Genomic DNA, 144,179 nt, shown 5'->3' with positions numbered 1-144,179 from the left:
CTCTCTCTTCCCCTTGCATCTGGCGCCAGTCAAACCAGGGGCACAGATCAAGTTTTGGTGGGGGGGCCCATGCCCCCGTGACCCTCCATAGCTACGCCACTGCTTGGACCAGGGGCATAGCTACGTGGGGCCACGGGGGCCTGGGCCCCCATGGATTTGGCCCTGGGCCCTCCTGCCGATGACCCTCTCGACCCCCCCTCCCGCCGCCAACCCGCCGTCGCCTACCTTTGCTGGCGGGGGACCCTGACCCCCGCCAGCCGAGGTCCTCTTCTTCCTACGTTCTGTTTCTGAGTCTTATGTCCTTCATCTTGTACGTGCAGGACGTCAGACTCACAGAAACAGAACGAAGGAAGAAGAGGGCCTTGGCTGGTCGGGGTTGGGGTCCCCTGCCAGCAAAGGTAGGTGACGGCGGGGGACGGTTGGCGGTGGGGGGGGGGTCATAGTTGTTGTTGGTGGCGGTGGCGGAGGGGGGTGTCGGGAATGGCGGGGGGGGTGGCGGCAATGGTGGCGGGGGTGTCAGCAATGGCGGGAGGATGTCAGCAATGGCGGGGGGGTCTGCGGCACCGGGGGGGGGCTAAAATGTGCCCCCTCACCTCAGGCTCTGGACCCCCCCTCCCGCCAAAGTTTGGCTACGCCCCTGGCTTGGATCTCTTACTTTCTGAACTGGTTTTTGAAGCAATTTTCAGACCTGTGCGGGCAGATGCAAATTCCACCCACAGGTAGTTTTACCCCCGGATTTTGGTCCAGCTCTTAAAAGAAAACGAAAATATGCACAACTACATATGTTGCTGCTTCTCTCTCCAACCCCTTCTACTTTTCCCTGGGGTACAAGTGCACATGTTGATCCTTCTGTGTGCTTCACAGATAGGCTGATGCTCAGAACTCCTGCAGTAAGCCAACAGCGCAGAAACTCTACCGCTGGAACAGCGCAGAAACCTAACTCGCCAATGCTCGAAGGAAATGAAATTCAAATTATATACGCACTGTGAAAGTGAAAGCAAGGGGGGAATGTGCTTGATGCATGCGCAGACCTTCAAGGGACGCTCAGCTCCTGTGCGCATGCGCCTGGCAAACCCAAAAGTGAAGCACGCCTTCAGCATCTGTTTTCTGCGCCTTTAAAGATAAACGTTTCAATTTTCTTTACTTGGAAGGTTTATCCTTAAATGCAGGAAACAGGTGCTAGCGTCAGCTTTCACTTTTGGGTTTGCTCCGACTCGCACACATTCGTCTCTCACTACCGGCGCTAAGGGGCTTGTGCGGGCTACCATCTGCTTCCAAATGATATCAAAACTGGCAGATTTTAAAGAAAGAATCATGAGAAATCCCCTCTTCAAACACCCTAAAGCCTGCTCCGAGTTGGCGCTATTTTTTCAGCGATAAGGGCGGCTTTGTTTTGTCAGCTGTTCTCTGAGCATTGGGAGGGAATAGGAATGGCCTCATTAACATCTGTTTGACTACATTAGCATGCTATTTGTGCTAATCTTTGGCGTGCACATTGTCACCGCCTCTGAGCATCCTACGCTCACTAATGCGTGCGCTAGTCCGGCGCTAATTGCCTCTAGTGCCTATGTTTGGTTCTGAGCATTGGCCCACTACATTGGCTGTCAGAAGATTTACTTTTCTCTGCCCTGTATGTCAGTGCATATTCAGAAGAAGCATTTATGGATGGGTGATTATGTGGGGGGTAGGGGGGAAAGGAGGCATTATTCTTCCATACGAAACATATCTGCACATAAAGCAGGTGCAAAGGTCTGCAGATAAGATTTAAAAAGTGAAAATTCACACCGACCTTCCCTTTCAAACTTGATGCAAAGTTTGTGAGCAAAAGCATAGTCGTGGACTGCGTTCCTGTGTGGGCAGTTTTGATTTACAACGCCATCTTAATTTTTGAACATTTGATTTAATTTTTGTTCAAGCTTCTAATAAGGAAACATCAGGAAATATCAATGAACAAGGAAAGGAAATTCATATCAATAATCAGAAGCCATATTCAATGCAAAAAAAAAGTCTATTCTGATTTACATCTTCTGTAGCAGCAAAGAGGGTTCTGGCGTGGGAATATACTCGGGATAGGCTCAGTCCATTTACTAGATGTAGAGAGGTGTGGTAGCCGTTTTAGTCCACTCTTAAGGTTATCAATAGAAATCAAACAAAATAAAACATGGAAAAGAAAATAAGATGATACCTTTTTTATTGGACATAACTTAATACATTTCTTGATTAGCTTTCGAAGGTTGCCCTTCTTTGCCGGATCGGATTCTACATGGAACGTTGCTACTCTTTGAGATTCTGCTGTGGAATCTTGTCACTCTTTAGCATTCCGGAATCTTGCTATTCTTTGGGGTTCTACATGTAGAGAGGTGTGGTAGCCGTGTTAGTCCACTCTTAAGGTTATCAATAGAAATCAAACAAAATAAAACATGGAAAAGAAAATAAGATGATACCTTTTTTATTGGACATAACTTAATACATTTCTTGATTAGCTTTCGAAGGTTGCCCTTCTTCCTCAGATCGGAAATAAGCAAATGTGCTAGCTGACAGTGTATATAAGTGAAAACATTCAAGCATTACTATGACAGTAAAATAGATACTATTGGAGATTCTACATGGAATGTTGCTATTCCACTAGCAACATTCCATGTAGAAGGCTGCGCAGGCTTCTGTTTCTGTGAGTCTGACGTCCTGCACGTACGTGCAGGACGTCAGACTCACAGAAGCAGAAGCCTGCGCGGCCACATTGCTGATCTACAAGGGCCGACTTCTACATGGAATGTTGCTAGTGGAATAGCAACATTCCATGTAGAATCTTAAGTACAGGAGTGTGGTAGCCGTGTTAGTCCACTCTTAAAGGTTATCAATAGAAATCAAACAAAATAAAACATGGAAAAGAAAATAAGATGATACCTTTTTTATTGGACATAACTTAATACATTTCTTGATTAGCTTTCGAAGGTTGCCCTTCTTCGCCGGATCGGGTTCTACATGGAACGTTGCTACTCTTTGAGATTCTGCTGTGGAATCTTGTCACTCTTTAGCATTCCGGAATCTTGCTATTCTTTGGGGTTCTACATGTAGAGAGGTGTGGTAGCCGTGTTAGTCCACTCTTAAGGTTATCAATAGAAATCAAACAAAATAAAACATGGAAAAGAAAATAAGATGATACCTTTTTTATTGGACATAACTTAATACATTTCTTGATTAGCTTTCGATCTGACGAAGAAGGGCAACCTTCGAAAGCTAATCAAGAAATGTATTAAGTTATGTCCAATAAAAAAGGTATCATCTTATTTTCTTTTCCATGTTTTATTTTGTTTGATTTCTATTGATAACTATGTTGGAAATGTGTGGGAGGCTTTCAGGAATTTTGCTGGGGCCCAGAAAAGGACAGAAAATACAGGTGATTTTGCAAACTGCTGGAGGAGATTGGCGGGATCTGTAAATATTTTTCCCCTCCCCCATTTGCTCAGCCACCTCATCATCATGGCCAGAAGCATAGGAGCCAACTTTTCAAAATTATTGGGGGGGTGCTAAGCCCAGTGGAAATATCCCCTCCCTGGACACATACAAGGAATTTGATCAATATTTGGGGTAGAGTTGGCTCCTATGGCCAGAAGCATCAGACTGTGTTTATTACCTGGTGCACCTTCTGAAAATTAACACTGGGAGTCGGCGTGACATCTTTCAGGCAGCTGCTGGTTGCTATATTTACATCCACTTCTGGGCATCTCTGGGCTGTTTCTCTCCTCCCCCTCGCTCTCCTCCGCCTCCATCTTCGTGACTTTCTTCTGCACAGCATCCCTGGGATTCTCCCTGCCATCTGCAGGCTGATCCTGCCCTGCCAGCTGGAACAGAACAAATGAGTCAGATCCACAGAGCTGCAAGTTGCAGGAATGAGTCACATCCAGACTGGAGAAAGAGAGGCATAGCTCAGACAGACACCCTGAATGCCAAAAAAACTGTGGGTTTCCCTCTGCTTGGTTGAATTTGCATCCGGGCGCTTTCCTAATCCCTGTATCTAGGAATGGAGGAAATACCAGATTTCTCTTTCCCCCTTAGAGATGCTGCAAAAGGGTTTTATCTTTAATAAACTCACATAGGTAAGAGATGGTCCCTGCGCCAGGAGCTTTATAATCTAGTCAAAAACACACAGAGAAGACAGGAAATTTGTGACCATCTCTGGGAAAAGGGAGTCACCAGAAACAACAACAACAACAAAAAGAGATTTTAATGAATTCTATTAGATCAACACTGTAACATAACAGGCCAAACATCATCCTTTTAAGTCACGGAAGTTCAAACGTTTAACTTTTGCAGACTCCTTATGGACCCCATGACATGAAAAATCGGTCATTCTCAACATTAGTCACCTTTTCCCAGACATTCTCATATTTAGTTGATGCAGTAAGCATTGATGACATCCAGGGTTTGAGATGTAAAAGCAACCTGCAAAAATCAAGTCTTTAGGCCAGGCTTGAATATATCTAGAGAGGTCCTTATTTTAGGTACAAACATGGTGTGGAATGGAGAAGTGGCCTAATGGTTAGTGGAGTGGGCTTTGATCTTGGTGATCTGGGTTTGATTCCCACTGCAGCTCCTTGGGCAAATCACTTAACCCTCCATTGCCCACAAAAACTTAGATTATGAGAAAGTACCTGCATATAATGTGTACAGTGCTGTGTATGTCTAATGATTAGTAGGAGTTTGGCGATGGTGATAGTCAGCACTTAAAACGTGCACAGGCTGCCTTCCTCTTGAAAAAGAGGACAAAAGCCCACAGTTTAATGTGACAAATTGACAATAAATCTTCTCCCGAAAACCTTTACTGCTACCCCTGGGCTGGTAGGAAGTTTTCGCCGTTAAAGGCCATTTTTTGCTTCCGGGCATTGCAACGCTTCCGTTTGAGCCTTGGGAAGGAATATGATTGACCTAATTTACATCCATTTAAATACAGTTTCAATACCAGCGCTCGAGCCCTCTGAGCATTTACAGGCAGATGATCAAAAGCCCTGCGCTGTTCCAAACAGCGCTCTAAAATAGCGCTGGAACAGCACGGGGCGCTATTAAACCGATGATCAGAGATAATGCATGCAAATTGAAGCAGTGCAATTATCTCTGATCATGGGGTAGAAATGCGTGCGAATTGTGCCGAGCATGCGCTCCGCACAATCCTCCCGCACTTGTTTGACAAGTCTGGGCTGTCAAAAGCCCTTATATGGTCTGTAGCCCCGCCCAGCGCATCCCAGGGTGCACTGGGCGGGTCTGGGCGCTGCCATTTTGTGCGTCATCAACCCAAGGAAGAGGAGGGAGGCAGGCTACCTCCCTCCTCCAACTAAAAGGTAGGGGGGCCAGGAGGGGGTTCTTTTTTATGCTGGACCACCAGGGATTTGACAGAGAACGCTGGGGGGGGGGAGTTTGGGTGGGCTGGAGGTCCGCCGGACCTCCAGCCCCCCCGTCGCTCGCTGGGAGAGGGGGGGGGGGTTTAGCCGGCGGCCACTGGACCACCAGGGACCATTTTCAGGGGGTTTGGGGTCGTCGGGTGGGACCGGAGGTCTGCCGGACCTCCAGCCCCCTGTTGGCAGGTTTGCTTTGGGGGGGGGGGGGGTACGGGGGCCTGCCAACATGTAACTGCATGCTGGACATGGTTCACCATTCCTCCCCAATGATCTGCAAACCCTAACGCCAGCTTGGAGCTGGTGTAGGGTTTGCCGCGGCCAGCGACCCAAATTTTGGCGCGCTGGCTGCTGATCATTGGCGATGAATGCGCTAAGCCCTGTTTAGCATGTGTTTGCATGCTACTTGTGCAAAGAGCCCTCGAGAGCGTTGTTTCACATGCTCGAGGGCTCTAATCATGGGGCGGTAGCAAACGCCGGCGCTAGTATGGCGCTAACAGCCTCTAGCGCCGGCGTTTGCTTTTGATCACTGGAGGTTGGGAGGCAGGGATAGTGCTGGGCAGACTTATACGGTCTGTGCCAGAGCCAGTGGTGGGAGACGGGGATAGTGCTGGGCAGACTTATACGGTCTGTGCCAGAGCCGGTGGTTGGGAGGCGGGGCTGGTGGTTGGGAGGCGGGGATAGTGCTGGGCAGACTTATACGGTCTGTGCCAGAGCCGGTGGTTGGGAGGCGGGGCTGGTGGTTGGGAGGCGGGGATAGTGCTGGGCAGACTTATACGGTCTGTTCCCTGAAGAGCACAGGTACAAATCAAAGTAGGGTATACACAAAAAGTAGCACACATGAGTTGTCTTGTTGGGCAGACTGGATGGACCGTGCAGGTCTTTTTCTGCCGTCATCTACTATGTTACTATCATCTGCCTGCTGGTGCTATATACCATGTACACAAACTCGGCGTTAGCTGCGTGTTAATGTCGGTGGTAGTTTTGAGCTCACTGAATGCAACTGGGTAGGAGCAATGGTTACGATCAGCTCCCAGTGCTCCCAGTCCTCCTGGCGCAGCAGAAGGGTGGGATGAGGGATCATGCTTTTGTTGTAGAAGAGAATGAAGAGAAGGCTTCACTCCCAGCATGAGGCCACAGGAGGAGGCGGAGGAGAGATGGGGAGAGCCCACTCCCGCTAATGCTGATTGGCTGCTCTGCTCTCTGGTGCTCTTGGCATGAATGACTGGGGTCTTTGATGTACAGGAATGGAATGCAAAGGGCGGGAAAGCCACAGAGTGCCCATTCATTGTCTGAAGCACACATAGCTTTGCCAGAGGAAAGGGCCTTTTATAAGACCTCACCCCCCCCCACCCCCCACCTCTTTCCAGACCCACCAAAGGCTGAGCTTTTTCAGAATTATCTGAGACGACTCCTTCTCACCACTAGCCTTTTGAAAACCTGCTTCCCCTCCCCCATTCAATTTTCACATCCCATCTTTTCCAGAAGAGTTGATATGAGCAAAAAGATTTGGGAACAACATTTCATATATCAGAAACAGAAATTTCTTTTGGCTTTATTATCCTTTGTGCCCCCCCCCCCCCCCCCCACACACACAAAAAAAATTTATATTTGCTTATGTCAGTCATTTCCCCACATTGACTGCATTGCACACACCTACAAGACAAGAATAAAGGTTAATACTAATAAAAAGCCTCCCCAAATGTACGGTGATATACTTTTATTGGACTGAATATATTCAGAGTGGAAATGAGTGCTGAGGAAGCAAAAAGACTACATAGTAACATAGTAACATAGTAGATGACGGCAGAAAAAGACCTGCACGGTCCATCTAGTCTGCCCACGATAAACTCATGTGTATACCTTACCTTGATTTGTACCTGTCTTTTTCAGGGCACAGACCATATAAGTCTGTGCAGCAGTATTTCCCGCCTCCCAACCACCAGTCCCGCCTCCCATCACCGGCTCCGGCACAGACCCCGTATAAGTCTGCCCTCCCCCATCCTAGCCTCTCAACCACCAACCCCTCTTCCCCCCGCCACCCAATTTCAGCTAAGCTTCTGTGGATCCATTCCTTCTGCACAGGATTCCTTTATGCCTGTCCCACGCATGCTTGAATTCCATTACCGTTTTCATCTCCACCACCTCCCGCGGGAGGGCATTCCAAGCGTTCACCACCCTCTCCGTGAAGAAATACATCCTGACATCTTTCCTGAGTCTGCCCCCCTTCAATCTCATTTCATGTCCTCTCGTTTTACCGCCTTCCCATCTCCGGAAAAGATTCGTTTGCGGATTAATACCTTTCAAATATTTGAACGTCTGTATCATATCACCCCTTTTCCTCCTTTCCTCCAGGGTATACATGTTCAGGTCAGCAAGTCTCTCTTCATATGTCTTGGAACGCAACTCCCATACCATCCTCGTAGCTTTTCTTTGTACCGCTTCCATTTTTTTAACATCCTTCGCAAGGTACGGCCTCCAAAACTGAACACAATACTCCAGGTGGGGCCTCACCAACGTCTTATACAGGGGCATTAAAACCTCCTTTTTTCTGCTGGTCACACCTCTCTCTATACAGCCTAGCAACCTTCTCGCTACGGCCACCGCCTTGTCGCACTGTTTCATAGCCTTTAGGTCCTCAGATACTATCACCCCAAGATCCCTCTCCCCGTCCGTGACTATCAGGCTCTCCCCACCTAACACATACGCCTCCCTTGGATTTCTACTCCCTAAGTGCATCACTTTGCATTTCTTCGCATTGAATTTTAATTGCCAAACGTTAGACCATTTTTCCAGCTTCTTCAGATCTTTTTTCATGTTTTCCACTCCCTCCGGGGTGTCCACTCTGTTGGAAATCTTGGTGTCATCCGCAAAAATGTACAGATGTTGCCGACTGAGCGGAGTAGACACAGATCAGAGATTCTCAACCAGTGTTGCCAGATAGTTGTGGAAAAATAAGCACGTTTTGCTTAAAAAAACCCAAGTGATATCAGTTCCTAAAAATAAGCTCAATTTTTTTATATGTCTTATAAAGTATGTGCCAGGTGTCAGAAGGCAGCCCTAATACAGGGGCGGTGCATGTTGTGATTAACTCCTTCCACAGCCAATGAGGAAGCAGAGGACAGGAAAAGGCGGAACTCAGTGCCGGTTGACAGGGCCGCCGAGAGGAGGGCAGGGGGGACAAAATTCCCCGGGCCTTCAGGGGGGGGCCCCGGCGCCGCAGTCCCCGATCTCACCTGCCCTCGACCCCGCCCCCGAGGTCGCCGCACCGCAGTCCTCACCCGTCCCCCTCTTCCGTCTGCCACCGGGCCAGGCCCCCTGCATTGAAATCATCACAGTGCCTCACCTGTCACCTCCATGACTGAAAGCGCAGCAGCGGCAGATCGGATTCGCCTCCCTTCGGGCCTTCCCTCCCTGTGTCCCGCCCTCGTCTGATGTAACTTCCGCGAGGGCGGGACACAGGGAGGGAAGGCCCGAAGGGAGGCGAATCCGATCTGCCGCTGCTGCGCTTTCCATCACGGAGCGAGGTGACAGGTGAGGTGTTGTGATGATTTCAATGCAGAGGGCCTGGCCCGGTGGCAGACGGAGAGGGGCGGGTGGGGACTGCGGTGACGACGACGACGACGACCTCGGGGGCGGGGCCCCAGGGGCGGCCTTGCCCTAGGCCCGGCCCAGTCTCTCGACGGCCCTGCCGGTTGACACACTTACTTTCAATGTTATCACGGTGACAATTGTGGGCAATCGGCGGTATATCAAGTCAAATAAAAGAATAAAAGAACAAACCCAAAAACAAGCTATCTGTGAGTTCAGAAAAAAACCCCACAACTTCAAACAATAACAAATCCAAACTTGTGGGAAATAAGCTAGGTCGTGTACTAGGCTGCGCATTTCACAACACTGTTCTCAACCCAGCCCTCAAGACACACTCAGCCAGTCAGGTGTTCAGGATACCCACAATAAATATGCATGAGATACAGTAATTTGCATAGAACAGTGGTGTAGCCTGGGCCCCCCAAATTTGCTCTGGGTCTCTGGTTGTCTGGCAGGGGTCCCCAACACCTGCCAGCTGAAGACTTCGTCCAGCGCTGGTCTCCGGCGCCATCGCATTGCCTGCCCTGCTCTCTGTTCACTAACTAAATGGAGCGTGCCGGATGTGAGGGGAAGAGAGAGCAGGGCAGGCAATGTGGGGTGGTGCCGGAAACCAGCGCTGGATGAAGTCTTCAGCTGGCGGGGGTTTTGGGACCCCCCCCCAGCCAAGGCATTTGCGGCGGCGGTGCTTCAGCTGGCGGTGATTGGGGACCCTCGACCAGACAAGATGTACAGCGTACAGTGGCGGCAGAACTGGAGAACGTAGTGAAGGCGGTTAGCTTGGCAGAATTTTAAAAGGGGTTAGACGGTTTCCTAAAGGACAAGTCCATAACCCGCTACTAAATGGATTTGGGAAAAATCCACAATTCCAGAAATAACATGAATAGAATGTTTGTACGTTTGGGAAGTTTGCCAGGTGCCCTTGGCCTGGATTGGCCGCTGTCGTGGACAGGATGCTGGGCTCGATGGACCCTTGGTCTTTTCCCAGTGTGGCATTACTTATGGCAGTGGGCAGTGGAGGGGGGGGCATTGAGGCAGTGGAGGGGGGTGGAGAGGGGTGGAGGGGGCGGTGGTGGGGTGGTGTCCAAAATGTGCTCCTCACCCCCACCTTGGGCTCTGGCCCCCTCCTACCTCAAGGACTGGCTTCACCCCTATCATAGAATGGATATAGTGCATGCAAATTTATCTCATGCATATTCATTGTGGATATCCTGAAAACCTGAGGACTGGGGCCCAGATGCACTAAACTTTAACAACCATTTAACAACCGTTTAACGAACAAATTTTCAACCGTAGCATGCATGAAAGGCCACTTTCCGACAACGCTAGCAGCTAACGAAAACGGAATGCAGATGAGCGATTCCTGTCCAAACCCTATTGTAACAAGATGCACCAACCTTTTCCGAATGCTTTTATGAAAGAAAAACGTCGGAAAAACAACGAGAGGTCTGTAACTCTCATTGTGGCTGTGTGTGGACTCATAAAGACAATTGTGTTAAAGAAAAAAAAAACCTAGCCAATCTGAGCGCTGCAGATCAGCGGAAAGCGCTGTGATTGGCCAAAAACAACTTGCAGCTGTGTCGGATGGACCCTGTATTTTTTAATAAAGCTTATAGAAAATACGTGAATCCTGTCATTATAACCACGTAAATGTAGTGCGTGCTTGCCGACGAACGCGCGTGTGCAAATTTGACGGGGAGTCATGGCTGCAAGAGGCAGAAAGCCAAATTTTTCGGACATGGATGTCCTATGGCTTGCCCAGCTATTTACCATCAATGAGAAGCGCCTTTTCCCACGTGCAGGCAGAAGGCGAAATATACAGCGCATGGACATGGGCTGGAAAACGGCGTTCATCGTACCCCAGATCAGTAAGTATTGGCAGTATATATGCGACAAATGTATGATCGAAAAAAAACCAAGCAGTGCAGCGACGCGATTCTTTAACGCCGTTGACGCACGACGATGAGATCACAAGCGCAATAGCCACGCCTATATCGTATGTTTTCCGAATGGATCTGTGCGCATGCGTTTCATACTCCGATATCGGAGACTAGCGAAACTTTAATGCATCCGGCTTTTGAATACTGCACCGAACATTTAGGAGCTGCGTTTTTGGAGCATTCTGCGTTTTTTGAACTTCGGTAAGAACTTTTACGATTTTTATTTTTTTACGTATGGTTGATGCATCTGGCCCTGGGTTGACTCGAGAACCCCTGCTCTAGACTGTGCTGCGGCAGAATCGCAGGGAAACAATGTAGACAGAGGGGTCCATCGTAGTTTGCCTGTGTCAGAGCTGGGCACTAACGCAAAATATTAGGTCCCCGATGCAGTAATCAGGTGGAGGAGCATTTTCGATATGACGTCTAAGTCCAACTGGACATTTTGCTAAAAACGTCTGAAAATTCAAGTTCTTCAAAACAGAAAATGGCTATTTGCTAGATGTTTTTGTGCTCTGTGCGTTTATCCTTTTGGTCCATTTTCGAAAGAAAAAAAAAACGTCCAATTGAAAAACACACAAAATCAAGCCATTGGGATGTAGGAGGAGCCAGCATTCTTAGTAGACTGGGGACATAGATATCCCAGGAGAGCAATGGGGCACCCTAGGGGGCACTGCAGTGGACTTCAAATAAATGCTCCCAGGTACACATCTCACCATTGCTCTCTTATCTTGTCTGCTGAGCCCCCAAAACCCACTGTACATCACTTCAATAGCCCTTATGGGTAAAGGGGACACCTATATATGGGTACAGTGGGTTCTGGTGAGTTTTGGAGGGCTCACAGTTTCCACCACAAGTGTAACAGGTAGGGGGAGGTATGGGCCTGGGTCCACCTGTCTGCAGTGCACTGCACCCACCACTACCCTACTCTGGGGATCTGCATGCTGCTCTAATGGACCTGAGAATAACATCTGAGGCTGGCAAGAAATCTTTTTAATCACATTTTTGGGGGTGGGAGGGGGTAGTGGCCACTGGGGAGAGGTAAGTGGAGTTCATCCCTGATTCCTTCCAGTGGTCATATAGGTCACTTTTTTGTGATTTATTCATTAATAAAACAGGTCTAGACCAAAATGTCCAACTTATAGCCCTGGATGCTTTTGTTTTGTTCCATTATAGCTGAAAAACATCCAAGTATTAGGAACACCCAGATCCCACCCTTAACACACCCCTGACAAGGCCCCTTGTGAATTGAATGCACTTCTTCCTTTTTCTGGAGCCATATGGTAACCCTAGACAGACTTCATAGAAAAACATGCAAAATTGGTCTTGAAAATACCAGTTTGGGTGTTTTTGTGAGAAAAACACCCAGATGCAGATTTATGCCACTTTTTGGACATTTTTCTCTTTTGAAAACGAGCCCCATAGTATGCAAATAGGCCCTGCGCAAAATAAGTGCCTTAACAGGGGAGATTGACATAGAGCTCTTAGGACGGGTCTCCCCCTCTACCTAACTTCCTTTACTAGTCCTTATTCCCCTGCCCGTCTCCTACTATGTCTTCTCCGCTCTACCTTCTGGTTCTCTCTGGTCCCTGATCTTCCCACTTGGAATCGACCAGACATTGCGCCTTTTCTTTCACAGTCCCTTGCTTCTGGAATTCTCTGCCATTAGATATCCATGCTTAGAACCTCATTCAAGAATTTGAAAGTTGTACTGAAGACCTGGTTGTTTGGTCAGGCTTTCAACCCAGATTAACCTGCTAAAAACGAGTGTTAAGACAGGTGTTTACTGTCCCTGTTCCAATTCCCGTCCTCCTATCCCCCGCCTCCCCCCTCCATCCCTACTTTAACCTACTGTTTATTGTTGTATGATTACTTTTGACTGCCTCTTGGATATATGCTATATTATTTCCTGTATTAGACTATCGTTCCTGTCCTACTTTGAAATTTTTCCTTCATTTGTAAACCGCTTAGATCTGCGTGTTAGTCCAGGCGTTATATAAGCCCTAGTAAACCATAAACCACAACATGGGAGAGTGCACCGGACGCATGCACACACAGGTCTACAAAATTCTGAGTGGTGTAGAATGATTGGAAGTGAATCAATTTTTCATTCGTTCCAAAAGTACAAAGACTAGGGGACACTCAAGGAAGTTACATAGAAATACTTTCAAAACAAATAGGAGGAAATATTTTTTCACTCAACAAATAGTTAAGCTCTGGAACTCGCTGCCAGATGATGTGGTAACAGCGGTTAGCGTATCTGGGTTTCAAAAAGGTTTGGACAAGTTCCTGGAGGAAAAGCCCATAGTCGGCTATTGAGACAGACGTGGGGAAGCCACTGCTTGCCCTGGGATCCCTAGCATGGAATGTTGTTACTATTTGCGTTTCTGCCAGGTACTTGGGACCTGAATTGGTCACTGATGGGAAACAGGATACTGGGCTAGACGGATCCATTGGTCTGACCCAGTATTGCTACTCTTATGTTCTTATGTGTCTGAGCTAGCAGCACCTAGAGCTTGCAAACTGGTCTGAGCTCAAAAATAATTGTATTGTCACCTGGCTTTGCACATGCTTCTGTGCATATGCTGGAATGCTATTCACATCAAATTTGTACAATACCAGTATTTATGCACAGAAGAGCATTCCAGCACAGACGCAGAAGTATATGCGACTTCAGGTGGTGATACAATTTCGCTCAGACCTGGGAGTGCACGCAACTCTCAACAGTCTGGCTCTTCCAGAACATCGATCAGGGTTCTTTTTTTTTTTTTTTTTTTACCTATGCTCATTGTGGAACTAGTCTTAGATCTATCTATCTATCTGCTTATCATTTCTATAGCGCTACAAGGCATACGCAGCGCTGTACACCATACACAGAAGACAGTCCCTGCTCAAAGAGCTTACAGTCTAAATAAGGAATGTTGCTAGTGGCATAGCAAAATTCCATGTAGAATCTCCAATAGTAGCAACATTCCATCTAGAATCTCAAGTAATAGCAACATTCCAGAATCTCAAATAGTAACAACATTCCATGTTCCACTGCACTAACCACTAGGCTACTCCTCCACTACCAACATTCCATGTAGAAGCCTGCCCTTGCAGATCAGCAACGCGGCCACGCAGGCTTCTGTTTCTGTGAGTCTGACATCCTGCACGTACCACAGCCTGCAGGACGTCAGACTCACAGAAACAGAAGCCTGCGCGGCCGCGTTGCTGATCTGCAAGGGCAGGCTTCTACATTACTACTACTACTTATCATTTCTATAGCGCTACAAGGCATACGCAGCACTGTACACCATACACAGAAGACAGTCCCTGCTCGAAGAGCTTACAATCTAGATATGCTGGCAGTAAAGAGAAGACACAGGCATGAAACCCCACTGATGTGACCACAGAAGAACAAGCTAACCTTTAAAACTCCTAAGCGTTAAAGCTCCGGCACTGTGCTCAACCTTTTAGTCTTCTGTGCACTTTCTCTACATCTGCCCAGAATAGCTAATAACCTCATTACCATGGATTTAAAATACGCTCTGCACTGCTGGCTATGCCAGGCTTTGCAGAGAGTTAGCTTGTGTGCAATGCTGTTTTCTTTACATCTGTGCATTCACACATTTGTGCGATAAAGCTGTGCTAACCCTATGCAAAGTCTAACACGCGTTATTGCATTGGCTCCAGGATGAGAAGGTTGCTCTTCTGCATGCATTATTATATTACAGGGCTTGGATATGTTTCTGTTTATTAAGATTTTCACTAGTGCCCTTCTCAGGAAATGCAGCCCGGGCAGTTTGGATATTGAGTGAGCTTAGACAGGTTCTGGCAGGTCCTCTTAAAGATTTGTTTAATAAATCCTTAGAGACGGGAGAGGTTCCGCAGGCAGGGCCGCCAAGAGGGGGGGACAGGGGGGCAAAATTCCCCAGGTCTGGCCTCCAAGGGGGGCCTGGCACTGGATCCCGGTGTTTGTTTCTCTCCTGCTCCTATCGGGAGCAGGTGAGAGATAGGCTGTGGTGCCGAGCCCCCCTTGGAGGCTGGAAAGGAGCAGATGCACTGATGTAGGGGGCGGGGCCCCTCACGTTAGTGCGTCAGCTCCTTCAAGCCTCCAAGAGGGGCCCAGTGCCGGGATCTCTCATGGCAGCGGCTGCATTCCAGGTTAAGCCAGGTGGCTGTATCCTAACTGTGTGTGTGGGGGGGGGGGGGGGGCGTCGGCTGCGCCCATCAGCTGCATCCTGATGGGGGGCCCGGTGGCTGCGTCCTGAGTGGGGGGTTGGGCGCCCAGCAATGGCCTTGCCCCGGGCCTGGTCCTGACTCTCGGCAGCCCTGTCCGCAGGCTTGGAGAAGAGCGGATGTGGTCTCTCTTCACAAAAGTGGCGACAGAAAAGAAGTGGGAAACTACAGGCCTATGAGCCTCACTTCGGTTATTGGAAAAGTAACAAAAACATTGCTGAAGAAAAGGATAGTGAATTTCCTGGAATCCAGTGGGTTACAAGATTCAAGGCAACATGGTTTTACCAAAGGTAAATCGTGCCAAACAAATTTGATTGATCTTCAACTGGACGACCAGAAAATTGGATCGAGGATGTGCCTTTTACACGGCTCCTCATAGGAGGCTCTTGAATAAACTTGACAGGCTGAAGTTAGGACCCAAAGTGGTGAACTGGATTAGAAACTGGTTGACAGACAGATGCCAGAGGTGTCACTTGGAGGAAGAAAAGGCGAATAGTGGAGTGCCTCAAGGATTGGTGCTGGGGCCAATTCTGTTCAACATATTTGTGAGCGACATTGCCGAAGGGTTAAAAGGTAAGATTTGCATTTTTGTGGATGATAATAGCATGGTGGGAGTGAAAAACATGAACAAGGTTCTGCAAAAGTTAGAAGAATGGTCCAATGTTTGGCAATTAAAATTTAATATAAGAAAAGTGCAGAGTGATGCATTTGGGGATTAGAACTCCAAGGGAGCCTTATGTCCTAGAAGGTGAGAGGCTGATATGTACAGACGGGGAGAGGGACCTTGGGATGATGGTATCCCAGTTTCTTAAAGTAACAAAACAGTGTGACAAGGCGGTGGCCGTAGCCAGAAGGATGCTAGGCTGAATCGAGAGAGGCATAATCAGCAGAAGAAAGTTTTGGAGGTCGTATCTTGCTAAGAAGTAATCCAGAGGAAGGCAACAAAAATGGTATGGGGTTTGCACCAAAAGACATTTGAGAAGAGACTGGAAGACCCGATTATGCATACGATCTTTTCGGTATAAAACCTCCCTAAACTTAAATAGCTGCTTGTGTGTGGATGTGTTAAGTGACACTTAGATTGCGACTCCAGTTGGGATGAACTAGGGCCGGTGCCGAGCAGACTTCTATGGTCTGTGTCCCTTATATGGCAATCCGGATTAGGAAGGACTGGAAAAGGCTTCGACAGCAACTCCAGTAGCTGAAACATAAGGACAGGGGGTTGGGTGGGCTTCTATGGTCGATGTCCCAGAAACGCCAAAGAAAAACCATGATCAAGTCTTGCCCCATCCTTGGCCACCTTTAAATCTAGACTGAAAGCCCACCTCTTTAACATTGCTTTTGACTCGTAACCACTCGCCTCTACCTACCCTCCTCTCCTCCTTCCTGTACACATTAATTGCTTTGATTTGTTTACTTTATTTCTTGTCTATTAGATTGTAAGCTCTTTGAGCAGGGACTGTCTTTCTTCTATGTTTGTGCAGCGCTGCGTATGCCTTGTAGTGCTATTGAAGTGATAAGTAGTAGTAGTAGTAGTCTCTTGTAACCAGAGCTAATATTGTGATGTCATAATGCCTCAGGCCACCAATAAGAGCCAACCTCATCAGTGATGTCACAATGGCTTGATTGTCCTATACTTGGCTCACTTTTATTACATAGCTCTTTGAGCAGGGACTGAGTTTCTTCTATGTTTGTGCAGTGCTGCGTACGCCTTGTAGCGCTATAGAAATGCTAAATAGTAGTAGTAGTAGTAATCAAGTATTTTACATTACGTTCATTGTTGATTTAATCATGAATTGATAATGAGTGTGACAGTCGTGCAGACTGGATGGACCGTTCAGATTTTTATCTGTTGTCACTTACTACGTCACCACGTTACTCAAAGAATTAGGAAAGGAAAGAGGATAAATGAAGACAAGTACAGGGGAAAGAGAGGGGTGCAGACAGGGAGGCAAGAAATTGGGACTTGTAGAGAAGGAAGGATCCAGGTGGAGCTACCTGGATTGCTGAGAAGTTGAACCCCAGGATTGCTCCAGGCTCAACTGTAAAGGGAGCCCTTGTATTTCTGGATAGCAATGTCTCTGGTGGTCCCCTTAGAGATGTTCCTAGACAACTGATGACCTTTGACTTCATAGCAGAGCACAGTTGATCATTCTCAGGTATTGGTCAAGTAGTGGCTTTTCCATTTCCATCTCTGTAAACATGCAACAGACCAGAGAGAAAGCTATTTTGTCAATGAATTGCAAGCTTCTCTCGTACTTCCTGTACGGTAACACTGTGTGCACTAGTTTTACTTCATATTTACAAGAATGGATGACAGAGCATGGAAAACATTTCCAGTAAAGGTCCTGGTTTCTTCCTCATTTTGCTTGGTAAGAAGAAGTGGTGGAGTATCTTCCAGAGTTTCAGTTCCTGCTTCCTACCTTCACCCCTCCCTCCACCCCCATCACTCGTATATAGCAGGGCACTAGTCCTCTGAATCTTATTACGGACATAAGGACATAAGCATTGCCACACTGGGACAGACCAAAGGTCCATCAAGCCCAGTATCCTGTTTCCAACAGTGGCCAATCCAGGTCACAAATACTTGGCAAGATCCCCCAAAAGCTCAATACATTTTATGATGCTTATCCCAGAAATAAGTAGTGCATTTACACCAAGTCAATTTAATAAGGGTCTATGGACTTTTCCTTTAGGAAGCCGGCCAGACCCTTTTTAAAACCCCGCTAAGCTAACCGCCTTTACCACATTCTCTGGCAACAAATTCCAGAGTTTAATTACACGTTGAGTGAAGAAACATTTTTTCCGATTCGTGTTAAATTTACTACTTTGTAGCTTCATCGCATACCCCCTAGTCCTAGTATTTTTGGAAAGAGTTTAACAAACAATTCATTTCTACCCGTTCCACTCCTCTCATTATTTTATAGACCTCTATCATATCTCCCCTCCAAGCTGAAGGGCCCTAGATGCTGCAGCCTTTCCTCATAGGGAATAATGCAATAATCCTCTTTATCATTTTCGTCGCCCTTCTCTGTACCTTTTCTAATTCCACTATATCTTTTATAAGGACATTGCAAAGCCTTGTCCCTTGGGCTGGGTCTCCCCCTGCCCAGGGACCTCTCCCAGTCACTCCCCCACAGTGACTCTCAACAGGGACTTACCCTCTCAGTAATCCCCAACTTTACAAATGGAACTACAGGCAGTGCTGGGAAATCTTAGAGTTTGGCTATCTTTGTACCATGGAACCAGTGGCGTTCCAAGGGGGAGGGGGGTGGTGGGTGCGGTCCGCCCCGGGTGCACGCCGCTGGGGGTTGCCGCGCATCTGTCGGCAATGCTCGTTCCCTGCTCCCTCTGCCCCGGAACAGGTTACTTCCTGTTCCAGGGCAGAGGGAGCAGGGAATGAGCGAAGCTGACAGGCGCGCAGCACCCCCCCAGCAGGTAAAAATGCACCCGGGGGGGGTGTCCTTTCGCCGGGGGGAGGTGTCCGTCCTTTCGCAGGGGGGAGGTGTCCCTTCACCGGGGGGGGGGGGGGGGGGTCACGCTGCACCCGGGGGGGGTGTCCTTTCGCCGGGGGGAGGTGTTGCGCTGCACCCGGGGGGGGGCGCATCGGCGATCCGCTCCGGGTGTCAGCCACCCTAGGAACGCCACTGCATGGAACATTGATTAGGCTGAACATTGACAGGAAGTAACCTGTTCCGGGGCAAAGAGAGCAGTGAGCAAGCGGAGATGACACCCCCCCAGCGGTGTGCACCCGGGGCGGACCGCCCCACCGCCCCCCCTTCCTACGCCACTGGGTTTATGTATTGTTCCCGCGCTTTCCCGACGTCTCTTGATGAAGTACTAAGCAGACCTGTCTTTTTCAAGACAAGTTCGTTTTCAATCATTGGATTATCTGTTTCTTTAGATACGATAGACCCCTAACGCAGGCACGAGTTGCCAAAACAACAAGTACAGCTGAGATGCTCTCATTTTGAAGGCTCCTTGTGCTTTTTGGACTTTAGCTGGAACAACTTTGTAAACAGCTTTGATTTGGTTTCACCTAGAAGGGTGACAGATCAGTAGGCACATGCCGGGCGATATTCAAAATGATTTAAGTGGGCAGAAGAGCTAAAATTGCTGGCATTCTGACTTTTAGAGATCTTCTATAAACACATTTCTTCAGTCTGGCCTTTCTGAATGCAAAGAACTCTATTTGAATTTTACCCACACCCTTTTCTTAATCTCGTTTCCCATTTAGTCCTGCCTAATTAAGCTCTCACCTATCCACCCTTAATTATTTGTTTGTCCTTGAGACAGTCTAAATCCCTGGTTACTTACTCCACATGTATTAATTTTGCTTCTTGAACTTACTGTAATTTGTGTTAAATTCTGTACGTGATTATGTTTTATTCACTTTATTGTTTGTTTGTAAGCCACATTGAACTTCAGTCTATTTCGGGCTAAGGTGGGGTATAAATGTCATGAATAAATAAATAAATAAATAGTCAGTGGCTCTTCAGTGATTGGTGCTGCTGAACATTAGCAGTTAGCACCTGCACCGATGCCAGCTAACTTTGTGGGCATTCTGGGGGGGCAGAGTTGGCACTTATGCAGCTAAGTAACAATATTCAGCCCTTGAACGCATAAGATAACCACTTAAACCGGGCATCGTAAATAGAAATTCTGGCCCCCCGATATTTAGACTGTGGGAGATAGCCGGGTTGGCTCCTGTGGTCCACGCTGAACTGGGCAAAGCAGGGGCATAGTCACGTAGGGCCACGGGGGCATGGGCCCCCGTAGATTTGGCCCTGGCCCCCCCACCAACCCCTTTGACCCCCCCCTCCCGCCTCCAACCCTCCCCCGCTGCAATCGCTGTCGGGTACCTTTGCTGGCGGGGGTCCCCAACCCCCGCCAGCCGAAGTCCTCTTCTCCGGGGTGGCCGCATTGCTGATCTGCAAGGGCAGGCTGAAACAGAAGCCTGCCCTTGCAGATCAGCAACGCAGCTGCGCTGGAGAAGAGGACTTCGGCTGGCGGGGGTTGGGGACCCCCACCAGCAAAGCTACCCGACAGCAGCGGGGGAGGGTTGGTTGCGGCGGGAAGAGGGGATCGAAAGGGTTGGCGCTGGGTGGGGTCAAAGGTGGTGGTGGCGGTGGGGAGGGAGGGAGGGAGGTCAAAAATGGCGGCGGGGGGTTAAATGTGCCCTCTCACCTCGGGCTCTGGACCCCCCTCCCGCCGAAGTCTGGCTACGCCCCTGGGGCAAAGATACACCAGGGTTTCATGCGGCCAAATATGAGCACCAAACCCGGTTTAAAAATCCACGACTAGCCGGTTATCTCGCTTGATATAATTGGTTATCCATCAGCAGCTGACCATGGATATTCAGTGGAGGACAGGGGCATAGCCAGACCTCAACAGGAGGGGGGCCAGAGCCCAAAGTGTGGGGGGGGCACATTTTGGCCCGCTTCCCCCCCCCTGCCACTTCTGCCCCCGCCATTGCTGCACCCCTGCCGCCACTGTACGAAGGTACCTAGGCTGGCGGGGGTCCACAACCCCCGCTAGCCAAAGTGTTTGTCCCACGCTGGTCTTGCATTGCCTGTCCTCTCAGTCACGCCATGCACGCTCGTTATAATGAAACTGAGCACGCTTAAAATGTCATGCATGCTCAGTTTCACTAAAAGGAGTTTGCATTGCACAAGTGAGAAGTGCAGGGTAGGCAAAGCAGCGAGACCAACATGGTTGGGGACCCCTGTCAGCCAAACCAGGGGCCCCAGAGCCAATTTGGGGGCCTAGGCCCCTGTGGCCCCTCATAGCTACGCCACTGGTGGAGGATAGCCGGTTATCGCCTGCTGAATATCGGTGGATAGCCAGTTAAGCGCTATTTAACTGGTCAGCCTCTGTTCTGACTGGTTCAATAGCACTATCAGACAGTCTATCTTTAAGCAGTTCAGTTTATGTGGCCAAGAACTGAGTATTGCACATCCTATCTAATAAAACGCACCTTCAACGTTCTGAAGCTGACTCCGTGGCTGAAGCATTCCTGCGCTCTGTAAGGCTCCACCTACTGAACCGACATCACATAGTTCTGGGTACGTCAGCCGCAGCACTGACCAACAGCACGACACCAGCATGAGGCCACACACCCCCAGGTCGCCGCCCCCAGGTGTGCACGCTCGGCCCTTCTCTCTCTGTTAGGTCTGGTCCCGCCCTCATTTCCTGTTTCTGCAATGAGGGCGGGACCAGAGCTAACACAGAGAGAAGGGCTGAGGCTGCATGCCTTTTAACGTTGCTTTCATGTGAAGATGATTTTTACAATTCGGAGCGAGTGCACCTGGAACTGGAAGGGATGGACGACGACCCTAGAACTGGGAGGGAGGGAGGGGAACCCTGAAACTCGGAGGGAGGGAGGGGTGACCCTGGAACTCGGGGGGAGGGAGACCCTGGAAATTGGAGGGAGGGAGAGGAGGGGCGACCCTGGAACTCGGAGGGAGGGAGGAGGGCGACCCAGGAACTCAGAGGGAGGGGGGCGACCCTGGAACTCAGAGGGAGGGAGGGGACCCTGGAACTCAGAGGGAGGGAGGGGGACAATGACCCTGGAACTCGGAGGGAGGGAGGAGGGCGACCCTGGAACTGGGAGGGAGGGGGAACGACCCTGGAACTGGGAGGGAGGGAGGGGGGATGACCCTGGAACTCGGAGGGCGGGAGGGAGGGGGGACCCTGGAACTGGGAGGGAGGGAGGGAGGGGGAGCCCTGGCACAAACTCTCATTCTCACATACACACTCTCTCTCACATACACACTCGCACTCAGTCTCACTCTCTCTCTGTCACACACACACACTCGCACATTCACTCTCTCTCTCTCTCTCACACAGTCAGTCTCACACACTCTCTCTCTCAAACGTACACACTCCGAGGACAACCTTGCTAGCGCCCGTTTCATTTGTGTCAGAAACGGGCCTGATTTACTAGTAACCTATAATTGGATATTCAATGCCGGTGCCTGGACATGGCTCGACATTGAATATCTGGGAATAAAGTAAGTGGCAGACATAAAAACTCTGACCAGCACCAGCTGAATATCGGCCAGATGACCATTATCTGCCATCAGTTTCTATGTTATAAATACATACATACTTTCTCCGATAAGCAAACTATTTCTCCTGTTAGTTGCAATCCTTGGCTTTTGGGAGGGTTGAATGATTTCATACAGTGATGATGTAGTTCAAATATTTCTTCACTCAATGTGTAATTAAACTCTGGAATTCTTTGCCAGAGAATGTAGTAAAAGCAGTTAGCTTAGCGGGGTTTAAAAAAAAAAAAGGTTTGGCTGGCTTCCTAAAAGAAAAGTCCATAAGTCAATATTAAAATGGACTTGGGGAAAATCCACTGCTTATTTCTAGGATAAGCAGCAGTAAATTGTATTGTACTGTTTTGGGATCCTGCCAGATACTTGTAACCTGGATTGGCCATTGTTGGAAACATTTTAAATATAGCTTCTCCGTAGAATATCAAACACATTGAGCAGTGAGTGCCTGTTTTCTAGTTCCTTCCCGGCAAATAACATTGTTGGCTTATTACGGTTTGTGGAAACTGTTGCAGTTTGACCTTTGGACTGGGAAGGAAGGTATCCGGTTACTGGCCTTTGATAAAGAGGAAGCTTTACTTGGAGGTTGACTTAGGACAACAAGCAGTTTATGTGGTCAAGGCTGTTATTCCTTTCTGAGGCAGCAGCAAATGATGCTGAACAAACAGGAAGCAGATGAGGAATGAGGTCTAGGATAGGGTTAAAGGAAACAGAGACAGTAAGATACAAATTGTTCTGAGATGTGTATGTGGCTGCTAATGACACAGCATTGACTCATGAAAACTACAGCGGGGAAGGGTGGCCACCCAAGAGGCTGATCTAGTCCATGCGTTGCCCCTTTGCATGTATTTGTTTCTTTGTTTATTAAGATCATTCATATGCTGCTGATCCATCCGTCCTTTAGTGGATTATGGTTAAGCATACATAATAAATGCATGAAATGTATGCACTCCACAAACATAGCATGGACTGCAGGGAGATGCAGGTCCTACCTTGCTTTGGGAAATTGAAACTACAATTCCCTACATGCAATGGGGCAAAACCAGGTCGAGCTGAGGCTCTTCATGTTGACCTGGCTCAATAAGTAATCTTAATAGCAGGAAGAGTCTATGTCAGCACAGGGTAATTTGCAGATGCCCGATAGAGTGTCTTATTGACTTGAGAAGTTTAGTGGATATAAGGAGCAGTGGCGTAGCCACAGGTGGGCCTGGGTGGGCCGGGGCCCACCCACTTAGGGTTCAGGCCCACCCAACAGTAGCACACATTTAGTGGTAGCTGGTGGAGATCCCAAGCTCCACCAGCTGAAGACTTCCCCCTGATGGTAACAAAAAGGCTTCTTTCCACGCTACCGGCACCTGCACGTGCTCAGTTTTCAGCGCACGCCTGCTGCAGACTGCCAAGGTTGAAAGGGAAGGGAAATGGGACTTGATATACCGCCTTTCTGAGGTTTTTGCAACTCCATTCAAAGCGGTTTACATATATTCAGGTACTTATTTTGTACCAGGGGCAATGGAGGGTTAAGTAACTTGCCTGCAGTCACAAGGAGCTGCAGTGGGAATTGAACTCAGTTCCCCAGGACCAAAGTCCACTGCACTAACCACTAGGCTACTCCACTCATTCCACCAATAAGAGCCAACCTCATCAGTGATGTCACAATGGCTTCATTGCCTGCTACTTGGTTCACTTCTGATATTGTGATGTCATAAGGGAAAGGGGGGGAAGGGAAATGGGACTTGATATACCGCCTTTCTGAGGTTTTTGCAACTACATTCAAAGTGGTTTACATATATTCAGGTTTTCTCATCAGCTGAAATATTGTTTTCGTTGGGGGGGGGGGGGGGGGACACTTGGTGCCCACCCAGTTCTTGCCTAGGCCCACCCAAAATCTATTTTCTGGCTACGCCCCTGATACGGGGTTGTTTCTGGAGTTGGAGAATACAGGAAGTCTATGAAATTAGGCTTGTGTAGGCACAGGTGTAGGCTTGAGCACCTCCTTAATATTGAGAAACAAAACAATTTAAATGAAAAAGTAAAAATAAAGAAAAACAGACACAGAGGGAAGCCTACAGAATGATAGTGAGAAAAGGGAGTGACGTGAGAAAGAAAAAAAAACACACCTGCATTCATTTCCCTGCTGCAGACCCTGTCTGCATCCTCTTCTGCTCAAGGTGACCCTGAGAGAGAGAGAGAGAGAAGGAAGGAAGGGCAGTGAGGCTGCCTCCTGGCTCTCTTCCAGAGCTGCCCACAATGGGAATGTGCCTGTGTACATCTGTCTCTCTGGCTGTGGGTGATGTATATATGTACAGAGGAAAAGAGCACCAGGGATCCTTCACCTCAGCTAACACTAGTTTTCCCAGATGTGTGTATTGGATGTTTGTGTCCTGTGGTGGGGCTGTGTGTGTGTGTGTCTGTGTGTACAAAGCGATATGCCACTCCCTTGGCGCTTCACCTGAGATAACACCACTTTTTCTTGGCAGGGATTCTGTGCCTCTTGGCTTCCCATGGCTACCTAGATAAGGCTTCATTAATGAGCTCTGAGAATTGACTTTCCAATTAAAGGGACTCCAGGCACCAGAAGGGGAGCATCAGAAGAAACAAACAAGTCCACACACAGAGCGAGTGTGCGGAAGCCAAAACCCAAATCAAGATTCCCCACTCACAGATGCTAAATCCATTCCCAGATTCCCCCTGCTCTCTTTGGTTCTGGGAAACTGGGTTCGATTCCCACTTCAGGCACAGGCAGCTCCTTGTGACTCTGGGCAAGTCACTTAACCCTCCATTGCCCCATGTAAGCTGCATTGAGCCTGCCATGAGTGGGAAAGCGCAGGGTACAAATGTAACAAAAATAAAATAGATACTATTGGAGATTCTACAAAGAATGTTGCTACTATTGGAGATTCTACATGGAATGTTGCTACTATTGGAGGTTCTACATGGAATGTTGCTATTCCACTAGCAACATTCCATGTAGAAGGCTGCGCAGGCTTCTGTTTCTGTGAGTCTGACGTCCTGCACGTACGTGCAGGACGTCAGACTCACAGAAGCAGAAGCCTGCGCGGCCACATTGGTGATCTGCAAGGGCCGACTTCTACATGGAATGTTGCTAGTGGAATAGCAACATTCCATGTAGAATCTCCAATAGTAGCAACAGTGGAGGAGTGGCCTAGTGGTTAGGGTGGTGGACTCTGGTCCTGGGGAACTGAGTTTGATTCCCACTTCAGGCACAGGCAGCTCCTTGTGACTCTGGGCAAGTCACTTAACCCTCCATTGCCCCATGTAAGCCGCATTGAGCCTGCCATGAGTAGGAAAGCGCGGGGTACAAATGTAATAATAATAAAAAAAGAAACAAACAAGTCCACACACAGAGCGAGTGTGCGGAAGCCAAAACCCAAATCAAGATTCCCCACTCACAGATGCTAAATCCATTCCCAGATTCCCCCTGCTCTCTTTGGTTCTGGGAAACTGGGTTCGATTCCCACTTCAGGCACAGGCAGCTCCTTGTGACTCTGGGCAAGTCACTTAACCCTCCATTGCCCCATGTAAGCCGCATTGAGCCTGCCATGAGTAGGAAAGCGCGGGGTACAAATGTAATAATAATAAAAAAAGAAACAAACAAGTCCACACACAGAGCGAGTGTGCGAAAGCCAAAACCGAAATCAAGATTCCCCACTCACAGATGCTAAATCCATTCCCAGATTCCTGGGTCTCCAGTCCTACACATTATAATTAAGACAGTGAACAGCTGGAACTAGTCCGTCAGACTGTGGGAGAAAATGACAGAGAAATAGTGAGAAACTCTGAATTGGTTTCCTGGCAGCCGCCTCACCCCAGGGCAGCCAGTTACAGCTCTGAGAGGGAAATTCTGCCAGTTCATTTCTTCCCCTTTGTAATAAAATACACAGCGCTGCATACTTCTACTATAGAAATGAAAAGTAGTACCAGTAGTAAATACAGAATATTAGAAATTCAACCAACTGCCAACAAATTTAGGATATTCTTTTACATAGTAAGTGATGGCAGAAAAAGACCTGTACGGTCCATCCAGTCTGCCCAACAAGATAAACTCATATGTGCTACTTTATATGTATACCTGACACCTGACCTTGATTTGTATCTGCCCTAGAAGTCTGCCCAGCACTAGCCCCACCTCCCAACCACTAGCCCCGCCTCCCAACCACTAGCCCCGCCTCCCAACCACCGGTGCTGCCACCCAATCTCTGCTAAGCTTCTGAGGACCCATTCCTTCTGAACAGGATTCCTTTATGTTCATTCCATGCTTTTTTTGAATTCCGTTACCCTTTTCATCTCCACCACTTCCCGTGGGAGGGCATTCCAAGTATCCACCACTCTCTTCGTGAAAAATACTTCCTGACATTTTTCTTGAGTCTGCCCCCCTTCAACCTCATTTCATGTCCTCTAGTTCTTCCCACCTTCCCGTCTCCGGAAAAGGTTCGTTTGCGGATTAATACCTTTCAAATATTTGAAAGTCTGTATCATATCACCCCTGTTTCTCCTTTCCTCCAGGGTGTACATGTTCAGGTCTGATATTCAAAGCAATTTAAACATCCAGAAATGTCTTCTTGTCTTTTAATTCACTTGTCTGAGGCTAACCAGGCACATTCAATTCAATTTAGGTCTAGTATTCCCTGTTTAGGGTTCAGTGTGGTTGCCAACATTGGTGGAACAACAGTTACAGTTTGATAAGTAGGACAGTGGGTGATACATACTTTTGTATATAAGTAATGCCACACTGGGAAAAGACCAAGGGTCCATCGAGCCCAGCATCCTGTCCACGACAGCGGCCAATCCAGGCCAAGGGCACCTGGTGAGCTTCCCAAACGTACAAACATTCTATACATGTTATTCCTGGAATTGTGGATTTTTCCCAAGTCCATTTAGTAGTGGTTTAAGGACTTGTTCTTTAGGAAACCGTCTAACCCCTTTTAAAACTCTGCTAAGCTAACCACCTTCACCACGTTCTCCGGCAACGAATTCCAGAGTTTAATTATGCGTTGGGTGAAGAAAAAGTTTCTCTGATTTGTTTTAAATTTACTACACTGTAGTTTCATCGCATGCTCCATAGTCCTAGTATTTTTGGAAAGCGTGAACAGATGCTTCACATCCACCTGTTCCACTCCACTCATTATTTTATACTAGTAAAAAAGGCCCGTTTCTCTGAGCAATGAAACGGGCACTAGCAAGGTTTACCTGCGGCAGCGTCGGGAGGGTGCAGGTGGGTATTTTTTTGTTGGGAGGGCGGCAGCTTTGGGGTCCCGGCGGATCAGGTGTTTGGACGGCACTCCTCCCCCTGCGTAGCTCGGTGTTTGTCGCTGTGCGTCGGGGGGGTGGAGGCCCTGCGTAGGCCGCTATTTCTCGCAGTGCGTCGGGGGTAGCATCGGAGGGCGGTGGAACTGGCGATTGGCTGAGTGTCATAGCCCCGCCCTCCACATCATCACGTTGTGACGCGAGGGCGGGGCAGACACTCATGGGATCTTGCAACTACAAATTTACATTTAGAATGTTGGGGTTGTGAATTATGTGTGGATGGGGCGTGGCTGAGGGCGGGTCTATGAATGAGAGTGAGAGTGAGTGGTGCTGACAGCCTGGAAGACTACAGGGCTTCAGTGTTTCCCTGCCACACAGTGAGGTTCAGAACGTTGGAGGTCAGAACGTTGGAGGTGAGAATTATTTATATAGATACCTCTATAATGTCTCCCCTCAGCCGTCTCTTCTCCAAGCTGAAAAGCCCTAGCCTCCTTAGTCTTTCTTCACAGGAAAGTCGTCCCATCCCCGCTATCATTTTTGTCGCCCTTCGCTGCACCATTTCCAATTCTACTATATCTTTCTTGAGATGTGGCGACCAGAATTGAACACAATACTCAAGGTGCGGTCGCACCATGGAGCGATACAACGGCATTATAACATCCTCACATCTGTTCTCCATACCTTTCCTAATAATACCCAACATTCTATTCGCTTTCCTAGCCGCAGCAGCACACTGAGCAGAAGGTTTCAGTGTATTATCGACGACAACACCCAGATCCCTTTCTTGGTCCGTAACTCCTAACGTGGAACCTTGCATGACGTAGCTATAGATATGATGTTATAGAGCGTTAGACGGTGTGGTTATGTCTGCGTTTGTTTTGATGTTCAGTGGCAATCAACCGGACAGCGTCTCTGATTAGCATCTCAGTCCACACCTGCTATTTTGTGGGCGTTTCCGGGGCACAGTTGGCAGTCAGGGCCCCTTTTATTAAGCTGTGATGAAAGGGGCCCTGCGCTAGTGTCAGGGTGTGGATTTGCTGTGCACCGAGCAGAGGCGTAGCCAGATGGCTAATTTTGAGTGGGCCTGAACCCAAGGTGGGTGGGAATGGAATTCACCACTCTCTGGTTTGCTCCTCTCTCCACTCCTCCCTGCCCACAAACCCCAAATATTAAATACTTGAGCTGGCGTGGATCCTCAAACCCGGCAGCACTTGCCTCAAACTCATGCTGTTGTCGGCAGGCCGTGCATGCTCAGTGCTTTTGCATGTGTGAAAACTGAGCATGTGCAGAAGGGCCGGTCTCAGCTCAAGTGCTGCTGGCTGACATTTGGAAGCGCACTGGCTGCCCAAAGAGAGAAAATCTTCAGCTGGCAAGGTTTGGGGATCCCCACCAGCCACAGCAAGAGTGTCACAATTTTGGGTGGGCCTGAGTACAAAGTGGGTGGGCCCAGGCCCACCTGTGGCTACGCCAGTGGCACCGAGAACCCTTTTACCGTAGTGGGTAAAAGGCCAAAAAAAGGAAATGGGTGTGGTATGTGCACGCTTGCCACGTGGCCATTTCTGGGGGGGGGGAACCCTTACAGAGGTGGTAAGGGCTCCCCCCCCAGAAATGGCAATGCGGCACTGCCCGATTACCGCCGGGTAAGCCCCAGACGTAAAAATAATGTCTGGGGCGCTGGAAATGGCGCTTGCTGGGGGGGGGAGGGGCACGACAACACCGTGGTAGCTCTACCGTGGCGTTTTAAAGGGCCCCTTAGCCAGTTACGTCATCATGCTGCATAAATAGGACCACTTAAAACACAGTCCTGTCTTTCCGTGGTTCACCATAGTTGCTTAAGTGCTGAAAATCGTACTTAAGCAGCCACGTATGCCTGGATATTCAGTCCTGGAGCCTGGACATGGCCCAGCATTGGACAACCGGGCGTAAATCCAGGAGTGGTAGCAAAACACCGAGTGCCACCAGCTGCATATCAATCTACTGTTTATTTGTTATCATTATCTCAATAAAATAATTCCACGGCATGTTTAGCCAAAGTCAAAAGTGCAGATGGAGCCAGTGCTGAGTGTCGCAGTGCTGTTTGTCATCATGAACCTTTTGTACCGCACTCGGATGTATTCAAAGCAGGGGTGTCACCCTGCAGTCCTGAGGGGGCCACAAAAGTTAGGTTTCCAGGAGATCCCCTAAAGAATGGGCTGGAGGTGAATGGGAAACAATCTTGCAGGCAGTCGAAGAGCTGTTTCTTTCATACGCTGACGGATTCTGTATAAAATTATTTACGGGATACATGACAGACCTCATAGACCTGCCAACCAGAAACACAACAAGATTAGCACGAACATACCTAAATGTCCACTACCCAAACTGCAAAGGACTCAAATACAAATCAACGTATGCATCTAGCTTCTCCTATTTAAGCGCACGACTATGGAATACGCTGCCAAAAGCTGTAAAAACAACATATGACCACCTAAATTTCCGGAAATCACTAAAAACAAACCTGTCCAAAAAGGCATACCCTACCGACCCAACATAAAAGCCTGAATCCTGCAACACAACGAAACCAAAGCGCCCCCAATGTGTATATCACACATAAACCGTACTGTACCACAATATCACCTTGTATTTGTTCATACCGGAATCGGCAAAAGCCGACATAGTACCATGTAAGCCACATTGAGCCTGCAAATAGGTGGGAAAATGTGGGATACAAATGCGACAATGTTGGGTGCAATGTTAGGTATGGAACACAGATCTGTGCATAAACTAATTGGCTCATTAGTCATTAATCAATTATTGGTGTAAACAAGAGTTACTTGACAATCATTAGTTTTAGCCCCGGATGCTATTTAGCATGCCTAGCGATCCACGCCGAAATCCAGGCATATTCTATAACAACACGCGTATCTTAAATGGCTTAACAAGCCAATTAGCATCGATAACAGCACTTAACAATAATGAGAACCAGTGGCTTAGCTACGTGGGGCCCGTAGATTTGGCCCTGGACCCCCCCTGCTGACGACCCTCTCGACCCACCCTCCCACCATCAACCCTCCCCCGCCGTCATGGGCTACTTTGCTGGCGGGGGACCCCAATCCCCGCCAGCCGAGGGCCTCTTCTTCCCGCGAAGGCTTCGTTCTGTTTCTGACGTTCTGCACGTTGTAAGTGCAGGACGTCAGACTCACAGAAACAGAACAAAGCCTTTGCGGGAAGAAGAGGACCTCAGCTGGCAGGGATTGGGGTCCTCCGCCAGCAAAGGTAGCCCACGGCGGCGGCGGGAGGAAGGATCGAGAGGGTCGTCAGCAAGGGTCGTCAAAGTTGGTGGTGGCGGCGGCGGCAGCGGCTAAAATGTGCCACCTCACCTCAGGCTCTGGACCCCACTCCCGCCGAAGTCTGGCTACGCCCCTGATGAGAACTAATTGGCTATAACTAGAGTTTACACGCACAACTCGCTAAGTGTATTCTGTAATACACTGCACCTACATTTTAATGTGCGCAGGCAAAAGGGGGTGTAGTTATGGGTGGGAATTGGACATTTCATGGGCGTTCCAAAATTTACACACACTGTTATAGAACATGGCCCGTTGCGCCTAAATCTACAAGCTGGGATTTATACGTTTTTGTTGGTGTAAATGGAGGCGCATAATTTTTGGCGCTAGGATACCAACTAAGTGTATTCTATGTACCACGCCTAAATCTAGGCAGTGCTTATAGAATACATAAGTGCATAAGTATTGCCATACTGGGAAAGACCAAAGGTCCATCAAGCCCAGGATCCTGTTTCCAACAGTGGCCAATCCAGGTCACAAATACCTGGCAAGATCCCAAAAAAGTACAAAACATTTTATACTGCTTATCCCAGAAATAGTGGATTTTCCCAACGTCCATTTAATAACGGTCTATGGACTTTTCCTTTAGGAAGCCATCCAAACCTTTTTTTAAACTCTGCTAAGCTAACTGCCTTTAGCACATTCTCTGGCAACGAATTCCAGAGTTTAATTACACGTTGAGTGAAGAAACATTTTCTCCAATTCGTTTTAAATTTACTACTTTGTAGCTTCATCGCATGCCCCCTAGTCCTAGCATTTTGGAAAGCGTAAACAGACACTTCACATCTACCTGTTCAACTCCACTCATTATTTTATAGACCCCTATCATATCTCCCCTCAGCCGCCTTTTCTCCAAGCTGAAGAGCCCTAGCCACTTTAGCCTAGCCTCATAGGGAAGTCGTCCCATCTCCTTTATCACTTTCGTCGCAGGGACTTGTACACTGGCTTTTCTTAGGGAATCCAATGGGGAAATCACAACAAGTCCCTACATGCAATGGGGTAAGCCCAGGACTTGATCAATCCTGTCGGGTGAATCTGGATCTAGGTGGCAATACATTATCCCTGCTGGTACCAGGACATGGCATACAACTGAATATCTGGATGTAATTCAGTCAGCAGATATGGGCAGAATATCACTCTGAATATATATATATATATTTTTTTAATTTTCTATTGTTTTATTATTTTATTTAATTTTACATTGTTATATATTATTGTACGCTTTTTTTTTTGTTACATTTGTACCCTGCGCTTTCCCACTCATGGCAGGCTCAATGCGGCTTACATATTGTATATAGGTACTTATTTGTACCTGGGGCAATGGAGGGTTAAGTGATCCATTCAGATTGATACTGTGCAGCTCAAGCTCAAACATCCTGTTTCTTATAGTGGCCATTTCGGGTCTTCTTGATGGACCCAGTAGATCCCAGCGGGGGGATCCTTTCCCTGTTACTCACTCCTAAAAATCCCCATGTCTACCTGGCTAATAATTGTTAATAGACCAGAAAGATATCCAAACCTTCTTTAAACCTCCTATAATATTAAGCTTTGCCATATCCTTTGGCAACAATTTCACATTTTATGTACACGGATTGAAAAAAATAGTTTCTTGAGTTTGTTTTCATATGCTACCTCCTCCAAAATATTAAAAAAACATGTGATTTTGCAATGGCACCCAAGAAAATGAGAAACCCATGGAAATGCCAAAAACTTCTTGTAAAGTATCCTGGATTTTCCCCTCTGAAAGTATTCTGGTAAATATAAATGAAAACAGAATCAATTGTATTTTCCAAAAAAAAAAAATTCTGTTAACGGCATGTTATAACATTTTTTGCCCAGAAAGTCCCCTTAGAGATCAACGTCCTGGTTGAATCATAAGTTAGGATTTTCTGCCCTCTGGTGGTAGATATATGTATGTATGAGTTTACCATCTATTTACCCTTTTTATATTTCTTTGGCAAAATATGTATAAACTAGCCGTTAAGCCCGTAAAAACGGGCGAGATTTCCAGCTACCCTCCTTGCCGCCGCTCCCTTCCCCCTCCGTGCCGGGCCCCCTGCACTGACCTCACAGCGCCTCTCACCTCCGTGTGAAAGCGCTGCAGGCAGCAGCAGATCGCTCCCACACGGAGGTGAGAGGCACTGTCAGGTCAGTGCAGGGGGCCCGATGCGGAGGAGGGCGGGAGCGGCGGCGGGGATGGGGGGGAGGGTGGAGGTTGGTGCGCGCGATGTTCGTTACCAGGCGGCAGCGTCCGACAGTGACTCCGACTCCGTTTCCCTCTCTGTTCCGCCCTCTGACGTCATCACGTCTTTGACGCGAGGGCGGGACAGAGAGGGAAGTCTCTACTGCGCATTTGCGGGTGAGTCGGTCACTTGCCATTTATATGTTTGATGTTTGATGGTCACACCAAGACAGTATCTTTAAACTGAACCTTGCATTACAGCTGGGACTTGTAGTTCAGATTTCAAATTTGGATTCCTTAAGAAAAGCAAGACTACAGGTTCCTGCGTGCAATGGAGTAAAATTTGGACTACATTAATGCTACTGGGTGAATCTGAAGTCAGTTGACATCCCTACTGGAATTGCAGATCCCTGCTACTCTGCATCACAATGAGGCTGTTGGAAATTCAAGGCTAGTCTTAAATTTCCCCATTGAAATTGTGGAACTGAGTAACTTGGAAGTTGTGGCCACCTCACTGCAGAAGTACAGCCCTGTCACTGAATTCCTGGAAGTAGTGATTTAGGATTTCCACCTGATGGAACAAGCTAATCCCATCCTAGTTTTACTGAATTGCATACATGGCCTTGTAGTTCTGATTGGGAAATTCAATGGAATAATCAGAACCAGAGATCCACGCATACAAAAGGATAAAACCAGGCCTGGCTTAGCCTATTCCTTGTGATAGCATTTGGAAAGGTCTAGTTTCGAATTAGTGATCCTGCATGACTCTGTCCTTGACTAAAGCAACACTGAAGGGAAATCCCACTGGGTCCATCAACACTTCCAATTTAGCAGGAGGGTAATCCCACTCCCACATTTCCCACTCACCCAGGCTGGAAAGACCCAGTGCCTAAAATAGTGCTTCTCAGACCGCTCCTGCCAGCACACTTAGAGGGGCATTTTTGATATTGTGGCTAAGTTCGACTTTGGACGTTTTGCAAAAAACATCCAAAATCTGAATAGCAAAGAAGGTCATTTCCAATACAGAAAAACGTCCATCTTTTGTTTTCGAAAATAGAAGGTCTTGTGATTTGGACGTTTTAGTTTTTAGTCCATTTTTGGAAAAAAGAACGCACAAAATCAAGCCATTGGGATATAGGAGGAACCAGTATTTTTAGTACACTGGTCCCCCTGACATCCCAGGAAAGCAATAGGGCACCCTAGGGGGCACTGCAGTGGACTTCATAAAATGCACCCAGGTACAAATCTCACCATTGCTCCCTTATTTTGTCTGCTGAGCCCCCCAAAACTCACTACCCCCAACTGTACATCACTACCATAGCCCTTATGGGTGAAGGGGGCACCTATATGTGAGTACAGTGGGTTTCTGGTGAGTTTTGGAGGGCTCACAGTTTCCTCCACAAGTGTAACAGGTAGGGGGAGATAGAAGCCTGGGTCCACCTGTCTGCAGTGCACTGCACCCAATACTAGACTACTCCAGGGACCTGCATGCTGTTCTAATGGACCTGAGTATAGCATCTGAGGCTGCCAAGTAATGTTTTTCATCACATTTTTGGGGGCTGGGAGGAAGTTAGTGACTACTGGGGGAATAAGGGGAGGTCATCCCTGATTCTCTCCAGTGGTCATCTGGTTATTTAGGGCACCTTTTTGTGCCTTATTCCTTAGAAAAAGAGGTCTAGCTCAAAATGTCTTAGTTTTAGTCCTGGACAGTTTTGTTTTCTTCCATTATGGCTGAAAAATGTCTCTAAGTCTCAGGAATGCCTAAGTCCCGCCCTGAACACACCCCTCAGATTTGGACACACTTCTGATGAACTTCAAAGAAAAACGTCTAAAAATACTACTACTACTTATCATTTCTATAGCGCTACAAGGCATACGCAGCGCTGTACACCAAACACAAAAGACAGTCCCTGCTCAAAGAGCTTACAATCTAGAAAGACAGGTAAACAGACAGAACAATTAAGGGTAAGGGAATAAAGCGGTGAGGATAAAGGACAGGACAAGTGAATTAGGAGTCAAAAGCAGTGGTAAAGAGGTGGGTTTTGAGTCTGGACTTGAAAATGGCCACAGATGGGGCTAGTTGTATAGTCTCGGGAAGTCTATTCCAGGCGTGAGGTGCAGCGAGATAAAAGGAACGGAGTCTGGAATTAGCAGTAGAAGAGAAGGGGACAGATAAGAGAGATTTATCAACAGAACGGAGTACCCGAGAGGGGGGGGGGGCGTAGGGAGAGACAAGAGTGGAGAGGTACTGGGGAGCGGCAGAGTGAATGCACTTATAGGTCAATAAGAGAAGTTTGAATTGAATGCGGAAACAGGGAGCCAGTGAAGTGACTTAAGGAGAGGGCTAATGTGGGCATAGCGACTTTGGCGGAAGATGAGGCGCGCAGCAGAGTTTTGGATTGATTGAAGAGGAGAGAGATGGCTAAGAGAGAGGCCGGTGAAAAGTAGGGACGTTTTTGTGAGAAAAAACATCCAAATGCTGCTTTACGCCACTTTTTAGACGTTTTTCTGTTTTGAAAATGAGCCCCCATTAGTCATTTTGGTTTTCAAGATTACCACCATGAATATGCATGAGAGAGATTTGCATACTACTGGAGACCACCTGCAGGAGAGGGTAGAAAAGCACTGAGCCAGACTTATCATTCCTGAATGTTGCCAGCTCTGAGTTTCATTGTAGTTTTGCTGTAGTCAATGAAAAACACGTAGGTATTCTTTTGTCTTTTGAAGGATCCATCTCATATCCATGATGATGCCTCTTGTTCCTTGCCCATTCCTGAACCCTGAATGAACTTCAGGCAGTTCTTGTGGGTCTGTGGTAATGTGGCATGTTTCTACTTCTTCCCCCATTTAAAAAAAACCAACAGAAAGCAAAAGAAAAAGGAGTGAATTTTTAAAATTTTTATCCCTCTCAAGTGAAGAAACTGTTATATGAGTATTAAACATTTTTCAAGTACTTTTCCAGTAATATGTTGCATGGACAAAAAGGATAACAGGCACAAAAAAAATTATATAATTTATCCCATCAGTCTTCCTTCCCTGCCTGTGTCCCGCCCTCTTGAGACATAAGGTCGGCGAGGGCGGGACACAGGCAGGGAAATAAGGCAGACGGGAGATGATCTGCCTGCTGTGGTTTTGGTGCTGTAAGTTCAATGGAGAGGAGAGGGCCCGACTCGGGTGGAGGAGGGGGCCGGCGGCAACCTCGGGGGGGGGGGGGGGGGGAGCGGTAGCGACCTCGGCGGTTCCCTCCCTCCCCTTCCGTGTTCCAGGTCCACTCCTCAGCGCAGCATTTCTTTCCCTCTCTGTTCCGTCCTCTGATATCATCACGTCTTGACGCGAGGGCGGGACAGAGAGGGAAGTCTCTACTGCGCATTTGCGGGTGAGTCGGTCACTTGCCATTTATATGTTTGATATGACAACATTTTAGAATATCCCTTCCTCTCATCCAAACAGAATCAGCAGGTTGGACTATTAATGGAAGACAAAGGCGAACATCTGGGTACAGTGCCACCCTGTGGCGATTTTGTGTAACTGTTTCACTGGTTGTTGAAATAAGTCATAACCCCCCCTCCCCCCCCCCCCCCATTCTACAACAGGCTGCCCACCCATAGGAGCCAATTGTGCATGTAATTTATAGAGTAGTAGCATTTACGAGTGTGACTGTTACGGTTACATCCATAAGTGCCAGCCACTGCTTTAGCTTCTACAAGGTAGAGGAGCCTGGGAGTGTCCAATGTAAACGAGTATGTGTGGTGGTGTGGAGATAAGAACAAATTCTAAAAACGAAAGCTTCCACTCAATACAAAACTACAATAGTAATGGGGGGAAAAGCCTCAAAGAGCCTAAATTTTTTAGGCTCAGGGTAACCAAACAGGGAACAGCGTAACATGAAGCAGCAGTAATATTGAATACCAAGCAATAAAGCTAAGTGTATTGCATTATATATTAAGTATGTTCTAGAAATCAACATGCTTTTTTTCATAAAAATTCTTAATTTCAAAAAAATTGAAACTTTATTAGACAACTGCGGTCCACAAAAAATTTGGGGGCTGCTCACAAGGGGTTTTTGCCTACGATGAAGAGAAGACTAGTTGGTCTGTTCCAGCTCCGACAGATGGATATTTGATCTGAGAGCTCTTTGAGGCTTTTCCCCCATTACTATTGTAGTTTTGTATTGAGTGGAAGCTTTCGTATTTAGAAAGTGTCCAATGTAACACATGTTAAGTATTCTTATAGAATAAGCTCACAGCCTGTGTAATTTGGGCACCTAACTTGTAGCACCCAATTACAGAAATGCCCCACAAATGCTTCAGAAAGAAGATGCTAATTTATCTGAAGGAATCTTGGTGAATTAGGCAATAGAAACAGCAAAATGTCATTGAAGATCTGTACGTTAAAGGTGTATCTGGAATGCTGTCAGGACCCCTTTTACCAAGCTGTGGGAAAAGGAGGCTTGCGCTGGCATCGGTGCATGTTTCTGACGCGTGCCGAGACTCCCTTTTATCGCAGCTGGTAAAAGGTAGGTTTTTTTTTTTTTTTTTAAGACCTTGCCTCCATGGCTGCCAAGAGGGGGGGGGGGCAGGGGGGGACAAAATTCCATGGGCCCAGGCCTCCAAGGGGGGCCCGGCGCTGGGGTCAGGCCGCCGGCGCAGCAGTTCCCGGTCTCACCTGCCTGCCTCCTCGGCTCTGGGCCCCCTGCATTCGAAGTGGCAGTCACAGATCGCCTCCCCTCCCTGTGTCCCGCCCTCGCAGAAACCGGAAGTTACATCAGATGAGGGCGGGACACAGGGAGGGAAGGCCAGAAGAGAGGCGATTTGCAACTCAAGAGAGGCAATCTGCGACTGCCGCTTTGAATGCAGGGGGCCCGGAGCCGTGGAGGCAGGCAGGTGAGACTGGGGACTGCAGCGGCAGGGGTGTGACAGGGGGCAGCAGCGGCGGGGAGAGCGACAGGGGGCGGCAGCGGCGGGGAGAGCGACAGGGGGCGGCAGCGGCAGAGGGAGCGACGGGGGCGCGGAGGCGGGGGCAGCCTTGCCCCGGGCCCGGCCTAGTCTCTCGGCGGCCCTGCTTGCCGTGTGGCCATTTGGGTGGGGGGTGCCCTTGCCCTTACCACCACCCACTGAGGTGGCAGTAAGGGCTCCAGAGCTAACCCGGTGGTAACCGGGCAGAATGCGGCACTGTCCAATTACCACAGGGCACACACTGGCACTACAAAAATATATGACGGCACGCTGGGGGTGGGAAGTACCGCTGGGCTGCTGTGGTAGCCTGGCAGTACTTCCTTTTTAGCGAGCGGTAAGCCTGCGTTGGGCTTATCACCGCTTTGTAAAAGAGGCCCTCAGTGAAGTTTTGGTTAGGTTGGGATTTGTATAGTGCATCTGGAATGTTTTCAGTGAAGTTTTGGTTGGGTTGTGAGTTGCTTGGTGTATCTAGAATGCTTTCAGTGAAGTTTTACATAAATATTAGTACATAAGTATTGCCACACTGGGACAGACCGAAGGTCCATCGAGGCCAGCATCCTGTTTCCAACAGTGGCCAATCCAGGTCACAAATACCTGGCAGAAACCCAAACAATAGCAACATTCCATGTAGAACCCCAAAGTGTAGCAAGAGTCTAGAATTCTAAAGAATAACAAGATTCCATGCAGAATTTCAAAGTGTATAGCGACATTCCATTTAGAACCCTAAAGAGTAGCAAGATTCCATTCAGAATCCTAAGTACATAAGTGTTGCCATACTGGGACAGACCAAAGGTCCATCAAGCCCAGCATCCTGTTTCCAACAGTGGCCAATCCGAAAAAGTACAGCACATTTTATGCTGCTTATCCTAGAAAAAAACAGTGGCTTTTCCCCAAGTTCATTTTAATAATGGTCTATAGACTTTTTCTTTAGGAAGCCATCCAAACCTTTTTTAAACCCTGCTAAAAAAAAAAAAGGTTAGGCTGTGAATTAAAGGTGTATCTGGAATGCCTTCAGTGAAGTTTTGGGAGTTGTGTGGTGTCAGGGAGCTGATCTTTAGAAGGACTTCCATCCCCTTTATCATTTTGCTCACTCTTCTTTGAACCTTTTCTAATTCCGCTTACCTTGGTGAGCTTCCAGTCTCGTCTCTGTCAACTTTGCTGATCTTGAGATTCCAGCCCCATCTGGGGTCCCAAAACTGTCCAAGAAGTGAACTTTAGAAAAGTTACATAATAAACAACACAGTAACTTGGATATACTGTCATATAAAATAAGGCTTTATTATACGAGTCAAAATAACAGCTGCATGCAACCACGAGCATCTAAGACAGACTGCTAGCTTCTTCATTCTAACTGCATGTCAATAAATACAGATTCTGTAAGACAAGGGATTCTTTGCTGGTCTCCTGTAATTGTAATTATTACACGTTTTACAGCACATAAGCAAATACAAAGGAAATTCTTCTAGCAGGTAAGAGCTAGTGAGAAATCAGGGAGGGAAGGACACCGTTCCTACGATAATTAGAGCCTGGGCATAAAATTGTCAGATCTGGTGGTCAAATGCTTCCCTTATCTAAATACAGGGTTAAAGGATTTCTTTACAAAGCAGTTTCTGCAACCTACTTGTTTATACAGTGAAGCAGAGTAAGAATCAGATGGAAAATAAGGAACTGGACTTTCACAGTGTTGTAACATTTCAGTGCATTCTGGGTATCTATGTTAACATTGAAAGGCCAAGCCTCAGATCTTTGTCCGCATTTAGGTTGTGTTCCCTCTAGAAGACACACATTTCTGTGTGCAGGCTCAGACGGGCTTCAGTAGACTCTTTCTGGGGCCAGGCTTAACTCAGTTCATCTTCTGGAATGAGAGTCTCGCCGTTCGCTGCCTGGCCAATAGTCCTCACCCAGCGTCGCTTCAGCTCCTCAGACTCAGCCATAAATGTGTGAACCTGCGTGGACTGGACAAGCTGGAAGAGGTGGCGTGAATCATGGGACACGAGATCATTCACCTGGTAGCCCAGCAATGGGATGGAAGTGTGTGCTTTAACATCCTGTAGGAGATGGAAGAGAGAACAGAAAGATGGGAAGGACAGAAAGACAATATGCAGCCCCTCCTTACCTCTCTACCCTCATCTCCCCTTACGTCCCTACCCGTAACCTCCGCTCTCAAGACAAATCCTTCCTTTCAGTACCCTTCTCCACCACCGCCAACTCTAGGCTCCGCCCTTTCTGCCTCACCTCACCCCATGCTTGGAACAAACTCCCTGAGCCCATACGCCAGGCCCCCTCCCTGCCCATCTTCAAATCATTGCTTAAAGCCCACCTCTTCAATGTCGCTTTCGGCACCTAATCACAACACCTCTACTCAGGAAATCTAGACTACCCCAACTTGACATTTCGTCCTTTAGATTGTAAGCTCTTCTGAGCAGGGACCGTCCTTAGTTATTAATTTGTACAGCGCTGCGTAACCCTAGTAGCGCTCTAGAAATGTTAAGTAGTAGTAATAGTAGTAGTAGTAGTAGTAATACTAGTATGATAAGAGGGGAGACAATATGAAAAGAGAAAGTTAAAAAAAGTGAAAGAAAATAGACAATGAGAGTTAACTGAGATAGAGGGAAGAGAAGAGAATATAAGTACATAAGAATTGCCATACTGGGACAGACCAAAGGTCCATCAAGCCCAGGATCCTGTTTCCAACAGTGGCCAATCCAGGTCACAAATACCTGGCAAGATCCCAAAAATGTTCAATACAATTTATGCTGCTTATCCTAGAAATAAGAAGTGGATTTTCCCCAAGTCTATTTAATAATGGTCTATGGACTTTTCCTTTAGGAAATCAGCCAAACCTTTTTTAAACCCCGCTAAGCTAACAGCGTTTACTACAGTCTCTGGCAACGAATTAAAGAGTTTAATTACACGTTGAGTGAAGAAACTTTTCTCTGATTCGTTTAAAAATTTACTACTTTGTAGCTTCATCGCATGCCCCCTTAGTCCTAGTATTTTTGGAAAGAGTAAACAGACGCTTCGGTCTACCCTTTCCACTCCACTCATTATTTTATAGATCTCTACATCTCCCCTCAGCAGTCTTTTCTCCAAGCCCTAGCGGCTTCAGCCTTTCCTCATAGGGAAAGGAGTGATAACACAAAGGAAAAAGTAAGACATGAGCAAGTGAAGTGCTGCTTCTTGCTGGCCTCCCACTTAGTCACCTCTCCCCTCTCCAGTCGGTTCAAAACTCTGCTGCCCGTCTCATCTTCCGCCAGGGTCGCTTTACTCATACTACCCCTCTTCCTCAAGACCCTTCACTGGCTCCCTATCCGTTTTCGCATCCTGTTCAAACTTCTTCTACTAACCTATAAATGTACTCACTCTGCTGCTCCCCAGTATCTCTCCACACTCGTCCTTCCCTACACCCCTTCCCGTGCACTCCGCTCCATGGATAAATCCTTCTTATCTGTTCCCTTCTCCACTACTGCCAACTCCAGACTTCGCGCCTTCTGTCTCGCTGCACCCTACGCCTGGAATAAACTTCCTGAGCCCCTACGTCTTGCCCCATCCTTGGCCACCTTTAAATCTAGACTGAAAGCCCACCTCTTTAACATTGCTTTTGACTCGTAACCACTTGTAACCACTCGCCTCCACCTACCCTCCTCTCTTCCTTCCCGTTCACATTAATTGATTTGATTTGCTTACTTTATTTATTTTTTGTCTATTAGATTGTAAGCTCTTTGAGCAGGGACTGTCTTTCTTCTATGTTTGTGCAGTGCTGCGTACGCCTTGTAGCGCTATAGAAATGCTAAATAGTAGTAGTAGTAGTAGGGAAAGAAAGAGAGAGACAGAATAAGAGAAAGATATGAACATTTTTGGCAATTAATTTTATTACTGCATTTTACTGTAAGCATATTGTGCTTGTCCTATTGGTAGTATTTCAAGTATTTTACCATATCCCACCAAGAATATGTAGATTTGTGGGACATGAATGTTTTTTGGAATGTGATACCCGCTTTGCAGCATGTGCTTGAGTCTTGCTATTTCATGAGCATTGCAGAGCTGCTCTCGTACCTGGGGTGCTGCGAACATGTACAGAACGTAGGGGTCATCTTTGGGAACCACACACCAGCTCCGCACCCCGCCTTTCCCACTCTTATCCAGCAGTTGCAGGAAGCCACACATCAAACTCTGGCTGCTCACCTCAGACGAATCTCTCTGTGGCAAATGCACATAAGGATCAGGTCAAAGACTCCTCTGTGCCACCCGCTGATCCCACCCTGTCCAACTGGCCTCATTATTTCAGTAACTGTAATCAACAATTGGGTCTCAAAACAATCAAAAGACCATCCACTATATACTGTAGAAGAGATTCCCATTTCTTTCACTAAACAATCGAGAAATTATTTTTTGGACCATGAGAATGTGAGTAGCGCTGCTCTGTATCCTCATCAGTCCAATGTAATCAAATTCATAATCTCTTTTTTCAAAAAAGTTTTGAAATAAAAGATTATGAAATTGAAAAACATTGGACATAAGGGTATTGGGTATGATGTAAAGAGAGTCTTGAACTCGAAATACACAGCAATGCTACCCACTTTCTGATGGTCTAAATCAGAAAGTCTAAATCTAAATTTCTGATATTGAGTGAAAGAAATTGGATTCATTATTTCAGTACAGACTAATTTGGCACTGGATTGACACTAATGCATGCCTGGACTCACAATTGGGTTCTCAGGGCATTCAAAATTTTAGATAAGTACGTAAGTACATAAGTATTGCCATACTTGGACAGAAGGTTCATCAAGCCCAGCATCCTGTTTTTTGTACGCACGTAGAAATTAGAATTACCGCCCGGGGCATGTGGAAGCCGGGCGGTAGTTCAAATTTGACAGGCGTAGCAGGAGCGTAGCTACGTGAGGCCACGGGGGCCTGGGCCCCTGTATATTTGGCCCTGGACCCCCCCTGCCGACGACCCTCTCGACCCCACCCTCCTGCCGCCGCCTGCTACCTTTGCTGGCGGGGTCCCCAACCCCCGCCAGCCGAGGTCCTCTTCTTCCGGCGCAAGGCTTCGTTCTGTTTCTGAGTCTGACGTCAGACTCACAGTCACAGACTCAGAGACTCAGCTGATCTGCAAGGCTTCGTTCTATTTCTGCGAGTCTGACGTCCTGCACGTACACCTCTGTAGCCCTGTCCATGCTTTGCCCAAGCTGCGCCCATGTATTCACCAGCTTTGCAAATCCCTGCTATGTAAGTTAAGCGGGTGTTTGCAGAACAGCACTCAGGCACAGGAAGGTAGTCTTTCAACAAGCCAGTGGATTTGGTCTGTTGCCAGAAACACAGACAGGGAGAAGAAAACCTTCATAAATACCAGAGACAGAGAAAGGTTATGAAAGAGAGAAAAGGACACGGAATGCAAGAAACAGAGGAGGAAGATGCTGGGCTGAAGGATTTTTCTAGCAGTTCCTGAGCTGAGGCCAGTACTTACTTCTAGAATTCCCTTTTTTTTGTCGTCCTTGCTCAACACTTGTCCAGTCAGAAAGATGTAACAGTCTACGCAGACCCGGTTCAGCCGGTTCCTGTCATACTTCAGGTTTGCTTTGTAATCGGAACATTTCCCACACACAACCTGCTTTCGAGATGCACAGAACAAAGGTGGAAGCGATAGGACAGAGGTCAGATGTCAAGGAGGAAGTTCTTTCCCTTCTCTTACAGGGCACTGAGGTATTTTCATCATTTCCTTGTGCCTCATTTGGGAATCACTGCTCTAAATCCTCAATTATTTATCGGCCCTAGAGGCACCCCAGCCAGTCCGGTTTTCAGGATATCCATAGTGCAAATCTGTCTCACAAATATTCATTGATCAAAACTTGCAGGACTAATATAATCATTAATCTACTTCATTATTAAACACAATACACACAGCGTCTCACAAATGCCAGTTATTTATATATTTATTACATCATACACAACAACATTCAGAAAATGGGGCTTAACATTGACATCAGACAGTTCCACACAGCAACTGAACATAAATAAAAATTATTGTTCTTATCTTTTCGGAGTTTAAACCTCCTGACTCCGTCCATAGAAGAGGATCAGCTACAAGGTAATCACTCAATCTATTCATCCAATGTTCTGTTGAAATTCCACTTAAATCTTCTTAGCCACAATGTCAATCTTTAAACACTTTAACTGACTAAGCAATCAGTATCCAGAGATTGAAGACGATGAAAAAATCTTTGGATTGCTCAAAGACAACAGATGGAGTATTTGAAATCCTTCGTCTACTTCGTCAATTATGTGGCCCAAAAGAAACCAGATCTTCATTCAATGAACCTCCATCCAAAGCGTGTCCACTCGTACCACTTTCATACACAAAAACAAGAACATTGGATGAACGGATTGAGTGATTACCTTGTAGCTGATCCTCTTCTATGGACGGAGTCAGGAGGTTTAAACTCCGAAAAGATAAGAACAATAATTTTTATTTATGTTCAATTGCTGTGTGGAACTGTCTGATGTCAATGTTAACCCCCATTTTCTGAATGTTGTTGTGTATGATGTAATCAAACATATAAACGGCAAGTGACCGACTCACCTGCAAATGCGCAGTACAGACTTCCCTCTCTGTCCCGCCCTCACGTCAAGACGTCATGACGTCAGAGGGTGGAACAGAGAGGGAAACGGAGTTGGACTGTTGGATGCCGCCGCCGCCTGGAAACGAACATCGCGCGAACCAACTGCCACCCCCCCTATCCCCGCCGCCGCTCCCGCCCCCCTCCGTATCGGGCCCCCTGCACTGACCTGACAGCGCCTCTCACCTCCGTGTGGAAGCGCTGCAGGCAGCAGCAGAACGATCTGTTGCTGGCTGTAGCGCTTTCACACAGAGGTGAGAGGCGCTGTCAGGTCAGTGCAGGGGGCCCGACACGGAGGGGGGAGGGAGCGGCGGCGAGGAGGGTAGTTGGACATGGGGGGAGGGCAGGGGGGAGAGGGCATGGTTGCTGGACATGGGGTGAGAGCAGGGCAGAGAGGAGGGTTGCTGGACATGGGGGGAGGGGGGAGGCCAAGGGAAAGAGGAGGGTCGCTGGATATGGTGGGGGGGGGAGGATCGGTGGATGGGGTGAGGCCAGGGGAGAGAGGAGGGCTGCAATACTCGCCCGTTTTTACGGGCTTAACGGCTAGTAAATATATAAATAACTGGCATTTGTGAGACGCTGTGTGTATTGTATTTAATAATGAAGTAGATTAATGATTATATTAGCCCTGCAAGTTTTGATCATTGATTTATATGAGACTATTTGTAAAATAATTCACTCTTGCTATAGATGCAAAATAAATATTCATTGTGGATATTCTGAAAACCTGAGTGGCTGGGGTGCCTCCAGGACCAGGTTTGGGAACCAATGATTTAAGAGGATAATTTTTACCTGCCTACATAGGTGCAAGGCCTGGATCTTCATTTCTTTATTTATCCATTCTTGTATCCCACAATTATCCAAAAACAAGTTTCGGTTCAATGTGGCTTACATTTTGAGGTTAAAGGAGGGTTACACAAAAGCATTACAGTTACAAGGTAATGTTGACAATTTTAAAAGGAAGCCACCTGGATACAAAAGTACTCAAAGACTTTGCATCTAAGCCAACCAGAAAATATTTATGTAGATTTCAAAATGAAATCAATGTGTATTTTCCAGAGACAGCATAACCATTAGGTAAGCTAGGTGATTCCCTACGGTGCCAGCTTCTGGTGGACGGCACAGCCACACAAACTCAAAGAAATATTAGCGAGCACTTTTACAACATTTTTTTTACAGGATCATTTTAGAAGGGGTGGAATTAGAGTGATCATAATTGTTGAGTCTAATTATCAAAATCTTGGGGATGGGGGAGCTTACAAGCCTAAAAGTTAATTGAGGGGGGTGCAAGGCTGAGAGTTTGCCTGCATCAATTCTGGCAGTTTCCCTCCACTGACCTATTCCCACCACTGGGATAGCTCGGTTTTATCCATGGGCAGGGCCGCCGAGAGACTAGGCTGGGCCCGGGGCAAGGCCGGGGCCACCTCCACCCCCCCCCCCTCTGCTGCCCCCTGCCCCCCACCGCTGTCTCCCCCAGCTGCTGCAGTCCACGGTCTCACCTGCCTGCCTCCACGGCTCCGGGCCCCCTTCATTCAAAGTGGCAGTCGCAGATCGCGTCTCTACTGGCCTTCCCTCCCTGTGTCCCGCCCTCGTGTGACGTAACTTCCGGTTTCCACGAGGGCGGGACACAGGGAGGGAAAGCCAGAAGAGAGGTGATCTGTGACTGCCGCTTTGAATGAAGGGGGCCCAGAGCCGTGGAGGCAGGCAGGTGAGACTGGGGACTGCAGCGCCGGCAGCCCAGGGAAGTTTGCCCCGCCCCCGCCCCCCTCTCCGCGACCCTGTTTATGGGGTACATTATTTACCCATTCTGAACAGTACTGAGCAACTGTCTCGTTACCCAATCATATCCCTTTGAAGACTGCCCTCCTCAAAAGCAGTAACATTGTGCTATGAGGGCAGCCATCTTAGTTTCCCACGTAGCCCCAAACTCCCATCATGCATGTCACAATACTAAAAACTGGAACAACCCAGTATGGACACCGCGCACAAGAGGAGAAAGCACTGCAAGATGCTAATTGCTTTGCTGCAGTAACTGATATAGAAAAGGCTGAACTCATGGAAATGGATGACAACAAGTGATTGCTGAGAAATACTGAGATCTCATATGGGATTCCTCTAGCAGAGCTGACAGTCAAACTCATCAACAAGAGTGGTCGACCCAGCTTTGGTTTTTAGTTCAGCCTGGAGTTTATCATCAGGGCTGAACAAAGGAAAGTGGAGGAGTGGCCTAGTGGTTAGGGTGGTGGACTTTGGTCCTGAGAAACTGAGTTCGATTCCCACTTCAGGCACAGACAGCTCCTTGTGACTCTGGGCAAGTCACTTAACCCTCCATTGCCCCATGTAAGCTGCATTGAGCCTGCCATGAGTGGGAAAGCACAGGGTACAAATGTAACAAAAATAAAAAGTGCAGGTCTGAAAATGAGACAGAGTTAACTGGTGTTAACTCACATACTCACAGTGGTACCTGGGTATAATGGGGTGATGGTTACTCAGCTAGCCATAGACACCATAATGATATCTGAGCATATGCTACTGAGTTAGTCACAGCCTGGCTCCACGCCAAACTGGATCAGACCAATGGTCCAACTATCCCAGTATCCTGCTTCCAGCAGTGGCCAATTCAGATCACAAGTCCCTGGCAGAAACCCAATTAGTAGCAACATTTCATGCTGCCAATCCCCATGTCCATCTCAATAACAGACTATGGACGTTTCCTCCAGGAACTTGTCCAAACTTTTTAAAACCCAGATACGCTAGCCACCGTTACCACATCGTCCAACAACAAATTCAAGAGCTTAACTATTCTTTGATTGAAAAAAAAATATTTCCTCCTATTTGTTTTAAAGTACTTTTTGAAAGAGTGGTACCTAAATATGATGGACGACTTTTCAAAACGAGGGGTGGATTTAGCTCACCATTTTGCAGTAGTAGATCAAGGTGAGTTACCCTGAAGTATAAATGGCATTTCCCTGTCCTTGGAGGGATTACACTCTTAGCCCCCTGTGAATGTGCTGTCTCAGAATTAGCGCACGGCAAAGTAAACAGAGGGGTAAGTTTGTATTTGAGGAAACGGGGGCTTAAGTGATTTGACCAAGAGCGCAAGGAGCGGCAGTAGGATCTGAACTCGGCTTCCCCAGTTCTCAGCCCACTACTCTAACCATCGGAGGTTCTAAACTCAACACAAACTACCCCTCCCTGGACAGAGTGAAAACTTCTCGTTACTGGTGATGTTTAAACACCTATGAGAGAGCAGAAGTTTGTTCTCCGTATCCCTACAGGCTCCGCAGAAATACCCGAGTATGATAGGCTGAGGGCATAGCTGTTACATAGCAGCAAGCTTTGGGGTGGTACCTGAGTATGATGGGGTGGGGTTATCGTTACTTACGTAACCGCAGGCTCTGCAGTGGTGCCTTCGTCGAGTGATTGGATGGAAGGGCTCCATGCAGCGCATACACAAGGTGACCAAGTTATCTCGAATCCACTGTGGGGCCCTTTTCCCCAGCTCCTCAGACTGTGCCTGTGCAAGACATAGGAGCGGAGGATGGGATCAGATCCTCAGGGTTTCTATCTGCCGAATGCAGTGGTACGAGGGAACCAGGCAACGCACATATGTGTGTGTATATATTTGTGGCTTAATTAAGTTAGAACTAACACCGCACTTAGGTAAACCTAGGGTTACCATATTTGCTCTGACAAAAAAAAAAAGAGGACAAAATAAAATTCAGTCTCACCCCCACCATGCCCCTATCCTGCAACCAGTGGCGTGGCCCAGGCCCACCCACTTTGGGTTCAGGCCCACCCAGTAGCAGCATACCTATGATGTGGCTGGCAGGGATCCCCAAGCCCCACCAGCCGAAAACTCCCAACAACTATCCCTCCTGCCTACCTTGTAAGTAGCAGATCTTCGCCTGCAGTGAGCAGTGACATACATACTGCTCGCACCGGCCCCACAGCCTTCCCTCTGATGTATTTCTGCCTAGGCGGAAACAGGAAGTTGCATCAGAGGGAAGGGTGTGGGGCCAACATGAGCAGTGTGTATTAGTTGCTGCTGGTGAAAATCTACTATTTAAAAGGTATACGGGAGAGGGGGGATGCTTGAGAGACCATATGGCATGCAGGCGAGAGAAGGAGAGACCAAATCATGTCTGGGACGGGGCGAGGTTCTTCTGCCCACCCATCTTGGGCCCAGGCCCACCCAAAATTGGGTGTCTGGCTACGCCCCTGCCTGCAACCACCACGCCCCTGCACGGCACAGTCACCTTGACCCCCCAAGAAAGCCAAATACAAAATGAAAAGATGTACCTGACATGCTCATGAAATGCTTAGAAATGTACATTTCATGAGCGTGTCTCCCTTTCTTTTCCCTCCCATCCATGAGCAGCATATATGTTCCTCTCCTCTTGTCTCCATCCTCTTCTATGTATTTCCCTCTTTACATAGTAACATAGTAGATGACGGCAGAAAAAGACCTGCACGGTCCATCCAGTCTGCCCAACAAGACAACTCATGTGTGCTACTTTTTGTGTATACCCTACTTTGATTTGTACCTGTCCTCTTCAGGGCACAGACCGTATAAGTCTGCCCAGCACTATCCCCGCCTCCCACCACTGGCTCTGGCACAGACCGTATAAGTCTGCCCAGCGCTATCCCTGCCTCCCAACCTCCAGTCCCGCCTCCCACCACTGGCTCTGGCACAGACCGTATAAGTCTGCCCCGCACTATCCCCGCCTCCCAACCTCCAGCCCCGCCTCCCACTACCGGCTCTGCTATCCCCTCCCAAGCACATCCCCCTCCCCAATCTTATTTCCAGCTTCCCTCCACCCACCTTTATTTTTTTTTTTTTACAGCTCCCTCCACCCCTCCATCCACATCCCCGCCTCTCCCAGTCAACCCACCTCACGTACCTTACCATGACCTGGTGGTCTAGAGGCCTCTTCGGGGCAGCCAGGCAAGAAAGAACCTTACTCTTTCCTGTCTGGCGTTGTTGTTGACTGCTCGCTGCCGGTGCCACTTCAAAATGGCTGCCAAGACTTCAAGCGGTGACCTCGCAAGACTTCCGCGGAAGTCTCGTGAGGCCGTGCTACCTGAAGTCTCAGCAGCCATTTTGAAGCGGTGCCAGCAGCGAGCAGTCAGCAGAAGCCAGGCAGGAAAGAGTGGGTTTCTTTCATGCCCCAAAGAGGCCACTAAATCAGGGCACTTTAAGGTACATGAGGGCACCCTAAGGCTCGCCCGCCAGCCAGCCTGTCTACAAACCTGGACAAACGGGCAGGCTGGAAAAACCCACCCAGACGCCCCACAGTGCCCTCAAAAAGAGAACATGTCCGGGTAAACCCGGGCATATGGTAACCCTAGGTAGAACTGATGCATTTATGAGGCCAATGAACATTAAATATACTAGCTTTTAGGACTACGAAGCTCCCCTTCTCAGGTAGTACCTCGAGCTCCGATATATCTTACTTGAAATTCTGGGATTCCAGTGTCTGAGCCGTGGGCCGCTGCCTTGAAACTTTCACTCCGTTTCTCGTTCTGCTCAATGGCACCTCTGCAGGCCTAAGAGAGTCCAGACAGATTTTGAGAGAAGGAGAAAAGGTTAGCAGAGATCTACGTGGAACGAGATACAGTTAAGTAATAAGTGACGCAGAGAAACAATAAACCCACAGGAGAAGAAATAAATGCAAATAACAATTAAAATGAACTTCTCCCATTCAAATTAAATGTAAATAAATGAGAAACATTATGGTGGACCAAACATTCCTATGTTAATAAATAAACTGGAGAAACTGAGAAAGCTGCCAGAGTTTCCACCGGACCAGTCTCCTGTTCAGAGGTCACACGCTGTCTGTGCATGTGAAATTAATAACCCTAAAAATAACAATACATGAGAGCTGGGTCAACCAGTGATGTGCATATAGAATTATGTCCAAATCCTCGATTCACAATGTACTCCCACTCAAAAAAGTGTCAGAAACAAAAACTGGTGTCCGGTTTACATGTGAAAAGCCAACTCATAGTGTTACAGTCAATAACGTGTGCTGGAAAGTCGTTCGATTCTTCAAAGTCACTCTCAACACTAGGCAGATAAAATAGTACTGTTTGTTATCGAGTATCAAATCCAATTAATTACGGTTTCAGCAAAGGTCAATCATGTCAAACAAATCCGATTCATTTAAAATATTTATTACCTGCACCATCCGTGCTTATGGTTAGGATACAAGAAACACTGACCATAAAACATAAAAGCACAAACGAACACACATGTGCAACTTGCATCTTGCTGGAGTGCTAACAAGCTGTTGCACCCACAAACCCGCAGTTCCAAAGTTTCCTAAAAGTTACCTTGCTCGCTTAGTTTCACAAGCTGTCTGGTAAGTTATTGTACTCAATAGGTCCTGCTATTGAAAGTAAGGGTCCCTTTTACTAAGGTGCAGTGAAAAATGGCCTGCACTGGCGTAGACACGTGTATTGGACGCATGCAGGTCCATTTTAAAAAGTCCCAATAGCACTTATCTGCTCAGCTGCGTAGCAAATCTGACCTGGCGTCCAGTGAGTGACCGAAGAGGCTCCCTGTTTCGTAACGCTGCTTGAAGAACCTGCTGCCGGAACCATACCAGAGACTCTATTTTCTCGGAGCAAGGACCCCCCCCCCCCCACTACCGTGGAACTCGCTGCCCCCACACATCCGTCTACAGACATCTCTTGAACAATTTAAAAACAGACCTGAAAACATAGTTATTTAAAGATGCGTTTTTCTAATACCCTTTTCCGCCACTGACCCCGCATCCCGAGCAATCACTGGACAGCACCGGTGCAACCTTCTGTCTAACCCCCCTCCCCTCTCCACACTTTCCTATCATATATTGCAGTTCTACCCTTCTTCCCTCACTGTGCTGTATTATGCTTAACTTACACCCCTCTATGTATACTATTTAGCCTGTAAGCCGCCTAGAAGGCATGTCCGTTGAGCGGGATAGCAAGCATAAATAAAACTTTTTGTTTGTTTGTTTTTTGTTACATTTGTACCCTGCGCTTTCCCACTCATGGCAGGCTCAATGTGGCTTACATGGGGCAATGGAGGGTTAAGTGACTTGCCCAGAGTCACAAAGAGCTGCCTGTGCCTGAAGTGGGAATCAAACTCAGTTCCTCCGTTCCCCAGGACCAAAGTCCACCACCCTAACCACTGGCCACTCCTCCACTGTTGCTACTATTTGAGATTCTACATGGAATGTTGCTATTCCAATAGCAACATTCCATGTAGAAGTCGGCCCTTGCAGATCACCAATGTGGCCGCGCAGGCTTCTGCTTCTATGAGTGCAGGACGTCAGACTCACAGAAACAGAAGCCTGCGCAGCCTTCTACATGGAATAGCAACATTCCATGTAGAATCTCCAATAGTAGCAACAGAATCTCCAATAGTAACAACATTCCATGTAGAATCTCCAATAGTATCTATTTTATTTTTGTTACATTTGTACCCCGCGATTTCCCACTCATGGCAGGCTCAATGCGGCTTACATGGGGCAATGGAGGGTTAAGTGACTTGCCCAGAGTCACAAGGAGCTGCCTGTGCCTGCAGTGGGAATCGAACCCAGTTCCCCAGGACCAAAGTCCACCACTCTAACCACTAGGCCACTCCTCCACTAGCAACATTCCATGTAGAAGTCGGCCCTTGCAGATCACCAATGTGGCCGCGCAGGCTTCTGCTTCTGTGAGTCTGACGTCCTGCACGTATGTGCAGGATGTCAGACTCACAGAAACAGAAGCCTGCGCAGCCTTCTACATGGAATGGAATGTAGAAGTCGGCCCTTGCAGATCACCAATGTGGCCGCGGAGGCTTCTGCTTCTGTGAGTCTGACGTCCTGCACGTACGTGCAGGACGTCAGACTCACAGAAACAGAAGCCTGCGCAGCCTTCTACATGGAATGTTGCTAGTGGAATAGCAACATTCCATGTAGAATCTCCAATAGTATCTATTTTATTTTTGTTACATTTGTACCCCGCGATTTCCCACTCATGGCAGGCTCAATGCGGCTTACATGGGGCAATGGAGGGTTAAGTGACTTGCCCAGAGTCACAAGGAGCTGCCTGTGCCTGAAGTGGGAATCCAACTCAGTTCCTCAGTTCCCCAGGACCAAAGTCCACCACCCTAACCACTAGGCCACTCCTCCACTCCTTGAAAACTTGCCTCTAGAATCACCATTTATAACATTATTAATTCATTAATTGCACACAGCTGGGAGCATGTGACCTCTAAACAGGGGAACTGGCCAGCATAAACACTGATGGCTTTCCCAGTTTCTCTTATTTATTAACTTAGGAACGTTCGGTTCTCCACAGTGTTTCGCATTTATGTCTATTTTATTTGGTACGAGAAGTTCATTTTGATTGTTAAGTGACAGTTAATAGCAAGGAAACACTCTGCCCTCTTACAAAGTCCGTACTAACTATGTCAGTTACAAAGAACCCTTGATACGGTCTTTGGAAGCACTCAGCCCTTCTGCATATTATTTAATTAATTAATTAATTAATTAATTAAACATTTCTATTCCACCTACAACTAGGCTGATTACAAGTCAACATACAGAACAGTGGCTAGATCTGTGCCCCTGGTTTGGCTGGCGGGGGTCCCCAACCCCCACAAGCTGAAGCGCTTTTTCCAGCGTTGGTCTCTGGCGCTGCCACATTTCCTGCCCTGCTCTCTCTTCCCCTCACATCCGGCATGCGTGAAACTGAGCATGCCGGACATGACATAAGGGGAAGAGAGACCAGAGCTGGAAAACGCGCTTCAGCTGGTGGGGGTTGGGGATCCCTGCCAGCCAAGGTATGTGTAGCAGCGGTGGGTGGGGTGCAGCAAGACAGCGGTGGGGGGTGGAGGGGAGGGGGACCAAAATGTGCCCATTCACTTTGGGCTCTGGCCCCCTTCCTACCTCGAAGTCTGGCTACGCCCCTGATACACAGTAAAAGAGATAAAAGCAAACTCGGAACGTATCAGTACATTGCTCAAAATACAGACACAAGCATCAAACAAATACGTCTTCCATATTTTACAGCAAAAAAGAGCCAAGATCCTCCGTAAACGGGACACAGTTCCTTTAATTGTAAAAGTCAAGTTTTAAAGATATACCCGACACAGGTCCATCTTTACAACTTGACTTTTACAATTAAAGGAACTGTGTCCTGTTTGCGAAGGCTCTTGGTGCTTTTTCCCAATATTTTACCAAATTGATCTCTACTGCTACACAATCTTAAGTAACCTGGTAGATTGTTCCAAATTTGCGGACCTGCTATCAAAAAAGCGGTATTCTGGGTACCAGCAAATCTTACAGGTTGCAGTTTGAAGTTATACGTTCTCAGACTGCAAAGATCTAGCAGGCTGATACTCTTGAATCATATCTTTAAGGTACCAGGGAACACAATCAGAGTACAATGCTTGGTGCTTCAAACGTACCCCCTTGTACTGCAGTTGAGAGTGAACTGGCAACCAATGGAGTGAGCGAAGGATCGGGGATACATGTTCAAACTGAGACACGCCCGCCAACAATTGGGCAGAAGCACTGTGTATCATCTGCAATGCCTGTATTTTAGATTTCGACAAACCCAAAGGCAGAAAAGGCGGAACTCTGGGACACCCCTTAGAAACTGGCTGCACTGTAAATACTTTCCCCCTATTGATAACCTGCATCCGACATCCCTTCAAAAAAAGAAGCGAACCAATTCCAGACAATTCCACCTATCCCTGCTTTTCCATGAACATTACCTGTATCCAGGACTCTGCTTCTTCCGAAGACCTGATGAAGAAGAGAATAGAGGAATTAGATGCAGGGTCTGTGACTCCGGACACCTATAGCAACACAGTCACTGGCAATGTCCTACCTGGCTTGCAGCTCTAGCGTTCGCTGCTTCCCAGAAATCAGGAAGGTGTGTGGGAATTCACTATCTTTCAGTTCTTTGACCTGTGATGCTCACATAGAAAACAGCATTAACAGCCTAGGCAGCAGCAGGGCAGAGGCAAAAGCCACAGAGAGAAAAATATTGATAACCCTGGGAGCAGCACACTTTGGAGATGCAAACGGAAGGGGCTGCTCAGAGAGTCTAACAAACTCACCAGACATCAGCCCATCTGGATGAAATCCTAACCTGTACAGCTATCAGTAAATATATCCGGGCATATCTTTGAGTTTATCTTGTCGGGCACACTGGATGGACTGTTCAGGACTTTATCTGCCGTCATTTACTATGTTAACTATCTCGTACTTCTCTGCAGGTGTACAGTTGGTCTCATAGGAACAGTGAAGAAGAATCAAATTGGATCCTCACCTTCATACCGTCCATCTCCATTTTCATTCGGACCTGGAATGCTGAGCCCATCTGGATAACTTTCGGCACACAGTACAGTAACATGTTGTTAAACTGAGGAGAAGGGAGAGGACATGTGAGGTCAGTGAGACAGAATTCAGAGCAGGTAATGCACAAGGACCCTGAGATTCAATTATAGTACCTGAGCAGTAGAAGCCGGTTAATGCCTTCAGGATCTTTTTGTGTGGGGGGGTGGGTGGGTGTGTAATTACTGGGGAGGCCATGGGCTAGGGTGCCCGGCAGCTGAGGATAACCTGGCACTGTGCCCCTAGCCCTGCTCCCATGACACGCACGGCTCCCCTAACAATTGCGGGAGCCGTGAGGAAGCAGCGCGTCATAGACACATGACTCCGAGAGAGGGTGCTGACGGGAGGCACGGCGGTGCTTATAAGCCACCACCACGAGGCCGGCAACCTCTTTCTGCCCAGGTGCGGCGGAATCCCACCCCCGATCAATAGGACTGGGGGGGGGGGGGGCACAGCAGTCGCAGCACCGGGGGTACCCGAACTAGAAAGGAAATCCATGGCTTAAGAGATTACTACAGGGGGGTGCCCTGTACATACAGCCTGTGTACCCCTAGGACAATGGGCTGCCCACGCTTGAGTTGGTGCAGGATGGGGCCACCTTGCTTCATGGCTGGTGCTACCCCCCCCCCCCCCCTCACCCGGCAAATGTAACTGTGGGCCTTGCTGGTTAGTATTGTTAGGAAAAGGATGCAAATAAGACCAAGTATATTATAATGCCTCTGTATCGTTCCATGGTGTGATCTCATCTTGAGCAATGTGTTCAATTCTGGTCACCGTATCTCAAAAAACAAAAAAAACAAAAACAGAATTAGAGAAGGTTCAAAAAGCGACCAAAACGATAAAGGGGATGGAACTCCTCCATTATGAGGAAAGGCTGAAGAGCTTGCAAAGAGATGGCTGAGGGGGGATATGATTGAGGTCTACAAAATCCTGAGTAGTGCGGAACGGGTAAAAGTGAATCGATTTTTCACTCTTTCAAAAGTACTTTAAAACAAATAGGAGGGTGGTGAAATTAGGCCTTATCTGCTAATTTTCTTTCCTCTAGACCCTCCAGACCGGTCAAAACGCTTGGGTTATGCACACCTACCAGCAGAGGGAGACTGAGAAACACTGAAGTTTGCACATTGTATATATATCCTGAGCAGAACCCTAGCCATCCAGTATTTCTCAGTCTCCAGCAGAGGGTAGACGTGCAGCCTGTGCAGTCTTGACCGGTCTGGAGAGTCCCTGAGGAAATATTTTTTTCAATCAAAGAATAGTTAAGCTCTTGAACTTGTTGCTGGAAGATGTGGTAACAGTGGCTAGCGTATCTGGGTTTTAAAAGGTTTGGACAGGTTCCTAGAGGAAATGTCCATAGTCTGTTATTGAGATGGACACAGGAAGCAACTACTTGCCCTGGGATTTGTAGTATGGAGTGTTGCCACAATTTGGGTTTCTGCCGGGTACTCGTGACCAGTGGCGTAGCTACATGGGGCCTGAGGGGGCCCGGGCCCCCGTAGATTTGGCTCTGGCCCCCTGGCCCACGACCCCCTTCAACCCCCCTCCCGCCACCAACTCTCCCCCGCCGTTGCCGCACGCCCCGTCGCCGCAAATGATTCCTTTTTTGAAGAGAGAGACTTTCTTCCGCGCTCGAGTAGCGCCTTTCTTCAACGAAGTTCCGGCGATCAGCTGTTTCGACGCCGGCGTCGAAACAGCCGATTGCTGGAACTTCGTCGAACAAAGACGCTACTCGAGCACGGAAGAAAGTCTCTTCAAAAAAGGCATCATTTGCGGCGACGGGGCGGGCGGCGACGGTGGGGGAGAGTTGGTGGCGGGAGGGGGGTTGAAGGGAACTGTGGGCAGGCCAGCGGGGGGGGGGGGGTCCAATGTGACTGCAGCGGCTCGGGGGGGGGCGGCTAAACAGTGCCCCCCACCTCGGGCTCGGCCCCCCCCCCTCCCGGCGAGATCTGGCTACACCCCTGCTTGTGACCTGGCTTGGCCACTGTTTGGAAAACAGGATACTGGGCTAGATGGACCACTGGTCTGACCCAGTATGGCTACTCTTACGTTCTTATGTACCCAGATAAAAGTTCAACTAAATATCTTCTGTCCCATTATTCTTATGGAGGGTAGGTTTCCACCCACTTCCTTGGGTAAATAGCAATTCACTCAGGTAAAATGGCTTGTGTGAAAATTGCGTCATTCCACCATAGTGTATATTCTTCTGGTTGGTTGGATGGAGGGAGGTGCTTCTCCCCTCATCCGATTCTTTTCCAAGCTGAAACTCTTTAGCCTTTCCTCATATGAGAGGAGTTCCATCCCCTTTATCATTCTGGTTGCTCTTCTTTGAACCTTTTCGAATTCTGCTATATCTTTTTTGAGATACGGCGATCAGAACTGAACCCAATATTCAAGGTGCAGACGCATCATGAAGCGATACAAAGGCATTACAGTATTTTCGGTCTTATTCACCATCCCTTTCCTAATAATTCCTAGCATCCTGTTCGGCCCAGCACTGACTATCTGGGTATAAATAGCCTCCAGTAAACGCTGAGCACTGCTCCCTCTAAGCTGTGTGGGAGTCTTCCAACTGCATTGCTGCCAGCAGGGGGGCGATGCTTCAATATTGTGCTTTCAATCACTAGGGACAGGCAGGTTCCTTCGAGTCCTACAGAGCTTGCCTGTCCCTCACTACTGAAAATATGATAGTGAAATAGCACCCCCACTGGCAATACTGTAGGTGGAGGACTCCCGCTGAGCTTAGCAGAACAGTGACGCTGTCCCTTGTGGGCTAAGTATTGCCCCCAATATCAATAAGAAATGCAACAGTTCTGCAGTTCTCCATCCTTTAATTTCTGTCTCACATTCTCCAATTACCTTTTTCCTTCCTTCTTTCATCCCTTGTTTGGTTATCTCCAAGGGTCCCTTTCTTTCCTTCTGTCTCTGTCGCTCTCTTTCTAACATCTCCCTCTCTCTCACACTTTTTCCATCACTCTATCTTTCAGTCTCCACCTCCTTTTGCCTTTCCACTTCTCTTTTTCTCATTCTCTCAGGATTTGCAAAAAAAATCCTTCATACCAGGAAGAGGTATCTCTCCTTTGTGGTGTTGAAGCGAAATGAGATTTTCTGGATGGGGCCCTCTTTAATAAGCTCATTTGAAGGGTCGACAAAATCATCTTCAGCGATTCCAAGCCTATCGTATACCTCCCAAAGCTTATGGACACGTTCCTAGAGGGGAAGAAACAGCGGCACGTGTTCCAATTAATGGCACCCAAATGACATTTTGGAAAGGGAGCTCCAAAGCTGGCAGATCCACCTCAGAAGATCTGGGAGTGGACCCTCTTCTTCTTTGGACTCCCCTGCATCGCAGAGGCTGTTTGAACAGAACTTATACCACCAAGAAGAGAACAGGATAAGGTGAAAAAGAGAAATACAGATGGATGAGAGAGTAAATGATAAGGAAAAGGAGAAAATACAGAAAGAATAAGACTTAAGAATACAGAATGGGAAAGTACGCCCCATCCTTGGCCACCTTTAAATCTAGACTGAAAGCCCACCTCTTTAACATTGCTTTGGACTTGTAACCACTCGCCTCCACCTACCCTCCTCTCTTCCTTCCCGTTCACATTCATTGATTTGATTTGCTTACTTTATTTATTTTTTGTCTATTAGATTGTAAGCTCTTTGAGCAGGGACTGTCTTTCTTCTATGTTTGTGCAGCGCTGCGTACGCCTTGTAGCGCTATAGAAATGCTAAATAGTAGTAGTAACCTATAAATGTACTCACTCTGCTGCTCCCCAGTATCTTCCACACTCGTCCTTCCCTACACCCCTTCCCGTGCACTCCGCTCCATGGATAAATCCTTCTTTTCGGTTCCCTTCTCCACTACTGCCAACTCCAGACTTTGCGCCTTCTGTCTCGCTGCACCCTACGCCTGGAATAAACTTCCTGAGCCCCTACGTCTTGCCCCATCCTTGGCCACCTTTAAATCTAGACTGAAAGCCCACCTCTTTAACATTGCTTTTGCCTCGTAACCACTTGTAACCATTCGCCTCCACCTACCCTCCTCTCTTCCTTCCCGTTCACATTAATTGATTTGATTTGCTTACTTTATTTATTTTTTGTCTATTAGATTGTAAGCTCTTTGAGCAGGGACTGTCTTTCTTCTATGTTTGTGCAGCGCTGTGTATGCTTTGTAGCGCTATAGAAATGCTAAATAGTAGTAGTAGTAGTAGTAGAAAAAGCAGAGTGACAGGTGAGACAGACAGGGAGACACCTGCATGCCTAATTAAAGGATTATCTCCACCCATTCACTAAATTGATTACTTTTAAATTATATGTTGGTGACTCAGGAACATTGCTGCATATCTAGGGACAATATCCGAGTCTAGCTTCTGCTTCCTCAGTCAGCCAAGGGTGGGGAAGCTGTGAGGGTTGGTTTATAGATGTGCCCTCTCCCCCTAAAAATATAATAATTTAATTTTAGGAAAGCTAACAAGGTACAGTACCTCTCTTCTGCATTTTTTTTATTTTATTTTTTATACATAGAAAAACTTTTTACAAGGAGACCCACTTGATTTAGAAAGTGTTGTAGTCACACATTAATTAAGCAAAATAATATAATCTCTCTATATATAAAAGGCACCTCCAACGTTCTAAATTTGTAGCTGCAAGATCCCATGAGTGTCTGCCCCGCCCCAGTGTCACAACGTGATGACGATGAGGGCGGAGCAATGACACTCAACAAATCGGATTCTCATTCGGTAATCTCTGTTTCCACTCCCCAATGCAGCCGTCATTCCCATACACTCAAAACCAACCAACAACGGCGCTGGACCCCGTCCCCCCGCCCACAGTCCCCCTTCACCCACCCTCCCGCGGCCGATCGCTCACCGTTCCACCGCCCTCCCTCACCTCTCCGACTCCGGCCATGGTGCACGACGATTACTACACACGAGCAAGGAAGCCCATTGGTTAATCTCTGTTTCCACTTCCCCAACACAGCCGTCATTCCCATACACTCAAAACCAAGCACACAAGACGTTTTTTTTTCTTCCGAGGAGCACACACACACACACACATTCACTCTCTCACACACACTCACTCTCACATACACTCTCTCAAACATACACACTCCAAGGAAAACCTAGCTAGCACCCGTTTCATTTGTGTCAGAAACGGGCCTTTTTTACTAGTTATATATATATTACTATAATTAAACACTCAAGTCCACTTTAAGAGGAGAGATCCATCATAAGGAGGATTATAAGAAGAAGAAAAAAAGAGAGAAATTCTAGAAAAATTACAGCAACTAGAAAACTTAACACAAGGTTATTCTATATAGCGTCTTCACTTCTTTTAGATGTAACAAACGTTGTTAATTGTAATGGGTCCACGAAAACATATTTGCATGATTTATAACATACTATGCATTTGCAGGGAAATCTTAAATAAAATGTTGCGCCTAGCCGCAATACTTCTGGTTTTAATAATAAGAATTGTCTACGTTTTTTTTGCGTTTCTTTCGAAACATCAGGAAATAATGATGTTTTTAATCCCAGAAACAGTTTATCTCTCTTCTGTATTTTTAATGTTGTACCAAAACCTTACCTTTCCCAGTGAAGTAATTACCTCTGTTTCGTTTTATAAGGGGCAGCATTTTAAGAGGAAAAGCTGTCTGTGGCTGGGCTGTGATGGAGCCAGAACTCACCATTTGTGCGATAGCAGCGTTTGAATGTTTGGCTGCTGAGAAAATCATGTCCAAAGCCTCTGAAAGAAAGCAGAATACAACCAAATGAGGAATGGTCCCGAGTGGCGAGGCCTAGCCTGGCACTAGTTGGGTCTCTCAGAAGAGACACTGTCACAATAGGACAGGTCAGTGATGTAGGGCTCTTTGTATTCTGACGAATATTCAATTTACAAAGACAATGAGTTTGTCACAAATTGAGTTTTTAGACCTGTGCATTCTCAAAGAAAATGGACTTTACAGACCACTCTATAACGTAAACCAGTGGAGCGTAACATCTTGTTACCGTTTGGGAGTTTTCATCCCTACAGACTGACGTATAATCTACCAGTGAGCCAATTCCTTTGTCTGCGTACAACTTGTTCTACATCAGATTAATTTAAATGGCAGTCTGAACAGTTGAAAGAGATTTTTCCTACAAGAGGAAATCCAAGATCTGCTGTAAAAAAAAGTATATTTGAGAGCGTGGTTTGTGCGTCGTGAATTATTACTAGTAGCCTAGTGATTAGGGTGGTGGACTTTGGTCCAGGGGAACTGAGTTCGATTCCCACTTCAGGCACAGGCAGCTCCTTGTGACTCTGGGCAAGTCACTTAACCCTCCATTGCCCCAGGTAAGCCACATTGAGCCTGCCATGAGTGGGAAAGCGTGGGGTACAAATGTAACAAAAAAAAATAAAAATTACTAGCTTATTATCTAGCTTTTCCTACATAAGCAAGCAACTATGGAATACATTACCACTTGACGTGAAAAAAATGGGCGACTTAACCAACTTTTGGAAATTACTGAAGACTTGCCTTTTCAACAAGGCATACCGCATCGACCCATTTTTTGAACTTTAACGTATTATATGAACTGTAACGCATTACCATTGTATCTATTATTCCAAATTTGATCTCTTTATAACTGTTTGCTTAATTCTACTATATCGCTTATGTTCTTTATGTAATACCACTTGTATCTTTTACTCTGGAATGGCGATCGCCATGACAGATCAATGTAAGCCACACTGAGCCTGCAAATAGGTGGGAAAACGTGGGATACAAATGCAACAAATAAAATAAATTTTACTACAAGAACACGATCATTGGGAGGATGAAGTATTGACATCTGCCTCACCATTCTCTAAAAATTAGTCAAGAGTTGGTGCACATCTTGCAAAATCCATCGGCATGTGATCCAATTATATCCTATTCTTTCACAATTTCCAGTAATAGCATATACTCGAGGAAAAACTATTGGAGAGTGTTTCAGTAATAATAGATATTACGAACCAGTTGAGAGGGGTGAGGGATTCTCTCATACTCAATGTGGACAATGCCAATGGTGTCAGTATTACTATTGAAGGTAGTGTGTGGGAAGATTTTTGGACTCAGCAAAAATTGGCAGCTAGACATAGAGTCTGAGGCCCCATTTTACTAAGGTGAACTCAAGTTTTTAGCGCGCGTTAAAACTGTGGGCGCGCTAAACGTTAGAGACGCCCATAGGAATGCATTGGCATCTCTAATGTTTAGCGCGCGCTAAAAACGTGAGCGCGCCTTAGTAAAAGGGGGCCTGAGTGATCGCTGCTGGGTGGGAGAGGAGGGAATGGTGTAGAAATGATGATGCTTCTAGCACCTTCCTTTCCAGTAAGAGGAGTGCTCTATGCTCTTGGTTAGTAAATTTGAAATGCAGAGATTTCCTTCCTTCCTTCTCCTCTCTACTCACTGGTGGCACCAAGACATCCTCAAAACTCTAGGCAGGGTTAAGGATCTGAACTTCACCCCCATTCCCTTGGACTCTGATGCAAAGGCTTGCCCTTCGTACTTTCCGCATCTGCTCTGTCCGGCGACTCTGGAGGTAATTTTTTCACATAATCCTTCAGCAGGAGCTCGTAGCGTGGGATCCGTTGTACAGGTTCCAGCATATGGTGCTGCAGGCTCAGGTTAGCAGACACCTCCCTTTTCTGGCAGGAACAAAGGGAGAGAGAAGAAAAAAAAAAAAAGCTTTTAGGGTAAAAGTCCAGGTTTCACTGCAGCTGGGTTCTACGACTGCTAATACAGCACGTGTTGGAGTGGATGTGTCCAATGACTTTGGAGACAGGAGAGAACGGAGTTACCTGATCACTGGAACACCTAAAAAAAAAAAAGAGAATTGGCTGGAGATTTCTTGACAGCTAGGGCAGTAAAGGGGAGAGTAGATTGTAAGCTCTTTGAGCAGGGACTGTCTTTCTTCTATGTTTGTGCAGCGCTGCGTACGCCTTGTAGCGCTATAGAAATGCTAAATAGTAGTAGTAGTAGTCTCTTGTAACCAGAGCTAATATTGTGATGTCATAATGCCTCAGTCCACCAATAAGAGCCAACCTCATCAGTGATGTCACAATGGCTTGATTGTCCTATACTTGGCTCACTTTTATTACATAGCTCTTTGAGCAGGGACTGTCTTTCTTCTATGTTTGTGCAGCGCTGCGTATGCCTTGTAGCGCTATAGAAATGCTAAATAGTAGTAGTAGTGGATGGTTCCTTATAAATGCTGAGACAGAAAGATATGCAAGGCTGGATGGACCTTCCAACGGCTGAGCCAACGGGATAAAACAGGGCTTCCTAAAAGGGTTTTAGGATAGCCATAAGAAATATGCATCAGAAAAATTTGAATATATTTGGTTTGCAATGTCGTTTTATCTCATGTACAGTATATTCATTGTGGATATCCTGGAAACCCAACTGGCTTTGGAAAGACTTGGAGTAAAGAGTAACTAGGTCCATTAACCAGACCTTACAGTGGGAGGGGGCCAGAGCCCCAGGTTGGGGGCACATTTTGAGTGTCGCCCTGCCGCCACCCCCCCCCCCCACCGCCACACCTCGCTTCGCCTCACCTCCCCCCCGCTGCCTCCGCCTTGCGCCTTCTCGCACCCTCCCTCGCCTCCTCACATCCCGTCCCCCTCCTCGCACTTCCTCGCCTTGCAAATACCTTTGCTGGCAGGGGTCCGCAACCCCGCCAGCCGAAGCCTTCCTTCAGCGCCGTCTCCGGCGCAGCCGCGTTCCTGTCCTGTTCTTCTTGCTCCTCCTTTCCTGTGCACGCTGACGCTCCTTCTCAGTTTCACGTAAAGGAGCGTCAGAGTACACAGGACAGGAAGAGCAAGAAGAGTAGGGCAGGAACGCGACTGCGGCGGAGACGGCGCTGAAGAAGGCTTCGGCTGGTGGGGGGCCAAACCAGGGGCCCCCACCAGCCAAACCAGGGGCCCGGACATAATTTGCGGGGGCCCAGGCCCCCATAGCTACGCCCCTGCCATTAACTCTTCTGTTTTACCTGAATGTCCATAATAATGTCCTGGAATGGCTGACACTTCTCCGTCCAAGTGCCAATAACTTCCATGGCCTTGTCAAAGTTTTTAATGTACTCTCCATACATCTTCAGGAAAGGAGCAAGCTTCTGTATAACATCCCCAATTCTTGGGTTATGAGGCCTGGAACCAGAGAAAAGGAATATGTCAGGACAGTGGGGATGGGGGGAAGAGAGAGCAGGTAATAAGCAGCCATGAGCCAATTCTAGGCCACCTCCAGGCTTCTGACCACTGAATGACTGGGGTGGGGCAGGGCAGGGAAGTTGTTCAACATGGGAATGGGAGAGTGCTGTACATTAATCTGGAGAGCAGCAATCCACCTGCTTAGTATCTATAATTACTGGACCAAAAATCCCAATTCAATGTGAAGCCCTGTGCTAATGGCATGTCCCAGGAACACCCCTGAATACATGTTGTTAGGTCAGAGTAAAACTGGACAGTATGTGAAAAAGATTCAGAGAGAGAGAGGGAGAGAGGTGTCAGGGCTTGGACTGTAGCATGGTGGTGAGGCAAGGCCCAGGGTGGGATGGTCCAGATATGCAGAAGCAGGAGACAGAATCAATTCCAGGGCAGGCTAGGGTGGAATGGCAGGCAGACTGGGAACAGAAACCAAGACAGCAAGCAGAAGTCAAGAAGGTAAAATAGCAGGAACCAGGAACAGAAGGCCAATTAGACAGAAGGTAGGAAAGCAGGTATTAAACAATGAAGAAGCACAGCTGTATACAGGCCAGGCTTATCAGATAACTTGTTAGACCAGCAAGAGTGGGCTGGGCTGTCTTCCTTATATGTGGTTGATACATTCCTTGGACTTCTTCTGGGGACAAGGACCTCCTTTCACTGCTTCCTCTCCAAGGCTGATCAAGGCTGTGCTGATAGAAGAAGTTGGTATGGAAAGAGCCAGGAGTAGCTGACTCCAACATTGGGGGAAGAGCATGACTTCCAGAAAGAGGAGCTCAAGGACATCACAAATTCATTTAATAAAGGAAGCTTTGAATTCTGTAAATTCCCACAGCAAAGATGCATGAAAAGAGTCTGACTGTTAGCTAGGAGTCTCTTGTAGGTGATAAAGACTATTCAAAGGAGACAAGTCAACCATTCAGTGGTCCCAGAAACTCTTTGCATTCCAGGGTTGGGGGGAGGGGGAGTGCAGCAGTGAACGTTGTACCCAAAGTTGTTTGCTCATGGAAACAAGAGCCTTCTCAAGGTATTGGAAGAGGACTTATCGATGAATACTTTCAAGTGCTGCGATTTGGAAGGCGTCTGGAACACACTATAGATGATTCCGATATGGATTTTGTTAATAAAATCAGTCTAGTGTGAAGAGCAGGTTTTTATTTATTGAGCACATTTGATTTACTGCTATGGCCAACACATAGGCATAAAGAGCTAGATTCTATATATGGATACTGAAAATATTTCCACCCAGGTGTATTCTAGGCATGGTGTACAGAATACGCCTAGTGGCCATGCCTGTGCCTAACTCTAGCCGTGCCTATTTACGTCAAGCAAAACTTGGTGTAAATATCAGCGCCTAAGTTACTGCGGAGCAGGTGTATACTATAACCATATGCGTAGATTTTCAGTCTGCCCATTCCACGTCATAAGTACATAAGTAATGCCGCACTGGGAAAAGACCAAGGGTCCGTCAAGCCCAGCATCCTGTCCCAGACAGCGGCCAATCCAGACATTAGTAAGCATTAGTATTGACGTGCGCCACTTTACAGAACACACCTAGCAAGTTGTGTGCGTAAATTGCTTGTTAAGTGGCAATTATTGGCATTGATTGGCTTGTTAAGTAATTAAATTGCATGCGCAAATCCAGAATATGACCGGATTTTGTGTGCGCAATTTCGGTCACGCTATATAGAATCTGGGGGAAAGCGGCTAACAATGCAAAAAAATCAGCACAGACAGAGCAGAGCAGAGGGAGAGGGGACGCAAGTGGAGTTGTGGAAGGAGATAGAAAAAAAGATGGGTTTTCAGAGCTTGCTTAAAGGCAGGGAGGGAGGGTTGGTTCCTGACATGGAGGGGGAAGGGGTAAAGGGAGAGTGTTCCACAGTTTGGGGCTGAAATAGCTAAAAACCAAGTCACGGGTGGAGGACAGTCAAATCTGTGAGAGGGATTGAACGGTGAGGAGGTTATTGTCATCAGAAGGAAGGCAGCACAGGGGGATGTAGGGGATGAGGAGGTTGTCTCTGAAGAAGGTACATTTTCTGTTTTCTCTGCCACAGGTGGTCCACTATAACATCAAGAGCTTGCAGAACTGTGTCCAAAGCATTATCAGAGGTGGCTATAAAACTGTGTCAAATATGTTTGGTATCTCTTGTTTGTCCTGTTTGTCTGTCCTAATTAGATTGTAAGCTCTGTCGAGCAGGGACTGTCTCTTCATGTTCAAGTGTACAGCGCAGCGTACGTCTAGTAAGGCTATAGAAATGATAAGTAGTAGTAGTAGTCTTGGGATTCCGGAATCTTGCTACTCTTTGAATTCTACACAGAATCTTGCTACTGTTTCGGATTCCAGAATCTTGCTACTCTTTGGGATTCTGCACAGAATGTTGCTACTCTTTGGGATTCTGCACGGAATCTTGCTATTGTTTGGGATTCCGGAATCTTGCTACTCTTTAGGATTCTGCATGGAATCTTGCTACTCTTTGTCCTTATCCCTTATTTGTCCTGTTCGTCTGTCCTAATTATAGTTTTATATGTTTATTAAAGTTTTTGTCATACAAATAATACAAAAGTGAACACTAAAGCAAACAGAAACCCCCCAAAAATAAACACAAATATGTTAAAAAAAAAAAAAGGTCAGCATAATATAATCAGAGGTCCATGGCAATACCTGGAAACAAATAGTATGGTCAATGAGTGCTATGTGGCTCCTGGCAAAAGAGGTCTAAACGAGCCCAGGTCCGCAAAACAGACCTCATGGTTCTACGTCTATGGGCCAAAATTGTTTCGTATTTCCTGATCACGCATACATAACTCCACCATTCATTATAATTCAAGTACACATTGTTTTTCCAATTGGAGACAATTAAATGCAAAGCAACAGCTAGCAGTATATTGTCTGTCCTAATTAGATTGCAAGCTCTGTCGAGCAGGGACTGTCTCTTCATGTTCAAGTGTACAGCGTTGCGTACATCTAGTAGCGCTATAGAAATGGTAAGTAGTAGTAGTAGTAGTCTTGGGATTCCGGAATCTTGCTACTCTTTAGGATTCTGCACAGAACCTTGCTACTATGGGATTCCGGAATCTTGCTACTCTTTAGGATTCTGCACGGAATCTTGCTACTCTTTGTCCTCATCCCTTATTTGTTCTGTTTGTCTGTCCTAATTAGATTGTAAGCTCTGTCGAGCAGGGACTGTCTCTTCATGTTCAAGTGTACAGCGCTGCGTATGTCTAGTAGCGCTATAGAAATGATAAGTAGTAGTAGTAGTAGTAGTAAATTTAATCAAGTGATGTATTGTTAATCCTAATCCATCATGATTGCCTGCTTGTTTTCAGCCTCACTGCTTTCTGTTTTTCATGTATTGTTATTCAAATGCTGTCTCTCCTCCACCACAAAGGCACATACATAAGAACACCCACCCCCACACCCTCACACTGTTCTCCAGCCTTACCAATCATCCATGCGTCTCTGCAGCTCAGGCAGGAAGAACTGGCAATGAAACTGGTAGATAGAAGAGATGTTGGAGAAGATGAGTTTGATGACATCTTCGGGGAAGGACTTCATGCTTCGAGCTTCTGCCAGCAGTTCTGCACAGAATACCTGAAAGTAATCCATGCCAGAGATCTTTTTACAAAGGGAATAGCGGTGGTCTGCTACCTTCTCAACAGCCACACAGCAGCCGGTCCCTAATACTGTTAAAGCCTTAGTTGACTCTAGCCCATACCTTCATTTCATTTAAATGATTCTTTTACCTCAGGAGTGCCACTAGGTTAAATGGAACCCTACACTGTTGAAGAGTCCCTCAAAGATGACGCAAACATGCAGGCGCTTACTTCTATCACTGTTGACAGAAGAGGCCTAGCACAATGACTTCCCAGGAACTTACCTCTAGCATTCTAGTGACAGTAGAGGCCTAGCACAATGACATCCCAGGAGCTTAACTCTAGCACTCTAGTGACAGTAGAGGCCTAGCACAATGACGTCCCAGGAACTTACTTCTAGCACTTTAGTGACAGTAGAGGCCTAGCACAATGACATCCCAGGAGCTTAACTCTAGGACTCTAGTGACAGTAGAGGCCTAGCACAATGACGTCCCAGGAACTTACTTCTAGCACTTTAGTGACAGTAGAGGCCTAGCACAATGACATCCCAGGAGCTTAACTCTAGCACTCTAGTGACAGTAAAGGCCTAGCACAATGACATCCCAGGAGCTTAACTCTAGCACTCTAGTGACAGTAGAGGCCTAGCACAATGACGTCCCAGGAACTTACTTCTAGCACTTTAGTGACAGTAGAGGCCTAGCACAATGACGTTCCAGGAGCTTACCTCTAGCACTCTAGTGACAGTAAAGGCCTAGCACAATGACGTCCCAGGAACTTACTTCTAGCACTTTAGTGACAGTAGAGGCCTAGCACAATGACATCCCAGGAGCTTACCTCTAGCATTCTAGTGACAGTAGAGGCCTAGCACAATGACATCCCAGGAGCTTACCTCTAGCACTCTAGTGACAGTGGAGGCCTAGCACAATGACATCCCAGGAGCTTACCTCTAGCACTCTAGTGACAGTAAAAGCCTAGCACAATGACATCCCAGGAACTTACCTCTAGCACTTTAGTGAGAGTAAAGGCCTAACACAATGACATCCCAGGTAGGTATCTATTTTGCTCCCCCTTTCCGATGGCCCTGCTATCCCTCTTGTCTGCTCAAACTTCTGATCTTTCCTTCTCTGCACAGACTCAGCCTTGGGGCTCTCTCTTTCCAGATTCATTGTTTCTTAGTCTATGGAGACTTTCACCTATTCATCTGGTCTAACAGGCCTCACTTCCATGGTCACAGTTAGACATATGGGGGCCCAGCTAGAAACTAAGAAGTGGACCAAGCCAGTACCAAATGCCTTGAAGTTTTGTCTCAGTGTCATCACTTTGTTTCACCAAAGTGGTCCCTTGTAGTACTGGGAACCAGAGCAACTGCTCTGACTGTACCCTCTCCCCAAAAGGTAGCCCTGCTCACTTTCTTCTTATCTTAAATATTCAGTATTTCTCCCCAACGTGTCATACTATTGACAACTCCATTCTCCTGTTTTCTCTGTCCTCTTCTTGAATCCATGCCTTCACTCCTGCCTTCCTGACTGCCCTTTTCAGCTCTTTTTGGGGAGGGAGGAAATTTTCCTTATTAAATCTATTTCCTGGTTCCCCCTTTTTCTCCTCACCTTTGTTTACTTTCTGCCTTTGTTTTTTAATTATAATCTCCACCATAGCTTGCCTTGGTTCTGTCAGACGTGTGTATTTCTGCATTCCAGTCAGATGGACACTACTGACCTGATCCAGCAGATGGAGACGTTTCACGTAGGCCTTCTCTGTCTCAAGCAGCTCAGTAGCAATTTTTTTTTCTTCTGGGTCCTAATGGTAGAAAGAAAATCAGTTTCAAATCCTCCAGGAGGAGTCACCACAGGTGCATTTCAATAACTGGGTGCCTCCATTTTGTCACCCTGAGGTGCGCAGTAGGAGTTTATTCTGTAACGAAACTTAAGCGCCTAGGTTTCAATATAAACGACTAGTGTAACCCATTATGTTTAACATTTAGGCACCTGCACTAGAGCTGCTGTAATGCGAGAACCTAAAAGTTACACATGCAAGCCAACGTCCCACCCATGCGTACGCCAGAGTTGGCAACTCCACGGTTTTCCTGCAGAATTTGGCGATTTTTTTTTCTGTGCTGGCTGCAGGCACTATCCGGCAGTCATGGGTTGTGACTTTTTGAGCCAGTTTTGTATTTTGGGGTGGCCGCTGCTGGTTCATCTCAAGCTTCATTCCGATTCCAAATTTGACCAATAGGAGGGCGCCATGTGTGATGTGGTCATCAGCTGATGACGACTCATCACACTCTGGAGGAGGAGCAGCAGCAGAGCAGATAGCAGTAAGTAGAACATCGTGTTGTGGAGGAGTGTGCACAGCACGTGGGAAGAGGAGAGGAGGAGGCAGAGCAAGTGTCCCCCCCCCCCCCCCCCACACTCCTCAGATAGCCTGTTGGTCAGTTTGGGCTGTCTTTGGGGCGTGGGTGGGGCTGGAGAATTTTCCCATCAGGCAACCCTGGTGCATGTTGCCTCCTGCAAATGTGAGATGTGCAAGACAGGCAACATATTTACAGAATAGCGCTTAGGTGAAATAGTGGCAAATATGGTTTATTAGGTTTGATATACCACCTTCCGATTTCATTATAAATATCAAGGTGGTTTACAATAAAGTACAATAAACATGTAAAAAAGAAAAGAAAAAATTGGAATGCCAAATATTTAAAAGGAAAGAGACCACTGGTGTAGCTAGGTGGGGCCACGGGGGCCTGGGCCCCCGGTTGTGGTGGCAGCGCCGGTCTGGGGCACTGCTGTGTTCCCTTTCCTGCTATCTCTTCCTCCTGATGTCCTGTGTGCTGTTTTCAGTGAAATTGAGCATGTGGGGAACGCTGTGGTGCCACGGTATTTGCTGCTGAGGGGTGTGGCAGGGCAGCAGGTGTGGCAGGGCGGCGGTGGCAGCAGTGAGGCGGTAGACTACAATGTGCCCCCCCACCTCGGGCTCTGGCCCCCTTCCACCACGCCCTGAAAAGAGACAACAAAGGGGAGGAGAGAACAGGAGTGTGGTCAGGACCTCAACATGCTGGAAGGGTTTATGAGAAGCCTGGATAGGCTAAACCAGTGTTTCCTGGAGTACCCTTTGCCAGTCAGGTTTTCAGGATATCCACAATGAATATGCATGAAAGAGATCTGAACATAATTAAGGCAACGTATGCAAATCAAGTTCATGCATATTCATTGTGGACCTCCTGAAAACCTGACTGGGAAGGGGTACTGCAGGACTGGACTTGGGAAACACTGGTCTAAACTAAAGCGATGCGTTTTTAGTGCCAACCTAAACTTTGGGAACTAGGGCACATATATTTGTACATGCTAGTCTTCTAAACAGAGAGAAGAAGTGGCCTAATGGTTGGTGTAGCAGGTTGTAGACCTAGGGAACTGGGTTCAATTCCCGCTGCTGCCTGATGGTTTGTCAGTGGGTTGAGATCCCAGGGAACCAGGTTTAATTCCCTCTGCAACTCCATGTGAACCTGGGCAAGTCACTTAACCCTCTGTTGCCCCAGGTACAACAGTAGTACAATGTACTAATTAAACTGTTAGCCTACTAGGAACCAGGGGCGTAGGTAGGTGGGGCCACGGGGGCATGGGCCCCCGCAGATTTAGCCCTGGCCCCCCTGCTTTCACCCCCCGCCGCTGCCGACCCTCCCCCACTACATTCGACCCCCCCCCCCCCTACTCCTCTTCAGTGCTGGTCTCCGGCACGTTGCTGATCTGGATTCTGTTTCTGTGAGTCCTGACGTCCTGCTGCACGTAGGAACGTGCAGGACATCAGGACTCACAGAAACAGAATCCAGATCAGCGAACGCACTGGACTCGGAGACCAGCACTGAAGGGGACTTTGGCTGGTGGGGATTGGGGACCCCCGCCAGCCAAACCAGGGGCCTGGACATAATTTGCGGGGGCCCAGGCCCCCTGTAGCTACGCCCCTGATATCAAGTCCCAACTTGTAACATTTCAGCATGCCTGTGGCCACACCCCCTTTCAGATACACACTGTGAGTTTGGTGCCCTGCCTTACAGAACAACAGGCAGTTAGATGCACACGCACAAATTTTAAGGAATGCCAATTAACATCTGTAAATGGCTGTTGGCACCCAACAGCTCATTAACCAATTCATTTGCACTCACATCTCAGCAGCATGCCCAAATTTGGGTGCCATATATCGAATTTGTGGAAAATGGGGTAATTCTGTAGAGTACAGAATAACATTTATGTGTAAATCATTAGAATACTGGCATATATGCACATATGTGCACAATTGGGTAAAAGTGCCAAGATTCCATCTAAGCAGTGTTCTCCAAATACAAGCACACCCTACATGGTGTGTATTTTATTATCTAAGTACATAAGTATTGCCACACTGGGACAGACCAAAGGTCCATCAAGCCCAGCATCCTGATTCCAACAGTGGCCAATCCAGGTCACAAATACCTGGTAAGATCCCGAAAAAGTTCAATACATTTTATGCTGCTTATCCCAGAAATAAGCAGTGGATTTTCCCCAAGTCAATTTAATAATGATCTATGGGCTTTTCCTTTAGGAAGCCGTCCAGATCTTTTTTAAACCCCGCTAAGCTAACCGCCTTTACCACATTCTCTGGCAACGAATTCAAGAGTTTAATTACACGTTGAGTAATTTGATATACCACTAAAGCCTGTATGTAGGCATAGAGCAGTTCACACACAAATATCTGTACAGTACTTTCTGTCCCAAATGGGCTCACAATCTAAGTATTATTTGTACCTGTGGCAATGGAGGGTTAAGTGACTTGCCCAGAGTCACAAGGAGCTGCAGTGGGAATCAAACTCAGTTCCCCAGGATTTCAACCCACAGCCCCAATCGTTAGGCAGCAGCGTGAATCATACCCAATTCCTCAGGTCCACAACCTGCTGCACCTAACCATACTGGTTGGGCCACTTGGCTTTTCTCTTGATAGATTTGTCTCTCATGAAATCAATGATCAAGCTTAGTGCACTGACAGTGAGGCTCTGATAAGTGAGAGAAGGGGTTTAAAAGCATGAGAGTACCTAAATACAACGGATAGTTGTGACAAATGTAATATGGCACCACACACACTATACCATGCATTTTGGGGATGCCCAAAGGTTACAGGCTTTTGGAGACGGATCCAGAGATACATGACCTACTGGGAGAGACAATAGGAGGATCTTGGGACCATTATGTTTTAGACACACCAGCGGCTTTTCGTATTAAAGATAAAGGGGCAAAGCTCTGGTGTTGTAAAATCTGCCTAGTGGCAAAGAAGACTATTTTGCAGTATTGGGTCTCGCTGGACCCTCTGGCCTATTGGCAGTGGAGGAATCAAATTCACTTGTTAGCAACATGGGAGGCCAGAGAAGCGAGGAGATCTCCAAAAGGGAAAAAGAATTTTATGCGAATTTGGAATTGGTACATACAGAAATTGAGCCCACGAGGCCGCAGTATGCTACTGAACCTCACTTGCTAAATATAAGATGGGACCGGGTGTAACGACCATCTACTAGATGGCTCCAAGAGGGTGGGGGGAGAGGGGATAAAACAGTAAAAAGGTTGATGACTAAATGTAGCAAATAGTTTTCACTGTTCCCTGTTTTAATACCGAGTTTGCATATCAAGAGATGTAAAGTATTTATGTTTTTGAAATGTCATCAATAAAAATGTTGAAACATAAAAAGCATGAGAGTGAGAGAACCTTCAAATGAGTGTGACACTCTCATAGGGGCTGAAAGAGTGAGTGAGAGAGTCTTTAAATGGGTGTCAGAGAAGGGGATGAAAGAGTGCGAGAGTAAGACAGCCTTCAAATGAGTGTGATACACTCCTAATAAGAGAGAAGGGGCTGAAAGAGAGCGAGACAGCTTTCAGTTACATGTGACACACGTCTAATGAGTGAGACTTGGCATTACTGAAGACCAGGAGGCCCATGTAGTCCTGCCTCTACACTTCCCATTCCAGTATTCGAGACTTGGCATGATTCAGTACCTCCCAGTAGCTGACATAAACAAATAGCTGAGTAGGACTCATTTCCATCAAGCCCAGCATCCTGTCTCCAAGATTGACCAGTCCAAGTCACAAGTACCCAGCCAATTCCAAAGGGTAGTTCTATTTCCCATAGCTTATTTTCAGGGTTGAGTAATGGCTGCCCCAAGTATACCTGGCTATTAAATGTTTATGGACTTTTCTTCCAGGAAGCTGACCAGACCTCTAGAATGCGTGATTACCCAATGAGCTGGGCTACCTGGTTGACCCAGGTGCTAAATTACCTGGTTTGTGCTCTCTCCATTATCTGAGTTCTGTCCCTTCTGAGCATTTCCTTCCAGCATCCTCCAGGAGAGATTAGGAATCTGGTTTGGGAAGGAGTGCATGTACCTCTTGCTGACTCCTTTCCCCAGCCTTTGCTTCTGAGGAGGTATCTGTTCTGAGCCCTGCAGTTCAATCCTGCCTGGTGTGACTTCCAGTTCCTGGGGAGGCAACTGTGTCTCTGTCCTGGATGGGGAAGATGGAGCGCTGAGAGGGGGAGATGGGGTTCTGGGAAGGGGAGATGGGGCTCTGGGAAGGGGAGATGGGGCTCTGAGAAGGGAAGATGGGGCTCTCAGTCTGCTCTCTTTCTCTTCTCCATCACTGGCTGTGGCTCTTATTGTCAGGATTATGTGCTCTTGAACTGCCTGAGGCCTCCAAGCTGGCTTTGGTAGTTCCTGTAGAGGCGGTTTAATAAAGGCTTCAGAATGAATGGCTTCTTGGAAGGCTGAAGGAGTAGCAGGGCTCCATTCATTCCTGTTGCTGGTTACCCTAAACACACAAGACAGTGTGTGATACATTACAGAAAGTTTCTTGCAACTTCAAAACACAATCATTAGAATACTGAAGCCATGCTGAGCAGCTCAGGAAGGTACTTAGCCAGGAGATGCCACGAGTATCCATGGCAGTCCTGGGAAAGGGCTGAAGTATTCCAGGAAGTTATAGGGGCACTGGTCATATTAGATGCTGGTGCCTGTATAGCTAACTGGGCAACAGGACCACTTAAACAGCAGTCCAGTCTTTGTGTGGTTGGCTATGCAGGTACGGCACTAAATAATGCCATACCCACATAACTTCCGGGTATCGTCGCCCACTCTGATATTCAACGCCAGTGTCTGGACATGGCCCAGCATTGAACATCTAGGTCTAAATTAGCCGGTGGTAATCAGCATTTCTGCCGGCTGAATGACCCTTATTGTGCTTGTGCAAATGACCATCTCTTTGAAAGGGAGCATGGAAATTAAAAGCGGTTCAAAAGTGTACATCATACAGGGTCAAAGAACCACAGGAGAAGAGCTAGAATCGGAGGCCAAGGCATAAGAGCTGTGGCATTAATTAGCAATATAAACTACTAACAATTAAACTTTGATAAAACAGCTGTGTAGCTTGAGTCAATACTTATACTCCACATGATCTTAGCAATTCTCAACAGATTCCAAATAAAAACACACACAATAAGATAAATCAAAAAGAATACATTAGAACATCAACATACATAAAATACTACAGTCAATCTCAAAAGCCTTACAACAATTCATCCCCAGTTGCAAATACTCATCTTCTCCTAACCCTGACAGCGTAAGACTCAGGTCTCAATTCATAAATGTTAGACTCCACTTAAAGAGATCAAAACTCTGAATCCTTCTCAACCTAAGGGGTAAAGAATTCCAAAGCTGTGGGCCGACTATTGTAAATATGGCTGAGCAATAGTCCTCTAAATAAGGGGTTCTCAACACAGTTCTCAGGACACAACTAGACAGTCAAGTTTCCAGGATACCCACAATGAATATGCATGAGATAAATTTGCATACACTGGGGGGGGGGGCAGGGCATGCAAATCTGTCTCATGCATATTCATTATGGGTATCCTGAAAACCCGACTGGCTAGGTGTGTCCGAGGATTGGGTTGAGAACCCCTGCTCTAAACGCACACACCAAAAGATGGAAAAGGGCCTCATTTGTTGATCTCAAAACTCTTACCGGTTGGTATAAATGTAATCCTGCTGCAAAGAGCACAGAAACTGTATTATTCAAAACTTAAAAAGCCAAAAATGTTATTGTATACTCTATCCTTTGCTCAATAGGAAGCCAGTGGAGTCATTTCAAGACAGGTGAAATATGCGTGTAATGGGAGCATCCTACCAAAACTCTGGCCATGGTGTTTTGCGACACTTGCAATGCTCCTAATAAGTTCTTGGATAATCCTGCCAAAAGACCATTACAGTAGTCAAAGCATGGGTTAATAATACTTTGAATCACTATCCAAAAATTTCTATAATTCAAAAGCTCTTTTAAGCGTCTCAACAATCGCAATCAAAATCTCTTTTGGGAAGTATGAACTCCCCCTCAAATCACAAGCCAGGAACCTTGGAATACAATTAGATTCAACACTTACTCTGATTCCCCAAATCCAAGCAACCTTCAAGAGCTGCTTCTACTATTTGCGACAGCTGCGCTGCCTCTCTCCTTACATCGAGAAGGTAAATCTTATCCCAGTTGTACATGCCATGGTAACATCAAGACTGGATTACTGCAATGCACTATACAACAGTCTGACTACAAAGGGCCTGCACCAGCTCCAATTGATTCAGAATGCAAGACTCATAGAAGGTTGCAAGCGACATGACCACATCACTCCATTTTTGCAAAATCTTTATTGGCTACCAGTACAATACAGGGCTAAATTTAAAACTCTATGAGGCTCATTTTCAAAGCACTTAGCCTCCCAAAGTTCCATAGAAACCTATGGAACTTAGCCTCCCAAAGTGCTTTGAAAATATGCCTCAAAGTCTGATCTTCAAGGCCCTTAAAGGAAATGGCCCTGAGTACCTTAAGAACAGGATGATCCTCTACATACCACCAAGGACACTAAGGTCCTCTCAAGGACTATCACTAACCACACCCTCTCCAAAAGACATTACAAGGTGTGATACCCACAAGCGAGCCTTCTCCGGAGTAGCCCCCACGCTCTGGAATGCACTGCTTGAAAGGCTCCGCTTAACACAAGACTACCTCTACTTCAGGAAGCAGGTGAAAGCTTGGCTCTTCAACCAAGCCTTGAATGGAAGAAGTAACTAACTTGTTAGTCTCACTCACACACACAAGGAGTGACACGGGCTGCATATACTGCAGGACAGGTTTATCCACTCCTACCCTAGCTGAGATAATATTTAACCGTCTCTCTGACCTCATGTGCAACTTTCTTTAAATTAGTCACCTTACTTTTTAACTCTTCTTACTCTCTTACCTGTAAATATGTTCCATGTTTGCTTATACCCTTCACTATCAATTAAAATCAATTAAAATGTTCTATTACGTATTGTGTTGACACTGTAAGTAGTATACTATGCCATATTTTGTATTATTTGAATATTTTTACTGCTGTAATTGCCTACTGCTCATGTTTGATCTATTCTTACTGTAGACCGCCTTGAGTGAATTCCTTCAAAAAAAGTTGGTAAATAAATCCTAATAAAATAAATAAATAAATCTAAAAAAATACGTCCTTAATAATTTTCTGCACATGAAACTTTAAAGAGAAGAATTCAAGCCTTTGTTAACTAAAATAATTTCCAATTGTGAAAGAAGCAGGAATATCTTCGGAAACAGAGGCGTAGCAAGGGCGGGGTGGTGGTCCGCCCCGGGTGCACGCTGCTGGAGGGTGCAAAGAGCAGCCGAGCGCCTGTCGGCTCCGCTGTTTCCCTGCTCCCTCTGCCCCAGAACAGGTTACTTCCTGTTCTGGGGCAGAGGGAGCAGGGAGCCAGTGGAGCAGACAGGCGCGCGGCTGTGGTGGCAGCCGGCCTAGGATCGCCACTGCTCGGAAATATACCCAGAGAGCAGCAGGATCTGTGTGTCGGTGACATTCACCATTAAGGGGCCCGTTTACAGAGCGGCGGTAAGCCCAACGTGGGCTTACTGCTCGCCATCTCAGAACTACCGCCGGCCCGACGCAGCCGCCAGCGGTAGTTCCGGGTCCCCGTGCACCATTTCTGGGGGGGGGGGGGGGGGAAACCTCTGGAAATGGTTAGTGTGGTAGTAACCCAGCGGTAATCAGCATCGTCCAATTTCCGCCGGGTTACTGTGGGAGCCCTTACCGTCACCTCAATGGGTGGCGGCAAAGGCGTCCCGCCACATGGCCACATGGTAAGAGTTTTCCTACTGTATGGCCATTTTGTTTTTGGGGCTTTTTAACCTGTTGCGGTAAAAAGGGCCCTGGCATGTGGGAAAAATGGCCCCCAACGCTACCCCGCAGGGCCCTTGTTCCCGCAGCTTGGTAAAAGGAACCCCTAAGTGATTAGTTTTCATCCACTGGCTTATTGATGCCAAACATAGGGGGGGGGGGGGTCTTTTACTTAACCTTAGCTTAAGTTGAATAAAATGGGCCCTGCTGCAGATAACTCGAGCTAAGCTTTAGTAAAAGACCCCCCCCCAGTCTGCTTGCCCATTTCTCAGTTCTATTCCTTCCCCTTTTAGGCCTTATCCCTATTTCTCCTTTCTTTGCGCAGTTGAGAAATTATGAACATCTGAAATGTTTCAGGAATAAGCTTTCACATTCGCTTTTGGTCAGTAGTTCCTGGCTCAGGTCTGGTTTTCAGATGTATCACCATTCTTTCAGTATTTTACCCTGAGCAGAAGTGTACAGTGGCTGAATACGGGTAAAGCTTACTTTAAGCTACGCTGATGTATCATTTGAGGACACTTATGTGTTCCCTTATTTGTCCTGTTTGTCTGTCTTGATTAAACTGTAAGCTCTGTCAAGCAGGGACTGTCTCTTACATGTTTAGTGGATAGAGCTGCGAACGTCTAGTAGCGCTTTAGAAATGATAAGTAGTAGAAGTTTTGGGGATTCCGGAATCTTGCTACTCTTTCTCCTTATCCCTTATTTGTCCTGTTTGTGGGAGGATGTTATAATGCTGTTGTTGTATCGCTCCATGAGTATTGTGTTCAATTCTGGTCGCCGCATCTCAAGAAAGATATAGTAGAATTGGAAAAGGTGCAGCGAAGGGCGACTAAAATGATAGCGGGGATGGACGACTTCCCTATGAAGAAAGACTACGGAGGCTAGGGCTTTTCAGCTTGGAGAAGAGACGGCTGAGGGGAGACATGATAGAGGTATATAAAATATTGAGTGGAGTGGAACAGGTGGATGTGAAGCGTCTGTTCACGCTTTCCAAAAATACTAGGACTAGGGGGCATGCGATGAAACTACAGTGTAGTAAATTTAAAACAAATCAGAGAAAATATTTCTTCACCCAACGCATAATTAAACTCTGGAATTCGTTGCCGGAGAACGTGGTGAAGGCGGTTAGCTTGACAGAGTTTAAAAAGGGGTTAGACGGTTTCTTAAAGGGCAAGTCCATAAACCACTACTAAATGGACTTGGGAAAAATCCACAATTCCAGGAATAACATGTATAGAATGTTTGTATGTTTGGGAACCTTGCCAGGTGCCCTTGGCCTGGATTGGCCGCTGTCGTGGACAGGATGCTGGGCTCGACGGACCCTTGGTCTTTTCCCAGTGTGGCACTACTTATGTACTTATGATTAGATTGTAAGTTCTGTCGAACTAGGACTGTCTCTTACACGTTCTGTGTACAGCACTGAGTACGTCTAGTAACGCTATAGAAATGATAAGTAGTAGTAGTTTTTGGGATTCCAGAATCTTGGTAATCTTTGTCCTTATCCCTTATTTGTCCTGTTTGTCTGTCTTGAATTAGATTGTAAGCTCTACAGAGCAGGGCCTGTCTCTTACAGGTTCAGTGTACAGCACTGCATATGTCTAGTAGCGCTATAGAAATGATAAATAGTAGTAGTAGTTTTGTATGGGACTGAGTCCAGACCTGTAAATTCTGCCACAGAAGTCAAGTCACTGCCCAGCTCAATAAAGCCACATCAAGTGAAAGTTGCCTGTTTTAAGATTTCAATTGCTGTAATTTTTTCTTCTTTTCCTCCACTTATTTCTCTCTTTTATGAATCTTCCTATTGGAGTTGCCGCAGTGGGCAGCAGCCACTTTCCTTCCTTCTGTGAAACCAAGCGCTGTCCAACCCCAACCTACCTCCAATGGACAAGAGACTTAGGAGTGGGCTGAGAACCAAGGGAATTGGTTGGCTTCCCACTGTGGCTCCTTGTGACTCTGGGCAAGTCATTTAGCCTTTCATTGCCCCAGGAACAAAAAAAAAAACCTAGGTTGTGAGCCCACTAAGGGCAGAGAAAAGTACCTGTATGTGATATGTAAACTGCTTTGGTTGTACCATAGAAAGGCAGCATCTCAACTGCATGCCCCATTAGACTTTGGATCTCCTGTGGCTTGAGCCATGGACACTTTCCTGCAGCTGCTGTGACCACTTCTGTATTTTGATTTTGCAGCAGTGGGTATTATTTCTCCAATTTCTGTTCCTCACATAGGGTCAGTTTCTTGTTCCAAGTTTCCCCCTGTTAGTCTGTGTCTATCCTCACACAGAAAGAGCCCCAAAGAGATCAGAAGAACTGCAGACTGCAAGCAAAGGCACAGGGCAAAGTGAAGCAAGTGTGAGGAGCTGGACCTCTCCCATGTTTTTTTCTTTATTTAGGCTTTGCTCACACCTTTTTCAGTAGTAGCTCTAGGTGAGTTACATTTAGGTACACTAAGGGGGGGAGGGGTCTTTTACTAAAGTTTAGCTCGAGTTATCTGCAGCAGGGCCCATTTTATTCCTATGGGCCTTGCTGCAGATAACTCAAGCTAAATTTTAGTAAAAGACCCCCTAAGTTTTTTTCCTCTCCCCTGTAAGTATGTATCTGAGGCAATGGAGAGTTAAGCGACTTGCCCAAGCTCACAAGGAACAGAAGAAGAATTTGAACTGGGCTTCCGTGATTGTCAGCCTGGTGCTCTAACCAGTAAGGCTACTTCTCCACTCTCCTCAGAACCTCTTGTGTTTACCAGATGCAAAGTATCAGTCTAGCACTGTGAGCTTCCTCAAGCAGTGCCCTGCTAGTAATCTTAAACTGAATAGCCCCTAAGCTCTTTAGGCTTTCTTCATAAGAGAACCATTTCATCCCTTTTATCATTTTGCTCATTCTTCTCTGTACCTTTTCTAATTCTACGATATCTTTTTGAGATATGGCAACTACAATCTAAACAATCAAAGCTGTTACAAGCAGTCAGAAAGATGAGTGATTATCCCAGGTACCAAGCTAGGTGAAGGTGGTGGCAATGCCACCCAACCATCTTGAAGAGTTTAAAAACACACATGCAAGAAAGGGAAGGGAGGTGTGGCATTATTCTGTCCTGCAACTGGCCTGTGAGTACAGTCCCCACTTCACATACCTAAACACTGTGCCACCCTACACCTGCTGTGCTTTGGACCCTTCTCTCTGGAGGAGTAGCCTAGTGGTTAATGCAGCGGACTTTGATCCTGGGAAACTGGGTTTGATGCCCACTGCAGCTCCTTGTGACTCTGGGCAAGTGACTTAACCCTCCGTTGCCACAGGTACAAAATAAGTACCTGTATATAATACATGAACCACTTTGATTGTAGCCACAGAAAGCAGTACATCAAATCCCGTTCCCTTTCCCATCCTGCTCCCCTGCCCCATGGATCTTCCCTTCTTCCTCACTGAAAGTTCATAAATGGTTACCTTTCGTTTTCAAAATGAGCCACGAGGTGCAGGACACTCAAGTTGTTCCCCTCCTTCATCTCTGACCTCCAACGTGGAACTGACCAGGCATGAAAGGGCTGCACAGGGGCTCCAGAGTTGGGCGAAGGAAAACAATCTCTCCAGCTCCTAGCTCAGCTCCGGTAAGCAGAAGAAATGTCAGAAAACTGATCACTACCAGAAAAGTCCAATGCAAAGAGGAAGTAACTCCAGCTTTGAAGTGAAGTGAGGAAACTGCTCAAACCGATGACTTTTCTAAGCTGACCTTATGTGGGTTAATGTGAGATTCTACTCCCGAGCTGTCATAAAGGTTTTGCATTTTGTGGACAAGCTTCAATGCATCTTTTTCAGATAAATTGCCGGGTTTTCCCTTTCTTGCTTGTCCTTCATATCTCCATCTATCTATCATGACATTAAGGGATCCTTTTACTAAGGTGCGCTAAAGATTTGCCTGTGTTAAATGATAAGACGCCCATTATATTCCAGCTTTTGAGCTGTCCTAAATTAGGCCACATAGCTATTCGAGTGCTGGCACTGAATATTGCTGGCAACCGCATAATCCCGGGCTCCTCCCCAGTGCCACTCCCAGCGATGCCCCCTGTACTGCCCACTGTTTAGTTGGGCAGTCTGTGGGGATATTCAGCAGCACTCTCCAGTTAAGTGCCGCTGAATATCCCCACTTAGGTAGCAGGAAGCAATTTAAGTGGGCAGGAGAGGCTTTCCCCAATTCTACCTTAATAGCAGTTATGGACTTTTCCTCCAGGAGCATGCCCAAACCTTTTTAAAATCAGTTACACAAACTGCTTTCACCACATTCGCCAGCAATGAATTCCACAGCTTAATTATGCATTGAGTGAAAAAACATGTTCTCTGATTTATATAGGTACATAAGAGTTGCCATACTGGGACAGACTGAAGGTCCACCAAGCTCAGTATCCTGTTTCCAACAGTGGCCAATCCAGGTCAGAAGTACCTGGCAAGATCCCAAAACAGTACATTTTATGCTGCTTATCCCAGAAATAAGCAGTGGATTTTCCCAAGTCCATTTTAATAATGGCTTATGGACTTTTCTTTTAGGAAGCTATCCAAACCTTTTTAAACCCCGCTAAGCTAACTGCTTTTACCACATTCTCTCGCAACTTCATGGAGTGTCTCCTGATATTTGTAATTTGATATTTCTAGTGAAGCCACTGTAAATTCATTTTACTTTTTATTTTTATTTTTTTGTTTAATCTATTTGTATAATTAAAACTCTGTCAACAAAAAGAAGAAAGAAAAAAAAAGAAGTAATATGATAGCAGTATTCTGGACCATTTGCAGTTTCCAAATTTAAAAAAGCAGTAAAATAATGAATTACAGTAGTCCAATTTTGTGATAACAAGTGCAATGTCTAGCACTGAATTGATAGAATGAATCTGCCTTAAAGTAATAAGCTACATTGAATAACAGTTGAAATCTGCTTTCAAAAAGAAAGAGAGCTATCTAGTTAACCCCCCCCCCCCCAAGAACTTTTACCAAGTCTTTGAGGGGGACTGCAATACCATCATGAATGAGAGGGGAACAAGGAAGGGACATGGAGGGGCACACAGAACCTGAGGAAAAAAATAATTGATGATTTAGCAGGGTTAAGGTTCATATGATTTTCAGCTAGCCAGTCTGCAATAGTGTCCAATTTAGATGAAATTAATGGCATGGACTGAGAGAAGGATGGGGCACTAATCTGAATATCATCTGAATATACATAAAAGAAAAGGTCAAGTGATTGAATTAGTAAAGCGAGTGGAGAAGGAAAAAATATTAAAAAGAAATGGTCCGAGGTAGAACCCTAAGGGACTCTTGTGTTGAGAGGTCTGGGATCAGAAAGTGCCAGAGCCGGTGGTTGGGAGGCAGGGATAGTGCTGGGCAGACTTCTACGGTCTGTGCCCTGAAAATGACAGATACAAATCAAGGTAAGGTATACACAAAAAGTAGCACATATGAGTTTATCTTGTTGTGGATGGACCGTGCAGGTCTTTTTCTGCCGTCATCTACTATGTTAATATACATACATGAAAAAAAAACTCTATCAGATAAGTAAGACTAAAACCAAACAAGGACTGTTCCATAGATGAGGGAAGTCAGTCAGGTGTCTGAGAAGGAGAGAATGATTAACTAAATCAAAAGCAGATAAGTCAGGTGTAATGAGAATGGCATCCTTACCACTGTTTACAATGAGTTTAATCTAGTTGACAAGGCCCAGGAGAGAATGTTCAGTGGAATGATGGTGCGAAAATTAGTTTGACAAGGATGAAAACCATTTTTATCAAACAATTGCGTCATTTGTTCTGCTACAACCTTTTCAACCACTTTAGAAAGGAAGGGAAGATTAGAAAGGGGTCGAAGGTTTGAACAGGAAGAAAGATCACCGTTATGACCTTCACAATGGGGATGAATGGCAGCTGTCTTCCAGGCCTCTAGGAACACACCGGCAGACAAACTTGAAGTCAACGTTGAGTGGAGAAAAGGTAGAAAATGTTCTGCAAAATGCTTCAACAGAGTAGCTGGGATAGGATTTGTATAAAGAGAAGAGGGCTTCAATGATGAAATAGCAGAAGCAAAAAAGGGGAGATCAAACCGGAAAAAACCCTCCAAAAGTAGAGCTTGGTAGTGGGTCAGGATCCAGTGGCAATGGATAATTTGTAGAGAAGTCAAGCGGGGGGAAAGTGTCACGTAAAATATTAACCTTTGTAAAAATGTGATCACATCACGGAGGGATGCAGATATGGGGTCTTTCAGATGTAAAAAACCCCAATGCCTAATACTCACCTCACAACATAACACGAACAAATTCACCAAAATTAATACACCAAAACTGAATCTCCCAATCTCGAACACCCTAAAACTTCTTGGAGTTACCATTGATTGACACCTAACACTTGAGAACCATGCGAAGAACACAACCAAGAAGATGTTCCACTCAATGTGGAAATTAAAAAGAGTAAGACCTTTCTTCCCAAGGACCGTCTTCCGTAACCTGATACAATCAATGGTACTTAGTCATCTAGACTACTGCAACGCACTGTACGCTGGCTGCAAGGAGCAAATAATCAAGAAACTTCAAACAGCCCAGAACACTGCAGCCAGAATCGTATTCGGTAAAACAAAATATGAAAGTGCTAAGCCCCTACGTGAAAAGCTACACTGGCTCCCACTTAAAGAACGCATCACCTTCAAAATATGCTCCCTGGTTCACAAAATCATTCACGGAGATGCCCCAGCCTACATGTCAGACCTAATAGACTTACCACCCACGAATGCAAAAAAAAATCATCCCGCACATTCCTTAATCTTCACTTCTCCAGCTGTAGGGGTCTAAAATACAAACTAACGCATGCGTCAACCTTTTCATACCTGAGCACACAACTCTGGAACGCGCTGCCGCGCAACTTTAAAACAATTTATGAACTAACTAACTTCCATAGACTACTGAAGACCCATCTCTTTAACAAGGCATACCACAAAGATCAACAAATGTGAACTCCCCCACATACATCCAGAATTGTCTTTTAATATAATATCCGCTTGTTATAATACTATCATGTTTTATCATTATAAAATGTTAACCAAGATCCTTCTGTAATACTAAATGTCTATTTTCTTATATATTTCCACCATTCATGATGTATTGTAAGCCACATTGAGCCTGCAAAAAGGTGGGAAAATGTGGGATACAAATGCAACAAAATAAATAAATAAATCTATCTATCTCCACTCCTTCTCTTTGCAACATGTTATTTCCACTCGGTGTAACTGCATTCCAGAAGAACATTTTTATTAAAGATCACACAAACATTTATAGAACATAGTTACATCATCACTGCAGAAACTCCTAAACCTTCCAGAGTGCTAGCAACTGATGAATACAAACCATATTGAACGTTATCATTCCCCCCTCTCCTCCCCCCCTTATTGATTCAACTTCTTTCACTATGGCACTTTGATCTTTGAAACCTCCACTCCCCCCTTCCATCCCCCCCCCCCCCTGGTACTCCCATTCCTCCCTTCCCCCCCAGCCTTCCCACACAGGTGTATTCATTAATCTTACCCCACCTCTACCAGCACCAATCTATCGCGTGAGTTAACCAATAAGCTACGAGCTCTACCTGAGAGCGCCTGCACGTATGGTTCCCAAACCTCCCAGAAGCGTCGTCTACTTCTAGGACTACTGTGCACACTATGTGCCTCCATCGTCGCCAGGGAATGCAGCATATTTCTCCATATCCAGTATGAGGGCCCCACATCCTGGGTCCAATATTGCATAATACATTGTTTCCCAATCATAATAGCCTTATAGACGAATAATCTCTCCATGTGTCGCAAATCCCTCCCACTCCCGCCCAATCCTAACACTATGCTTTGGGGCGGCAAACTTATCTTCTTATGTATCAACGTCTCACAGAATCCCATAATTTTACCCCAAAACATCCTGATTCCAGGACATTCCCACAACATATGATATAAGGAAGATCTCTGAAAATTACATTTGATACTCCAGAAGAACATTTTTTTTAAATTGGTTCTGGCAGTTAGATTACTGTAACAGTCTGTATTCAAGCATTGCAGTTAAACTCCATTCTAAATTCAGATACTTCAAAATATTGCAGCTAACTTGATTTTACATCTGAAAAAAATTGGACAGAGATACTCCTGCCTTGATTAATTTACGCTGGTTACCTTTACAGGCTCGTATTAACTTTAAAGTTAGCAAGTATGATTTACAACACTTTAGAAGGATCCAGTCCAGAATATATAATAGGCCTGTTTTAATTTCCTAATAGCATTAGATTATCTAGAGCCTGTGACTCTTGTTTAATCTATCTCCCTTCAATGTCGGGATTTCGCTATCAGAAAGTCTTAATAAATTCTGTTTGCTACCAGGCTGTTCAAGTATGGTGTTCCTTTCCAAAGTCATTAAAAACGTTTAAACTCCTATTTTTGATGTGTGTGAGCTCTGCATTTTATTTGGAGGAACACATCACACACAATTTTGGAAATCATCATCCTTTTGAAATTAGCCTGTTGAAGCCTCCTTTGTCATTGGTGTGACCCCTGACGCAGGTGCGGTAGCACCGAAACACGGCCCGTGTCGGGTCTTCCTTCAATCAAAGTTCACTATTAAAAATTTTTTTTTTATGAAAGAACATTGTTCCCTTTCGTTTTTAAAGGCCCTTTGTGCTTTTTTTTTTTTTGCTGGGACTTTTTCTGTATTTGGTTCCCTCTCTCTGTTACTTTATAGGAATCCTTGTTTCCCCATTAACGCTTGTTTTGATCTCGGGCAAGACACAAAAGGTGGCGTGCAGGACGTCAGACTCACAGAAACAGAAGCCTGCACGGCCGCATTGCTGATCTGCAAGGGCAGGCTTCTACATGGAATGTTGCTAGTGGAATAGCAACATTCCACATTCCATCTAGAATCTCCAATAGTAGCAACATTCCATGTAGAATCTCAAATAGGGAAAGGGAATTGATATACCACCTTTCTGAGGTTTTTGCAACTACATTCAAAGCGGTTTACATATATTCAGGTACTTATTGTGTACCTGGGGCAATGGAGGGTTAAGTGACTTGCCCAGAGTCACAAGGAGCTGCAGTGGGAATTGAACCCAGTTTCCCAGAATCAGAGTCTGCTGCACTAACCACTAGGCTACTCCTCCACATTGAGCCTACAAATAGGTGGGAAAATGTGGGATACAAATGTAACAAATAAATAAAATAAATAAATGCCAATTAGTGGCACCAATCACCTGTGTAAATGCCATTGTTCTATAACTTAATGCACATGATTGGCGTCTATGTTTAGGTATCAATTTATAGAATTGCCCTTTTTATCTCCCATTGTATCAGGTGCTGGAACTTATAGAGGAAGATAATCAGCTGACGGCTGTTTTGCTGACCATCGCCAACACAATCCCAGGAAATTCAGTGCCAGGTCATGTCCAGGCTCTGGTGTTGAATTTCCACGTATACAGGGGACAGCAAAACTGCGATATTCAGTCTAAAGATAGAACTGACTTTCATGCAATTATCGTAGCTGGTTAAGTGCTGAATAGCGACACTTAACCGGCCAAGTGCTGACTCCACCCCCGGAACGCCTCGAGCGCTAACTAGACATTTTCAGCAGCACAATCCGGTTACTTGCTGCTTAATATGCCCAGTGAGCCCTGGATAGGTGATTTAAACAGCCAGGAGCCTCTCCTGGCCATTTAAATCATTTAAAATATCAGGCCTATTATACCTAAATACTGTAAAAGCAAGCTAAGAATCCAAATATTTAAAAAAATGTGTGGGATAGAGAGAAAAATTAAAACCTCTTATCACTTTTAACTAGGGGTGGGCAATTAACGCGATATTAACGTGACAATTTTTTTTAATGCAGCCCCGCCCCTCACCCCCGCGTTTAACTCATCTCCATTCTCGAGTAGCGCCATCGATCACCACACTGCCGATCCGGAAGGCGTGCTTCTGCCTTATCCCACTCCCTCCCCCCGAAACAACTTCCTCTGTATGCCAGCAAGGCTTCTGGGTCATCAGTGGCGCCCAAGGGAAGAGAGGAAGCGTGCAGGCGCTATGCCCGTTCTCCGGACTGTAAAGCGTGCAGAGCAGACGCTGTGCTTGTTCTCCGAGGTAAGGCCCGTTTTAATTTTAAATCTTTTTCGTCTCCCCCTTACAAACACAGTTTCATTTTGAATGCTTTCATTTTTCAGCCAGTATGGTTTGAACTGGGTAACTGCTAGGAGGAAGGAAGGGATTAAGGGAATTTAGCATGCACTGCTCAGCATGTATCTACTAATGCAAAACAAGCTATTTTAGTATAGAAATTCAGGTACAAAACTGTTGCATTCTGTTCTCAGGGCACATCTTGGTGTGGTCTAAATGCTTTGGTTCAGGCAGCGTATAAGACCATATTAATTTACCCAGAGATAGACTGTGTATCGAGGTCCTGGCACTTCTCCCCCCCCCCCCCCCCCTCCCCAGCACTGCTCCAGCTATACCCTTCTCCATCCCTCCCTTTTTCCCAGTACAGCCCCAGCCCCCATCCTCCCTCCCATCAGATATTAAACTTCCTAGACCAGAGATTGGTGAAGATGAAGGTTTTAAAAACTGTGCAGTCAACCTTAACCAAAAAAAACAAAAAATGTCAAGGCTGGATCATCTCAGCCATGCTGAGCATGTGTTCACCTTCTACAAGGATGTCTAGGTCAACATTAAAAACCGGAAAGGATGTGCAGGATTTTAATCAGCAATGCTGAGCACCTGTTCAAAAAGGATGTCTGGGTCAACGTTTGAAAATTGGAAAGTATGCATGCCTTTTTTTAATCGAACGATTAATTGCAATTAAAATGTTTCACTGCTGTCGCCCCTTTTAACCCGCATGAGGAATCTTCCCTCTGAACACAGGATATTGAAGAGTCCTGTCTTCAGTAGAGCAGTACCAGGGTTGCTTGCAAGGATGAACCGACCATTGGGACAATAGGGCAGTGCCCGAGGGTCCACAGCACTAGGGTGCTCACTGTCCCCTAGCTTCCGTCTAGGAGAGAGTAAGCACCATCATTTTTGATAGGTGCTTAGGGGCCCATCACGCTTAGTGCCTGGAGGCCCAGTTGACTGTCAGTTTACCCCTGGCTGTTTGTCAATGGTGGGCAGTGGTTGCTGTCTTTTCTGTCCAGACAGTGCACCCCAGCCTGATTGGTACTGTTGGATAGAGGACATGAACCACAGGATTGGCCCAAACAGGCTACTTTTCTTTAAGTGGGGCTATTTTAAAAAAAGGTCTTGTGATGTAAAGGCCAACTGCAGCCAACTTCCTCTCATATGGTAAAAACAAAACGTTTGACTATTTTCCCCTTCTAAATATACCCCCAGTTCCAGTACATTTCTGCATGTCTGTCTTTGGCCAGGCAGCTTTTTTCTGCCCCTCTGGGTTTCCAGCTCAGTTATGCTGGAATAAGCCTTCATGCACAAGTGCCTTCATGTTCTGCTTTTAGCTGAAGATCTTCCCCTTCCCAATATACTTTAGTGCGGTCACAACAACCGTCTTTGGCTGACGTTCTATGCACCAGGGCTCCTATCAGGTCCTAAATCTGTCCATGCAACGACTACGAGTGTTGCCCCTCTGCAGAATCCTCATCAGTTTTGGGCCAGGACATTTTTCTGCATAAGGGCCAGTCTCTCTAACGAGAGATCTGGTGCTTTGCTCTCCGAGCCACCAGAGGGCACTTGGCACATTTCAATGGCAGGTTATAGATCTGGCTTAATGCTTCAGATACTGACTTTAGAGCTGAGAGAACAGTGACTGCAATAAAAAGGGACAGCCCTCCAACCCAAAAAGACTCCCATTGCACAAGTAGCACCCACTTTTTACGTCATGAGACCAGGGCCAGTGCAAGAGTATTAGATCCCCCTGGAAGAATTTCCAGCTTTGTGTTCCCTCACCCCCCTCTGCTCCTCCTGGGCTCACTTTCACCTTCCATCCCCAGTGTAGCAGGTCTATTTTCCTGATCCTCCTCTGCAGCCAGCAGAAGGATCCATAGGCCCTGTCTCACCCTGTGTTGCAGTGTCCATTTTCCCCATGGCCACCATTCTTGCTCTCATTTGTGGCGAGCATTGCTCTAACATGTAGGATGAAGGCCAGTCTTGCTGTATGAGGCACATAGATCTCGGAGCCCATTCCGCAACACAGGCTCCGTGGCGTGCTAGAATTAAGCAGGCACTGTATTAACTACTGCCCCTCCCGCAAGTGACTGGCAGGGATGTTGCCCATGATGAGCAAGTGCGAGCATCAGAGCCAAGGGGGAGGAAACAGCTGCAGTGTAGTCCCATGCAGGGCAAATAGTCACGCCTCCCTCTCCCCAAACTGTGGTGCTCTGGGCAGCTGCTAGGCTGCCTGGTGCTTCTGCTGGCCCAGATTGCGACTCAGAGGGCGCCAATCATGGAACAATTCAGATTCCCATTTTTTCACTTAGCACCCAGAGAAGTTCCACTGTTGCTGCTCAAGATGCCCACAGTGGGGTCAGGGCAGTTAGTTCAACAGCACCAGAGCCCAAGTGGTGAAGGGACCAAGATCAGGCTGTGTCTCTATATTAGGGGTGTGCACCAGGGCGGGGACCATGGGAAATCCACAGGAATCCATGGTATTGATGACAAAAATCTATTTATGCCAGGGATGAAGTAGGGATGGAAAAGAATTTGATTGGGATGGGGTGGGGATAGATACCAGATTATGTCCCCCGTGCATACCTCTAGTGTCAATTCGGTGGATCAGCGAGAACATTATAGCCTTTGATATTAAAGAAAACAGCTTACTTATTGGTACTTAATTCTTCAGTTTTTTTACTTGCTTAACATAAAGTGTTAAGAATATATTTTTCTTGAATTTAAAAGACGCTCAAATATGGCTGGGGTAAAAAGAAAACTGGGGACGGCAGCAATGTAATGGAGAAGAAGAGTAAAGGGTCATGGATTTGATATACCACCTTTCTGTGGTGCAACAGTGGAGGATTAAGTGACTTGCCCAGGGTCACAGGGAGCAACAGCAGGAACTGAACTCAGTTCCCCAGGTTCTCAGCCCTCCACACTAACCACTGGGTTAATTCTCTACTGACAAGATGGAGGGATGGGTGGGGACAGATCCAAACTGAGTAGGGACGGGGACCAGATTATGTTCCATGCACACCTCTGTACTCTGAAACTCAGATTGTTCAGCTCCCATATTGTACAGGCTCAAATTCACTGAGTCACTCAGGTCCTATCCGAGGGGGGCATTCCCCCGAACAGGATCATTGCTCAGCCAGTATCTCACTGCCAGAAGGCCCAGGTTAGGTGGGAGGGATGCTGAGACCCGAAGATTTGACTAGCATCTGAGAATTCATGCAATCTTGCCAGAGGGAAAAAAAATGCAAATTCAACCAAATCAGGCAAATTGAGGTCAGCAGCAGATATCCAGATGCATCTCCTTTATTAAACTATTTTAATGATTTTATAATCATATAAAAATATAAACAATAGAAAGAAAAATAAACAGGAACAAGTGATAAAAAGAAATGATGGGCCATATAACAGGTGTGTAGTTCAATGTAATATGAATGTCAAAAGCTGCTGAAAAATCTCAAAATTATAATCTGGAGACCTACAGAGGAATTAGCAAAATCTTAAAATGTCTAAACTATTGACCTTCATCAAGATTCATCTCTAAGTGGGGAATATAACTGAGGGGGCAGGAATTACTTGGCAGTGGCTCACAGCCTATCCGTAGCTGGCATACACAGTGAGGCATATTTTCAAAGCACTTTGGGAGGCTAAGTTCCATAGGTTTCTATGGAACTTTGGGAGGCTAAGTGCTTTGAAAATGAGCCTCAGTATATATAAAAGAGGTTGCATACCAAGAGTTGCCACCTCATTCCAGGTCAGGTAAATAGGTTGACCCACTCCTGGTTTTGCTCTATTGCATGCATGGAATCATAAACCTACAATCCAAAATCTAAATTCTGATTTTTTTTTCTGTTTCCCCTAAAAAAACTACAAAATTGCCAAGTTACCCAGAATTCCAGGAGGAAAATTTTGGCCTAGTTCTGGATTTCTGACAATCCTGTCCTCATGTCTCCTAATCACAACTAAAGTGTCATTATGACTGTTACTCCTCCCGCCTCCCAGCCTCACTTTCATGCAAAAAAAATGGCTTTCTGGTTGCCAGCGGTCAACGTAGACCAGACCAACAGAAAACCGGCCAGCTGGCAACCCTTTGCTGTGCAAGTCAAGCAACTGTGACCAAAGCCCTAAACTAGAGGTTTTCAACCCAGTCCTTAAGACACACCTAGCCAGTCAGGTTTTCAGGATACCCACAATGAATATGCATGAGAAACATTTGCTGCAACCTGAAAAACTTCAATCCAACAACGCCCTCAGCTTTTTCCGAGGAAGTACCACTATTTGAAAGTAACAAATTATTTTTGTTTCCTGATTTACATTGCTATTTATAGGTACTGCTTTAGTTGTGTTTTCAGTTTTAAATTAGGGAAGGAAAGAATAATATTGACAAGAGTGAGACCTATGACCGTTGTAGCCACAAGACCAGTACAGAATTCCATGAAATCTACTCACTGTCAGTGACCGTAACCCATTAGTGCCCAATGTTCCCATAATAAGCCATATGGGAACAAATTGATTTGTTCCCATATAGGAACATTGGGCACTAATGGGTTAATGTTAGGGTAATATGCTCAATCAGATTTTTAAATCAATGGATATTGAGCTTGGTAGGATTTCTTTCCACCATAAAGCGGACAATTAAACAGGGGGTTACCTCACAGAGGCTGACAGTGGTATAGCAAGAGTCTCTGGCTAATGTTGCATTTGCACTGGTCCTACAGCCGAAGCAACCTAATCCCAGCTGAAAGCAGGAGAGTACAGCGGGTGGCACACTGGGCTTAGCACTCATTTCATTTGCTCTTCCTGCGGCCAGTGCCTTTTCTGCCCATGTGGTTTACCATTCAGATCAGCTCTTTGGCCCACATGCTGCTCTGCAGATTTCTACCTCATATTCAGTGGTTCTACATTGGAGATTGTACATCATTAACAGCAACGGAGCATCCCTTCACTACCAGGTATGGTGTTCAACAATGCCTCTTCTTGGCCTCCTTATTGAAGTGGTGGTCCAGCAGTGGGATCAGGGATGCGGGAAAGTGGCAGATTTTTGTTTATTCAGGAAGTCTTTTACGTAGGCGCGCTGGCGTTTTTTTAGTACGTGTTAAAAATAGGCATGCGCTAAACGCTAAAGACGCCCATAGGAATACATGGGCGTCTTTAGTGTTCAGCGCGCACCTATTTTTAATGAGCGCTAAAAACACCAGCATGCCTACGTAAAAGACCCCCTCAAAAAGTTGGCAGTCCTTTGTCCTGATGCATTATGGGACCAGCAAAACTGATTTAAATGGATAGAGTCAGACACTACAAAAGGGATATCACTTTAGGATATGTATGTTTAAGATTATGACTTGCCAAAAAGTCTCCCTCCTGGAACTGGGTAACTTGGCAGTTCTCATGAAATGGGGCAAAAAACAGAAATGGGTTCACCTGTTCTCTTGACCTGGGATAAAGTGGCATCTCTCTAGTCCTGATAGGAAGCTGGAAGACAGAAGGCTTAACTTCAAGGGAAGCATAAGAATGTTTTTAACCAACAGCGAGGAATCTGCAACCAGCACAGGAAATGAAAACAAAGCAATTACAGCGATATAGAGTTGGCAGTAAATAGGGTTGCCAACGTTTTGACAGAGAAAAAGCCTGACAACTGCCCCGCTTCATGCCCCTCCTTTGCCCTGCCCATGCCCCACCCTGTCTCTTGCCATACCTGTTGTCGCAGCCTTCCCCCCACCCCTCTACAACCAACTGTCCCAGTGTTTCTTTTCTGCATTTCTCTTTTCCTGTCTTTCCAGGGTCTCCTGTTCATTTAACACTAGGAAAAAATGCCCGTTTCTGAGCGGAATGAAACGGGCGCTAGCAAGGGGCCCCCCTCCCTCTGTCCCTCGAAACTACTTGCCTTGTTCGCTGTGGGCCGTTTCGGCCCTCGAGTGTCAATAGCTCCGCCCTCGACGTCATGACGTTTTGACGCGTCATGACGTTTTGACGCGAGGGCGGTGCAGACACTCCAGGGCACACCGGATATCTCGGGCGCCTCAACTTCCGTGGAGGCTTCAGAACGTTGGGGTTGCCTTTTATATATATAGAATATATTCTCTCTCCATGTTCACCATCCATTTCCCCTCTGTGTCCCTTATCCGTCCTGTCTAGCATTTCCTTCCTATTCCTCTGTCCCTATTCACTCTCTCCTAGCATCTGCCCTCTGTGTCCCTATCTTTCTCCATGTTCAGCATCTACCCTCTCAGAGTCCCTGTCCTCCCCGTTTCCAGCATTTTCCCCATTATCTCTATTCCTCCCTTTTCCAGTACTGCCATTCTACGATCCTGTCCCTATACTACCTCCATGCCCAGCATCTCTTTTCTGTGTCCTCCCCACTCTCTTCACTTCCTCCCACAGAACCCACCCTGATGCCAGCTTCTCTCCCCTGCCCCACCTCATGATCTACTAGCATCTCTCGCTGGGTCTCTCCCTCTCTCCAACCCCCCCTCCCCCAATAGGTCTTTCTCTCTCCACCCCTCCTGTCCCCAACCCCCAGGTCTAGCATCTCTCTCTCACTCCCTTCACTTGGGCGGATCCAGAATTTCAGTCTCCCACCCCCACCTGGCAGATTGGCATAGCTTCCTCTTCCTTTGCCTTTTCCCGATGGCTCCAGCATCTCTCCCTTCCCCTGATGAGTTCAGCATTTCGTAAGTCCCTCCCGGCAAATGTGGAATTTTTCCTCCATCTTCTCTTTCCCTTTACCCAGTGGATCCAGCAACTCTCCTTCTCTCCCCCCTGGATGAGTTCAGCAGCTCGAGTCCCTCTCCCTTCCTCTCCTAGTCCAGACAGCATCTCTCCCCTCCCCTCCCATGGGTCCTCCCAGCATTTCTCCCTGTCCCCCTGCATTTCCCATGCATGATGGGGTCATGAAACAGGCATTTGCTGACAAAAGACAGCCGCAATAATTCAAGCAAGCAGCTTCTGCCTGCATTCATGGCCTTCCCTTGGCTGTGTCCCACTTCCTATGATGCAACTTTCTGTTGCCACGTGTGCAGGACATGGCTGAGAGAAAGCCCCAAATGAAGACAGAAGCCGCTTGCTTGAATCACTGCGACTGTCGCTTAACAGAAAAGGCATATTTCAGGAGACCCGGTGCATGGGAAGAGGGAGGGATGTTGAATGGACCCGGGATGGGTGAAGACAAGAGGCAATGGTAGAAATGCTGGCCATTGAAATACTGGGCAGACCAGCTGAAAACTGGCTAGTTGGCAACTCTAGCAGTAAATATATCCTAATTCATGAAGTCGCCAACCAGATCCAGATTCGCCAAACATGGTTGATCTATGTAGGAATTTGTATTTGTAGTCTTGGTTTTTCTTGGGGAATGCACTGGGAAAATCAGAACTACAAGTCTCTGCGTGAAATGAAGTAAACAGTAAACTGGATCTACCCTGTCAAGCAAATCTGGATCCAGTTGGCAACTTAGAGGCTATGTTACTCAGTTCCAGGTTGGAGTCTTCCTGGTCATTCCTGGTTTTAAACTTACATCCCCAAAAAGTGTGTGATATGTAGTGCAGAGATGCCAAGTTACTGAGGTCCAGCTGGAGACTTTTTATCCAGTCCTGGTTTTAAAATTATGTCCTAAAGCAGTGTGAGATTTGTAGAGCCTGATCCTACCCATTGAGATCAGTGATGCAAGTCCCATAATGCATCAGCATGGGGCGGCCAGAAATTCAGGACTGTCCCAAAATTTCCAGCCTGAAATTTGGTAACTTTGAATATCTGGTAGTGCCTGATCCTGTGCACTGAAATCGATGCTGCAGGTCACATAATGCACCCAGATGGGGTGGTCAGAAATCCAGGACTTGTCCAAAATTTCCAGGCTGGAACTGGTAACTTGGCATCTCTGCAATTATAGAATTTAAATGGAGGTGATGGAAAGGGCAAGGGAAGAGATGCTAAGTCACACTCATTTGAAAGCTCTCTCACTCTCTTTGAGTCCTATTTCTCACTCATCAGAGCTTCAGTATTGGTACTGATCTTGATCACTGCTTTCATGAGCCTTACAGAAGCAAATCAAGTGGTCCAATCAGTAGGAAGAAATCTGAGCACACATTCCTGTCTACTGCTTCCCCTTGTACCTTCAGTAAAGGGAAAAGGGACAGAACAAGTTTCCCCGGGGCCCAGCCTTCAACTCTTCCAGTAGCAGGCGGGCACACAGACTGAGGGAGCAAACCCTTCTGGCTATCTCTTTTTTGCTCCTGGGTGCCGGGACCCTTGTTATTGCGTTAACGCAGCTCTGCCATTTCCCAAATCCTCCTGTGTGAAGTACTTCCTCTTTCCGCTTAGGTGGGAAGGGATGCAGCAGGAAAAAGGACCTGTGGTGGCAAAGCTCCTTTAATCCCATAACCTGAGTCCCAGCACACAGGAGGAGAAGAGAGACAGACCAAGGGAGGGCGCAGGTGCGGTGCGGGTCCCACCCCACACCTGATTTTGTCTCTCTGCAGCCCTATACATACTTTTAACTATTGGGTGGAAGACAATTTTCAGCTCAAAAAATGTACCCAAACTGCTCCCCACTTTGTATTCTTGAAAAGGCTCCAAACAAAAGCCAATATATAATGCTGCCTTGATTTATTTGCAAAGCAATACTATACTTAAATCACTCAAATGTATACCCTGGATGTAATCTCACTTCTTGGGATGGTTCACCCTTTGACCCAGTAGGTAGGGGTAACTGGGAAGACTGGAGGTTATCTGTTTACAAAAACTTCTGTTATGAGATATCAAATTAGAATCATCAGCACCATCTTACCCAGATTAACTTGAACAGCTTAGTCCAGTTCTGGTCTTGCAGCTCCAGTGCATGCTGGGAGATGGTTTTTGACTGAGACTGCTATATGATGTTGAAGTAACAGGAGACGGATGACGTCAAAAAGTTGAAGCCGGTTCCCACAGCAACAGCCATCTTAGTTTGTACGAAAGAACTAAGCAAACTAGATTTTGCGTTCTCTGTTGGGAGTGGATTGGGGGTGGGGGGGGGGGGGAAGCAAACGAGCTGCTGCCTACGCCTCCGCTGTTACCGAGCCGGCCTGCAGGGGAATGCAACCCCCGCTGCAGCCGTCCAGCTCGGTGACAGCGGTGACGTGGGCAGCAGTAAGTAACTTGTTTGCTCACTCCCCCCCCCCCCTCGCGAGAACGTAAAATCTAGGTTGCTATTGTGTTGGAAAAACGAAAATGGCGGCAAGCTCCGCCCACTGACTTCAGCACCTACCGTCTCCTCCTGTTAATACAACTTGCTTGGTACTATTACTGCTGCAGTGGGGCAAAAAGCATGCTTGCATGAGGCTCACCGACCTGACTGGGTGAGCACTGCAGGTGACTCAGTGTATCATAATTCTATACATTATAGAATGCTCTTCCGCGTCACGTGAGAGTGACCAGGTGATCCCAAGGAGGTCTGTTTGGTTGTATCATCAAGAAGGTTAGATTGAGAACATTAAACCCAATCTTCTTTGATTGATCAGGCAGGCGGGCTCCCGCATCACGTGAGGCCAGGGGGGGCGGGCGTTAGAGGAGAGTTGAATTTCATCTTCCGCATCACGTGAGCGGGGCTGTTTATCACGTGCCCTCGCTCTCAGGTTCGTTTCCAGGAAGCAGTTGCAGACGTATCGGTTGCTTTGAAGTTGGGCTGCTCTGGTTTGTGCTTGTTATGGCAGCTAAAGGGAAGGAATCGGAGGCTGGAGGCCCTGTACCCGGCGAAGCAGGGGAGACTCTCTTTGTCCTTCTCGGAGCAGGCGTGACACTACTCAGCCACCCGTTGATTTATGCCAAGCTGTTGATTCAGGTCTGGGAGGGAGTAGGGCAGACGTAGAAGCACTAGGGATGGAGGAGCCCTGGGGGTGCAAGGGGAGTTGAGGATGAGGGTAAGTTTGCAAGAAGAAGTGGAGGATGAGAGTACTGGGAAAGGAGTGGATGAAGGAAGTTGTAGGGGAAGTAAGCACAGGAGCTCTGTGGGTCCAGAGCATCCCGCAATCTTGAGGAAGCACCTTTATTTGTGTCTAGGGAGGAATATGTTGCGTTATGTTTGCCACCCCACATAATTCTGAATTGTTGGTGCCTATGAGTGCAAGAGAAAGAGGGGAGGAGGAAGAGGATGAAGTTGGTGAGGTGCAGTGAGAGGAAAAGATAATGGTACGAAGAGGAAAGAATGGAGGTGCAGTAGAATGTTTAACGAAAATTGATTGTGTTGTATGTTTACATGTGTATACTGATTTGAGTGATATTTTCAGCAAAGCATTATAAAGTTAAATAAAACCCAGGGAAATAAGAGAATGAGTGGAATGTGGTAAAGAGAAGGAAAGATGTCGGAGGAAATAATTTAACAGAATAGAGGAAAACCTTGCATGGCCCAAACAGATATTTATAGAGTCAAAGTGTATTGGGGAAGGTAACAAGATGGGTACATCATTCATGAGATAAGTAAAGGGCTGGGGAAAAGTATCAGATTAAGACAGCCAAGAGGAATGGATGGATGGGAGATCAAGTTTCTTTTTATTTGATATACACCATCAAGTTCACAACTGAGCTGGTAGCTGGCTGAATTGGGTTGTGATATTGGGTTTTGATGCTTGGATGCCAGAAGTAGTGCTGGTAAAGTTATGTTATCTGATGCTGGGATGATAGACTGAGTGGTGGACTAAGGACGGGTGCTGCAGTATATGTGGACAGGGAATGACAGCTCTGTGTTAATTGCTGAGGCCTTCAAATGGTGAGCTATGTTCTAGAGTGTGAAGGGTGGCCTTTAACTTAGGTTGTTCTGGAGTTTTAGATGGGGTTCCACATAATGGATACTGGGATATTTTATTGGATGCTTAGACCCAGATGCACAAAACCTAACGAGCTAGCAATGTGGTTTTTACACTGGTTCTAGCCGGTTTAGCGAGCAAGGAGTACTGCGAGACATGCACGAAAGGGTTCTCTGAGCTCTTTTCCTGTCATGATAGCAGCTAACGAAAATTGTATGCAAAGTTATTATAATGAGCTAATTACTATACAGATGTGCATGCAAAGTGATGCACAACCGTTTTCCGAACGATGCACAGAAGCAGCACCTACCTTTACCATGGAAATTTAATGAGAGGTCTGGAGCTGGTGGTAATGCCTGGCAAGGGCTGTTGAGAGCTGCGAACCATCTGTTGCTGATGAAAGGAAGCTGATCTTCCGGTTCTCCGATGGACAGGACTTTTCAGTGGCTTCCGGCAGCTTGCAGGTCTGCAAGCACTTTGTATTGGGAACGCTGGATTTTCCATTTAAAATTCCAGGGCATGGGCAAAGGATGTGGGGGAAACAAACAACATGATTGCAGGAAAGTTCAGCTAGCCCTGTTCTCTGGAGATTCCTGCTCCGAGCCTCTCTTTCCTGCCTCTCTCTCCCCTCCTTCCTGTAACTTCTCAAGCAGGGAAGCTCCAGTGAGATTCAGCTTCCCAGGAACTAATCACTTTAGAGATGGGGGAACTGCAATGATCTGCCTGGAGGACCGAGGAGAAGACGAAAGAAGCCAGAGATCCTGGAGAGACCATCACAGGGATACCGGGAGAGAGAACAGAAAACAACAACAAAAAAAGGCTACCTGCTTTCATACATGCAGCTTGTCTGCGTGTAAGAAAGCCCTCTGTGTCATGTGCAGAGCAGCCATGCTTAATGATTGGCTGCTCTGCACAAGCTCAGGTGACTGACTGGCTTCCCCCCCCTATAGCCTGTTCGCAAAAGCAGCAAGCAGCTCATTTGCATGCGATTCGCTTTGGGAATCCCTCTATTTCCAAATTGGTCATTTTTACTGAGGTGGAAATACAGACAGATTCTTTACAGGGACTTTGTGCATCTGGGTAGGTTTCTTCATGAATTACTGGACTGGAAGTTGGACTTGCATGATGTCATATTGAGTTGGGACAGGGTCCCAAATAGGTGGGTGTGTTGCCAGGTCTTCTGCACACTATCTTTTATCTTTCTTTAAAGGTCGGACATGAACCACTTTCTCCAGTTGAAGGAACCAACCTGCTGGGTAGGAAAGTGTTGTACCTGCCTGGCTTTTTCACCTATGGTGAGTTTGTGTTTGCTGCTCTGTACAACTGGCCAGCACTTTTTGTGAGAAGTTCTGAGGTGGAAATTAAGCCTGTTCTCAAATTTAAGTTTTCCTGTTTGGGTCTGTAATTTTCAAAATGATTTAATCTCCTTTATTGTATAGAGAGTGTAGGGAGAAGGGGTGGTAAGTGATGCACCAGGGGTAACTGCTATGTTAGTGAGATATAATTTTATTATGCATGTATCACACATGGGGAAATATTTAATAAAGAGAACAATTTAAAAACAAAATAAGAACTTTGGATTCTTGACATTTTTGTTAATTAGCTCCCATGTATTTGGGCTGTAGGTTCCAAGGACTTTAGTAAATTCACTAACAGCTTTTCAGATATTGGGGCATATTCATTTTCAAGTAGTCAAAATATAAACGCTCTCCCACTTCAGCCTATCACAGTATGATAAAATGTGATTCCATACAACACAGAGCAAAAAAATCAAGAGTCCTTTGTAGCTTTAGTATCCTATACTTTTAGCTTCTGTCTTCCAGTCTCCTATTAGGATGCCAGTGGAAAGGGATGAGTATCGGGAACAGCACCTGAAAGGATAAAAGTGCTGTCTTAACTCGGATGTAATGCAGGAAAGAATATTTATTTCAGTAACATTCTCTTTGTAAAAGCTTGTAATAATATCATGGACCCCAAAGGTGCCAGGAGCTCTCGCTCATGTCTGCCTCCCTGACATACAGGACACGGCATGGACATGCCTACTTTCTCAAATCGGTGTAGGTATCGCTATGGTAGCTTCTTCAATCTGTAGCAATTTGACCAAATCAAGATGCATTTATTGAAACTAAAACCCAGTCACTCAAGTCGTATGATCTGCTTGCATGAGGAGGAGAACGTTGTGACTTTTTTTTTTTCCTTCTGTGCCAAGGTGAGATCCCTCCCAACCAGCCACAGGTGATATATAAAAGGGAGGTGCTGTGGGGCTGAGCCTGTTTCTGTTCAAGAGCAGCTGATCCATAACCCCCTTTTTTTAAAATGATAAACCTGAGCCATGGGTCTGTCATACATAAAACACCAATGAAACACAACTGAATCCCTTTTAACTTGGATCTGGATATATGTAAATGACTCTTCTCACACCCACAATAATTACTTGCCATAGGAGGACATGAATTATATATATGAATCCATCTGTTTTTAAATTTTGATTACAATGTGCTTTACAATTAATTCCAGTGGTTCTCTAATGGCTGGAACTGGCCTGTCGATAGAAAGCAGGTTCCCACTGTTGCAGTACTTCATAGAAAGTGTTTTTCAGAATAGGAATGCTATTTTAAATCATCATTCCAGTGAACGGTTAGTGGTCATTTTCAGGAAACTCTAGACAGCCTGCCGTCTTCTCTCATTGAAATTATACCAGATTCTCTCTTCTCCAGTTTGCCATTCAAGGGAAACCCCAGGGAAGGCAGAGCCATCTCAGTATAATAAAACAAACTAGGCCAGTTCAGTGTAAGTGTTGCTGCCCAAGCTGTTTGGTAATGGAACGAGACTTTAATACACAATTTGTTTTACTGCCCAGCCAGGCACATTGTGCAAGTGGATGGGCGAAGGGGTCTCTTCCGGGGTCTCGCCCCTCGCATTGTCTCCAGTGCTTTATGTACGATGACCCGTGGGAGCATGAAGAAGGTAAATAGAGAGACAAAGGCTTTGCATGCCCGTGTGACTGATGTGAGAGAGGCTTTATTCTGAAACTGAGCCTGCAGAATATGCACAGGTGCCACATACATTGTGGGGGTAATTTTATACTTCATAGGATACAGTTTAGACGCATGAAGTAGAGATGTATTTGCACCTGCCTTGCAGCAGATGTAAACTTGTGCAAGAGGATGTGTGTGTGCTACTGTGGATAGTTCTTGGAGCCTGTTTCCTAAAGACACATAGGTGCCTCTCTTGCCTTTTTGAAATAAATGAATTTGTGCACATTTTTTATAAGCTGCTTGCTATAAAATTTACCCCCCCCCCCCCCCCCCCCAAATGTGGTCCTGTGTGCACAGGAGCAATGTGCATGCCTCCCATCCCCAGACACTATGCGTAGGAACAGTGTGTCACATGAATGCCCCAGGGCTCTGCGTGTACCATTCCTCTCCCCATACATGGCTCTGTATTGGGGTAGGGGGGAAAGGGAAATGGGACTTGATATACCGCCTTTCTGAGGTTTTTGCAACTCCATTCAAAGTGGTTTACATATATTCAGGTACTTATTTTGTACCAGGGGCAATGGAGGATTAAGTGACTTGCCCAGAGTCACAAGGAGCTGCAGTGAGAATTGAACTCAGTTCCCCAGGATCAAAGTCCACTGCACTAACCACTAGGCTACTCCTCCACATTGCAGGAATGCAGGGTGCAGGAATTTGTGCTTTCTTCTTGTACAGTGTAAGCTCGGGAGCCATGTGCATTCTACATGTCCCTTCCTGTGTGCCTGTATGCACGGGAGCCGCGTGCAGTCTGCATGCCCCTTCCTATTTATCTAGGAGCCATGTGCAGCCTGCATACCCCTCCTTATATGCCTGTAAGTGCGAGAGCAATGTGCAGCCTTTGTGCCCCTCCCTATATGTCTGTAAGCGCGGGAGCTGCATGCAGCCTGTATGCCCCTGTACAAGTGTAGGTACAGCAGCATCTGCAGTATGGAGTCTACGTTCCCCCTCATACAGTGGAGGCAACTTTAGAATGTAGGCACAGTAGTCACTTCTGGGTTGAAATCTTCTGGTCCTCTTTCTGGCTGTCTGGTGAATGTTTATGCACACGTGGCAGTCACACACATCCCTCTCCTGTCTGAGAGCACATCTGCCTTTCTGTTTTCTCAGTAGGGCACGTGAATGTCTCTGTACCCTTTATTCTTTCTTACCCCCGGTATCTTGTTTATTTCTTTGCTAAGGTTTGTCCTGTGGAGGATATGGAGCACGTGTCTAACAAGGACGACATGAGAACTTCACTCAGGAAATTGGCAACAGAGGTGAGATATATGAAGTTTAGCATTTATCTTCTAGAAACTGGTTGTAAGAAGCGGGAGAAGCCTGCACACCTGTGGCTAATGGGCATTATCTGTGCTGTGTGGGGGACGCTGAAGTAAATATACCAACTGCTCTTGTCGTCGTCTTCTTCTCCAGACCTCCCATGAGATGGTGACACAGTGTGTATGCAGGATTATCTCCCATCCCTTCCACGGTGAGTGACCCTCGATGTCTCACAGGGGAACTTATCTCCTCCTGATGTTATGAAAAGAGGAAATTGTTCTGCACCCCTGTGCTCCTAGTTCCCTTCAGTAACCTCAGGGGGTCTTTTACTAAAACTTAGCTCAAGTTATCTGCAGCAGAACCCATAGGAATAAAATGGACCCCGCTGTAGATAGCTCGAGTTAAGCTTTAGTAAAAGACCATCCCCCCTCCCCGTGCATAACTTGCTGACATAAGGAGCTGTTGGTTAGAGTGAGGGGTACTTTATGCTGCTTAGTTGAGGAGTAGCCTAGTGGTTAGTGCAGTGGACTTTGATCCTGGGGAACTGGGTTCGATTCCCACTGCAGCTCCTTGTGACTCTGGGCAAGTCACTTAACCCTCCATTGCCCCTGGTACAAAATAAGTACCTGAATATATATATGTAAACCGCTTTGAATGTAGTTGCAAAAACCTCAAAGGCGGTATATCAAGTCCCATTTCCCCTTTATGGTATCTCTTGGAATGACTCATTCCCTTTTTCTATTCCCAGTAATCTCTGTCCGCTGCATGGTCCAGTTCGTGGGCCGCGAGATGAAGTACAGGTAACCATTGTCTGATTTTTAGAAGTTAATGACTGTTGAATGTGAGTAAGCAGCGTTACATCTTTAGCTGGTATGTCTGCAGACAGTGTGCTGCTTGCAGGCCCCCCCCCCCCCCCCCCACCGCCCCCCGGAGCAATCTGTTACAGCAGCAATAACTAGTGGTTCTTCAGCTTAACCCAAGTTGGGTACTCGTACATGCAACCCCGCCTGCAGTGACCAGACCATTACTCATAATAATTCTCCATTACGACTGGGCAGATAAAGTAACTTAGATCGCAAAGACTGTCTGGCCCAGAACATTTGAATCCTGATTCTCTTATAACCAAGAGATTGTTAGCTTATATTTTGGAAAGGTGTCCACCGTCCCCTTTGTCCATTGCTGGGATTGGGCAACTGTGGCACGCCCTTCCTTCAGGATTCCCTAGTTGGGCTCGGTTTTGGTGACCCTGGGGCCTGGCTGGACTTGAGCAATGCAGTCTTTCCCCTTTTCTCTTGGGGCCCTGGTAGACTCACTTTTCTCATGATTAATCTTGGTTTTTCCTTTTTCTTTTCACAGTGGTTTGTTAAGCTCCATTGGAAAGATTTTTAAAGAAGAGGGAATCCTGGGATTCTACGTGTACGTTTTGTATATACATATATTTTTTGTTCAGTTATTTTCTTCAGTTGGTGGTGGTGTGGGGGGTAAGACGGCAGACGGGACAGATAAAGAGGAGAGGGAGTGGAGCAGTCGGGGTAAAGGCAGTAAAAGTGCTCTTGTGTAGTCGCCAAAATCTACCAATAAATCTGTTTTTTGAGATTTCCAAGATCAGTAGTTATCAGACACCTTTATAAATTAGATCTAGAAACCCAGTTAAGTTTCTTATTTTGATAGTGGAGCTCTGGTGATACCCTTGCTCAGGCTCTTCTCCCTCCCCCCCCCTTTCTCCCTATGCAGGGGTTTGGTCCCATATCTCCTAGGGGACGCGCTCTTCCTGTGGTGCTGTAATCTTCTGTCCCACTTTATCAACACGTACGCTGTGGATGACAACGTGAGTGGAAACAGGAGTTATGCACAGAACAGTGTTTTAATCCAAATATATTGGTTGTCTCTCCCCAGACCAAAACTCCTTGAGTAAAAGGAAAGTAAGACCCTCTTAAAAACCAGGCCGGCAGCCCCCTTTTGTGGGGGATGCACGATGGGGAATGGAGGTGGGGCACAGTTTGCTGACAAGTAACTCCATTTACGATTGCTCCCTGATGGTTTTAATTGGACATTCGATTGTTTTGCTCTGCTATCAAATTGGAGTCAGGATTCTTTTATAAGGACAGATTTTATTTTATTTATTTTAGTTACATTTGTACCCCGCGCTTTCCCACTCATGGCAGGCTCAATGTGGCTTACGTATTGTATACAGGTACTTATTTGTACCTGGGGCAATGGAGGGTTAAGTGACTTGCCCAGCAGGGGCGTAGCCAGCCTTCCGTGGGAGAGGGGTCCGAGCCCGGGGGGAGGGGGCACATTTTAGCCCTCCCCCCGGCGCCGCCCCCCCACCGCCGACATTGCCGCCCCCGCCGCCGCCTACCTTTACTTTTGCTGGCGGGGATCCCACTCCCCGCCAGCCGACGTCTTCTTCTTAGTCGCTTCCCGCTCTTCAATTTGTTTGCTGACGTCCTGCACGTTGTACGTGCAGGACGTCAGACTCAGAGAACAGAACTGTTCTCTGAGTCTGACGTCCTGCACGTATAATTACGTGCAGGACGTCAGCAAACAAATTGAAGTGCAGGAAGGACTGTGAAGACGTCGGCTGGCGGGGAGTGGGATCCCCGCCAGCAAAAGTAAAGGTAGGCGGCGGCGGGGGCGGGTTCGCCGGGAGGGGGGTCCTGGGGTGAATCTGCGGGGGCCCCGGCCCCCTCAGGCCCCACGTAGCTACGCCACTGTTGCCCAGAGTCACAAGGAGCTGTGCCTGAAGTGGGAATCGAACTCAGTTCCTCAGTTACCCAGGACCAGAGTCCACCACCCTAACCACTAGATCACTCCTCCACTCAAATCAAATGTTTGCTTGATGTAACTCACTGTTTGGTCTCTGATCAGGGCTGGATTTATATGTTCTGTGGCCCCTAAGCTGTAACATTTAAGAGACCCCATCCCTCCCTTTGATTTAACTAGGAAGTACATTTTAGGTGTAATAGTTTTCCATTCTAGTGAAGCGTAAAGTCCTAAGATGCAGTTTGTGTAACTTTTTGTAAATCTGGCCTTCTCTCTGGTATCTTATTGTCTTGTCTTGTCCAGCAGCTTCGCCAAGCCTCTGTGATCCGAAGCTACACGAAGTTTGTTATGGGGGTAAGAGCCAGTTGCCCTGTCCTGAACAGAAAGATTTGGGGAGAGGGGTGGGGGGAGGTTTATAGCTGTCTGTCTCTGTAGCTGTATGTACTTATACTGCTGAGCGAGTTGCATCTCAAAAAAGATATAGTGGAATTAGAAAAGGTACAGAGAAGGGCGACAAAAATGATAAAGGGGATGCGACGACTTCCCTATGAGCAAAGGCTGAAGCGTCTAGGGCTCGGAGAAAAGATGACTGAGGGGAGATATGATAGAGGTCTATAAAATTAATGAGTGGAGTGGAATGGGTAGATGTGAATCGTTTGTTTACTCTTTCCAAAAATACTAGGACTAGGGGGCATGCGATGAAGCTACAAAGTAGTAAATTTAAAACAAATCGGAGAAAAAGTTTCTTCACTCAACGTGTAATTAAACTCTCTGGCATTTGTTGCCAGAGAATGTGGTAAAGGCGGTTAGCTTAGCGGGGTTAAAAATGTCTGAATGGCTTCCTAAAGGAAAAGTCCATAGACCATTGTTAAATTGACCTGGGGAAAATCCACTGCTTATTTCTGGGATAAGCAGCATAAAATGTTTTGTACTTTTTTGGGATCTTGCCAGGTATTTGTGACCTGGATTGGCCACTGTTGGAAACAGGATGCTGGCCTTGATGGACCTTTGGTCTGTCCCAGTGTGGCAATACTTACGTACATCTGTGCATGCTATGGTATGAGCTGCTTCCTTAGAGGTCCAGTGCTTACTCCTTTTTTCTGGTGAACATGTGCTTGTATGCACTCGTGCATTCATCTTGCTTTATTTGTAGCACATTGTGTAATTACCTTGCCTTGCTTATGCTCTCTCTCTCTCTCTCTCTCTCTCTCTCTCTCTCTCTCTCTCTCTCTCTCTCTCTCTCTCTCTCTCTCTCTCAGATTGCTGTTGCCATGTTGACCTGTCCCTTTCTGTTAGTGGGTAACCTGATGGCTGTCAATAATTGTGGGTAAGTTTTCTATTTATTCCCGTTTTGGCTGAGTTACTCCCCAGTCGTATACAGTAAGCTCACACAGCAGTCTGATTCCAAGTGTAAAATTGTTCCTGAATGCATTGTGCATATGTTTGTAGTTATATAAAGGGGGTTTCTGGAGAAGAATTGAAACATTGCTATAGCCTTGCTGCTTATCCATTTAGGACCAGATATTCAGGATCAAATTCAAAATTTTTGACCTTAACACACAAGGTTCTTTATGATGATAGCAAACCAGGAGAGAGTAGAGGTTGACCAAATGACAAGGCCAACGTGGAGATGTTGCTTAAAAATTCCTTTAATCAAAGCACTAGGAGAAGTACCCGACACGGGCCTTGTTTCGACAGAAGGAGCCGTCTGCCTCAGGGGTTAGTATACATGGTGGCCTCTTTGGTACTTCTGCTTTTTAGGAACTATATAGCCTGCTGATATTGCTAATTCTACTAGTATTATTGCACCAGTCAACACAACTGGTCACTCTAACTGATAGAGTACATTATTGTGACCCTTGAGGCAGGCAGCTCCTTCCACTGAAACATGGCCCATGTCTGGTCCTTCTCCTGGTGCTTTGATTAAAGGAATTTTCAAGCAACAGCTCGTTGGCTCGTTATTTGGTCAACCTCAATTCTTTCTTTTATTTTGCATTTCTGTAGAGGTTTCTTTCCCAGTGGCGTTCCTAGGGGCGCTGACACCCGGGGCGGATCGCCGATGCGCCCCGCCCCCCGGGTGCAGCGATTTCCCCCCCCCCCCCGGGTGCACACCGCTGGGGGAGGGGGTGCCGCACGCCTGTCGGCTCTTCGTTTCCATGCTCCCTCTGCCCCGGAACAGGAAGTAACCTGTTCCGGGGCAGAGGAAGCATGAAAACGAAGAGCCAACAGGCGCGCGGCGTGCACCCGGGGCGGACCGCCCCCCCCCCCCCCCCTTGGTATGCCACTGTTCCTTCCTGTTTATGATGTTAAACCAGATTTAGTGTCACTATTCTATACACTCCAGAACGTACCTTTTGTTCTCTTAATAATAATAATAATAATAATAATAATAGTAGACTTAATTCTGCCCCATCCTGCTAAAGCTAGATGGGAAGCGACTGGAAATAGTTCATCTTATTTTTTTTTTGCCCTTGCACTCTGGTATTCCCTCAGGCATGAAAAGTCTTGTACTGCTTTTCGCTGTGTTTGAATTGGCATTTTGCAGTTACTAAGTACATTGATGAAGACTTTTCCTAGTTGAGGGCGCCTGGCTTTGGAGCACAGTGGATTCAATCAGTGTGAATGGTTCTCTCCTCTATGTTAGTAAGAGTGATTCTATCCCTACTATTTTATGGAGTTCTGCTTTTAACTTTTTTTTAAATATAATTTTATTGTTAACCACTTCAACTTCTTTGACAAAAGAAGTGATTATATTAAATAATAAATGATTTGAAATTCAATTATATATTTAGGTAATAATTGTTTTTAAGGGGGTTCCTCCTTTTAAGCAACCTGAAGCAGTACAGGGGGCACCTATTTTATTTTATTAACTAGTAAAAAAGGCCCGTTTCTGACACAAATGAAACGGACGCTAGCAAGGTTTTCCTCGGAGTGTGTATGTTTGAGAGAGTGTATGTGAGAGTGACTGTGTGTGAGAGAGTGAATGTGCGAGTGTGTGTGAGAGAGAGAGTGAGTCTGGGTGCGAGTGTGTGTGTGTGAGAATGAGAGTGTGTGCAAGTGCATATGTGAGACACAGTGTGAGAGAGTGTGTGTGAGACACAGACTCTCTGTGAGACTGAGTGTATGAGACCAAGAGAGTATGTGAGTGACTGTGTGACACATAGAGAGTGAATGTGGTACAGTGTGAGACAGAGTGTGTGAGAGAGAGAAAGACGTGTGTGTGACAGAGATACCTCCCCCCCCCCCTCTCTGGTGTCAGCCCCCACCCCTCTCTCTCTGGTGTCTGAGCGTTACTGTGCAGAACGCTGAGCTCTGGCTGTGCTTCAAGGAATTGACCAATCCTATTTAATAGAATGCACCTCCAACATTCTGAAGCCGAGAAACCTCGTGTGGTTGGTCACTTCTGCTTGTGATGTCAATTCAGGAGATGGATACAGAGAGCAGGAATGCCTCAGCCATGCAGTCAGCTTCAGAATGTTGGAGGTGCGTTTTATTATATAGGATTTGGATTTTGCTCACACCTTTTTCAGTAGTAGCTCAAGGTGAGTTACATTCAGGTACACTGGATATTTCTGTGTCCCAGGAGGGCTCACAATCTAAGTTTGTACCTGAGGCAATGGAGGGTTAAGTGACTTGCCCAAGATCACAAGAAGCAGTAGCAGGATTTGAACTGGCCACCTCTGGATGTCAAGACCGGTGCTCTAACCACTAGCAACATTCCATCTAGAATCTCAAATAACAACATTCCAGAATCTCAAAAAGTGGCAACATTCCATATATTTATTTATTTAGATTTTGCTCACACCTTTTTCAGTAGTAGCTTAAGGTGAGTTACATTCAGGTACCCTGGATATTTCTGTGTCCCAGGTGGGCTCACAATCTAAGCTTGTACCTGAGGCAACGGAGAGATAAGTGACTTGCCCAAGATCACAAGGAGCAGCAGTGGGATTTGAACCAGCCACCTCTGGATTTTAAGACCTGGTGCTCTAACCACTAGGCCACTCCTCCACTCCTATACGATAACTGCTTCTGGGAGCCCAGATTCCATTATAGAATACAAGTGTAACCCACCACCAGCACACTTTTTACATGTAGGCACCTGTAATTATTCCAGCCATAAGCCTGGCTTAACCTACAGTGCCTAAATGCAGCTTATAAGTTATTCATATAACTGGGAGGCAGGCCCATGTCCTGCCCACATGCCCCCCCCCCCCCCCAGTTGTGCGCTAAAGGACATCTTTGTAGAATAGCGCTTAGGCCAGTTATGCGAGTAAGTGCTGTTTCCCTGTAGGTAAGCACACTAGTTATAACACTGCGCTTTACGCAGCTGCTAAATGTATTTGAGTCATATCCATGAACTTTCAGTAGCACTGTGGAGGAGTGGCCTAGTGGTTAGGGTGGTGGACTTTGGTCCTGGGGAACTGAGGAACTGAGTTTGATTCCCACTTCAGGCACAGGCAGCTCCTTTTGACTCTGGGCAAGTCACTTAACCCTCCATTGCCCCATGTAAGCTGCATTGAGCCTGCCATGAGTGGGAAAGCGCGGGGTACAAATGTAACAAAAATAACTATACAAATATCGCCACTGAAAAGTCATAGATTGCTCTGGTGCTGTCTGTATGATGCCAGCATGGATCAAGGACATTCCTTCCAACTACACAGATGATGATCAGTCACTATCTGTATAATTTAGACCACCAAACTGCTTAGCCAGATGGTGTCTTTCTAATGCGGAATGTTTGTGGGCGACTTAAATGCCAGCTGCAGGGTTTAAATATTAACCAGTTTGTTTGTGTGAGACCCCTCCCCATGCATTACTGCTCCTGAGCTGTTCATTTCTCTCTGAAAACACAGGCTCGTTGTCGGTCTTCCTCCGTATTCTCCTGTATTTTCCTCCTGGATTCAGTGTTGGAAATACCTTGCTGCTCAGGTAAGAAGTGGTTTCTGGTTGGCTGATACAGAGAGACAGCCATCCCTAGCATTTCCCTAAGCTGCAGAGGTCATCCAGACTCCTAGAAATCCACAGGAGGTTTTTTTTTTCCCTTTTGTGGAATAGACGCATGAAACTAGAAATCTTTGCAGCCTGTGTTCACATTCTAGTAACGCATTTAGACAACTGCTCAGACTGCTCTGTTTGCTGTGGAAACGGGCTTTGTTTACATTTTTTTATTTATCCTTTTACTTAATTACATTCACATTTATCACGTAAACGTAAGGAAAAACAGAAATTAATATAAGGAAAAAGAAAAAAAAACATTTTCTCTCAACTGTCCACAATTGGGGGATCCAAGATCAGGAAAACAATCTCAAAGAAAATTAAGAAAAACACCAAGTGGTTAATCCTACAAATTCATATTTTCTGAGGGAGGAAGGTTAATCGGTAATTGCAGCCGGTACAGTGGTAACTAAAGGAAGTTGCTGCAGAGGGTTCTTCATCTGTTCTTTTAACTCCACAAACTCTTGTAATTTCTTGGGTTCAACAAATAAGTAATCAGGAAATAAGACACTTACAAGGGAATCGCTCTAGGAAGGTCCCACCTAGGGCAATGATTCTTGGCTTAAAAGCCAAGAGTTCACACCTCCTAGTCTGCGATTCCCTTGATATATCAGGAAATAGTTTTTTTGGGTTCAAAGATAAATATATCAGCCATGTATCAGAAATACAATTTCAAAAGGAAACTGGCTTTGTGACTTTTGCGAACACTGGTAGTGCACAGGCAGAGCAGAAGTAATAGACTAAGGAGCAGTCGGTCAGGGATTTACATAACTTACTGAGTTTGTGCCACAGCACCATTAGAGACACGGCCCAGCATATCTTCACGCCCCAGCTTGTGTTTCTGTGCTTCCTCCAGAGAGGGTGTCACTTCTGGAGAAGGGATCTGTGTGGTCAAATGCTGAAGCAGCTTTTTGGTTGATCCAGTACGAGGTATAGCCTATGAAAATTCCCAGTTTTCTTCCAGCCCAATATGACACCAAGCTTGGGCTTCATCTGGAGAGAGATTATATTAATTCTGTCTCTCTTCGGTCCTCCTGACTTTCCCTCCCCCTCGTGGTACCACATTTTCCAAGGTCTCCTCTCACCTTTTCCCTCTTGTCCTCTCTCCATTCCTTCCCCTTCTCTTCTGTACTCTTTTTCTCAACCGCATTCTGTCTTCCTCTGCTGAATATCTCTGTTTTTTGTTTTGTTTTTTTCCCCCCAGGGCCTGCTGTTCCGAGGTTCTACTCTCTTCTTTCGCAGACTGCCAGCCTCCAACCATTAGTCCACTGTTCTGACACATTTTTTGCAAAAGGGGAGGGAAGTGAAGGCCAAATATCAAAGGATGAACACATCTAGGAAAACTTTTTAAAAAGTTGAGTAAATATTTTCAGTTTCATCGGAAGCCTTGAATGTGAAAGAATGTGCCGGACGTCTGCGGTACGTGTCTTACCTGCAGAAGGTTCAGTGGGCTCATCAAAGATGGGTCTAGTTCGGGCAGCAATGGACTTTCTATTGTCACCATGTGAAATGGGATACAGATTTTGTGCCTGCCAAGCCCTTCCCTACTGCTTTGCCCTTCTTCATTTCTCTTAAACGTAAGTCACAGAGAGTGCCTAGGAGTTGTAGTTCTGTTCCCACTGAAGAAAAGTCGGACTTCAAGCCCCAGAATACTCTGTCGGGGGGCCAGAGGGATGAAGGATGGAAAGAGAGCTAATCCAGAAACCCACAGGTGACCTGGTAATGAGTCTGTAAAAAAGTGTGTGTCATACATGTAGTTTCCCTGCTTAATTTAGGGGGGGGGCAAGATATAGGGAGGTTGTATTTGAGATGAGGGAGGGGATCCAATTCAGCAGCAGCCCCTACAGCACTTTTTTTGAGGAGGGGGGTGTCTCCCCTATCCCCCCCCCAAAAAAAAAAAAAAAAAAAACCCCACAAAAAACTATGCTTATGATATAGTATTCTGGGGTATCCAGAGGACAGGATGGATTATAAGTTCAGTCTGTGTTAGGAAGCACCAGACGAACTGGGTTTGGATAATCAGGAAGTGCTCTGTTTGGGTTAGAGAGAACCACTCTTATTTGCCCAGGTCACACACCATATGAGATAAAATGTTTATTGCGAAACAAGCCGTATGTAACTCGCTAATGGGGGGATATTAGCATTTGATTTCAAACGGTTGACTGGATTATAATACCTGAGGAAGGAGAAATAACATCCTGCAGTGTCCCTGAATAATTCTTACACTGATTTAACAGTACCCTGACCTGCCAAGACTTTTTGGAATGAAAACCATATATGTATTTTGACAAGGCAATTTCTTCTGCTTCATCGGGCTTCCAACTCAATCAAAACCAGCCTCTCTTGGGACTACAGTGCCTCCCATCTTACTTGAGTCTGGTCACCGAGACAGCGGACCTCACTCGGAGGCCACACATTAGACCTCTTTAGGAACCCTGCAGTCAGTGGCCCTAAATCCTGCCACTAGGTGTCGCTGTTATGCAGCGTCTCCTTCCCTACTGTTATTGGCCAGAGATTCTGTTCACAGCTATGAGTCAAACCCAGGACTCTCGTCATGGGCCACCAAGCCAGCCCAAACAAGTATTTTAATTAAAGCAAAAGAAAATAGATGAGTAATACAGTTTTGATTAGAAAATTGAGGCTGTGTTTGTTGAAAGATCTGCATTGACAGAATTTGTATTGAAGTATCATTTTGCTCCTGTCTCAGCACGGAGTTAAAGAAAGGGAAAAATAATGACAGAGGAATGTGAGAAGGGTGGATCCCTGCAAAAGTTTTTGTTTCACTTGTTTAAATAAAGGATTTTTTTTTTTTTTTTTTTAAACTTCAGATGACATGTTCTTGCGTTTCTCCTGGAAAAAAAAATGCATTTTTGGGGGGAGGGGGTGGCGGCGGCAGCAAGACTGGAGTAGAACTGTGATATCTCACCTCCATTGCACTGTCTGTCCTTAGCGGCTGTATCTGCTATCGGAACTTGTTACCATCAACTATCAATGGCTGACCTTTCACTATCTTCATTAGATTTAATTCCGTGCCTTTGTGCTTTGCCTTCAGCTCCGATTTGGAATCGGGTATGGATCAAAGTGAGTAGTCCGGACAGTAAGGTGCGAGTGCTGTGACGTTATCCCGTATGCTACAGTGAAATTTAAATCGCACTAGAAGAAAGTGAGACGACATGCTAAGGTAGTAATGCATGCTACCAGCTAAGCATCACGCACAAGCACTGGAAATCTCGTGAAAGCTGCTGCATTTGAAGTGCCTAAGCTCTACCCCCCCCCCCCCCCCCCAAATGCAAATATGTTGCATCCTTGATGGTTTAGAGATGCTGGGGAGATTGGCTGATCCACCTGTCTATCGTGTGGTGATACAATCATTGTGACTACTTCCACCTCACAAATGAGACAAGCAGAGTCCACTAGGTGCCCACAGAGTACTGCTGTAGTCTTATAGATCTTTTTTTTTTTTTTTTTAATTTTAAGTTCCGTAGTGATATTTTGTAAAAATACAGAGTAAAATCTACATAAGACCTCTAGCCTTGGATCTTTGTTGGATGTGTTAATTTTTCATTGATTTGCAGCACAGCCATGGTTGAGCCCATTGCGAGTTAACGATGTGAGCAAAATGCTTTCTTTCCCATTTTCACTCTGTTTAGCGAATTTGTCGAGCTTTGTAGTTGTGGCTTTGCACAAAACTCCCTGTAACGTTTTACTGTAGGTATGGGCTACACTGGCCAAGCTGCCCTAAAATGCTGTATTTTAAATTTACTGATGTAGGGAAATTGGGGAGAACCGAAAGAAGGCTTGGCAAATTTGGATGGTGTCTGCTCTAAAGAGGTTAGGGCGCCAGTTCTGATAGAGATACCATTTTTTTTTGGAGCTGCTACGTTTAGAATCGGTTGTTACAATTGATCGAACAATGAAACACTAACATATCAGGACTTGTTTAACAATAATTATAAAAGTAACAAGAAGTAAAGCTGAAAGGGGTTAAACCGTTTGTACGTCAAAGCTCACTAAGTGAACAAACGATCCCTGCATCTCCAATAAACTCCTGAAGAAGCGTCATCGGCTTTAGATTTAAAGAGTAACTAAAAGAAAAGGCTTAAGAAGGGACCTTTTGTGACACTAGCATTGGATAATTCTCACACTGGTTCGGTGTATTATTGTAGAGCAAGTTTCTTCATAACCAACACGACCGCTGCAGTCATATGTCTGGGACCGTGAGGATTTGGCCCAGTGCCTTTTGAGTTGCATAGATTTCGTGGAGGACCAGGTACAGAGTTTCCCATTTCCTCCGCAGTGGGTTGTTTTTGCTTTGAAGTTAATATGCAGTTATTAAACTTCACTGGCTCCTGTAGTGCCAGGTGTTTTCTCCATTGTCTGATGCTGGATCCTTTGACTTACTTCCTAAATCCCCTCTCCACTTGCTAAGACTGTAGGCCCACATCTTAGTCACACTGATGGTCTTATTTTTCTTCAGCTACAGCAGGAAGTTGTAGAAACAGGAAAACTAACATGCTCCCGTGAGCATTGAGTGAAAAGCATACATGATCCAAAGCTGGGCCAAGGGAAACAATTATGGGGCTGAGATGTGTAGTAGCCTGAGTTTGTAGTGGTTTCTTTTTGTGTCTGGGCTTACCAGCTGGCTTCTAAGTTGTTCAGATTAGTCTCATTGAGGCCTGGTTTTGCACCACTTCCTGCATGGACTTGTAGTTCTGAAGTCCCCAGCAATACAAACTCTCAGCCTACAGTCCTGCCCATGCAATAGTATCAAACCAGAACTGGATCAGCCTGTCTTGAAAGAAGGGTTGGGTCATAGCCTGGGAGCTGCTACTATTAAGAGGCCTCATTCCCACTATTGCCTCAACATGTGTCTTTTTTAATCCGCTCTTTGTGAAAGATTAAAATAAATGTCCACATCTCTTGCTCAGAACCTGATGAATTGGAAAAGATGATGTGATTCATGAGAGAATATGATTGTGCATTTTGTATTCTAAAATAAATCCATTTGTAAAAGCCTGTGTTGTCTAGGTTGAGTGTTCAGTCTAATATGGTCTTTTACTAACAATACACACAGTAATGGCCTTGGTGGATGCTTTCTGGGACTGAATATGATATAACACACTTACATCGCTTACCCTGTAAGAAAAGCCACACTTGAGTCAGGCCAAAATCCATCAAGCCCAGCATGTTTTCTCTTAACAGTGGCCGATTTAGGTCACGAGCCATTTGCAGGGATAAATGATGGTTCTCTCAAGCCTCCCTAATACCGAGATTAAAACCTCCCTCTCCCCCAGTAAAACATAGTTTGTGGCTTCGTGCCCCTGACCGGCACATTCTGTACAGTTTTGAAATGCCATTTAGCATGGTCATGTGATGGTAGCCTGCATGCAGAGCAGTGATGTTGCTTAGACCACAGGCATGTATATGCATCTCTATGCTAGCAAGTCAGTTCTTGAGATTTGGACTGGACTTGGAGGATCATGCAACATACACAGCTGAGGCAAGAAGTATTTTTGTGCCTGTTGAATAAATCTCTCTGGGGCTGAGCGTTCTTTGGCTGATGTAAGCATACCCTTTGTCAAAAAGCTTGATTGTTTTCATCCTTAGGGCTTCCAGCCCAGTCAGTTCCAGCCTCTCTTGCGCTGTATAGTGACAGAAATGTTTCTTCGCAACTTTTTATAACATCCCTACACCCTTCATTTAATCCAGGCATCACAGTGCCAGTCCTTGACCAGAGAACACCGCCTCCTTCTGGAACCTGATGGTCATGCCTCCTAAACCTAGCTAATAAGGGTCAACTTAGAGCAGGGGTTTTCTTGGCAGTCTGGTTTTCAAGATATCCACAATGAATATGCATGAGAGAAATTTGCATGTACCGCCTCCACTGCGTGTAAATCTATCTCTTGCATATTCTTTGTGGCTATCTTAAAAAGCTGATTGGGTTGCGAACACCTTCCCTAATGATGGCTGGGGCTCCCTACCACTGCTGTGGGGTGGTAAGCGTCACCCTCCCCCAAAATGTCATGCCACCCCTTTAGCACTTCATTCTCAGTTATCAGGACTGGGCCCAGTGTAGAACAAACAAAGCCAATTTGATTAGCTTACTGTCCTGGATGTTTTCTCCTACTTCTCTCTCCACCTCTTGGCCTCCCATTTCTCTCCTGATGGCGGCAGGAGAAAAAGCTTGATGAAACATCGTCTCTCGCTGGCTGGCACAGGACTGACTAGTCACGTGATAAGAGCTGTAAACTCGCAGCTCCTATTGTGAGAGATCAGGCTAGGGCAGTTGAGCGGCTGTGTGATGAGGTTGGCTGGCTCAGCAGCCTTGGGGGAGGGGGGTTGAGAAGGGGCAAAAATACCTCTACAGAGTGAGGAGGATGTGAAAGAGCTAAGAGCCCAAAGGGGGAGATACCTCTAGGAGGAGGGAGGAAGTGAGAAGGGTGAAAAGCCTCAGGAGGGAGGGAGTGAACAGACATATGGCTGGAGGGAGGGGAGAGATGGTGTGAAGAAGGCTGTAGAGGGCCTAGGAAAAGGTTGGGTATAGAGAGAGGATTGCGGAAGGGTAGAGAGAATGTGGGAGTGGGGAAAAGAGGAATGGCAAGTATAATGGTTAAGGAGTTTGAACAGGGAAGTTACTGGGGCTGGTGAGGAAATGAGAATCGGAAGAAAGTAGATGCGGGATTGGGAGGGGGCAAGTACAGAGATGACTAGGGAGCGATAGAAATTGTAGACTAGGAGTTTGGGAAAGGAGGGGAAGAGTGAGATGGATGTGAAAGTGGGATACAGAAAGCTGGTAGGTAGGTAAGAGATGAAAAGGAGCCTGAAGACCAGAGGATGAGAGACGGGGAGAATGAGGGCTGAAACCTGAATGTAGAGTTAGAGAAGAAAAAAAGATGAAAAGGAAGATCAATATCATACAGATGTAGAGAAGGAAGAGGGAAAAAACACGTGAGAAGAAATGGAAAGGAGACCCTGAGAAAAGAACTTAGGAGAAGAGTGACATAAAGAGTATTCTAAAGAGAAACTGGAACCAACCTGGCTAGAAAAAATTATCCAGACAAAAGTAGAGAGGTTTGGGAAATTTGAAATGTATCAGGCTGGGGGGACATTTTGTACAGTATAGGAAGAAATGCACTGTGGCTTTCTGCATTAGATGATGACCCACCTTGTTCTGTATATTATTTATTTATTTTTCAGCTTTTATATCCCACAATTTTCCCACCACGGGCAGGCTCAATGTGGCTTACAACATTTGACTGAGGAGAAGGATTCTGCTAGCACATATGGTTTATGTAGAGGAATCTAGCTCATTCGAATTTCCCAACAGTAAGAGTGTTGGTGTACTAGGAGCCAGTGTAATATTTATAGTGCTATAGAAGAGAGACTTGATGGCAGTGTGAGTGGAGTAGGGCTGTTATGGTAAGTTTGTTACGGATGTTTTGAGTGTCTTTTTCCAACGTTTAGTGTTACTTCACAAAGTTCTGGGTGAGGAAGGAGAGTGTGTTACTATTATTGAAGTGACACCACAGTTTTGGTTTATTTTTGTTTTGTTATGGTGAGTTGAAAGGCTGAAGGTAGTAACTCTATTGTTGAGGGAATGTGGAGTGTGGGCAGGTTCCATATTGAGATTCTGTCCAATCCTGTATAGAATTCAGACTTCTACGCAGAAGAATTTGTTGAGTGGTTTCATTTTAATTGTGTCCTTACATTCATAAATGGGTAACAGTAATACAACAATCAGTTATCCATATCAAATATACTTCTCTATTGGTCAATATGCCTTCACATTCTAAGAGGCATATTTTCATAGTACTTAGACTTACAAAGTTCCGTAGGTTACTATGAAACTTTGTAAGTCTAAATGCTTTGAAAATATGCCTCATCGTAACCTATTTGTACCCCGCGCTTTCCCACACATTGCAGGCTCAGTGCGGCTTACATAGTAAATATAATTACAATTACAAAGTCTGTGGAACTTTGTAAATCTAACTGCTTTGAAAATGAGCCTTTTAAGATGCCCTTAGTTAAAATTACAGTTTTACTATTGGGAGGGGTCGTAATTTTTAGAATTCCTCAGAGGACTATGTGTGGAAATATCACTTTACCTTGTCTTCCTGTTGATACCCTGCATCTGTTTAGAGATGCCATTACTCCCTACCCTCATCCAGAGGCTGTAAATGCTTCCCCTGTAGTTAGCCAAAGGATGTTGTTAGTTTAAGCAACTACACTGTAGAGCAGTGTGCAGCCCATCTTTATTCTGAATTGTATTAATAAAACCTTTTCCCTTTCCTCTCAGTTGTATTTCTAGTTTGACTCTGGGGTGGTCCAGCTGAGGTGCAAGGCTTCTCTTTGCTTCACAGAAAACCACATGCTCTTGGTACAGATTGTACCAGTTCTGAACAACCAACTACTTATTTCTAAAGCGCTACTCGATATCTGCAGTGCTGTATACAAACACATAAGGTACAGGCCCTGCTCAACAGAACATACAGCTTATTCTAGTTGTGCCCTGGGGGTTGCCTGTGCTCTGTGCAGCCCTAGACTTGGACTCTCTGGACTCACAAATGTTTTCACGCTGCTCTAACTTTTAGCTGAAAGAGAGGGGGCAGCACCGTGAATTCATGGGTAGTGTGCGGGGGTCTGGGCTTACCTGTCTGCTGTTTCCAGCTTGGACGAGAAAGCCTATGGGATCTGGGTGTTTCTTATTTCACTAGGAAGTTTAGTTTTTGTTGTTGTTTTTATATTTTTCCAACTAAGGCTGGTGTCTCCCTCCCTTGCTTTCTACTCTGACATGCTCTGAAGAACTTAGTCACGTGGTGATTGTGGTGCATGGACAGAGGGACACAGTTTTTGATGGTATTTAGTGCATAGTTACACAGGTGGATTTGTGTCTTGTTTTCCATAATTAGATGTGCATTATGGATATTTTGATCACACTTGGAAACAGAAAAGTTTGCAGGAGAGACTTGGTGTTATGAGGAGTAGTGTTGGACAGATCATAGCTAACAAATGGAAATCAATCTCTGGTATTCATGTGGCTCCATCTAATACTTGATTTAGAACACTTATTTAAAGTCACTGGTTTCCCTGTGTATTCAGATCTATTCTGGCGGTAACATTGTTAAAATCACCCCAGTTTCACTTGACAAATGACTCCACTGCAATTAGCGCCTTTCCTATTTTAATATGTTTGACAGTCATCGGATAAGCAAAGACAGAGGGTACCCAAGTGTGATTAAAGTTTTATGCGCTCAGGCTTGAGGTTCGGGCTTTTTGTTAGTGGCTCAAGGCAAGTTACGTTCAGGTGCAACAGGTATTTTTTTTTTGTTCCCAGAGGACTTACAAGCTTAGGTTTATTAATGCAAATTGTTTACATAAATGTATTTAAAAATGCATATTTTTTATTTTTGTTACATTTGTACCCCGCGCTTTCCCACTCATGGCAGGCTCAATGCGGCTTACATATTATATACAGGTACTTATTTGTACCTGGGGCAATGGAGGGTTAAGTGACTTGCCCAGAGTCACAAGGAGCTGCCTGTGCCTGAAGTGGGAATCGAACTCAGTTCCTCAGGACCAAAGTCCACCACCCTAACCACTAGGCCACTCCTCCACTAGCAACATTCCATGTAGAAGTCGGCCCTTGCAGATCACCAATGTGGCCGCGCAGGCTTATGCTTCTGTGAGTCTGACGTGCAGGACGTCAGACTCACAGAAACAGAAGCCTGCGCAGCCTTCTACATGGAATGTTGCTAGTGGAATAGCAACATTCCATGGTAGAATCTCCAATAGTAGCAACATTCCATGTAGAATCTCCAATAGTATCTATTTTATTTTTGTTACATTTGTACCCCGCACTTTCCCACTCATGGCAGGCTCAATGCGGCTTACATGGGGCAATGGAGGGTTAAGTGACTTGCCCAGAGTCACAAGGAGCTGTCTGTGCCTGAAGTGGGAATCGAACTCAGTTCCTCAGGACCAGAGTCCACCACCCTAACCACTAGGCCACTCCTCCACATATTCTACACCATCCTACAATTCTGGGTGGTTTCTAAAAAAAAAATAACATAATAAAAATGCTACAAAAACAATAACATAACAGACATTTACCTACAAACATCATAAGACAATTTAAAATTCTTCAGGATTATAAACAACATAAATGAATAATGAATTTGCACCTACAGCAGCTATCTTTATATAAATAGTGAAGTGTCCCCAGTGACGGTAATTGGTCTGCTTTAAATAATGGACACTAACTTGCATTGATGAGCAATACATTGTTTTAATATGTTAGTAAATCGAGCCCTAAGTTTGTAGCCGAGAGCAGAAGGTTAGAAGTGTAACAGGATTCTCAGCTAGTAAATCCTACAGAAGGAGCATCAGAAGAACATGAACCCTGGCTTCCCTGGTTCTCAGTTTACTTTTTTAACCATTAAGCTACGCTACCTGTTTGGTTTGGCATTTTTACACTGACTGTCCCCCAAGCAGCTGACAATGAGCCATTTGCTCAAAGTCAAATATTGAGCGGGGGACGGGAGCTTCAAGTGGATGGTCTGCTGATTTGTAGCTCTAACCTCTATAGTAATACTGTCAACCCAACAATTTCCAGTGTCGATGCTGATATATTTTCTGTAGGGCAAGAAGGGTGAGGTTAGGCAGGGCATCAGTTCACAACGTTGGCTGGTGTGTTAACATATCATAGTCATATCATTTCCTGGTATGTCTTCTTTGGCATTTGGCTTTTAGAAATGGCTAAAGATGTAAAGAGAGGTGACAAGACTTTTTTTTCAGATATATTGGAGAAAGGAGAAGAGAGAGGAATGGAATTGCGAGACTGAAAGATAATGAGAGTGGCTATGTGGAGAGTGATTAAGATAAAGCAAACGTGCTAAACAATTATTTCTCTTCAGTGTTCACGGAGGAAAATCCTGGAGAAGGACCGCTGTTGGCTGCCGAGGGAACGTCCGGGAATGGAGTGGATACTGCATCGTTTACGGATGAAAGAGTTTATAAAAACAGCTGGAGAATCTGAAGGTGAACAAAGCTATGGGGCTGGATGGGATACATCCCAGGATACTGAAGGAGACGGGAGAGGTTCCGCGAGATTGGAGACAAGCAGATGTGGTCCCTCTTCACAAAAGTGGAGACAGGGAAGAAGTGGGAAACTACAGACCGGTAAGTCTCACGTCGGTGGTAGGAAAAATAATGGAGTCGCTGCTGAAAGAAAGGATAGTTAACTTTTTCTAGAAACTGACGGGTTACAGGACCCGAGGCAACATGGCTTTACCAAAGGAAAATCCTGCCAAACGAATCATTGACTTTTTTTGACTGGGTGACCAAAGAACTGGATGAGGGACGTGCACTAGATGTAATCTACTTGGACTTCAGCAAAGCCTTTGATACGGTCCCCCACAGAAGACTCATGAATAAGCTGAAAGGGTTGAACTTAGGACCGAAAGTGGTGAACTGGATAAGAAACTGGTTGACCGACAGGTGGCAGAGGGTGGTGGTAAATGGAATCCACTCGGAGGAAAGGAAGGTGAGCAGTGGAGTTCCTCAAGGGTCGATGCTGGGACCTACTCTGTTTAATATATTTGTGGGAGATATTGCTGAAGGGTTGGAAGGAAAGGTGTGCCTTTTTGCAGATGACACGAAAATAGCCAATAGAGTGGATACCCTGGAGGGAGTAGAAACGATGAGAAGGGATCTCCGAACGTTAGAAGAATGGTCGAGGGTCTGGCAGTTAAAATTTAATAAATCCACTAATTAGGGGAAAATGTTAATCTAACAGAGTCTTATACTCAAAACTTAACTTTATTTAAGAGTCCAGTATAGTATTTATATCAAAATACCTTTATTACACCAATGTGCCCTTACACATCACTTGACACAAATAACCTGTTCAAACAATCATTCATCACCATTCATCCACCACCCATTATACCTGACTCTTGGAATTAGATATCATAATACAGCAAAAACAGGCTTAACTGTGTCATGTACGTGAAAACCCATGCACTGTGCTTGCTGCAGTTCATAAGTGTCCAACAGGAAAACACTGGCACATATCTTGTTAACCAGTGTTGTCTCTGCGAAAAGTTATTGTTCAATACAGCTGAAGATCAAACAGCATGGCACTTATCTCACGTTCCTCAGCCCATTAGCGGCTCCGCTCGGCCACTGTCTTGATGAAGTGTTATCCATGTTCAAACTGAATGCTGCTACTTATCCCAACACAACGCTACCAAATGGCGTCCATTGTAATCAACTTGCAGGTGCTGGGTGAGAGGTAAGTGACACCACCTTCAAGGCAGAGATAATTCTCCTATTGGTGCAGATGGGTTCAATTATGTTGTAAATTGGACACCAACAAAATTCCATAGTTCCAGACGTGGACGTATTCATATGTTTTTGGTAGCTCATACGTGGGTTAGAGATTTTAAAGAAATACAGAATAACTTTGGAAACAAAAATGCTTTTCATATATAGGTGAGCTGGAGTCTTGCCCTTCTACCTTTCAGTTCATACTGAGTACTTTCTCTGGTACGGTTCCACGTTTCAGGTAGGCTCTTAAACTATGAGCAAGCCCAACAAGCGGTAGTAAAAAGTGGATGGAGCAGGGGGAGGAGTAGGCTCAGAATTATAATTATTCCTTGTTTGATTTTTTTGTTTTTTTTTTGCAACTGACTGATGCTGAAAAAATGTGTTGAACTTATTTTGGATCTTGCCAGGATTGGCCACTGTTGGAAACAGGATGCTGGGCTTGATGGACCTTTGGTCTTTCCCAAAATGGCAACACTTATGTACTTAGGATTCTGAATGGAATCTTGCTACTCTTTAGGGTTCTGAATGGAATGTTGCTATACACTTTGAAATTCTGCATGGAATCTTGTTGTTCTTTAGAATTCTAGAATCTTGCTACTCTTTGGGGTTCTACATGCAATGTTGCTATTCTTTGTTTTTCTGCCAGGTACTTGTGACCTCGATTGGCCACTGTTGGAAACAGGATGCTGGGCTTGATGGACCTTTGGTCTGTCCCAGTATGGCAATATTTATGTACTTATGAAGCTTCAATATTGTATGAGAACAAACAAGCATCAGTACACCAAAGTTAGCAGCAGCATCAGTGCAATGGTGTTGGTCTGTCTTATACTGAGCTGCATTGCTATAATGGCACCAGCTGGGGAAGGAAGGGATTTCTCCAGTATATACCTTATTCAATGGCGAGGATGGCAAAACTAAAGCTTTGGTTAGCTTTGGCAAACATTTTGAAGCTGGCGACGGTACAGTTCAGTCCTTGAGATTTAAGCCCTGCCAGGCTATTTGAAGGGCATGAAACCCTAGTGAACATGGTACACTGGGGATTCAGGATATTAAAACTTCTGTAGTGCTTCTCTGGTAGAGTAGGATTGTTGATCCGATGGTGAATTCCAGTCTAGAATGTAAAATATCGCACCTTCTCGTGGAGTCTGGAAAAGCACATTGGTTTAAGAGCCAGTTGAAGCGATAGTTGAAAATATTTTGCTTCATTGTAAACCTAGGAAAGGAATAATTTCTAGGTTCTACAGGTCGGAGGAATAATTTGGGGTGGTGCTGACCAAGGAAGATTGTGGTTTTAATAAGAAGAGCTGCATCTTTTCTACAATTTCCACTGTTATTTTAGAAATTGTATAAAGTTCTAACGAGATGGTATGACAGCACACAGTTCGTGTGGTGGAAGGGATTTACGTACAGGTGGTGGAAGAAAATTTGATGGAATAATAAACCTATTGCAGATAGGGCTGTTCCATTTTGTTCACAGATTGGACAGTCTCTGGATTGAAAGAACATATTCCCGCAAGAATGAATGAACTGTTAACTTGTTAATTGCAACTTTGTAATCGATTGCTGCTCATTGGAAGATGATATAAAGGCCATCGGACAATGAATGGTCAACTAGAGTATGGGAGTATCAGACAATGGAAAGATGAATTGCCTTAGGAAACAGAAGATACGTTGTCTAACTCCTGGAAATCCCTTCTTGATAAATCCTCATGAGCATCTTTCTATGAAAGATGATCGATTTTTGTATCCTGATTTATCATTTTGGTTTTGTGTTGAAATAATGTCACATGTCTTTTATTGTATTTATAGATTAGGTATTTATCTCTCTCGCATATTTATATAAATACAATGTACCAAATAATGTGTTATTTTATTGGAAAACAAAAACTGAAGTAAAAGAAATAAAATGTCTGCCACAATTGCTAATGCTCTCCTCCTATGCATTTTATTTATTTTTCTGGGACCTGATGGTTTCCTCTTGCTTTGGGATTTTGCGTCACTCAGGCAGAACTGGGATCGGATTGCCATGAGCTTTGCATTTGCAAATAACCAGATTTATTTTCCTCATATTCTGTTCCACCATGGACTTAGCATGGGCTTGGACAGGGGTTTGTGCACCTCCAACGTTCTGAAGCTGAGAAACCTCGTGTGGTTGGTCACTTCTGCTTGTGACGAACCCGGAAGTACGTGATGTCAGTTCAGGAGATGGATACAGAGAGCAGGAATGCCTCAGCCATGCAGTCAGCTTCAGAATGTTGGAGGTGCGTTTTATTATATGGGAAGATATGGGCGTCGCTAGTGTTCAGCACACTCTAATGATTAGTGTGCCCAAAGTGACTTGCCCAGGGTCACAGGGAGCTGCAATGGGAATCGAACCTAGTTCACCAGGATCAAAGCCAGCTGCACTAACCAGTAGGCTACTCCTCCACTGGACAATGAGCATTAATGTAACAAATAATAAAAGAAGCTATACGAAATCAGAGATCGTGTTTTATTTTGGTAGGATTTAGCACAGTAGAGCCTCGGATTATTCATATTTGAATTTAAATCACTTCGGCCGAATACGTATGCAGTATTCAGGGCTGAATCGAATATGAATATTTGGTACAGCCCTAGTGACAAGCTTCGTTGCTATGATATGATGGTTACCAATGGGCTCATTTTTGAAAGAGAAGGGCACCCATCTTTCAACACAAATCGGGAGATGGGTGTCCTTCACACAAGGTCGCCCAAATCGGCATAATCGAAAGCCAGTTTTGGGCGCCCTCAACTGCTTTCCGTCGCGGGGACGACCAAAGTTCACAGGGGTGTGTCAGAAGCATAGCAAAGGCAGGACTGGTGTGTGTCTAACACATGGGGTGTCCTTGGCCGATAATGGAAAAAAGAAGGGCGTCCCTGACGAGCACTTGGCCGACTTTACTTGGTCCATTTTTTCTTGTGACTGAGCCTCAAAAAGGTGCCCGAACTAACCAGATGACCACCGGAGGGAATCGGGGAATGACCTCCCCTTACTCCCCCAGTGGTCACTAACCCCCTTCCACCCTAAAAAAAAAAAACTTAACTTTTTTTTTTTTTTTTTGCAGTATGCAGGTCCCTGGAACAGTTTTAGTGGGTGCAGTGCACTTCAGGCAGGCAGACCCAGGCCCATTCCCCCCCCCCCCCTACCTGTTACACTTGTGGTGGTAAATGTGCCCCCCTTCACCCGTAAGGGCTAAGGTAGTGTTGTACAGTTGTGGTAGTGGGTTTGGGGAGCTATGCACCTGGGAGCAATTTCTGAAGTCCACTGCAGTGCCCCCTAGGGTACCCGGTTGGTGTCCTGGCATGTGAGGGGGGGACCAGTGCACTACGAATGCTGGCTCCTCCCACGACCAAAGGGCTTGGATTTGGTCGTTTCTGAGATGGGCATCCTCGGTTTCCATTATTGCCGAAAACCAGGGATGACCATCTCTGAGGTCGACCTAAATATTGAGATTTGGGCGTCCCCAACCGTATTATTGAAACGAAAGATGGCTGCCCATATTGTTTCGATAATATGGGTTTCCCCGCCTTTTTGTCGGGACGTCCTCAAGAAAACTTGGGCGCCCCGTTCGATTATGGCCCTCTATATGTGCGGTTATACCTGGACATATCCTCTTTTTGAGGACAGGGCCGGGCATCTGGGCGTGTTTTGCCAGTCTTCTCATTTGTCCGGGTTTGTGGACAAACGGGCAGGCGGATGGGCAGACGGGCCTCAGGTCATCCTATCTTCTTCTCCCCTCCCCTCGTTTACCTTAGTGAGGTGCCCTGGTGGTCTAGTGGCCTCTTCGAGGCAGGAAAGAGCCCCCTCTTTCCTGCCCAGCGTGTGTGCAGACTGTCTTTCTCTTGGCGCTCATTCAAAACTGCTGCCGAGAATTCAAGCGGCGGCCTCGTGAGACTTCAGTAAAGGGGGGGTGGGTTGTGAATAAATGCAGTCATGTCGGTGGAGGAAGGCTGGCAAATTGGGGAGGGGGAATACATGGGGGGAGAGCAGTGGCGTACCAAGGGGGGGGGCGGTCCACCCCGGGTGCACGCCGCTGAGGGGTGCCGCGGCACGCGCCTGCTGCGAGAGTTTGCTAACTTCGCTCATTCGCTGCAGCTCCCTGTGCCCCGGAACAGGTTACTTCCTGTTCCGGGGCAGAGGGTGCTGCAGCGAACGAGCAAAGTTAGTAAACTCGCAGCAGGCGCGTGCTGTGGCACCCCCCAACGGCATACACCCGGGGGGGGCTCTCTCACCGGGGGGGGGGGGGGTCTGCACCTGGGTGTCCGCCCCCCTAGGAACGCCACTGGGGGAGAGATAGGGAACCTGGCTTTCTTGGGGGTGGGGTGGGGTGGGATGGGATGTGATGGGGCGGGGCGGGGCAGGATGTGATGTGGGGTGGGTTGGCGCATGTGTCTTTTTTTTTTTTTTTTTTTTTAGGGCAAATATGGTAACCCTATATGATATCAACAGAGGTAATTTTTTGATTATTCTTGAGACAAGAAGAAACAGCCCTTGTTCTGTATATGGAGATTAGCTCACAAGAGCAGACTCGGCCCTATATGAGGATTAAATGAAAAGTAATGCTCCACCTCCATAACTTTTGTTTAAATGAAGATATTGTAATGAATACAAAAGCAAAAATAATCCTTGAAACTCTTTTGTTACATGTATTTATTTCTCTACATATTCGCCACACATTTCTGTGAACTATGGATATGTTTTTGAACGGTGTCGCAAAAGAACCGAAGGCCCATATTTCCAATTCCTGCAAAAGAACTGCACATCTTATCTCTTTCAATCAGTTGAACGGATACCCCCAAAGGTATTCCTTCAATTTTGGGAAAAGCTGGAAATCACATGGTGCTAAGTCTAGGCTATGGTGGATGGGATAAGACTGTGAGATCCTCTGTTTTTGGCTGTGTGAGGTATAATGTTGCAACAAAATTTCCTTCTTGAGCTTCTGAACTCTTCTCAATGGTTTCTTTCAAAGTTTTGAGGGTTGCAATGTAACACTTTGAGTGATACTCTAATTGCCCTTTACGAGTTCATCAACCTTTCTCATATGAGACTCATTTGTTGCTGACCTTAATGGTCCACAATCTTTAACATTTTTTTGGCCCAGCAACGCACGCTCCTGACATCATCACGATCATAGCCGTAAGCAACCTGCAACTGGAGGAACTCCTTCAACAATCAGAAATTCTGTCACTGCACATTAATTAAATCACACTGAGTGCTCACTGCATGCTTCCCTTTCACAAGTAATAGCAAAACCGTCTCTTCACACAGTCATGTCTTGTCAACTGAGGTGAAAGAAGAGATTTCAAAGAACAAATGAACTTGTGTAGCGTATCTGTGCTGCCATCTGTTGATGAATTAAGGAGATGGAAGGATTACTTTTCATTTGACCCTCGGAAATTAAATTACCGAGTGTCACACAGCTCGTGTCTGCACAGATTTGGGTCCTGCAACTGAAGGCTGCCCTGTCAACAAGCGGACTGGTCCCTCTTTTTAGCCCCAATTGGTTATACAGATAAGGTTCCACAAAAAGTCAGCACATTGCCCTCAATCCCTCTGCGTCCCCATAGGCCGCCCCTTAATACAACATCCCTGTTTCAAATGGAATTCACAGGAATCTTTTTTTGACTTTGCAGATGAGAAGTTTGTCTTGTAAAACATGAACCAAAAGGTTGTATCTTTCACTTATTTGTTAATGCCAAAGTGGAGAGATCCAGGGCCAGTTCAAGGCACCTCCTTCAATTAACTTGATAACTTTTATTCTATTTATTGCATTTGTATCCTACATTTTCCCACCTCTTTGCAGGCTCAATGTGGCTTACAATACATCATGAATAGTGGAAACATGTAAGGAGATATACATTTAGCATTATAGTGGAGGAGTGGCCTAGTGGTTAGGGTGGTGGACTTTGGTCCTGGGGAACTGAGGAACTGAGTTTGATTCCCACTTCAGGCACAGGCAGCTTCTTGTGTCTCTGGGCAAGTCACTTAACCCTCCATTGCCCCAGGTACAAATGTAACAAAGAAAAAAAAATAGAAGGATCTTGGGTAACATGATAATGATAGAACATAATAGTAGTTTAACAAGCAAACTTGATAATGATAGAACATGCTAATAGTCAACAAGCACATTTTGTAAGTCAGTTCTGGATATTTGTATTGGAGTTCATATTTGTTGGTCTTTGTGGTATGCCTTGTTAAAGAGATGGGTCTTCAGTATTTTGCGGAAGTTGGTTAGTTCCTAGAGCATTTTTAAGTTGCGCGGTAGCGTGTTCCAGAATTGTGTGCTCAGGTAGGAGAAGGTTGACGCATGCATTAGTTTGTATTTTAGACCTTTTACAGTTGGGGAAGTGAAGATGCGGGATGATTTTTTGGCATTCCTGCGTGGTAGGTCTATAAGGTCTGATATGTAGGCTGGGGCATCTCCATGGATGATTTTGTGAACTAGGGTGCATATTTTGAACATGATGCGTTCTTTGATAACTAAGCAATCATAATTATTCCAATACCACCCCTCTCAGAATGCAACTTGTAAAGATGCATCATCTTTTGACATTTCATCTATGTCTTGTATGCATATTTATTTATTTTATTTATTGCATTTCTATCCCACATTTTCCCACCTTTTTGGTAGGTTCAATGTGGCTTACATTGAACAATGGGCGGTTACAATGTAGGCCTTGAGGGTTCCCCATTCGATGGAAACAGCTAGAGTCTGTAGAGGTCTCTCACTGGGGTATTGAATTGGTTAAGACTTCGGTGGGTTCCGAGCGGATAAACATGCTTCGAGGTCACTGATTCTATATTTGGCACTGAAAAAGTTGGCTAGGATGGAAAACGCGCTTGTGTGTATTATATAAACTTGCACCTAAAGCTAGGCACGGTTAATAGAACACGCGTAACGCTGTCCCATCTGACTAAAATTTAGTCGCAGCCATTTATACCAACGAAAAGCAGGTGTAAACGCACGCGCCTAACTTTAGGCATAGAGTGTGTTATTCTATAACACGTTTTGTACATTTTAGGAATGCCCAGGACCCGCCCAATCTCCTCCCATGGCCATGCCCACGTCTGAGATCCACGTGGTAGAATTTACACGGTCTACTTTATAGAATATGCTTAGCGAGTAGTGCACGTATATTCTAATTAGTACCAGTTGGTGCCGATTAATTGATTGTCAACATCCAATTATCAGCACTGATTTGGCTTGTTAACCAGTTGAGTTGCGTGCGCAAATCTAGTTGCCGTATATAGAATGTGTAGGTGTATTATATAATGAGGGCAGTTTTCCAAAAGCCTTTACCAGCATCTCCAACACAGCTAGCTGGCCTCAAGTAAATGGACTCATTGAAAATTGCTGAGTTCCCCTCCCCTCCCTGTGGGTAAAAGCAGGCGATGATGTTTGTTTGAGTTTATGTAGTTGTCTGGACCTGCTCTTGTGCTTTAACTGCAGGTGCTACCCAGAGCAGCCAGCTAGTCCGCCTAATGGTTAAAGCAGCCCATAGAGAGCTTCAAAAATGCGTTGGTAGGCCTGCCTCCCGAATATTTATCAGAAAATCTCATTGACAGATTTTCATTATTTCACTGGGGTTTTTTTTTTTTTTGTAATTGAAAGGACTCAACCACACTATCAAGATTACTTCACAACAACTTACATGTGGTCTCTATGTAATGGTGCTGTTTAATTTGTGGAGGAAAAGCTTCTGTAAGTCCCTGGTCACCATTTCGATTTTTGTGACTCCAGGTGCTCCAATTCTTCATTGACTGAAAAACCTCCACGTTTTCTGCTTAAATGTAACTTTTGATTTTTAAGTTAATCAGGCTATCTTCCTGTCCAAATTCTTCTCACTGTGCTACTTTCTTCAAAAAATGATTTAATGCTTGGGTCTCGACATTAATCAAGAACTGGGAACTGGTGTTCACTTGTGTTTAATGTTAAACTCAAATGCCTCCTCTTGGAATAGTTGTAAACAGCACTTAACAGTACCTTGCGTATAAAAAATTGGAAGTATGAACTGTCTCGCTATCGCCTTCAAAATCTTATATACAGAACACAACGTCAGGCACTTTCACAATTATCTCCGAGTAGAATTTAACCCTTATTGGTGGCAAATTACCAAAACCGCTGTAAAAACTTATGTGTGCTGCGTGTCTCCTTGTCGTTGATTCAAAATCTTATGAGTTTTTTAAAAAAAAATGGCACCTGCATTTATCGACGCTCATTAATTCTGGATGACGGCTATTGGTTTGGAGTGTTAAAGGGATACTAGCCACCCAATCACCAAGTTAAAGAAACGTTGCCCATTGTGTGACAGTGTTCAGGCCATTAGGCTCCAAAGTCTGTAATTTGAATATCCAACATGGTTCAAGTTTTTCAGCTAATGAAGAATTAAAGCCCCTGAAGTCACAAAAATTGAAACGGTGACCGTGGACTTACAGGGGCTTTTCCTCCACAAATTAAATGAATTAGCACCATTACATAGAGACCACATGTAAACTGTTTTTTCTTTTCCACAAAGTGGTGGCAATAGAACTCTGAAAGGCTCAGATTATATTCAGGGGTGAACCATAATTTTACTTAAGTTAATCATCTCTTAAAGTAGTTTAACTTTAGGGTATGTCCACCTGTCTGTGGTTCTTAATTAGGCATTCCATGCAAGCAATGAGAATAACTCTTCAGCAGAGAAACGGTGCTCCATCTGAGGGACTCAACTTGACAAGCCTGTTGGCGATATGCAAATAAACAAGCCAAAGGTCTGTTGCCAGATGTGGGAACTTCTCAATAGCTTTTCCCTTCCCTTCGATCCCTTTCATTCTAATGGGCCTACAAGAAATTGAGGAACACAAAGCAAAAGTGTTGGGCACTTTCTCCATTTTGACCCCCACCCGTATCACCTCTACATTTTTCTTTCTGCCCCAGCGCCCCCTGTGGGCCTGTCTCAGCCTTCATCTTTTTTGAAATATGAACGTGAAGCATTCCTAACCTTAGAAGACCATCTACAATGCGAACATACCATAGACTGGTGTATTTTCCAAAGCCAGCGAAAGAATAAACATATTCTCGCTGGGAAAGCTATGTTAACAAATGGAAATGCTGGGTATTACCCATGCTGAAAGATTCTTCAGCCTGGACACCATTGCTCTATGGATCAATCGGTGGATGCTATTGGGTCTCATAGCTAAGCTTCCTGTTGGAACAACAAATAAAGCAAGAGCCACCCAATAAGGTTAAGGACAAATACATTTCCGTCACCTGCAGAGGGAAGACTCCTGTGCTTGAAAGACCGGAGAAATTATGGACCATTTTGCTAGTTGAGGCCATTATGGTTATTATATTACATGAGCTCTAAAGTAAATTGGACACAATTTTAGAACAAAGAGACTTTTTGGTTAGTAAGATGATATAGATAAATCTCTTTTTAGTGGTGAGAACTATTTCTGCTCTCTCTGGAGTTACTCAAGGTAATCCATATACAACATTTCCCCCTGGCCACTGTCCCCTTCTCCAATGAAAGCATCATACTTCTAATCACTCTGAACTGAGTTTCTTCCTTAAAAACTGTACTGCTTGCAGGCCAGGGAAAAAAAAAAAGGAGCATTTCTTGACACAGTGCCAAGGAGGTTGGACTGAATGTCAGTGTTGAAACTTTTACAAGTACAGGGCAGGCTGTCCTCCAACAAGGAAGCAAGAGGGGGGAGAGCGACAGAGAAGAGAGTCCAGCCCAGAAAGAGAAGAGAAAGGAGACCTCAGAAGAAAGAGTGGCACAGAGCAGAAGAGAAAAGGGGTAGAGTGCTGCTGGAATGACAAGAAAAAAAAAAGGAAGGGTGACCTCGAGGTAGACTGAGAGAAGAAGAGGTGGAAAAAACCTGAGGACAGAGTTAGAGAAGGACAAGGAAATTGAGATCTGCATGAGGAGAGAGTAAATGTCAGTTTGCACAAGGAAGACAGGGGAAATGGAAGCAGGAAGTTAGTCACCATAGGTTAAAGAAAGAGGGAGAGAGAGAAGCAGAGAAATGAGGGAGTGCCAACCGAGAGTGTAAACTGGAGAGAGACAGGAGTGACAGATGTAAAGCTAGCCAGGGTAGAGTGCCCAGAACTTTCTCTCCTGAAAACTAAGGAAATAAAAGAGCATTGTTTCATGCTCCATGGGTGATTGCTTCAGAAAAAATTATGGAATAATTACATCACTCCAGTTGGGGACCTTACAGAATGACATCACTCTATCTGGGGGGCCTGACAGAATGATGTCACTCCAGTCAGGGTAGCTTTGGCAATGCCTGTCGGAGACAAATTGAATGGACTAAAGCAACGTGGCAGCCGAGAATTCTGTTCCACTCATTAAACGCCTTGCTAATTGGATGTTAATTCTCGTGTTAGTTTGACTGTGTAAAATGTTTCTTTTCTAGTAAGAGGCTCTCTTCGCACACAGTGGTCTGGGAGGATCCAGTGATGAGAGAAGAGAGGGAGATAATGCTGGTCTTTATGCCTCCTTGGTCTTGTCCTGGGCAGAATTGCATTATTATTTTTTTTTTTTCTTGCTTGAACTGATCTCTCTGACAGCTCTACATACCATGCTCATTTGTAAGAAATGAAGCTACAGGTCCCGGAGATCTGGCCAGGAAGCTCTAAGTAACAGGAGACCCAGGTCAGCACTGCGGGGCTTCTGATTCTTGTATTTTCTTACCTTGCGTGGGAAAACCCGACACTTAATAGTCTCATCTGTACCATTCTGGATTGGCGCAGCGGCTGGGTGAGCTAAGAAGGAGCTTGTGAAAGATTGCCAGGGCCTTTGGATGTGCGAGCGAGTTCTACCTGGGATCTGTGCCAACTCCTTGCAAATGGGCTTGAAACCCTCTGACTCTCAGCAGCCCCAGCCAAAGGCGCCTGCTCCCTTCCCTGACTGTGGTTGCAGCCTGCCGTGAGAGGCACTGAAGATCTATGACAGGCCTGCTCATTCACTCTTTTTTTATTCAGCTGTTTTGGGTTTTTTTTTTTTCTGATCTGGATAGAAATATAGTTTTTTTTTTTTTTTTTTAAGGCTTCCTTCCAGCTGTAAGTTATGCACTTGGCCGATTGGGGAAAAATGGGGGTGGGGGAGTGTATGTATGTGTGTGTGTGTGTACATTGGGGGGGGGGGATGAGGGTTGTCTGTGAGTTTCTTTCCTTTCTTTCGGAATTAATATGCAGAAGATGAGCTTGTCATTTTGTTTACTGTCAGTGTCTATTCAAGGGCCGGGTGACGGCTTTTGTTTTGAGGCTGGATGGAGATCCGTGCCAGCTCCCTGACTTGGCAGCAGGGCCAGAGTGGGCAGGGAGTATGTAAAAGGGGAATTATTGCAGGCTGGAATTAAGGCTTTCTGGGCCTGCTGCCACTTCCCCGTTTAAGTGCAACGTTCGCTGTGAGTCTCTCCTGCTTTGCGCGCTTTCTCCCTTCCGTCCTGTCGTTCTCTCCCTCTCTCTTTCACTCCCCTTCTCAATCCTTCTCCTTTTCTGGCTGTGTCTCTCTCTTTTTCTCTCTCTTTCTTTACCGGACCAGTATACAGACGTAGGGTTGTTTTTTTTTTGTTTGTTTGGTTTGGTTTTTTTGGTTTGTTTTATCCTTTCGCTTTGGATTCTGGATGCTCTTTATCGACCTCGTCGCCACCTTAGAGAACGATGCTCCGATAAAACCCGTTCTGTGATTGTGGCATCTGAGTATTTTAAGGCAGCGCAGCCCGCTTCACAGCTGTAACTACCACTGCTGCTTTCCGAACCCAACTCTGATAACCCATGCCAGGAGAACAGAGACGCTCGGGCAGGAGGAGATATGGGCCTGTATTGTGTAAGCCAGTTTGATCACAAAAGATATATTTGCTGTGTCTGCAGGTGTGTGTGTGTGCAAAATGTTTTGGCAGAGAAAAAGGATGTTTAAAAAAAAACATTATTTTGACTGTAAATATATTTTAAAGCCAATCCGAAAGGCCAGAGTTTGAGCTGTACTTTAACAAATGTGAACAGTATATATGAATTCAGTGTACAGTCCAATTTCTATATCTACTGGTTTATATGTGTTTTTTTCTGCCAGTCTGCCAGCTTTCCTTTGTGCCCCCTCTGCCTTCTGTGCCTCCCGCGTGTCACTCTTGGCATCTCGGAGATGCTTGTCTCTTAGCTCCAAGTTGTAAAAGGGGAGAGAAAATTGGGAAAAAGAGAAATGTTTTCTCTCAGAATTGGCCTATAGAACTTTCTAAAGCCTTCACTACAGAAAAAGGGTAAAATCTAGGAGCGGGGTGGGGGGGGGGGGGGGCGCGGTTGGTAAGGGGTGGAATGTAATGGAATTATCTTTCAAGGGAGCAAGATGGTGTCTTTAAAGCGCAGCTGGTACCAGCTGTCTTGTATGCTGCCTTCTATTTCCCCATTGTGTTGTCAGCTTCTTTGTCTAGCGTTTTGTCAGTATTCAGAGATCTATATTTTACTCGTTTATATTTTTAAATACAAAGGTTGAAGCACTTTTGAATCCTAAAGAGAAGAACTAGTGATTTCCCTGGGCTTGTTTGATGGATGGAATCGTGTGCCGCCTCCTCATGCTGGCTTGTTAGAATCCAACATGGCTGCTGCATGCTGCCACAGGGAAAGCAGGAGACTCAGAAGCTGTGGATGTGCTCCTCCTTCCCTGGCCCCCTCCTGCCTGCACTCCTGCAGGAGATTCCAACCATTGCTGAAAGACTGTTCTCTATTTACTTTTGGTATTATGGATTCTTGGACACTGTCTCACCTTTTTTTTTTTTTTCTTCTTCAGATATTTAACTGTTAAGGTTCTGGTTCAGATTTAATTTTTTGATGACTTTTATTCATGTCTTTGTCTTGTGGGGTGGTGAGCCATTACCTTTTGGGACCAAGTCAAATGAGAGAAAATGAGTCCCCAGCATGCATGAAGGGAGGTAAAGAGCCTCGTGGCAGTTGGCCATTGTACCTTAGGATTGCGAGAGAGGCCTAGCGCATGTAAAGGAGGACGAAAATATCACGGTAAAAAGCTATTCTACTTTAGGACTGAAAGAGAGCCCTAGTATGTGAGTGCAGGCAGAAATTTTGATTATGGCAGTCATCCATTTTACTTTGGAACTGGGAGTACTAATGTATCAGATTTGATGGGGAACCCTGCTTGAAACAGCCATCCATTTTATCTAAACGTTAAGAGAAAGTCCTGGTATTCTGGGGAGACTGGAAGCTTTGCTTACAGCAGTCAGTCATTTTACTTTGAGACTAAGAGACATGGTCTTAATATATTAGGGGGATAGGAGGTCTAGTGTGGTTGTCAGCCATTTTATCTGAGGTTCAAGGGAGTGCTAGTGAATTGGGAGATGGGGACACTTGTAAAGTAGGCGGACATTTTGTTTTCAGATGGAGAGAGAATTCTCTTGTATTGGGGAGATGGGAAACCTTGTGTGTCGAGCAGCTATGCTACCTCAGGTCTGAGAGAAAGTCCTCGTATATCTGGAGATAGGAAGCTTTGTTTGTAGCAGGCAGCCATTTTACTTCAGGATCGAGAGACCTAGTTCATCAGGAGAGATGAGTCGTCTTGTGTGGCATACAGCCATTTTACCTTAGGACTGAGAGAGTCCTAGTGTGTCAGGGAAAATGAGAAGTCTTGTCTGGTGGGCTACAATTTTACTTCAAGACTCACGGAGTCCTAGCATGTCAGGGCACATGGGAAGCTTTGTGTGAGAGGCAGCCATTTTACCTCGCAGTGAGAGCCTTCATGTATCAGAGGATATTGGAATGCTTGTTTGTGACAGTCAGCCATTTCACCACAGGGCCAAGTGAGGAGAGCCTGGTTTGGGGAGAAAAGGAGTGGAGCGTAGAAAGTAAGGGACCTCGGGGCAGTCAGCTTTTGTTTCTCAAGATTCTGCGCAAGTCCATGTTTGAAAGTCTTATGCGTGAAAAATGTTTAGAAGGGATGAGCTGCATCATCGTCATATTGGGCCTTGAGTGCGGGAAGGAGAGAAGACTTAGCAGGATCTTATACCACAGGAACCAGGAGTTGGGTAGGAGATGTGAGAAGACAGCTCACAGTATCCTTCCTCATTTGACCACCATGTTAAGAGCCAGTACTGTACTAATACAACCCTTTCCCAGGGCTTCAACGTGGTTAATGTCCTTTTATGAAAGGCATCTGTTGTCCTCTTTACGTCGAAACTAATTCATCCCCTTTTAATCAAATGCAAAACCTAATTGTATCCTTTGGAGAGGGCTTTAACTTTCCCCTTTCCCTCTCTTCCCTCTTCTTAAGAGCCGAAATGGTAATTTCTGAAAGTATTTATAATGATGCAACTTTGCGTCTCATCGACACCCCCCTAGTCCCTTGTCCCATTGAGACGTGAATCTGACTTTGTTTCTAGTGAAGGTGCCATTTTGCTAAGAGTAGAGAGAGAGCCATCGTCACAAATGCAATCCTAGTAAGAGTTTGTGAAGCCTTATAATATTGCCTTCAGTTCTGTGAAAATTACTGAACAAACGCACATAGCTGACTGCTGAGATGTTTGCTCATAACACTGCAATTGTCAGCTGATAAAAAATTTTGACTCGCACATTCTGCTTGGTTGTCCCCCACTGTCGCAGATACTCTTTCAGCTCTAGCCGTACCACCTCCGTACTCCCTGCCCTGTATCTGGCCCTGTGCATCCCTCAATTCTGTCACTGTTTTGTTGTTACTACCTCTGCCCGTGGCAGTTCAGGCACCCACCTTACTCTCAATAAAGATATGAAACCAGGAAGAACCCAGACAGGAAATGAGAGATAGTAAAGTGCATGTGCTTTAACCTCTATGTTCACCCAAGACTCTCAAATGCTGAGCTAGAGAATCCACTCATAGGCCATTTTACTAAAGTATGGTGAAATCTGGACTTACCACATTTAGTAGCGTAGCCAGACATAGTGTTCTGGGTGGGCCTGAGCCCAAACTGGGTGGGCGGATAATGCCCCCCCCTGCACGCTTTCTGCTCCTGCCTCTCATACAATACTCCCCCCCCCCCCCCCCCCCCCCCCACCGTGCTTTCTGCCCCGCACCACCGACCACAAAGAATAAAATAAATATTTGAGCTGATGGGGGATCCCCAAGCCCCACCAGCTGAAGGTGGGCCAGAACAAGTGATTTTTCCTACCTGCTACAGCCGACGGCACTTTCCACTCATTGCCGCCGTGCTGGCCTCTCCCCTCCTTCACATGCTTGGTTTTTAGGCATGCGTACAAGGCGGGGGAGGGTTTGGTGATGTGGCAACGGGTGAAAAGCGCCGCCGGCCGATGCAGGTAGGAAAATCACTTGGTCTGGCTGCCGAAGGACATCTTCAGCTGGCGGGGCTTGGGGAATCCCTGCCAGCCATAAGGGTGTCAGAACTGTCAGGTGGGCCTGAGCTGAGACCAGGTGGGCCAAGGCCCCACCCACCTGTGGCTAAGCCCCTGAATTCTAACTCAGGACTTTTCCTGTGCACAAAGGCAAGATTTAATACCATATTTTTCAGGGCTTTGGGTTTTTTTTTTTTTTTTTTTTTTACATTTGCAAGTCATGCGCTAATATTGTCATTAGTACACGAGACCTGCAAAAGATTAATGCAGGAAGACTTACGGCCTTCTATTTAGGAAACACTAAGTACGCCTGCATGAAGTCTGCATTATCCAGTTAGCACATTCTAATCAGAACGTTCTAGCCGGATAGTGCAGGAATGCCCACTCCCTGCCCCAGGGGCGTATCTGAGGTTCGGCGGTAGGGGGGGGCAGGGGCTAGAGTGAGGGGGCACATTATAGCCCCCCCCCGGGCCGCCGCCGCTGCCCCCGCCCCCCCTACTGCCGTCAACCCTCCCCCCTACCGCCGTTAACCCTCCCTCCCCCGCCTACCGCCGTCACCTACCCCCGAGGTCCGCTTCCTCCTGCCGGCTTTTTAAAATATTGCTTCAGCTGGCAGATACGCCCCTGCCCTGCCCGTGATAAAAATATTTTTTAAAAGTAGTTAACTGCACGCTTAGTGTGCATACACAGACAGAAATACTGTAAAATGCATAATGTGTTTTGCGGTAGTCTGTTTTCCCGCACTAAAACCACATTAAGGCTAAACACTCTTTAGTGAAAGGGCCCCTTCCATTGTGGAAATGAGCTATGTTGAGTTACAATTATAGGGTCCTGTTTAATAAGCAGTGCTGTAGGCGTACAAATGTTTCAGCATGCACTAAAAGTTAGCGCTCGCTAATGCTAGAGACACCCTCAGGGATATAATGGGTGTCTCTATCATTAGCGCACTAACCCTACAGCGTGGCTTAGTAAACAGGGCGTATAGTATCTTTTGGGTTCACATCCACCTCAGTAATGCTTCTGTTTGTGATACTCGTTTCAGGAGCAAGATAGAATAACTAACCTGCCCAGGATATTTTGTATAGAAATCAGTTCATTTGTGGTTTCAAAGTACGGCGTGGCATTTTTTAAACTAAGGGACCCTTTTACCAAACAGCGGTAAAATGTGACATTAGCCACGCCCTTCCGCAGGTCATTCCCATGTTATGGCCATTTTTACCGCTGATTTTTCTGAATGTTAATTATTAATTTGTGAATTTCAACATAATTTTACAAGATAAACTCTTGAACAAGAAACGCAGAAAGCAAAATCTTTGAAGAAAACATAAATACAAATTATGCAAGAAGAAACCTAAAAATCCCATGAGCCTCTACTGCCACCTATTTTGTAGGCAGTAGGGACTTGCTCTAATCGGTTAGTGTGTGGCAATGTAGCTGCGCTAACCAATTAGCGCAGAATACACCCAATCTCTGCCCCCCCCAGTTATGCCCCTGCATGGGTAGCGCGTGCGTATGGAAAAACATTACCGCAGGACACCTCGCCACGCCCCATTGCACACCATTTTTTTACTGTGGTAAGCATGCGTTAGTTCTTACCACAGCTTTGTGAAAGGGCCCCTAAAATTTGTTTTAAAACTTTCTGTCCTCGTAAGACATCATGTTTGAGGTAGTGAGGGAAATTTCCTGCAAAATAATGGTATTTTATGAAAAGAAATAGTCAATCCAGTGTTGGTCTGGAATGGTTAGCAGTCATTCCACAACGTATAGGGAATGGAGTTGTTTGCCGATGATAGTATTTAAGACAGCAAAGATTGTGGGTATTATATCCCTTGTGTGTCTGTCACTTGAGTTTGAGACGGGGGCATAGCCTAGGGGACCTTGGCACCCTCACCTTCGGCTTGGTACCCCCTCTGCTTTCACGGCTGGAGGGGACGCCAGGCCTAGCTGAAGACTTCTCCTGCCTGAGTCGCACTTAGTCGCTGAACGAGCAGCACTTAATTCAGCAGGCACACTTCCGCCAATAAAGCCAGCTCTCCCGTGCATGCTCAGTTAGAACTGAACTGAGCATGTGCGGGAGAGTCTGCATTAGCGGACGAAGCTCGCCTGCTTAATTAAGCGCTGCTTGGCGTCCCTGTCAGCAAAGGAAATATTGCGGCGGCAGCAGCTGCAGGAGGGAGGGGGAGAGAATATCGGGCCCCCTCAGTCCACCTTTGGGACCCCCCCCCCCCCTCTCCCAAAATGGACTTCTGGCTACACCCCTGCCTGGAACAGTGCCTGATGACTGTACTTCTGGCAATTTAAAGTGTGGCTGCTGTGCGACCTTTTTTTTTTTTTTTTTGCCAGTCCGGTATAATATTGTGCTAATTTTAAAAAGTCATTTTCCCACGTATGTGCCAAGATGCAGGCCTACCATGCCTCTTTTAAAATCACCCTGTGTGTAATGGTACTTGCGTTTTTGGTGCAGGCATGTTCTGGGGCAGAGTTTGGGCGGAGTCGTAACTTACGTCTGCATTTTGTAAAATCCATGCAGATATTCACGCCTGCTCTCAAGCTGTCCCACACCTTCACTCTATGATTTGTGTGAGTATTTTATGAACCTGGGTGGCCTGTTATAAAATACACCCACTATAAGCAATGAATTGAGTATCAAATTTTGTAAAAAAAAAAAAAAAAATTTGACAAAATGAATTGGGACAAAGGCCCATGTGACCCAGTTTCCTTGTACCTTCCAAGCTTCAGTGATTTCAAGATTAGTAAGAAAAGTTTATGCTCTGTGTGTTTTTTGTTGTAGGGGTGGAGGGTTACAGAGAATAGCCATTTATTCCCTGTTGATCTCTGGTTTTCCTTTCGCTTCTTCAGATCTATGTTTATCCCAGGCTTCTCGGAATTCTGTTACGATCTACTTTTGCCCCCATGACTAGACGACATCTCCAGGCCAAAGAGGAGCCACTGGGCATTTGCTGTTTCAAAATGCAAAGGCCACGTACGGTGGAGGTGCGGTGATTCCTACGAAAGCAGGTCAAGGAGAAAGGGGGTAGGACAAGTTGGCTCTATCCAACCACAAGGGAGACGTGTAGGTTTCAAAATCTTTATTGAGGAACGCCTTGCTGCACTCCACAGTTATCACCATTTCTTAGGATTTTTTTTACTGAACATTGTTCCTTGTAATTATATCATATAACAAGGAAACACCAGGTTATCTCATTCCAGGGGCATAGCTATGTGGGGCCACGGGGGCATAGGCCCCCCCCGCCACCGACCCTTTCGACCCCCCCCCTTCCTGCCGCCGCCAACCCTCCCCCACTGCCGCCGTCAGGTACCTTTGCTGGCGGGGGTCCTCAACCCCTGCCAGCCATAGTCCTCTTCAGCGCCGGTCTCCGGCGCGGCCGCGTTGCTGATCTGCAGTGCAAGGATTCTGTTTCTGTGAATCTGACGTAGCGTGCAGGACGTCAGACTCACAGAAACAGAATCCTTGTACTGCAGATCAGCAACGCGGCCGTGCTGGAGACCGGCGCTGAAGAGGACTTCAGCTGGCGGGGGTTGGGGACCCCCGCCAGCAAAGGTACCCAACGGCAGCGGGGGGATGGGGGGTCAAAAGGGTCGTCAGCGGGGGGGGGGGGGGGTAAAAAGGTGGTGGTGGCGGTGCCAGGGAGGGTCAACAGTGGTGGGGGGGGGGCTAAAATGTGCCCCCTCACCTCGGGCTCTGGACCCCCCTCCCGCCAAAATCTGGCTACGCTCCTGTCTCATTCATAAGACTCCTGACGCAGGCGCATTTGCGCCGAAACACGGCAGCTGTGTCATCTCATTTGAATGTTCCTCAAAGATTTTGAAACGTACACGTTTCCCTTGTGGTTGGATAGAGCCAACTTGTCCTACCTCCTTCTCCTTGACCTGTCTCAAAGTGCACCACTGTGGCAGTATGGACTGCCTCTGCCCCTCTTCTAACTCCCCGAGCTTTTTGGGATGTCTGACCAGGGGCGGATTTCAGAATACCCTGGTGGGCTGAATGCTGCTGGGAGGCAGGATCCAGGAGTACCAGCAGCAAAGAGGAAGACTTAAGCAAAAAATAAGCGTGGGGCCTCCTTTGGCATGAGAAGTGGCTCAGATTTACCACCCTTATTTTTTACTTAAAGGCTGGGCTGCCAAGATCCTTTGGGCTCCTGGAAGGGGAGGTAAGACGGAAAGCTAGGCAGAAAAAATAAATCCACTGGGTCAGTGTTTTACTACAGTTCACCCCTATCTCTGATCCTCCTCCCTCACTCTCTGGGTTCTGCTGTCTTGTCTTACCCGTGGGCACCAAAATCTTTAAATCCAGCCCTGCCTATCACATCCTGTGACAGGCCTTGCCATGTATCTGCTGTCCTCTCGCTTTGGGTGATTATTTGTGATTGATAAGGTGGTTATAAATGTTGGGATTGATATGGTGGGTATAAATGTGATAGAACACAGCTTTCTGGGTTGTACATCTGAGTTGGCCAATTATTATTGGTTGGGTGGGGGGTGGGGAAGGGGAAGAGAAAGGAGGTAGCCCCTCCATAACCCTGACTGACAATAAAACAACTAGTCTAAACCCTTCATACTATTTGCCCAACAAAATGGTGAATTTCAAGCATGATGGCAATTTTTACGAAAGGCTGCCAGGTGCCAAATTGTGAAGAGATTTCTTGAAAGTCACCTAGGGGTTAAATCTATAAGGAGATGTCTCAATTTAACCGGGAAGGATGCGCTTGAATGCCAGGACTCAAGTCGGTGCATGAGTATGTTGGAACATACGTACGTAAATAACTATTTTCGGCTACATGGTGTTCTGCAGCTAAGTGTTTACATAAATGATATTTTGGGTGCATTTATATGTATAGATGATAAAACGCTGAAACATTTGCACATTCTTTAGCAGTCTATGTGCCAGCAGTTACACTAGCTCTCTATATAGGGGTGTTTTTGTACCCATTATGCTAGCGGAGGAGTAACCTAATGGTTAGCGCAGTGGGTTTTGGTCCTGGCAACCTGCGTTAAATTCCCACTGTAGCTCCTTGTAACCTTGGGCAAATCACCTAACCCAGTGGTTCCCAAACATGGTCCTGGAGGCACCCCAGCCAGTCAGGTTTTCAGGATACCCCCAATAAATATTCATGAGAGAGATTTGCATACACTGCTTCCAGTGCATTCAAATGCCCCTCTACAAGTCGTTGGTGAGGCCCCACTTGGAGTATTGGGTTCAGTTTTGGAGGCCGTATCTTGCTAAAGATGTAAAAAGACTGGAAGCGGTGCAAAGAAAAGCTGTGAAAATGGTATGGGATTTGCGTTGCAAACCGTACAAGGAGAGACTTGCTGACCTGAACATGTATACCTTGGAGGAAAGGAGAAACAGGGGTGATAATGATACATATGTTCAAATATTTGAAAGGTATTAATCTGCAAACGAACCTTTTCCGGAGACGGGAAGGTGGTAGAACTAGAGGACATGAATTGAGGTTGAAGGGGGGAAGTCTCAGGACTAATGTCAGGAAGTATTTTTTCACAGAGAGGGTGGTGGGTATGTGGAATGCCCTCCCGCGGGAGGTGGTGGAGATGAAAACGGTAATGGAA

The 144,179-nt window shown here is 46.1% G+C and overlaps 2 protein-coding genes across 4 annotated transcripts; one reads left to right on the top strand and one right to left on the bottom strand.

Moving 5' to 3' along the window:
- Positions 1-39,179: 39,179 nt before the first annotated feature.
- FGD2 (FYVE, RhoGEF and PH domain containing 2) lies at positions 39,180-93,593 on the bottom strand. Of its 2 annotated transcripts, none has more exons than XM_030221254.1 (16): positions 93,522-93,593; positions 74,027-74,552; positions 69,457-69,537; positions 67,590-67,738; positions 63,936-64,092; positions 62,454-62,592; positions 60,614-60,672; positions 57,982-58,131; positions 54,860-54,952; positions 54,416-54,495; positions 54,300-54,330; positions 50,003-50,095; positions 47,931-48,062; positions 43,396-43,536; positions 41,982-42,125; positions 39,180-39,973 (listed from the first exon to the last, which is right to left on the bottom strand). In XM_030221254.1, the coding sequence occupies exons 2-16, from the start codon at positions 74,126-74,128 to the stop codon at positions 39,764-39,766; spliced, it is 1,761 nt and encodes a 586-aa protein (XP_030077114.1). In that variant the 5' UTR covers positions 74,129-74,552; positions 93,522-93,593; the 3' UTR covers positions 39,180-39,763. The 2 variants fall into 2 exon arrangements, with proteins under 2 accessions (XP_030077114.1, XP_030077113.1); XM_030221253.1 differs by lacking the exon at positions 93,522-93,593 and adding an exon at positions 81,396-81,545.
- Positions 93,594-97,719: 4,126 nt separating this feature from the next.
- Positions 97,720-115,943, top strand: MTCH1 (mitochondrial carrier 1). Of its 2 annotated transcripts, none has more exons than XM_030220530.1 (12): positions 97,720-97,911; positions 100,083-100,167; positions 101,733-101,839; positions 103,089-103,166; positions 103,321-103,378; positions 103,916-103,967; positions 104,524-104,583; positions 104,902-104,995; positions 106,240-106,287; positions 107,193-107,260; positions 110,787-110,862; positions 112,133-115,943. In XM_030220530.1, the coding sequence occupies exons 1-12, from the start codon at positions 97,777-97,779 to the stop codon at positions 112,190-112,192; spliced, it is 921 nt and encodes a 306-aa protein (XP_030076390.1). In that variant the 5' UTR covers positions 97,720-97,776; the 3' UTR covers positions 112,193-115,943. The 2 variants fall into 2 exon arrangements, with proteins under 2 accessions (XP_030076390.1, XP_030076389.1); XM_030220529.1 differs by having other exon boundaries at positions 106,237-106,287.
- Positions 115,944-144,179: the final 28,236 nt, after the last annotated feature.

Source organism: Microcaecilia unicolor, chromosome 12 (genome assembly GCF_901765095.1).
Source record: "Microcaecilia unicolor chromosome 12, aMicUni1.1, whole genome shotgun sequence".
Taxonomy (NCBI): Eukaryota; Metazoa; Chordata; class Amphibia; order Gymnophiona; family Siphonopidae; genus Microcaecilia; species Microcaecilia unicolor.
This window is presented reverse-complemented; position numbering and strand designations above follow the sequence as displayed.

Excerpts from the sequence above, each read along its gene's own strand:
- FGD2 (XM_030221253.1), bottom strand. The coding sequence starts at position 81,454 with ATGAAGGAGGGGAACAACTTGAGTGTCCTGCACCTCGTGGCTCATTTT. Across the intron at positions 62,593-63,935 it reads ACATTATTATGGACATTCAG|AAAAGGGAGGTGTCTGCTAA; the intron begins GTAAAACAGAAG and ends TGTTCCTGCCAG. Across the intron at positions 42,126-43,395 it reads AAAAAAAGGGAATTCTAGAA|AGAGATTCGTCTGAGGTGAG; the intron begins GTAAGTACTGGC and ends CATTTGCCACAG.
- MTCH1 (XM_030220529.1), top strand. The coding sequence starts at position 97,777 with ATGGCAGCTAAAGGGAAGGAATCGGAGGCTGGAGGCCCTGTACCCGGC. Across the intron at positions 97,912-100,082 it reads ATGCCAAGCTGTTGATTCAG|GTCGGACATGAACCACTTTC; the intron begins GTCTGGGAGGGA and ends CTTTCTTTAAAG. Across the intron at positions 100,168-101,732 it reads GCCTGGCTTTTTCACCTATG|CCAGGCACATTGTGCAAGTG; the intron begins GTGAGTTTGTGT and ends TTTACTGCCCAG.